Source organism: Garra rufa, chromosome 10, assembly GCF_049309525.1.
Source record: "Garra rufa chromosome 10, GarRuf1.0, whole genome shotgun sequence".
NCBI lineage: Eukaryota > Metazoa > Chordata > Actinopteri > Cypriniformes > Cyprinidae > Garra > Garra rufa.
Genome location: NC_133370.1, coordinates 50,695,661 through 50,817,573, shown reverse-complemented (window position 1 = coordinate 50,817,573; position 121,913 = coordinate 50,695,661). Strand labels below are relative to the sequence as shown.

The window sequence follows — 121,913 nt, the reverse complement described above, 5'->3', positions numbered from 1 at the left end:
CATCACAGCTGGAAACCTGTCTCATGTCATATTATATATATAATCTAGGCTAGTTGTCTGTTTCCACACTCACTTCCCGAACAGGCCGCTCCGGCCGCCGCTGCTGAACTCCTGCTCCTCCGAACTGGACTCGGTTCCGGACTCGGGCGGTTCGGTTCTCAGTAGCCGGTGTCCGCAGCTCTGCTTGCTCTTCTTGCGGCTGTTGTCGCTCAGGCCGATGAGGGCGTTCAGCTCCTTCCTCTTCTTCATCTTCTTCTGAGGGCTCATCGCTGTGGCGCGGATCCGGTTTCACTTCGGTGTTTACCGTCACATCCACCGCTTTAGCGTCCGTTCGCCATCGGAGCAGAACACAAACGGCGGAAGGCGGATGTTCCTGCTTGTTGACTAAAGCGGCGTAGTTTGACACACTTGAGGAGCAGCTAGCCGTGTTTAATCCAGCATTAGCTTTAGCTTTAGCTGGAGCTCAGTGTGAAAGCGGCGATATAAGAGACTTACAGCTCCGCGTTAACACGGTGTCCATCATATTAAACCCCGTTATTCACCGAACAGACACGCGTTTGCTAAAGTATAATGTTACAGTAAGACTATAAGCCGAATATCGTTAACGTTTATAATGCTGCGCGCGCCCCCGCTACGGAAGTCATTCACTATCTTAGTTCCACTAAACTCTTCCTGTCGCGTTTGAATCTGATGTCGTGATACAAATATAAAGCCGACACACATTAAATTACACATATATTATCGTTAAAGAATCAGATCTGTCTTGTTCAGCAGAAACATATGATCCTGCTTCCGATCCTGACAGGAAGAGCTCCTGATTGGAGGAACACAAGAGGGCGTGTCGGATGACGTCATCAGACAGTTGCGACACTCTTTCCGCCTTTTCCTGAAACATTCATCACAGCCTGCGTCCCAATGTGCATCCTAAACTCCATGTGATCAGTCATTTTCAGTACTATTTAGGGCAGATAGGGTGGATAGGATGCACATTGGGACGCAGGGACAGTAATGATTCTCAGATGTCCTCATCTAAACAGATGTGTATAATTTTGCAAAACAAACAGTTGTAACCCTGTCCCAGTATTTCAGGTGTGTCTGTGATGCTGAGAGTGATGTGTTCTGCCTGTGATCAACATCATGTTTTCCTGCACTGCTTCCTAGTGTTCTTTCATATGTTGTCACTGAGGTGGGCTGATCTAGTTAAATATAGCTCATTCAGATGAGACGTCTGATAGCCTGTAATGTTTTATTCATACTGGTAGCTGGACGGCACCTTTACACAATAAAGGAGAATTTGTAACACTTGTGTTGTCCTCTGTCTATATATTCCTTCCAATTGAACAGCTAGGAAACCTGCTTTACAGACTCACAGACACACCTGTTTTACACGTCACTCGAACACAGAACCAGGAAACAGGAAACACATGAGTTCAGGGAAAGAGAAACTGAAGTGTAGTTGAGCTGTTGTGTGTTTGTGTCTCTGTGTTCATGAGTAAAATGGCAGAAGCCAGATTTTCTCAGGAAGAGTTCTTGTGTCCGGTGTGTCTGGATCTCCTGAAGGATCCAGTGGCCATTCCCTGTGGACACAGTTACTGTAAGAGCTGTATTACAGACTGCTGGGATCAGGAGGATCAGATGAGAGTCTACAGCTGCCCTCAGTGCAGACAGACCTTCAGTCCAAGACCTGCTTTAGCTAGAAACACCATCTTGGCTGAAATGGTGGAGAAACTGAAGAAGACCAAACTTACTGCTGACTGTTACGCTGGAGCTGGAGATGTGGAGTGTGACGTCTGTACTGGAAGAAAATACAAAGCCGTCAAGTCCTGTCTGTTGTGTCTGAACTCTTACTGTCAGAATCATCTTGAACAACATGAGAGTTGGTTTAAAGGAAAGAGACACAATTTGACTGAAGCCACTGGACGACTGCAGGAGATGATCTGCCAGAAACATGAGAAGATCCTTGAGGTTTTCTGTCGCACTGATCAGAAATGTATATGTGTGCTGTGTACGATGGATGAACATAAAAACCACGACACTGTATCAGCTGCAGCACAGAGGACAGAGAAACAGGTATTTAACACTAGACACTGATAGATTTAGAGACAGAAAATAATGGAGTGAACTATTCACCTGTTCTTTGACCAAATATACACTTCTATAAGTCAAAATATAAGTTGAAAGCAATGGCAGACAACTTTCTGTTCTGTAAATCTGCTGTATCCTGATGATTTTAGTGGTTTATAGGTTTACTTCAGTCATTTATTTTCTGTCTAGAGCTGCAGCTCAGTTACGCACCAGAAACACTGTCTCTACATCTGAGTCAGTTTCACTGTCATAATACTTATGCTTGCAGTGTGAAACAGGCATTATTCTTCATGACAGTTCAAGAAAGCTTGTAGTAAATGATCAATTTTCCATTCTGCAGTTTGAGCCTACAGCTGTTCATTATCAGTTCAGATAAATAACCTTTAAACCGCCCCATCCTACATTTACTGCATTGATCTGTTCACATGATGATTTAGTGTCAGTAGTTTTCTGTGACATTCACTATCATCCGTTTGTCCTGCAGAAGCAGCTGAAGGAGACGCAGAAGACGTTCCAGCAGAGAATCCAGCAGAGAGAGAAAGATGTTCAGCAGCTGAGAGAGGCTGTGGAGTCTCATAAGGTGAGTCTGGAGAAGAAGAGAAGTTTGTCTCAGTCTCAGTTCAGACTCTCTTGTCTCTTTCAGTCCCACTGAAGCCTGAATCACTGTGTGTCCTAACAGCGCTCTGCACAGACAGCAGTGGAGGACAGTGAGAGGATCTTTACTGAGCTCATCCGCTCCATTGAGAGAAGCCGCTCTGAGCTGATACGGCTGATCAGAGATCAGGAAAAGCGAGCAGTGAGTCGAGCTGAAGAACAACTGGAGCGACTGGAGCAGGAGATCAATGATCTGAGGAGGAGAGACACTGAGCTGGAGCAGCTTTCACACACACAGGATCACATCCAGTTCCTGCAGGTAACAGACATCTAGAACAATATGAGAAGAATGAAGCTGATGCTGTGAAAGTGCTGGATTGAGTTACTAAAGATCAGTCAAATCTGATGTTGGTGCAGGTTATTGGGTGAAGTGTGGAGCTGATGAGTTTTGATTTCTGTTTTCTGTAGAGTTTCCAGTCTCTCTCAGCACCTCCTGAATCTACAGACGGAAATGACGATCTCTTCAGTTCTCTCTTCTCTTTTGATGGTCTGAGAGAATCTGTCCATCAGCTGAGAGACAAACTGGAGGATTTCTGCAAAGAGGAGCTCAAGAAGATCTCAGACAGAGGTAAAGTCCTGGAGATTGATCTGCTCTCAGAAACGAGTCCATCATCATCTCATATCATGGAGAACATCATATTAGAAATGTCTTAGGAATGATGCAGGATCATGAGAATCACACTGTTCATGTCTGTTGATTTCCACAGTCACATCCACCAACATTGTTCCCAGGACCAGGAAGGACTTCCTACAATGTAAGTCAGTAAGAAAACAAGCAGAAAAACTCACTGAGTGTGTTCATGTTTGTGATAGATGTGAGGCAGCAGACTACTGCAAATGCTTGAGGATTTATTTTCTCCATGTAAGATTACAAAAAAAATCAAACTAACATTACTCAAAAAGAAATGAACCAAAAATATAAAGAAAAATACAAATAAACAAAACTTTATAATAAACTCGACCACTGCATTTGCCTCTTAAAACACAGCGATCTAAGAACCACAGAACCTGCTCTCACAAAGATCAACACATCTCTGGTGAAAAAAACAGCTAAAACCAGCCTAGGTTGGTTGGCTGGTTTTAGCTGGTCATAGCTGGAAGGCAGGCTGGTTTTAGAGGGGTTTTGGCCACATTTCCAGCCTGGTCTTAGCTGGTTAGGCTGGGAGACCAGCTACTTCCAGCTAAGACCAGCCAACCAGCCTAGGCTGGTATTAGCTGTTTTTTTTTTTTTTTCAGCAGGAATACTGACTACAGAGACAGCTAACAAACTTATATATTGGTGACCAGCTCCAATTAACAAAATAAAGGGGAAAACACATACACATAATGGCCATTAAACTACTGAACAAATGTGAAAACATCAAATATACACAAACAAATAACACTTCAAATAACATATAACACTAATGATTTTACTTAATAATTTTACTTCATATAAGTACACATAAAATAAGAGAAACGGTCCTTGGAGTCCCCCTCAGCAGAAACTTAAATAGTTGTGTCCAAATCATTGGATGGAACTGTATATATATGTCCGAGTTTCCGGTCGAACCCCTTTTGACGGAACACCAACGTGCGAGACTCGGCCACAACAAACAAGCAAAGAAATGGCTAGATTAAATAAACTACTCGTTAAAGAGTGTGCGCACTTAACTCCAAACCAAAGTTTAAATCAAGTTTATGAAACCAAAATAACGTTTTGTATAATAATGTAATAATGTTCTTTACTATAAACAAATGTAATTAAATGCATAAACAAACCTCTGCAGACATCCGTCACAATGTTCTTCCTGTAGAAGGTGAAGAAGAGTTTTCTAAATGATGATTTGCACAGGATATCTGCTCATCTGTACTGAGACACTGATGATACACTGAACATGAAGAGTTCAGCTACATGAAAAGATCAAACAGATTCATAATTCCTGATTCTGATGTGTTTTATCTCCATCAGATTCCCATCAGCTCACTCTGGATCTGAACACAGTGAATAAACTCCTCCGTCTGTCTGAGAACAACAGAGTGATTACTGACACTAAATCAGTCCAGCCGTATCCTGATCATCCAGACAGATTTGATTGTTATCGTCAAGTGTTGTGTAGAGAGAGTGTGTGTGGACGCTGTTACTGGGAGCTGGAGTGGAGTGGAGATGTGGATATATCAGTGTCATATAAGAGCATCAGCAGGAAGGGACGGGGTAATGAGTGTGTGTTTGGATCTAATGATCAGTCCTGGAGTTTGTTCTGCTCTTCCTCCAGATGCTCATTCTGGCACAATAAGATAGAGACTCTTCTCCCTGTAAAGTCCGTCAGCAGTAGAATAGGAGTGTTTGTGGATCACAGTGCAGGAACTCTGTCCTTCTACAGCGTCTCTGACACAATGAGCCTCATCCACACAGAACACACCACATTCACTCAGACGCTCTATCCTGGGTTTGGGGTTTATCTATTAGGATCATCAGTGAAACTGTGTTGATGAATCAGAATAGACTGATGAGAGATTGTACCCATAATGCTTTGAGCTGATGATGAATCAGTAACAGTGAGATGTTATAGAGTCTCTTGTTTTCTCTTCATGACATTAATACTGCAGCTGAACTTCTGTCAGTGAAATAACATCAATCAGAATAAATGTGTAATAAATCCTCATATAGACAGTAAGATCAGTGAGTCCTGCTGAGTGAACATGTGTTTCTGGGCTTTTCTCAACCTTTGTTTGTGTTTATCACTTATTTAGTTAATATGCATTATTATAAAAAATAATTAATACTGTCATTTTTAATAAATTAATTTTAATATTATTTTTAATGTGTTCTGTTTTCAATTCAATTCAATTCAAAATTGCTTTATTAGCATGACTGTAAAATTACAATATTGCCAAAGCATTAAGTATATGTTGAGGAACATAATAACAATGAGAACATCTAAATAATTTCAATAAATAAAAATATTATAACAATTTAAATTTAAATAACAAAATTGAAAAACAGTGTAACAAAATAGAACGTGTAAACATTTGATACCACAGTATCGTTCTGTTCTCTGACTGATATAAATATATCTTCTGTCCACTTATTAAAAAACAAGGCTGGTGGGTTTTATTCCTCCTGTGTCCAGATCAAATCAAGCACCTCCTGATAGATTCTTCTGTCAATCAGTGTCGGCCCCTGGGTTCTGGGGCCCTAGAGGCAAGATCATGAAAATGGGCTCCATTGGTCTACAAACTGTCATAGAAATTTGACAACTGAAGAGAAAGCACATAAAATGAAAATGTAATATTTAAGTGTAATTCAACACAATTCACACACGTTCAGCATACATATATAAAAATATTTAAATAGATTTAAAAACTAATTAGGAGTGCAGTAATGTTTCTCTTTTCTTAGACTGTATGATTATTCAGGCTTCATACAGCCATATTAACAAAAACCTTTAAATCAAAATTATATTCATGCAAAGATATAAAATTACTCTATTGCATGTAATGTATTGCTTGTTTTAATATTAATGTAATTTTATGTATATGATAATTACATATTCAATCTGTTCCACTGAAAAGAAAACTATATGGGTTTGTAATGAGAATCAGAATACACTACAAATATAACAAAATCAACGCAACACATAAATTATTTATATTTTATTAATGATTGTCTGAAAGTTTGTGGCACATCATTAAAAAACAATGCAAACTGCTGAACAGAAGATCAGAGAGGTCTGTGTGGGTTTAGTGTCCAGTGTGAACGTCTCCAGTGTAAGTGAGATCTCAGACATCAGTTCAGAGTCACTCCAGTCCAGTTGGGTTCAGGTGTCAGAGGCGGTTCAGAGCGGGTCCAGATCCCGACGGAGGGATGCTGCGGTGCGGAGGCTGATGGTGATGCTGTGAGCGTCTGGAGCCGCGCTGATGCTGGGATCTGCTGTGTGTCCAGCGTTTAGGAGCCGGTAACGTCTCACACAGACGAGTGCAGCTGACCATTCCACAGAACAGAGTCTCGTCCGCCTGAGAGGAGCCCTCAGAGCTGCCATCCGACATCACGTCTCTGCCATCCGTCTCCAAACCCAGAGGACCCACGCTGACCTGAGGAATCCTGTCTGAGAGCGACGGAGCCGACAGCGTCTCTGGACCTTTGCTGAGCTTCACTTTGTGTTTCTTCTGCGAGAAAAAGAAACTCACCATAAACATGCTGCAGTTTTATGACACATGAAAGTCTACAAACAATACATCAACAATGAAACAGACGTCATACTTTTCTACTCACTGGACAATCTTCCCACTGTTTACAGCTTCTGGTTTCTCCTGAAATAAAGAGCAACAACAGCAAGAGTTTCTGTCTGATCTCTGCATCTCCTCCTCAACACACATGATCTGAGGAAGCCTTCACTGATGAGGTTTGATCACATCAGTGTCTGAATCCGTCATGAACTCACCGTCAGGAGCGTGGAGCGACGAGAGCGACGGCGGATCAGAGGCTCTGCGTCTCAGCAGCACCAGTTCCTCATCTGACGGCTCTCTGAAAACAACATCAGACACAGATCACACGGATCCCGCAGCAGAGACTCTTCATTCACACACAGCTGTACTGTAAACCCTGATAGAGCCGTCGTCTCCTCACCTGAACCAGCGGCAGGATCTCTGAGCATCGACCGCAGGACTCTCTGATGTCTGACGGTAGTTCACACAGATCAGCAGCCCCAGAACAACACACAGAAGCAGACACAGCAGAATATAGCTCTGCCTATCAGACACCTGCAGGACACAGCAGCATCATAATCATCATCATCAGCATCATCTTCTTCATCATCATCATCACAGGCTCTAGTCCTGCAGGCGTCTCCTTCATTCATCTCTGTTCAAGATGTTCAGCTTCAGTTCAGTCGGTGATTGCGATGGATGCCTGTTCTTATACACTTAAAGGATTAGTTCAGGGTTCCTGCAGATTTGAACAAGTGAAATTTAAGACTTTTTAAGACCTTTTTAATACCACCTTATATGAAATTTAAGACCTAAACCTGTAATGGAAATAGATATTATATTACATGCATACATGTAATATTTAACGTGTTTAATGTAAAAAGTAAACAATTTCATGGCTGTCATAAATTTATTACTATGATATACAGTGAACTTTTCATATCAGCAGATACTATTCCACACAAACTATCCCCATAAAAGTACCACTAGAAATATCTGATGTAAAAAACTTTTACTTTCGAAATGTATGCATTACCTTTGAAATTTATTTTATGAATTTATCAATAAATTCTAAATCGCTGTTAGCAGTGAGATCACATAATTTACACTGCAAAATTAAAAGTGAGGTTAATGTTTTAAATACATTTATTGATTTATAAATGTATAAATTAGAAATGTTGGGTGTGGAGGCATACTGTTAAACACACTAAACTACCAGCAGGTGGCGGTAAGTCACTTCATGAGCGAGTTATTTCAACTGATTCGACCAAACGCTTCGGAGAATGCTTCTGCTGCGATCCTTGTTTGGAACTATTTTCGTTGGTGAAACGGAACAAAACAGTGGAAATATTTTGTCTAATATGTAAGTAACTACTTGTTTATTGAGCTAAAATTAATGTAACATTTGTAATTGTGAGAATTTTCAGCAAAAAGCTCACTTGGTATATTACTGAACTATATCATGTTATAAATAAACTATACATTTTAAATTTTTACCTCAGTGTGTTTCTTTAGTGTGCTGTTACATTCATTTGTTTTAAAGTATGTCACAAATAGACCAGAAATACACACATATCCATTATCAATTTCTGTTTACGTTGAATGTATTAAAATATGAATCTTTCTTGCTTTTCGATGCTTCGCTGGTTGTTTTTGTCACTTCAGTTTTAATCAGGCGGTTTGTTCGGTCGGGCAAGTAAAAAAAAAAAAAAAACATTTTAAAAGTATCTCGAAGGCTGGCGGTCAGCTAGCTCAACCTATATTTATTATATACAGAAAAAGGTAACGTTAGTTTGACCTGTATTCTGCTACTGCGATTCTGTCTGAAGACCCAGTAACTTCCACAGAGGGAGAAAAAAAATCTACAGTTGTTAGCAACTGGCCTTAGCCAAGCCCTATATTCAGTTTTTTCAAGACAAGTATCGCTAAATTTGCACTTCCCCATAGCTAAAAAGTTAAATCCATTTTACTTCTGTGCTACAATCCGAGAGAGACTCGCGCCAATAACAGAAAGCTGATTGGCTATTGCATGCTGGTCTCATTTGTAGTTTAAATACAGCAAATTATATTTGGACTAGTGAAATAAAGAACTACAACACCACGGAAACAACAAAAAGAGAATTTAAATGAGCATTAGAGGTAGCGTTACATGGACATCGGGAAAATAAGACCTGTATAAAATTATTTAAGACCTAGAACAGCGAATTTAAGACTTTTTAAGGCCTAAAACTTTGATTTTTAAATTTAAGACTTTTTAAGACCCCGCGGGAACCCTGTAGTTCATTTTTAGAACAATAATTCACCGATAATTTACTCACCTCCTCGTCATCCAAGATGTTCATGTCTTTTTTTCTTCAGTCGTCAAGAAATTATGTTTTTTGAGATAAACATTTCTGGAAATTTCTCCATATAATGGTGCTCCAAAATGCAGTTTAAAGGTCTGTAAACGATCCCAGCCGACGAAGAAGGGTCTTGTCTACTGAAACGATTTTTCATTTTCTCAGAAGAATATTTGTAATATACCTTTTAAGCACTGAAACTCTTCTAGCACTAGGGCTGTAATGCGCGTTCACGACTCTACGTAATCTACGTAATCACGGCTGTGTATTCCGGCTCAAAAAGGTAGATAACAGCGGAAAAACTCCACCTCGTGTTCTCCTCCAGCTTCAAAATCATCCCACATGGTTGTACTTTACGTTGTACCTTGTTGGTAAAGAGCGTTTGTCTTTGCAAGTTCGCTTTGTAAACACTGGGTCTGTAGATCCGCATACGACGTTTCGATGTGATTGAGTAGTACGTAACACAGCTCTAGTGCTAGACGAGTTATATACCTTAAAAGGTATATAAAATATATTTTTCTAAGAAAATGACAGATCGTTTCGGTAGATAAGACCCTTCTTCATCGGCTGGGATCGTTTACAGCTCTTTGAAGCCGCATTTAAACTGCATTTTGGAGGATCACATTTCAGAGCACCATTTAAGTCCATTATATGGAGAAATTTCCAGAAATGTTTACCTCAAAAAAACAATTTCTTGACGATTGAAGAAAAAAGACATGAACATCTTGGATGACAAGGGGGTGAGTAAATGATCTGTGAATTGTTGAGAAAGTGAACTACTCCTTTAACACAGATCTAGAGGTAGTTTGTGGTGATAAAGTGAAGAGGAGGATCACCTGTTGCTGCAGTCGACTGACGCTGACAGACACACTGAGGACCAGCCGCGTCACGTTCTCCAGCTGAGCCTGCAGAGCCTGGATGGAGTCCGTCTGTCTCTGATCCTGAAACACGAGGATAGAGGACAGAAACACGTGAAGATACGACAGAGGACAGGAAAACACTGGTATATGGTCACACTGACACACACACTCACAGATATTCCTATCATTAGGAGTTCATTCCATAGGTGTAATGGTTTTTCTACTGTACAAACTGTATTTTCTATACCCTTACCTGAACACTACACCTAAACCTACCCCTCACGCTAAACTACGGGCATTTCAGACCTTTAATAAAACATTGTTTGTATGTTTTTAAAGCTATTTTAATGATCAGGACTCAGGAACTGTCCTCATAAAACATGTTTATGTTGTCATCCCTGTGTAATACCTGTGTCCTCATAAATCAAACACACACAGACTCTCCAACAGAAGGAATCTGGACCAAACTAACGCATCAGTCCAGATTTAGTTGAAATGAATTTAGACTCCAGACGTCTCTGACCTGCTCCTCTGCCATTCTGGAGGTGTTCTGAAGCTTGATGATGGTTGTGTTAAAGGCTCTCTGCATCTCCTCCACCTGCTTTCTGTATCTGGACCCATCAAACACAACCAGATCAGTCACATTCACTGAAGCCATATGAACAAAATCTCATATCACAACAACAATATACAGTATATAATAGTATAATATAGTTAAATGGGGAAGAAAAATTTAGTTTTAGATAGTAGTGAAATATCACACAGAGATAATACTGTCTTATATACTGCATGTGAAAAGTTTCAAAGTTTATTAAAGATAACTGAACAGTCATTCATAAAATAAGACAAGAAAACCAATTACACTAATTAATTATAAACAAGTCAAATAACTAGAACAGAACAAAGGTATGAATGAGAATATAGATGCAAACAGCCATTAAAGTGAAAGTTCACCCAAAAATTAAAAATATTCATCCTCATGTTGTTCCAAACCTGCATGAGTTTCTCTCTTAAGTTGAAATAAAAGAAGATAATTTGAAAAATGAAGAAACAAACTCATAAAGGTTTGTTGATAATTTAAAGCAAAATGAATGAAAATTGTAAATAGTCACTTGTGATGTGCTTATCCCAAATTAATGTGCTGTGGTTGATGGTCGGTCACTAGACACTTTGAGTCAGAGACTCCTAATTGGCTCTGGTTAATGTTGAGACTGTCCTCTATCTGTGTGCCAACTTTCATCTTTACCTCAAGCTCTAGATTTCCAGAGCAGAAGAAGAACACTTGTGTTTGGCCGATAATAAAGAGTGATTTACTGAGTGTGGAAACGTTCATGTTTGCAGATATACATCTGTTTGGAGCAGTGTTCTCCATCGGGCTCAGTGTGGATATACTGACATACAGCAGTGTGACGGATCCAGCGAGACTCACCTTTGGCTGAGCTGCTCCAGATATCGTCCGCTGAGCGACATGTTCATCTCCAGCACCTTGATGCGATTGTTGAGCCTCATGAAAACAGACTCTTTCTGATTGGAGCCGTGCGCAGGCGCGTCACTGGAGTTTAGCGTTTCGGTGTAGATCTGCTCAATATGAGCGCCGCTTTCTTCCTCGAAGAGTTCCTTGTTTTTGGACTCTGGTCCTGAGAGTCTGTCTGAGGGATGAACGGGTTTAGTCAGGGATCCACCGCTGGCCGCTTCATCCACAAGAGCGGATACGGAGAGCTGAGACTCGTCTGCTGTGTTCAGGGGAACACTAGGAGTGGAAATGTCCTTTTCAGGGCTGCTTTGCTCAGACACCAGATCACGACTGACCTGATCTTCTCTATTCTGTTCAGCAGAGGAGCTCATGATGTCTGAGAGCGTCACAGGAAGCGGTTTCTCGCTCAGATGATCGCTGCTCTGCTGAGGAACCGTCGCTGAGAGGCAGTCGCTGGAGGAGGGAATCATCTTCAGCTGGAGGGGCTGCGTCGCTCTGGAGGACAGAGAGTCAGAAGAAACAAGCCTGAGCAGATCTGAAGTCAGACTGGGTGCGAGATCTTCTGGATCAGGCAGGACTTGAGCGTGAATGACGGGCTTCTCCTTCTCCTCAGTGACTGCGGTTATAGATGGGGTCGTGACGGCTGGACCAGAGAGAGAACCTGAGTCTGGCTTCCTCTTCTGATGAGAGTCTGGAGCGGAGCAGCGCTGGAGAAGATACTCCTGAAGAGACACTCTGTGTGATTCAGAGCACATCATGTCCTTCAGCTGGTTTCCTCCAGAGAGCTGATCCGGTTCGTCCTCCACATCGGGCAGCAGAGTGACGATCTGCTCTATATCAGGAGTGGTTTGGTCTGGAAGTGTTTCAGTGGTGTCTGTGAGTGACGGTGTGTGTGTCGCTGCTGTGTCTTCAGTAGCGCTGGTGGTTTCTGTAATCCCAATGATATCCAGCTGATCCGGAGTCACAGTCACCGGCCTGAACAGAGAAACACAGGAGAAGATGAGCTGCAGTCACCTGTGAATCATGTTCAGCTCAATTCACACCACACTCACAGACAAACGACAGACACTCGTCAGGATCAGTGTGTGATGTCTATCAGTGCTGGATTTGGCTGATTGATGTTGAATCAGTGTCTGTCAGAGATGTGACGTACTGTAATCGTTGATCTGCATCTGTCTGCTCTGTGTGTGAATTAGCCTTAATCTGGTGCGTTCACATAATATGATGTCAAATGGTCTAGGTGTTTGATATCTACCTTCACCAAACTCCAAATGCAAAATTCAAAATACAAATAGGCTTTATGAAATTAATAGTTTTTCGGTGACTATCGATCCATAGTTTCTGCTTCCTCACAGGTTAAGAGTCTGGGTGTTGTTCTTGATAGCACCTTATCCATATTAATATCTCACTCTTCATATTGTGATTTATGTAACATTATAAAACGGTTAGTTCCATTCCTCAATTCTGATTGGTCAGCAGCTGTGTCGTATTCATGATACGGCACTGCTATGACCGCTTCACTCAACGGTACTGTGTATCATTGAACCTCCTTAGCAACCACCCTTAGCAACGTAAACAAAGCTGCAGCAGTTAGGCCGTGTTCACACTTGGCGTCTTTTTTGACAAGAAAAAGTTGACTAGGGCGTTTTTTTAGTAAAAAAAAAAAGCTTTCAGCGTTCTGTTACAAAAAGCAGCCGAGTGCGTCTTTAGTTGCTATAACAACAGCTGCAACAGTAGTGTAGTGCTGTGTGGTGAAGGAATGTATAGAAAGAGCCTCTTTGTGATGTATATTATGATAGAGTTGTTTACTCATATCATACAACTCCTTGTGCTCCGAAACTAGTACGATAAGTTTATTTACCGGCAACTTCTCCAGTTTTTTTTTCTTGTTGTTTTTGTTGTTATGGAAACGATAGGTCCCGCTACTCGCTTGTCATTGGTCAGCTGTCAAAAAAGCGCTTGACGTAGGGCGTTTTCTTCAAAAAAGTTCAACTTTTTTCAACTTAAAAAGATGCTCTGAGCTGCAGAAAAAGACGCCGGCGGTGGCGTTTAAAAAAGCGCTCAGGGCTTTTTTGAAAAGACGGTTTACTCCATAGGATTAGAATGTAAAACAGACGCTGGCAGTTTGAAAAAAGACGCCAAGTGTGAACGCGGCCTTAGGGACTACTTTTTACAGCGGAAGGCAGTTAATGATTTTAATTTATGAAAACGTACAACTTAATATATATAAATTAATATATATTTTTGATATTAATATTTTTATTGTGTGGTAACCGTTTTATAAAAGCAATAAGGTACTTGAGGCCGTGCTGTATCGTGAATAAATCACGGCTGAAGGGGTTGCAGGCACTCTGCTTTTTTTTTTTTTTTTTTTATTCACGATACAGCACGGCCTCAAGTACCTTATTGCTTAATCAATCATCTTTGTGCGTCTCTAACAGTGAACAGCTCTGTCATTCTCACACATGGACTGGCTGCATCATGTATTGATCACTGCAATGCTCTCTGGTCTTATTCTAAACTTCTTGATAAACTTCAGCTTGTCCAGAATTCAGCTGCATTAATTCTAGAATCCTCTATTGAACACATTTCTTGCACTGGCTTCTGGTTAAGTATAGAATTGATGTTGATCCAAACCTACAAGACTCTCAATAATCGTACTCTTTCATATCTCTCTGATCCTCTTCATATCTACAGTCCTGCTCCTACATTCAGATCTTCCTCATGAACTCTTCTTGTGTTATCACAGATTCATTTGAACACTATGGAGCCATTAGTTCTGCTGTTTGTCACTGATGGAATTGTCTGGATATTAGAAACAGTGACAGTCTTCATACTTCTATATCTCATCTCAAATGCACTCTGTTTGTACTCCATATCATCCTGTGTCTTCTTGTAAATAACGGTATTGTTTGTTTAATGTTGTTAATATAGATGTTAATATTGTGAACGGTGCCTATTAATAAAATTTATTATTATTATTACTATTATTATTAATAAAACTTTGTCAGCTTTACTAGAAGATGGAACATTACATACTGAATGATACCAACAAACATTATTCTGCACTCACTCAATGACTTAATGGCTTTTTAATGGTTTAAATGGCTTTTACCATCAGATGTTTATGTGGGACGCCTGCAGGAAGTTTCCCAGAACGAACCACTACATAATAATGCGAGGAACAAATGTGTGAAAGGTGCCACTTCAGAGACAAATATTGCAAAAACATGACTAAAAATAATGAAAATCTGATTTTATGTCTAGAAGTCAACACATGAAGAGCGCAGGGGATTTCTGAAGCCGTTCGAGTCACGTACCCAGAAGATGCAGCGGTGTGGACGGATCCAGCAGGAAAACCCATCTGTGTCATATTCAGTCCTTCAGCGGAAGAGTTTCCTGAAAAACAGACACACGCTCTCATCATGAACAAGTGTTTGATAAGGGTTTTCATGACATACACATGCGATAGATCAGACCTGCTCCGGCTGCGGTCTCTGGATGTCCACCCAGAACATTAGCAGCAATGTTGTTCACCATCGTCAGAAGAGCATCTGAAACACAAGACAACATCAGATGCTCAAGTCTCATCTCCTTCATTAGTCCTGAGGATCTCACTGACCTTTGGCAGATCCGATCAGGTTTCTGGAGGATTTGTCCTCTAATGGCATGAAATCAGGAGGCTGATCTAAACGTTCACAAAGAGAAAGGACACTGTTGATCAATCTCTGACACAAACAGACACCTGACTCGAGCGGTTCATTCATTACCGTAATCGTGCTCTTCCTGAACCTGCGGCTGTTTGTCTGACGGCTCTGAGTTCATCTCATACTCCTCCATCATACTAGTGCCAAACACCCTTCAGAAACACAGAGAGTGTCACTATCACTGACGATCAGACCAGCAGCTCATATCTGAGTGAGTTTATCAGACCTGATCAGACTGAGAGGACAGAAATGTTCTGAGCCGAAGTGTGACAGCAGCTCCACCTGAAACAACACAATACTACACTTATTCACACGAGCACAAACATGTCAGCGTTACATCAAAACATCAAACAGACATCATCTTAATGTATTTGGTGAACATCTGATGGAGCAGGAGAAGAGAAGAAAGACAAAGAGATGAGACAAGAGCACAATGTGAAGCCAGTGTCTGACACACAGTTACAATCACGCTCAGAATCACAAACCTTGATGTATTTGGCAAACAGATGTTCATCCAGAGGAAAACTCTGCACCGTCCGCTCATCACGCGCATGAAACATCCCCAGCTTCACCCACTTTTTGTTTGGATATCTGAATGTAAACAAAACATTCACTGTTAAAACACACACACACACACACACACACACACACACACACACACACACACACACACACGCACACGCACACAAACAGATGTAATGTAAACATAACCTGCATGTAAAAATTACAAAAGTTGGGTTATAAAATAATTTTTGTATTAGAATAATAAAAAAAAAAAACAGAATATAAAAATATAAATAAAAAGGTCAACACTAATGGAGCCCATAACTGCTGACCTGTCACTGATGGACACCAGGAAGTCTTTGGGGTTTGAGGAGAAGATCTCAAAGTTGGCGATGTCCAGCTGCTTGACCTGAATGGGCTGACAGAGCTCAATGATGAACCTGAGCAGACAATGATGATGAAGATGATGATGAAGAGACACACACTCACTGCTGACGGCTCTCTCTAGTGTTCTTCATTTCAATACACACATAATATATACATAACACACATCCTGTTGTGATCAGTCTGTCTGGGTGATAAACAGGCTCTTGAGAGTGGATTTCAACAGTAATCATCTCACCAGATCTTGTTATTGCAGGGGTTGAGCATGTACATGTCCATGTTCTCCATCAGAATAGCTGAAGTGCTCTGGAAAATAGAAACACTGACTCAAATACAGAAAGATTCATTTTGCTTTCATTGATTCTCTTAAAGGATAATTGTTGCCAAAATGCAACCTGGGCTGTTTTTTTTTTTTTACTGAACACGAGACAAACTTATATCTAAAAGCATAATTACGACAAACGAGTCGTTTTTGAGATTGACCGTGATTTAGTTTTGTGGTCAGTGGCCGGTGAATGGGAGAACTAGGGGCATAACTTTGAGCGCATCAAGATCCATATTTTTCCAACACTAAGAAGACTCGACACACCATGACACTTTGCTGGAAGTATGGCCTGGGTCTCTACACATGAACTCCAGCATTGAGAACATTGTTTGTGTACACAGAGTTTACTAAAGAAAGGTTTTGAACAACTCACTTTCACTGTTTGAGTTTCCGCTCGCGGCCGTCTTGCCGGTCAAGAAGTGTCCATCTCCGAATGTGAGGATGGATAACTCCTAAAGCATATTTCCAGATAAATGCACAGCTAATTCGTTGTTTTGTTGCAAGTGAAAAACAATATTAACCTTCTAGTTGTAAAAAGAGACTCATATAAGCCTAATATTTCGTCCTATGGAGTCCATTCATTCGCATTCGGAGATGGACTCTTCTTGACCGGCAAGACGACCGCGAGCGGAAACTCAAACAGTGAAAGTGAGTTGTTCAAAACCTTTCTTTTTAGTAAACTCTGTGTACACAAACAATGTTCTCAATGCTGGAGTTCATGTGTAGAGACCCAGGCCATACTTCCAGCAAAGTGTCATGGTGTGTCGAGTCTTCTTAGTGTTGGAAAAATATCGATCTTGATGCGCTCAAAGTTATGCCCCTAGTTCTCCCATTCACCGGCCACTGACCACAAAACTAAATCACGGTCAATCTCAAAACGGCTCGTTTGTCGTAATTATGCTTTTAGATATAAGTTTTAGATATAAGTATAACCCTAACACAGACAGGATCAGACCTTGGCCTCAGGGTTGGAGGACAGGATCTTGGCTCCACACTCCACAGAGGCGTAGTTGGTGACGGTCTGCTGAAGCTTCTTCCCCGCGGCGTGAAGGCCGTTAGACACGTGTGTGACCTGACCTGATGACAGAAACACCGTCAGCGAGAGCAGCACCGGCGCTGAAGCTCCTCACAACAGAACTCACTCACTCTTCTCATTCTCCACCTCCATCATGATCTTGCTCCACTCCTCAAAGGTGGGGATCTCCTCCTGGTCTCTGCAGGGGACGGACGGGTCGCTGTCTGTGGAGACGCTGGATCCCTGGAGAAAGCAATCAACAGATTCAGATCATGTCCAACACTGACCGTCCAGTGTCCTTTATGATTCTCAAGCACTCATTTCATACAGATGATATCTGGCTACAGGTGACTTCTGGTGTTAATTTCCATCAGTTTTAGGATTAATGTCCATGACTTTCGCAGCGGTCACATGCCCAAACCTCACCTGATCTTTCAGACTGTGGGAGGCGTTAGTCCTGTTCCTGGGTTTTCTGGAGTCACGGTCGCTGACGTTCTCTTGAACCGCTGGAAAACTTTCAAGAAAAGAGATGATGAGAGCATGAGATGAGACTGAGAAGGAATCCACTTAATCTGATTGTTCCAGATGAAGAGCTAAATATAAAGTACTCTTCAGAATCATTCACAGGCCGGTTTATCTGAAGTTTGTCTGCTTCATTACCTGCTGAGCTGAGGGTCGTACGGCAGGTTTTCAGGAGCGTCACACGCAGCTCTAGACGCATCTGTGACGACGCTTTCAGAAGAGCAGGAGTCTGAAGATGGACAATCCCTAAACACACATCAGTCTGGGTTAGTCCAGATCTCCAGTCTGAGCACAGATCATCACGTGTGTGTTTATACAACAGTTAGTTTCCGGAATTATGAATGTAATTAACCTAATCACAGCCACAGAACCAGTTTGTCACTGAGGACAAATGATGGAGAAGTTTCTCTGTCCTGCTGATCCTGTTAAAGAGATAGTTCACCCAAAAATGAAAATGTGATGTTTATCTGCTTCCCCAGGGCATCCAAGATTTCTTCAGTAGAACACAAACCAAGATTTTTAACTCAAACCGTTGCAGTCTGACAGTCATATAATGGCAGTGGATGGGCACCAATTATTTAAGAGTAAAAAAAACATACACAGACAAATCCAAATTACACCTTAAAACATTAAAAAACCTTTGTCTTAAAACACATAACATACACAAACACAAGCATACAGTACGTCACTCATTGTTCACACAGTGCATATCAGCCTCTCAAAATGGTCATTACTTGTGCTTATCCTGATTCTGGCAACCCATTAAAAACTAAAAGATTACATTTCCTTGTGCGAACTCATCTGGGAGTGTTGACACGCCACACGCCGGCTGTTGTGAACGCGCTCAGGAGGAGAACATTGAGGTAAATAATCATATAAATACAGTTCCGTTTCTTGAACAGACCAATTGTTTTGTGTTTTAAGACATCAGTGTATCGTCACGAGCCGCAGGGTTTAATTTGGTTTTGTCTGTGTATGTTTTTTTAGTCTTAAAGGGTTAACCATCCACTGCCATTGTATGACTGACAGACTGCAACGGTTTGAGTTAAAAATCTTCATTTGTGTTCTGCTGAAGAAACAAAGTCACCTACATCTTGGATGCTCTGGGGGTAAGCAGATAAACATCACATTTTCATCTTTGTGTGAACTATCTCTTTAACATCACCTGTGAAATACACTATCCTCAATCTCAGCAGCAGACTTTACTTTGCAAAATAAATTAGAAATAAATCAAAAGCTCTGATCACAAGCACGAGTCTCTATATACAATAACCAGCCAGAACTGCAGAACTCATCTGCTGGAGCCCAGTGACCGCAGTCACACACACATCTATCTATCGATCTATCTATCTAAGGTTTATAAAAAATTTAATTTTAAGATTTATATATGTTCAAAACTCAAAACTTTTTGAATTTCTGTCAATCCTAATTCACTTTAATTCCTCTTTCTGTCACATTTGCTTCATGAGTGTGCATTCAGGAGCTGATTGAGGATTGAGGAGTGAATAAGTGCTGATGATGGAGACTGACCGACAGGAGACACACTCATGAGGAGCGGCAGACACCGGGATGAAGTCTGTGATCCCTGACGAAACTGAGGAAGACTCCACTTCACTGATGAAGGTGTTCTGTTCATCGCTCCCATCAGTCACCGACTGTTAACAAAACCACAAACAGATGAGAGACGCAACTCACTGCAGAGGAAAACACCCATTTAAACACACCTCAGCTCCCATGAAGAACACACACATGAACACTCATAATAAGAGCCAGCAGGTGTGTGTCAGACCTGATGATCCGTGTGTTTGTCCGTGTGTTTATCCGTGTGTTTATCCGTGTGTTTGTGGTGCGGAGTGAGCGCTGCTGTGGTCGGTGTGTGTGTCTGCTCTGAACAGTGGCTCTGATGAACAGGAAACCTGCAGAGAATCAACAGATCAGTCTCATCCACACATTCACCACCACTAACACTACATCAGCAGATCAAGATGACTTATTTGAGTTACGCCATTATTTCAACAGTGTTACAGCCAGTATTATTCAGGGCCTAAACAAGCTTAATTTTCCATTAGCAAAGTACAGTAAATTTAAATGTTTTTTTTTTCTTTGGGGTGTACCAAAATCGAACAATAATTATGCAATATCTGCCATTAACAGGTATTTGTGATAGATTAAATATTCTGATGACTTTAATGTTGTAATGAGATGATACTGAGAGCCCTAAATCACATTCACAGACACAATAATAAACTAATGTAGCTCCCCCTGATACAGCAGTGAATAATATTCATATATAGTGCTTCCTATTACACGTTTCTGGAAATCCAAAGTTCAGATACATATAGATACACCAGTCACACACACACACACACACACACACACAGACACAGACACAGACACAGACACACACACACACACACACACACACACACACACACACACACACACACACACACAGACACACACACACACACACACACACACACAGACACACACACACACACACACACACACACACACACACACACACACAGACACACACACACAGACACACACACACACACACACACACACACACACACACACACACACACACACACAGACACAGACACACACACACACACACACACACACACACACACACACACAGTGAAAGCCATATTCATCCACACATCCTCTGGTCACTCTATTATTACTCTATTACTGTTGATTATGAGTGTATTACACAAACACAGCATCTAAACACACACACATGAAGAGTGTAAACAAACTGATCTGCGGTCTGTCTGTCACTCTACTGTCTGTTCATCCATCAGCGATCGACACACAATCAGCTCTAGTGATGTTAATATACATTTATAATCAGAATCAGAATCATATTCGACATTAAATCAGAGTCACGCACCAGAACCAGAGTCCTGACAATGAACATAGCAGCAATAACTGGATCTTCATCATCCACCGGCGGCCGAGAGACGCATTATTCCTCCTTGTGTTTATCTGCTCTTATACACCTAAACTAAACTACAGGAAAACGATAAACTATCGCGATTTGTTGAATGACGTCTGCGACAGGAACGAACTTTACTCTGCAGTTCTCCACATGACCGCTGGAGGCGCTCTGCTGCTTTATATGAGGCGCTAATAAGCTATAAATCATAATCATTTCATGTGTTTACTCAGAGGATTGGTGCCTGAAATACAAATGAAGATCTTCCTCAGCAGTCTCCATAAACTGTTTACAGTAACGCCGGATGATCCATTAGTCACAAACATGATTGGTCCAACCGAAGCAGCGCTGAGAAAAGTAACACGCATCACGTGATCACGCAATCAATGCGCTGCTTCATCAGCTTCGTGGAAAATAATCTAGAGCTAAACACTGACACTAACACACTTGGAAACACTAGACTAGACCCGAAGATAATTGTAGAAATGTAATTTTAAACCCATCCTACCATAAGTGTCCCGCCCATTTTAGATGCGCTTCCGTTCCTTGTTCCGCTTCTTCTTCTCCGGTTAACGGCGGACTGACATCATCACCGGCGACTACCGCCATCTGCTGTAAGAGTCTGATTGTGTTCTCCAGATCTAATATGTATTGTATTAGCCTAGCATAATGGTTTATTTCTGCTTGAACGAGTGTAAAATTAGTGCTTATTAACAATTATAGATCAATATTTAACGTGCTATATTTTATCATCATCAACGTTACCATAACATCGTTTTCATGAATTGCACTTCAACAACAAAATATCACGAAAAAAAAAGTTAGAAAACACTCAAATGAATGCCACACTACCATTTTAAATCCTAACACTAATTCACGGTAACTACATTTATTAAGTCTCAAGTCTTTATGGGCTCCAATGTAGTGAAATCGACATTTGGTCAGTCATTTGATTATTGAATCAGTTCTAAGGTTTACTTACCCAGGTGAAGAAAATATATACTTAAATCCAATGAAAATACACTTAAATTCTTGCAAATACATTTTTAGTACATTGTTATTTTTTGTGTTAAATAAAAGTGTGATGGTTATACACTATAAACCAGGCTTGTGCACAACTCAGAATTGACTTGAGAGTGACTCCTAAATTACAGTTCAATTCCTGAATTTGAATTGATGTCAAAAACAGGATCTAGAATTACAATTCGAATTTGAATTAAAGCAAGCAGAATTGCAATTACAAATTCAAAGAAATTCATAAACATAAGTGAAGTGTTTAACAATGAAGCGTTACAATAGATGTCAGATATGACTTCATATTCTATAAATGATATTAGTTTGAACTACTTGTACAGATTACATTGTGTTATTTGATTACTTTGAAATGAAAATAACATTTTGAACAAAACCAATCAAACATTGAGAGAGTAATTTATTTCAAGAATTTGATCATTATCTAGCTTGTTCTGCCCAGAGCAACGCTGCTGCAATTGCTATTAGCTCAACTGTATAAACTCCCAGGTGATCTGCCGTTCTCCTATTAATAGACACTTGTAAAGATGGAATGGTAAATGCATATGCAGTTCTTCCTGTAGGATCTTTGGATCCATCTGTATATATTGCTACATAATTCTGGCACACTGTTTGAATCCTATCCTCTACCAATACTGGCAAATTTCCCGTATCTTAAATAGATTGCTATTTTCCAGCAGGTATAAATCAACGTGTACTGGGAGAAATAACCATGGAGCAGTTACTGTAACTGGCACTGTAGGAATGTCTGCTTCCTGATTTAATCCCATTTTCTTTGCTATAACCACAGAGAGCCATGCAAAACACTGACTCTTCGCTCTCTCACTCTCCCCACAATGGGAGAAGTACCTTAGTGGTTGGATTTCTAACCTCTGTATGTCCTTTTAAATTTGCCCAGTAATTCATCATTAACGGTTCCCTTCTCAGACACATAGGCATTTCTCCCATCTCCACTTGCAGAGCATCAACAGGAGTTGACTTAACTGCACCACAGCACAATCTCAATGCTTGAGCTTGTACTACTTCTAACTTTTGTAGTGACGTTTTAGCTGCAGATCCATATACAAAACTACCATAATCCAATACTGATCTAATCAATGCTATATATATGTTTTTCATTGCACCTCTACTTGCTCCCCACTCAGATCCTCATAAACATCTCATAACATTTAATACCTTCTTACATTAAGTATCTTATTAATATGTTCAGTCCAGATTAGCTTGGAATCAAACCACATTCCCAGGAACTTAAAAACTTTTACTTGCTCAATTATTTGTCCATACAGTCTTACCTCCATTCCATTGATTTCCTTTTTCTTCCTAGTAAATATTAGTGATTTAGCTTTTTCTACTGAAAACTTAAAACCCCATGAATATGACCATTTTTCAACCACCCTGATCGACTCTTGTATCTTTATTTTAATGTGGTCAACATTCCTTCCCCTTTTCCATAACGCTCCATCATCTGCAAATAAAGATCGATTAATATCATGTGGTACTTGGGAAAAAACATCATTTATCATGATAGAGAAAAGCAGTGTACTAATAACACTACCCTGAGGAGTGCCATTATCTACCAAATACTTCCTGGACAACGATGAACCAATTCTAACTCGAATAGTTCTGCCAAATAAGAAGTCCTTAATCCAATTAAAAACTCTTCCTGAAATTCCTATTTTATGTAACTTAATCATCACTCCCTCTTTCCAAACCATATCGTAAGCTTTCTCGACATCAAAGAGAACTGCCATAACTGACTCTTTGTTAACCTGTGCCTTCTTGATTTCTGTTTCCAGACATATAATTGGGTCCATTGTTCCTCTCCCTCTCCTGAATCCACTTTGGTAAGGTGTAAAAAGCTCTTTTGATTCCAAATAAAATGTCAGCCTTTCAGCAATCATTCTTTCCATTATTTTGCCTAGGTGCGATGTTAGAGCTATTGGCCTATAGTTCCCTGGTTTTGAAGGACCACATAATCTAATTCTTTTCCTATACCGCGCTCTCTAAATGCAATATCTTTCTGAATAAATGTAGCACAACCCCCTCCAATTCCCTCTTCCCTATCACTTCTAACAGACAAGTAACCAACTATTGTAAAATCCAAATTTGGTTTTAGCCATGTTTCCTGTGCACAAATCACCTCCGGTTTGATGGGTAACTCATCTATAAACCGTTTAAATTCCTGCCCATTGGCCAATAAGCTTCTTGCATTCCATTGCAAACAGAGAACCATTACTACCCAGTTCCTAACTGTTCCTGACTTGTTTGGATACTGAGCTCATTTCTAACCTCCTCCCAAGTCAGTCCCCTAATATCTAGATGATGGACTGCTGCTTTTACAATGACTTGTATTCTCTCTGTTTTAGACTTGATCCCCATTGTAGCATTGAGTACTCCTGCTATGAATATAACTATAGTTTCTTCATGTCAACCATCACCCTTTCCTCATTTGTCTGCTCTGAATCCTTATTGAGTTGTTTCCCTGTACTACTCCTCCCTCCATTTTCCCCTCTCTGGTTTGCTATCCTCACAGCCTCAGCATACGTCATCTTACCCTGAATCCTCACCTGTTGTACTTCCTTTTCCCTTTTCAGTACCTCACAGCCACCGTACGCCACACTGTGATTTCCACCACAATTACAACATCTGGGTTGTTCCTTGCGGTTACACTGCTCATAGCTATGGTCTTCACCACATCTAGCACATCTTCTTTTACCTTTGCAAGTTTTGCTTGTATGACCAAATCTTTGACAGTTATAACATCTCATTGGCGTTGGTACATATTCTCAAACATTATAACTCATAAAGCCTAAGGTAACTTTTTTGGGAAGCACTTCATCTTCAAATTCAATCAGAATAGACTCACTATCTAGTCGTACTCCCTCAGCGTCCGAACATTCTTCACAGTTCCTCCCTTTAAGTTTGCCTTAGTTTCATCCACAGCTAAACTAACTGGAACTCCCCAGATCACTCCTTTATACCACTTGGTTCCTTTCTCAATATAATTTGTACTCACCACTTTGTTTCTCCCTATTTCTTTCATTCTACCCGCCCGCTGTCTTTGTTCCTCATTCCTACGATCAACAAATTAGCATCTCTCAACACCTTTGCCATATGAATATCACCAACCTGATTTTTTAAAACGGTTGTTAGTTTTACCGGACTCATTGGCAAAATTCCCTTCTCCTCAATATGATTTTGAAACCATTACCTGCCTGCTCCCTTTCCTCATTTCCTTCTCCAACACCTCCACCACCTCTTATTTTTTTCGATTTATTTCCTGCTACATCATCTCCTCTCTTCTCCTTTATTCTCATATGTCCTTGGGTTACATCCATACTGTCCTCACTATCATCATTATCAGTCTCTCCCCACTCTGGTCCATTCACAGTATAGTTGTGCCGACCCGCCACCACTTTCTTCCATTCATTATTCTTTTTCATTTTAGTAAAGCCTTTTATTCGACTGCCACCAGACAATCGTATCTTTATTTCAGTATCATCTGATAGATCACTTTGCTTGGATTGATGTCCCGGAAAAGTTTTAACCATATAAGAACGCTAAACCGACCGTCGAATTGGCGTCCTCCACAAGCGGTACCTGCTCCCTCCAGCCAGACCTCGCCCCGCCAAGTGCCTGTGTGGAATGTCTTTGAATTGCCATGAATTTAATTCCACTTCCTGTCATTCCAACTCCAATTCAAATTCAACTTCCTGTGGGGCGGAGTCAATTCAATTCAAATTCCAACTCATGAATTCAATGGCGGCCAATTCTGAAATTCTGAATTGTGCACAAGCCTGCTGCAAATATACTAATGAAAAGTATGTTTATACTTCAGTAGGACTTTAGTACACTTGAAAAAAGTATACTAAATACCAGTAATACTTACATACATTTTTAGTGTATTAAAATAAAGTATAGTACAGAAAGAACACACAAAAGAGTTTTATTAGTGTGTTTTTCAAAAGTGCGTTTTAAACGCTTTAAACATTAGTTGATTTTTGGTAGACTGTTTACAAACTAATCCTAAATTTAAAATAAGTTAATATATAAAAAATATATTAGTAATGTATTGTAGTAGGGTTCAAGTGTATTTGTAACTATATACAGTTTTTTTAAATACATAGTATGTTAAAAGCACATTTAGTTCAATTTCAGGGTGTCTCAAAATAGCAGAGTTGAGTCCACTTAGATGTTATTAAGTTTATCTTAACATACACTTAATACTATTTTTAGTACAATAAGTACAAAATTAGTGTGCGAAAATAGAGCATTTTTAGTACATTACTAGTATACTTAAATAAAGTGCATTTTTGTGCACTTTTTTTTTTACCTGAGTAAACACTATAAACCTAAATTAAAAATGAGGTAATCATGTTCTAATTTTTCTATAAAAATCATTATTTTAGATTACTATTTCAAATATATATTTCATTTCTATATTTTTGTAAAGTAACCCTAACCCAGTGCTCTGTCAGGCCTGAGTAAGAGTGAACTCGCATTAGATAACTTCTGAGTTAAGTTTGGAGTGAGATTATTATCATTATTATTATTATTTTCACTCAGTATCAACTCATTTGTATACGCTGCACTTATAGGGTGATAAACTGCATTTGTTAAATGCAGTTGAATGAATATCTTATTCAGCACTATTTTAAACATTTCAGTATTTTCTTGGATTCGTTAATCACTTGTGTGTACTTTTACCAGTTTTGTTAAAAATTGAAAAAATTATGTTATTCAAAAAAGTTACACATTTTTTACATTTCACATTTTAAAAGAAAAACCCCTCCAAGTGTCTATGTGCATTGAAATTTAAAACCATTTTACCCTTAAATACTACAATAATAGTAATGTAAGTAATAGAAGTATTAGAAAAATATTTTAATAATTATTTAATAATTGCACAAATAGTATTTAGTGCCAAAATATCTCCTCAAAGTATTGAATAAACATTATTAAATTAAACTCTAGAAGACAATAAGTAAGGAATAGCAGAGAGCTGAAGGTTATAGATCTGTGATATCAGTTCAGCTTGTGTTGGTGTTGAAGTGATGTGCAGCGTTCAGTAGTTTATAGTGTTTGCTCCATTCTTCATCTGTTCAGGCACTGATTCAGTCTTAATTCATTATTCTTCTCATCAGCATTATCAGATTTTTGTGAAAGCAATTGACATAAACTGACATTCTGGAACCTGTGGAGTCCATCCTTTCCAACCTCTGAAGACCAGAGCTGAGTCAGGGCTTCATTTCAGATCAGTCTGTTCTCAAATCATGATGTTATGAGCGACTGAAATGACTAGCACAGCTTCTTGGTGAAAATCCTCAACAGAAAACTGGTCTTTGAAATCGCATCCACAGAAAACAGGAATTAGACACGGCAGATTCTCATTTGATTTTCCATAATAGATTTTATTTCATACATATAGAGGTACGGTACATCAAGCCATAATGAAACACAGAAAGAGTTATCGACGACTGTGAAACGCTCAGATCTGCTGTTTCCACCGCCATTAAAACTATGTGTTTCTGAGAACAGCAAATAAACAGCTAAAGCACATTTTCCAGCATTCGTTTTCAGTGCCGTCTTATGAATGTATTATTATTCTGTTTAACTCCAGTTTCAAGCTCAGATCTGCTCTTAAACGCTGGTCTCATCAGCTCACTCACAGAGAAGTGTCTCAAATACTTCATTTGTGCATAGCTATATTCTGACTGACGTGACGAACACTAATATCCCAGTCTGACCAACCGTTCACCATTAGACTGAAGATAATGTCTCTCATGATGCTCGAGTCGCTGGTTTCTCAGCTGTTTTAGTCTGACTCTCAATATGTTCATCTTCACCTGCATTCATTCATTCTGATATCTCTCTCTTATGTGTGTTTATGGGACTAAACAGCAGAAGTTTAACCCGTTTGAATGTCATCCGACTAGTAAATGAAACACTATATAGCCATTTGGAACAAGCACAAAGTCTGTGATTCACAAACCTGCAGATAATATATCCATACGTTCATGTTTTTAATAATGATGACGTAAAAATAATCAGTCCCTGCACACTCGTCTTACGTTCCTTATTGAGTCTGATTTAAGAATGCTATCATATTATTATCAAATGAAGAGAATCTTAACATGAGTACAGTAGCGAATGAACACCATCACTGCTTCAACATCACAGAGACCACAGTAAACTAGCGCTGGATTATTGCAGAGTAGGAGGATCAGGGTCCGGAGCGGGTCTGAAACATGTACAGTACATATAGTGGAGATTCTACACAGCAGAACAGGTGTATACTGCAGTTCCAGGGGCTTTGGTCCAACATTTGGATGGCAAGCAGGCGGCGCTACTCAAGGAGATGAATATATTTGATATTTTGGTGCTCATTTAGGTGTTTGCAGACAACCACGTCTAAAGATGCCCGCTGCGAGTCACAGACGGAACCGATGTTCACTACTAAGAAATAAAGCTCTCCTCTGAGCCTTTCAGTGACGAACCACATTAAGAAATAAGAACATCATTTAAACGTCCAAACACAAATATCACATAACCTTAAACTATTTTACACGTTTATCTCTTAATTTAGCCACAAACACACACACACACACACACACACACACACACACACACACACTCTTGCCAGTGTCCACTAATATAAATATATGGCTCACACACTGTGGTTTAATGTGGACAGGCCTAAAATAAACAAACATGCATCGCTAGAAAGGTCAACGCTGCGCCGGAGGACCGAGACGAACGACTGACACGGAAGAGGAGGAGCTGGGGTTAGGATGAAGACTAGTAGAGGATAGCATGAAGGAGACTCGACGTCTGAACCACAGGCACCGACAGACGACACACAACTATCACAGACGCCAGCACACCGGAGGAAGAGGAGGACATCACTAGGACATGCGGGGACTCAGAGCTGTGGACACACGGAGGACTACTGCTCAAATGACAACAGCGTCCAACTAACGCCTCTTATGGGGGAACCTGTCTGGTTGGGGAAGGAGGAGGACGACGACTGTGTTAGAAGAAGAAGAAGAAGAAGAAGAAAGTGGTTCGTGACAGCAGAAGCGTCGAGGAAGGCAATGGATAGGAGACAAAAAAGACAGAATTAGTGTCTGTAAGCAGAGTAGTGTAAGACAGTCATGTTAATATATTACATGGACACATGCGTGTCGCTCTAGTGCTGGAATTACACTGGCAGCACTAGTGTAGAGCACGATTGTAGAGATCAAGATGGCTAGGGATGCACCGAAAGTTAAATTCTTGGCCGAAGCTGAAGATGAGCAAAATTAAACACTGGACTGAAGTTTGTTTTGCATTTTTCCCCCATGTATTTTGCCAATTTTTTTTTCACCATTGCATACATTAAATAGCCAAAATGTGCTTTTTACAGATTTGTCTTGCTTTTCAAAAAGGAAAAAAAAATCTATTACAAAACAACAATTTAAAAATATTTATTAAACACTGAACATTTTGAACATTCCAGTAGACATTATAGCCTACCGACAAACCACAATTTAACTTGAAATTAATAAGTTAAGTAAAATAGTTTTTTTTATCTTTGAACCCTGGCTAAGGAGCTGCTGTCAGAATAAATACAGCTGGTGTCTGGTGTGTATTAGACCACAGAACGTTCTGGAGCCAGAGTCACAAACATTCTTAAAAATAAATTTATTCTTAACTGACATTTTCTAAAATAAGAAAAAAGGTAAGAATATTTTGTATTCCCAAAAATTTGTCTTAAGAATATTCTTTTTTTTTTTACTTAAGATTGTTCTTAAGACAAAATGTAAGAAAATTCAAATTCTTCTAACTTCTTAAAGTTAGGATAGCCCGAGCCTTGTCTTAAATCCCAAACAGTAAGAATTATTTCATGAATTTATTGGGTTATTTCAAATGAACTGTTATATTTAAGCATTGCAACACTACTAGCTACATAGTCCAAAATGCAGCTGCTAGAGTCCTTACCAGGTCAAGAAAATATGATCATATTACCCCAATTTTACAGTCTCTACACTGGCTACCTATTAGGTTCCGTATCACTTACAAAATATTACTTCTTACCTATAAGGCCCTTAATGGTTTAGCTCCTGCATACCTAACTAGTCTCCTACTACGCTACAATCCCTCACGCTCCCTAAGGAGCAAAACTCTGGACTCTTAGTAGTACCTAGGATAGCAAAGTCCACTAAAGGAGGGAGAGCCTTTTCACATTTGGGTCCCAAACTCTGGAATAGCCTTCCTGATAACGTTCGGGGTTCAGACACACTTTCTATGTTTAAATCTAGATTAAAGACTCATCTCTTTAGCCAAGCATTCACATAATGTATCTCATAACGTTGTACTTCAGTTACATCTGATCAAATGCACATTAATATTCCTCAGCTTGGGCTAAACCATCATTTTTGTTTGGTCGGAAGTTGGAACAGCAGCTACGCTAATTATTTCTCTGTTTCTCTGTCTTTGCCACGGGATTTCCATCCCGTGGTAACTAGGATTTACACAAGATTCAGCCCGGATTCAGATGAAGAGATGATGCCAACCCCTCAGAGGACCGCAGATGATGCCAGCCTTGAAACAACATACAGCACTACATAATTTTCCTACAAGTCGATTACAGCACATAACCATTGCAATTAGTGTTCATCATCTGTTTAATTACACAGTTACTGATTTAATATTTATATCATATGTACATCGACTCAACATACAGTATTCACCACTAATAAGCTACTAAATATATTGTAGTAGCCTAAAACTTTTGTGCAGCTGCTCTGCAACAATCTGTATTGTAAAAAGCGCTATACAAATAAACTTGAATTGAATTGAATTGAATTGAATATAATACATATTAGGACTATTATTAGAGATGAGCAGGAGTTCAGCGATGACTGATAATGTGAACAATGATCGCTCATGATTCGCCTGTGTAGGACTTTACTGTTTGCAGATGTCAAAACTCAGTAGCAACTCTACAAAAATGAGTCAGATAGGGAGATTTAATTTAACATTTTTTATTTAATTTAACCTATAAATAAGACATAATCATTGGCTGTATTTAGCACATATGTGCAGGAGGCGTTTGCTGTAGCAGTGTCTCGTACCAGAGACGTTCATTCGGATGAGGGCACAAAAACAGCACACAAATGAATTAAACAGATCGCCGAAGCTCAAGACAGACCGTTTAAAGTAACTGTTCAAAAACACGGTGCATTAAAACGTGAAGCTGAGCGCCAGTCGAGGTCGTGATGAAAATAGTGTGTGATTATTATGATTATTAGGATCATCTGCAGAAACCTCAAACAAAGACAGTCCTTGAATAGCGAGTTTATAAAAGCATCTTCAGCCATGAATTCACTCAGATAGATGTATTATTTTCTTCTTAAGAAAAAGATTAAGACGAACATATTTGAGAACCTCTTAATACTTGTTCAAGAATTGCACTTAAGAACATTCTTACGAACTTTTTAGAATTTATGTTAAGAAATTTCTTAATTTATTTCTCAAGAAGATGTTCGTGAATCCGGCTCCTGGAGCTGACTGACTAATGGATGATTTCAGTCATCATACAGTAACCTTTCTCTCCTCATGAAGACATGCGATGCGCTTCTAAACAGTCTCTCGCTGTCGCTGCTAACCCTTTCTCAGACAGTTTTAAATGCTTCCACACTGACCACATGTTTGATCATTAGTGCACCTCTATTTGATCACGTCACCTCATTGTTCGCTATCATTTATTTGACCTTTTCACTTATTCGGCCGAACACTGAAAGAGCTTTTTTGCTATTTTCAGCTGAATAATTTCAGTTGCCAAACATTCGGTGCGTCCCTAAAGCTTGTGTCTAACAAAGGTATGAAAAAAGGGACTAGAGACAAGTACAGTGTGAGTGTAGCTCCACAAGCCTGGATTCATCCATCGTTATGTATCTAAATTTGTCAAAACACAGTTCATAAAGCGAGTATGTCCTGCCACTAGAGTTGCTGTAGTGTAAGATATCATCTTCTCCATCGGCTCACTGTCCTGATGGATGGTTGTTGGAGTTAGGGTCTGGTTTATATCTAGCTGTCTGAGAGTGTGTTTGTGAGGAATATTTGAATACGTTAGAAACAGTGAGTCAAGAGATGGAGGTGTGGGAGAAGAGGACACATGAAAGGGTTTGTCTCGCGGTCAGAAGGAGAGATCTCACCTGGGAATGCTGGGCGGCGCTCGGTTGGGTCGACTGGGAACCTGTGGGCTGTCTGCGCTGTTGTTCAGGGGACCTAAGGGTCCGGGGCGAGACGGAGGCGGAGGAGCTCCTCTACCCGCTGGTCTCTGTCCCGCAGACATCCTCCGTGGAGCCGTGGGGCTGGGTGGAGGAGACCTGCAGAAACAAACACACACGCTCACAGCAAACACTGAGGACAGACCGATCATTCATCTCCACATCTACATCAACACTATCACGGTAGAGAACCACTCACTCCTACTCCTGTCCTAAAATCATCTTTCACAGAACAATCTGGATCATTCTAGGGCTGCTCCATTTCATGATTATTTTGGTCAATATTGTAATTACGATTATTTAAACGATTATGACAGGCTCCAAAACTTTATACAGGGATTAATTTAAAGATAGCAATACAGCGAGAAAAAAAAAAAAAGAGGAAAAAAAAACCTGAATATTTGTATGCAAGTCTGAAGTAGTCTAACAATACTACAGAAACTGAATGCAATTATAAAACAGCATCTTCACTGGAATAGTTAAACATGCTTGGTTTCTTATTAAAACTACAAACGTCCTTCATTCAAGAGCAGCGAGTCATTTTTCTCTTTGCATTTTTACGTTTTATTCATATTAAGCACCAGGGGCGCCGCTAAGGACAATTCTAAGGGCCCACGCTCTTTAGGGCCCCCAGAGATCTGCTTTTGTGTGGTGGGGGGCCCAAACTCATATTTTGTCATAGGGCCCAAAATTGCGAGCGGTGCCCCTGTTAAACACAGAGACGACAGAAGGAATATTATCTGTTTCCGCTTTAAGAGCCACACGGATCCAATCTACTGTTACACACAGATTCTCATTCTCAACTGTTTATGATCCTTTAGGACAGAACTGACAAGAGTTTACAGGAATAATCACAAAACGCCTCATTGTGAAATATTTTTGTGTGTATTTGAGCGTTTAGGCGCACCTTTAGCTAAAAGATAACTTTAGTTACATGTCCATGTTCTGCTCCGTCTCTGAGCGCAAACACAGAACAGAAGTTCTCTTACACGCTGTTAAAAACACAACATCAAAGAAACATTAATAAATCAAGCACATCCCGTTTTATGAAAGTCACGTTACATGATTTAGCTGATTTGCGTGTGAAATTAGGCTTTTAAGGAGGAGCGAAAGCGCACCACTGGTAAGGGGGCAGAATGGGGCGCAATAATGGTTTCATCTCCGTTACTGCATTTTCATGATCGATTGAAGCAGAAATTGGAATCAAAACCGAATTTCAATTAATTTCACAGCCCTAGATCATTCCATTAAGTCCATCACTAAAATGATTCAAGCTCTAACACATCAGTGTTGTTTTCGTCAACAATGACAAAATCGTTTCGTTGACGCCACTTTTTTTCATGATGATAACGAGACGATGACGAGATAAAAATGTCTCGTTGATGACTAAAACATGACGAGACGTGCGTGAGTTTTCGTTGACGAGACGAGAATAGACGAAAATGTTAGTGGGTGGTCCGTCAGACGTTTAAATAAATGACATTTCTGCTTATTGTGCATGCCAATCAAAACTTAAAAAGTATCTGCCACTATGGCAAGCCGTTTCAGCATTCTATCCTTGTTTGGTTACGCTCAACACGTCACATTGTAGTCACTCAGACAGACAGACAGATGATTAACCATGATGGGTGGTCTCAAACAGTGAAAGGACCTATGGGTGTATTTCAAATATATGTCTTTTATGTCTAAAACCATTCCTTCATTATTGTAATTATTGGTGAAAATAGTCGATCCGGAAGCTCACATTGTGTTGAACTATAGATCTGCTATTTTCACAACTTATAAGTGACACTACCAAACAGCAAAATACTTACTGACCTACATTAATTTGTTAAAAGACTTTTTCCCCTTTTTTTGACTAAAACTAGACTAAAACCTTTTTGACTTTTCGTAGACTAAAATTGGACTAAAACTAATAAGCATTTTAGTCCAAAAGACTAAGACTAAGACTAAATCTAAGATGGTTGTCAAAAACAACACTGTAACTCATCTGTCTAGATCTCCTGGAGAAGCTGCCGTCAAGGCTTTCAAGGATAGGGCAATCAATAAATGAAGCCATGAATGATCCTAGAACCACTCTTGATCATTTCTAGTGTCCTACGGTTCAGTCTGAATTGGACATCCGTCGTGATGCAGTGGATGATCTATAGTCACATCATCCTCAGAGCTCTGGAGCAACATCTGCAGCTCTGGATCACCGTCATTCACAGTTGAGGCACAGACAAAGAAGGCCAACCCAAAGATTCCCCCTGGACTCAGCAATCTTTCTGATGATCAGAGCAGTGTGTTTCTCATCCGTGACAGAGGTGTGTGAGCGGGTTACCTGCGAGATCCTCCTCCGCCGGCGTGCAGCCAGGAGTTGTCCACAGGCGGAGGCAGCGGCGTAGAGACGGTGGTGGTGGAGATATCGCCGATGATGGCCAGCGCTTCTTTCAGAGCGTGATGTGTGCGCAGCACTTCCTCTCTCCGCTGCACCTGCTCCTGAGACTCGTCCATCAGCGCGTTCTGATCTCCGGCCGAGTACAGCTGAGCCAGAAGCTCTGCGTTGATGAAGTCTTTCACCTGAGGAAGAGGAGCATGATGTTAGTCAGCTCATATTATCATGGGTCGGAAGGTAATGCTCACAGAGACACACCAGTGTTTCAAGTAGGGATGTCCCCATTGCTCCAGAACTAAAACAAACTGTTACTAAGCTTTTGCCTTTTGCTATGAGTTTGATTATGCACAGGCGCAGAAAAACTAAGAAGCTACAACAATCTATCATGCCACATTAAAGAGCGCCAAAACAGTATTTAGTGCTTGAATTTCCAAATGAAATTTGAGACTTGAGACGTTTCATTGCGATTTATTGGATGAGAGGCGCACTGTGTACTTGTTAGTCATCGACTGAAAACAGCGTAGACCAAAAGATGGACTGAGATTTACTGATCAATACTGCGCATTAAAATGAGAATATATTAAAATCGATGTCACTGCGGGGCGCGTGGTGTTGAACATGACAAGTTAAGCAGTCTCATCTGTTCTCTTCAACATATTAAAAATTAAAACGTGAACAAAAATAAGTGCAATTAAATGTGTTGTAATTAAAATATGAAAATTAAAATGACGGGTGATAAGGAATTATGATGGAATTTTTACGACCCAAAATGTAACAATGTAACAGTCTAACGCCAGCTCTGGTATATATCCTCATTATTTTTGAACACATCTATAGTTCTGCGGTGGTAGAGTTAGTCCTCTTGACTCCACACAGAAACACAGAAACACTGTGGCACTTTTATTTTTTCATTTGTTTACATGTCTGCCACATATTTTAATTTGAGGTGCTGTTTGTTTTTATATTAGACTTTTTTTTATAATTTACTGTTGCACTAAAGTCCAGAAGAGAAGAATTTATGTCATTTATTACTTGATTGTTCAATCTACCTCACAGAAGTGCTCTGTTTGTTACCAGAGTTGTTGAATGTTAAAATAAGGTGAGTTAAATAAAAAATAAGGAACATTCTTTTTTAATGTATTATAGAAGTAGATACTCGAAATCAAATGACTTTAACTCCTGATCGGGACATCCCTAGTTTCGAGTACTGGCTCTGATTAACTCTACTAAAGTATCAAACGCTTTGTTTAAACTAAAGTGATTCACTCCTTTATGCTACTTGAGAATCAAAGACGAAACCGTCAAACCCTCATCTGTCCTCACAGTAGTGCATCCTTACGTTATTGATCATGAGATGCATGATGCTCTTGGGCATCAGGTCCCGGATGCATTTGTTGACGATGGCCATGTAGGAGTCCACCAGATTCCGGATGGTCTCCACCTTCCTCTCCAGCTGAGGATCCATGGAGAAGTTCTCCGACGGACCAGAACTCTCACTCTCCACCTGACAGAGAACGGGACCAAAGACACTCAGAAAGTTCACTGATAAGGAAGAACTTGAGATTTTGAGCAGAATCTCATGTCAGTGATCAGGAAACAGAGGGAAGAGCAGAAATGTGAACTGAAGTGTGTTATCCGGAGATAGTGAGGAGTTACTCACAGCGGCCTTCTCCGGATAAACCCCGGCGCGCAGCAGAGACGCTCTCCAGCTGTCCACCTCCTCCAGAGTGTCACACGCCAGCTCCAGGAAACGGTTGTCCTTGAAGACGTTCCTGAGAGGAAGCCAGACATCTCTCAAATGAACCTCCTCTAACTATGAGCAGAGATGAAGACTAACCCTAATTCATCAGATTGTTCCTCTGTGTTGTTATACAGCGAGGGAAAGAATTATTTGATCCCCTGCTGATTTTGTAAGTTTGCCCACTGACAAAGAAATGATCAGTCTATCATTTTAATGGTAGGTTTATTTGAACAGTGACAGACAGAATAACAACAAAACAATCCAGAAAAACGCATTTCAATAAAGTGATAAATTGATTTGCATTTTAATTTTGAAATAAGTATTTGATCCCCAATCAATCAGCAAGATCTCTGTCTCCCAGGTGTCTTTTACACAGGTAACTCTTCATAAGGGGCTGCTCGTAATCTCAGCTTGTTACCTGTATAAAACACACCTGTCCACAGAAACAATCAATCAGATTCCAAACTCTCCATCATGGCCAAGACCAAAGAGCTGTCCGAGGATGTCAGGGACAAGATTGTAGACCTACACAAGACTGGAATGAGCTACAAGACCATCGCCAACAGATGGAGCGATTATTGGCAAATGGATGAAACACACAATAACTGTCGATCTCCCTCGGTTTGGGGCTCCATGTGAGATCATGAGAACGATGAGGAATCAGCCCAGAACTACACCGGAGGATCTCGTCAATGATCTGAAGGCAGCTGGGACCATAGTCACCAAGAAAACAATTGGTAACACACTACGCCGTGAAGAACTGAAATCCTGCTCAAGAATCACATGTACAGCCGTCTGAAGTTTGCCAATGAACATCTGAATGATTCAGAGGAGAACTGGGTGAAAGTGTTGTGGTCAGATCAGACCAAAATCCAGCTCTTTGGCATCAACTCAACTCTGTGTTTGGAGGAGGAGGAACGCTGCCTATGAGCCCAAGAACACCATCCTCACCGTCAAACATGGAGCTGGAGACATTATGCTTTGGGGGTGTTTTTCTGCTAAGAGGACAGGACAACTGCACCGCATCAAAGAGACGGTGGACAGAGACATGTAGAGTCAGGATCGGGGCATTGAAATGGGTCCCAAAGAGAAGTGGGTCAGAATCCCTCCAGATATGTGTGCACACCTGCTGGACAACTACAAGAAACATCTGACGTCTGAAACACTAACTCATGTTTTCAAATACATATTTCACTCATTAAAATGCAAATCAACTTTTCTGAAATGCATCTTCTGGATTTTTTGTTGTTATTCTGTTTCTCACTGTTCAAATAAACCTACCATTACAATCATAGACTGATCATTTATTTGTCAGTGGGCAAACACACAAAATCAGCAGCGGATCAAATAATTGTCTCCTTCACTGTAGTTGTGGAGTGGATATTACTACTGTCAGAAATGCAAATGATTATTGAAACTTTAGTTATTGTCCTTAATTAAACATGTGTTAAGAGTTTAGTTGTATCTTCACTCTATGCTGCTGGTGTGCTCTTTGAAGACTAATTTCATCTAAACAGCTGTGAATGAAATGTGAAACCAGAAAGCAGGCGAGAGATCTGCTCATTTACCGCTGCTCCGTGTTGAAGATGGCAAACATGTGTTTGCTGGACATGAAGCTTTTCTCCACATCTCTGACCTTCAGATTGTCCAAGGGCAACATGTACTTCTTCTCTTTCTCCTGTAGGATCCAGATAAAGCTATGGGTCAGCAGTAGAGTTTAAACCAAACTAGTGCAATTAGTTCATTAAGATGTGGTCACAGTAGTTTTATAAACATTCTTGATTCACAATTATAGACTCCTAAAGCAGCAGCTTCTGGAAGTGATAGCTGTCAAAACAGACAATTTATTCTATTATATATAAACGTAGGCAACTAGAAAAGAGAGTTTAATGAAACATGTAAAGATAAAGAATGCTGGAGAATGAAGGGAAGGTGAAGAGAGACGAGATCATGTGGAAGTCATCAGAAAACACAGCTGATGTTAGGAGAGGATTGATGAGGAGAACACATCTAATCAACACGAGTGACGAGACCAACCAACATCAGTCCATCTCACAACAAATACTGCACCTCAAAATCAAAACAAGAGAATATGAGATACACTTTTATGAAGGAAATTAAGCCTCGCTCTTCTCTCACGCTCTTTTCATTTATATGTTCATATCTAACTTCCGGTTTCTGTGTGAAATATAAGCCGTCATGTTTAGGGTAGATTCACCCTGCGGTACAGTGCCTTGCAAAAGTATTCATACCCCTTCATTTTTTGTCACGTTTTGTTGCAGCATTATGTTAAACTGCTTTAAATGAGTTTTTCCCCACATCAATACACCATAATAATGACAAAGCACAAACCAGGTTTGCAAATTGTACAAATGTATTCAAAATCAAACACTGAAATAAGTAGATTGCATAAGTATTCATACCCTTAACTCAGTCCATAGTTGAAGCAGCTTTACAGCCTCGAGTGTTTTTGGGTCTGATGTGAGCATCTTTGCACATCTGCATTTGTCAATTATCTGCCATTCTTTGCCTCACCTTTTCACCTCTCCATCTCTGTCAGCTTGGACATTTTCTAGAGTCCTAGTTGTTCCAGTCGTCTTCCATTATGGAGAATGCTTCTGTCAACCTTCAATGCAGCAGATTTGTTTCTGAACTCTTCTCTAGATCATCGCCTTAACGCAAGTCTGTCACTGAGCTCTACAGGCAGTTATCTTGGTTTTTGCTGTGATCTGCATTTTCAGCTGTTAGACCTTTTCTGAGAGGTGTGTGTCTTTCTAAATCAGACTCATTCAGATGAATCTGCCACAGTTTAACTCCACTCCAAGTGTAGGAACATCTAGAAGCAATATGAATGCTCCTGAGATACATTTACAGTGTTCCAGAAAAGGGTATGAATACTTATGCAACGGGATCTTTTCAGTTTTTTATTTTTAATAAATTTGCACAAATGTTAAAAACCTATTTTTTGCTTTGCCATTATGGAGTAGGGAGTGTATAAGTGTATATGATGTGGGAAAAAGTAATTGCTGCAACATAACAAAATGTGAAAAAAACCGAAGGGGTATGAATACTTTTGCAAGGCACTGTATGTTTCTGTCAAACACTCTGATCTGTGAAGTAAAGCGAGCTGCAGTTTCTCCTCTGGGTTTCTGCCTTTCATAAATATTCCCCCAGAGTGCCGAGGGGCCGTTTCCTGTCTGAGTTCAGCGCTGGGAGAGAGAGAGAGCTTCAGCAGCAGACTGGCATTCAGTCTCAACATCTGGAAGCACTTTAGACCTCAGAGAGAGAGAGAGAGAGAGAGAGAGAGAGAGAGAGAGAGAGAGAGAGAGAGAGAGAGAGAGAGAGAGAGAGAGAGAGAGAGAGAGAGAGAGAGAGAGAGAGAGAGAGAGAGAGAGAGAGAGAGAGAGAGAGAGAGAGAGAGAGAGAGAGAGAGAGAGAGAGAGGCGCAGGAGAGCAGCTTCAGTGCAAACCTCTGGAGAACAGCAGAGAGCAGACAAACGTACGCCGGCGATCATCAGAGTCCAGCAGCAATCGGGACGAGTCTGAGCTTCTGGAGGACTATGTGAAACCCGCTCCAGACGTCCAGCAGCCCAGAGGAGCGTGGGTTTGTCCGTCTCAGATCTGTGAGCATTAGTCCCTCCCCGTCGCTGCTGTGAATCGCTCTCTCTGACCCAATGTGCCACGTCAGGATCCGGCGCTCGGCCTGAGCAGACACACGGACGCCGCACCACGGACACGGAGCGATAGGAGCGAGACTCTCACAGGATCAGCTGCGATGAAGACCGGCGTCTCTTCCTCCGTCTGCCCAGTGTTCAGACTACCTGTTCATGCTCTGGCTGCTGTACAGTAGTCTGCACATTGGTTAGACTGAGTGAGGAAAGCCACCGCAGCGTCCTGGAGAACTGAGGACATGACAGCTTTTCCAATAACCTGCTTGTTTTCCCTCTCTCTACTCTTTAAGATGCATTTGCTTCCAGTGCTAATGAACAGGAGGATCTGAAGAGGCACACAAACACCAGGATATTTCATCTGAAATGCTCAAAACACAGCCGACACAAGCGTTTAGTTTCGCCGCTGGTGAATGTTCGTATGAGTCTGGAATGCTGCGGTTGTGAGGTCAGAGCTTCCTTAAAGTTTCATACGGTTTTCATTCAAATAATGATGTTTGTAATGCTAAAAGTCATGAAAAAACAAAACTATTGTTTACATTCTTCAATGACCAAAGCCATTAAGCCTTAAAAACATATGGGGTCTAATTTAAACAACAAGTTCATGAATTATACAAACTTTAGCATTTAAGGACAATAAAAGCAGATCAAGTCTAAACAAAGACTAATCGGTACATTTGTGCTCTGAATCATCGTCTCGAACCGTTGAATCATTTGTGACTTTATTGCTTAAGCAGCAATAGCCAAAAATACATTGTATGGGTCAAAACTGTCAATTTTTCTTTTTTTCCAAAAATCATTTGGATATTTAGTAAAGATCGTGTTCTATGAAGATACTATGTCAATTTTCTACCATAAATATATCATAACTTTATTTTTTAATAGTAATATGCACCGCTAAGAACTTCATTTGGACAACTTTAAAGGATATTTTCTCAATATTTAGATTTTTTTTCACCCTCAGATTCTAGTTTTCAAATAGTTGAATGTCAGCCAAATATTCTTTCTTGAAAAATGGGCTTCATGCCTGTTTTTGTGGTCCATGTTCACATTTATTGGTGTGTGGCTGATGCCGATGGTGTTTGATGTGTTTGATTATAAAGCACACAGGTCTGTTGTGTTCTCAGTATTACAGCGACAGGAGAGTTTGTGTGAATGTACTGATGGTTTATTTCTGAAAGCTAATATACTGCAGTCAAACAGCACACAAAGGAACAGGAACAGTGTTTTGTCTTCGGCTCCTGTGATGAGTCTGAACCTTTCAGTGCAGTGAAAATGTGAAATGATTCAGTGCACATTTAATCATTCTTCATATAGAGACCTGTTTCAGCATCAAATCATCCTGACAGCATCTTATAACGCTCACCTCGTCATCCTTGAACCAGGACAGACTCTCAGCGGTCAACACGAACCAGTACTCCTTCGCTCCTCCCTTCATGATGCTGATGTTATTGATGGTCAACCAGCCCTTACGGATCACCTGACGATAAAACCAGACGCGTCACATCAAAAACACACGTAACAGGCTAAACACATTCAACACAGCGGTGAAGAGGACAGGAGACAGACGAATGCGGAGTGTGGATGAATGATGTGACTGAGTGCAGCTCTAGTGATATTCACACTGCGCTCCACAGACACTCACACTGCTGAAATAATATCTGAACTAGCATCGATTTAAACTAGGATGTCTTGATAGTTTAGCAAACAGTAACATCAGTTGTCTATCTGTGCAGCGGCGGATGTGAGACACAGTGATGGTTTCATTCCCACTGAATGAATGATCAATGACTCCATCTACTGGTGCATCTGTGTAACTGCAGTCAGTCTGACCCCTCTATAACACACACTGAACAAACACAGACAAACAACCCGTGAAACATCTCTTCTACCAGCACTAATATATGAGCTTAGGCTGTTTAATCATCATCATTACTAAATATAATTGATTTATCATGTATTAGAGTAGTTCACTCCCAAAGCAAACATGTACAGATGATGTCCTCACCTCATTGTCATTCAAGATGTTCATGTCTTTCTTTCTTCAGTCCATAAGAAATTATGTTTTTGGAGGAGAACATTTCAGGATTGTTCTCCATATAGTGGACTTCTATGAGTTTGAACTTCCAAAACTCAGTTTAAACACAGCTTCAAAGGACTCTAAATGATCCCAGCGGAGGAAGAAGAGTCTTATCTAGCCGCCAAACAATCACTTCATTTTTTTTTAAATACAAATGTATATACTTTTTAACCTCAAATGCTGGTCTTGTCTAGCTTTGTGTCCTCCATCGCTGTTTTACCTTTTTTGTAAAGAGTGTTTGATCTTCTTTGCACGTTCACTTTGTAAACACTGGGTCTGTGCTTCTGCAGCGATGGAGGTTTTCGACATATCCCAACCGTCTCGAACCGGAATACACACAGTTCACGTAGAACTAGGCAAGACCAGCATTTGAGCTTAAAAAGTATAAATATTTTATTTTTTTGTAATTGCCGTTTCACTAAGATACACTAAGACTCTTCTTCCTCGGCTGGGATCGTTTAGAGCTCTTTGAAGCTGCATTTAAACTACATTTTGGAAGTTCAACCTCACAGAAGTCCACTATATGCAGAGAAATCCTGGAATGTTTTCCTCAAAAAACAATTTCTTTACGACTGAAGAAAGACACCATGAACATCTTGAATGACGAGGGGGTGAGAACATTATCTGTAAAGTGTTGCTGTGGAAGTCATCTTCTCGTTTAATAGCAGGTGTAAACAGGATCTGAGTCTGGTCTCCATCATCAAGCGTGATCAAGTGTCTGTCTGATGTCTCTGGTGTGAGACGTTACACACAGGCCAAGACTGAGGATGAATCAGTGCTCTGTGTTTGCTATCAAACAGCTCATTCAGAAAGTATTCACACCCCATCATCCATCTACACTAAAATCTGACAAACTGAAACATCACATTGCATTAGTGTTAAAGCAGTGGTTGCTGACTGCTCTGTCAGACTGTATGGAGACTGATGGACATTATTTATCTTTGTTTCTCCCTCAAATTGTTCAGTTTGGAAGAGTCCTAACTCCTTCCATTATGAATTACAGACACCAGTAGGCTCTTGGGATCCTTCAGTCCAGCAGAAATGTGTTTCTGAAGTCTTCTCCAGATCTGTGCTTTAACACAATCCCATCTCTGAGCTCCAAAGGCTCTTCCTGTGACTTCATAGATTGGGTTTTTTCAGTGGTTAGTCCTTATATTCATTTGTGTGTCTTCTCAACTCATGTCTAATCTACTACATTTGCATAGATTAACTTCAATCAAAGAGTAGAATCATCTCAAAGATCAACCAGAGAAATGGATTCAGCTCAAATATTATAGCACAGGGTCTGAATACTTATGCCAATGTGATATTTCAGTTGTATATTTTGTCATCGTCATGTAGATGTGTAAAATGAGAGTATTAGAGAATAAGGCTGTAAGATAACAATGAAAGGGGTTTGAATCCTTCCTGAATCCAGTGTGAGAAAGACTTAAAGTGACCCAGATCTGAAGAAACCGTCCTCTTCCTCATGCAGTGAACTGAACTAGTGCTCCGTCACATCAGTGCATTCAGTGACACACATCAACCTGACCCTTACAATGATGCCCGAAGCTGGAGGAGACGAGGCCTGAAGAGACACACACATGATTTATGCTCAAGATGTCCTTCATTAAAGCCTCATCAATCACAGGATCTTCTAAACACTCTGCTCTCATCAGATCAGCTTCAGCTTCACCACACCATCCTCAACCCATCAGACGAGCTTCTGCAGCCCATAAAACAACCCTGACTGATCACTCCGGTCAAATATCCTTCATTTCTGACAATACACAATTAATACCAATTTAAACATGTTTGACATGCTCCAAATGAGTCTACAAGAGACACCCAACTCTAAAACAAACACTGAATAAACTTCAAAACACACACTGTGCATTAAACTAGGGATACACCGAATGTTTGGCGACCAAATGATTCAGCTGAAAATAGCAAAAAAAAAGCTCAGAGACTGTTTAGAAGCGCATCGCATGTCTTCATGAGGAGAGAAAGGTTACTGTATGATGACTGAAATCATCCATTAGTCAATCAACTCCAGAACGTTCTGTTGTCTAATACACCAGACACCAATTGTGTTTATTCTGACAGCAGCTCCTTAGCCAGGGTTCAAAGACCAAAGATGACAATCATTCACAAATCTGCTGCTGCCAGCAAACACAAGGACTGAGCTCTTCTTGCGGGTTTACCACTAAATAAAAGTCCACATTCAGAAATGATAGTATTGGTATTTTACTGTTGTTCTGTCAAATAAAATTAAAAAGTAAGACAAAAATAATGCTAACAATCATTCCAACAGCTCTATTCATACATTTATTCTAGTATTCTCCTTTGCTCAGCAAGGCTGCATTTATTTGTACATTAGAAACACATGCCTGATTCAAGAAGGGGCTCTTAAAATGACCAAAGAATATTATTTTACTAATTTATTATTAATTATTAAGTTATTAAAGTTATTTTAAGTTAAATTGTGGTTTGTTGGTAGGCTATAATGTCTAGAATGTTAAAAATGTTCAGTGTTAAGAAAATATTTTTAAATTGTTGTTTTGTAATACATTTTTTGAAAAGCAAGACAAAACTGTAAAAAGCAAATATTGGCTATTTAATTTATGCAATGGTGAAAAAAATTGGCAAAATACATGGGGAAAAAACAAGAAAAACCGTGTTCGGTAATCAGCCTTTGGTCCAGTGTTAAATTTTAGTTGGCTTCAGCCAAGAATTTTCATTTCGGTGCATCACTAAATTTAATATTCTGTAAAAAGCCTTTTTTTTAAATCAAATGTGATCATTCAGATTTAGCTTCTTTTCCATGTGTGGAGAAATGCAAATATATTTTGTATCATTGAGCTGCAGGACACATGAAACTATTCTAGAGTGGATGAGTGAAAAACAGGAAAATGCTATTCTTTATTCACTGTAATATGAGGAATTATATGAGTCAGAATTATTGAGAAATAATGCAAAACCAAGATGTAACTGCAGCATTTCCTCATTGGGTGTGCAGGGTTTCAGTCATCTGCAGTGTCTCCACATGAAGCGCTGTCTCAGTTACACCTGGGTTTTGTCTTATTTTTCAACAGTTCAGCAGCCTGTTGTCAATAATTATGATTATATCATGGTTTCCTCAAGACTCATTTCATTTCAAGACATCTGTCAGGTTTCCTCCACATGAACAGCCCAAGAACTAAAGAACTTCTCCTAAATACCAACTGGTTGAAAGTGAGCTCAGTTTGAGCACAGATGAAACTCTGGTTAATATTCTGGATCTAATGCAATGAAATGCAGACATTTGTGTGTCCAAATGCTGTGTGTGATATTAATACTGTGAGACTACAGCGCTGCTATTCTCAGGAATCAAGAGGTTCACATTACACATGCTGTGACGTCTATGAATACAAACTATGCTTGTCCATAGTATAAAACATCTCCATTAAACTCTTCTGTCACATGTGACCTCTTACATGAAGTTATGAGGACACACGAATGATTTCAGTGTTGAATGTAAGGACGCGTGATCAGAGGAGTTAGTGTCTGTCATCAGTGTGTTAGAGACAGGAATGATGGAGACACAGAGACGAGGATACGAGAGACTCTTACCTGGAGCTCCTGAACCAAACACAACAGCGGATCACACAGGAGCCGCTCGCTCACACGGGAGGATCATGAAGAGAACAAGACACAAATCAACATGTCCATCAACATACAGACAAACACTACCACTACTGAGAGAGAAATGAGGGCCATAAAAGCAGAGCAGAAACTAAGTCATGCATGTAACACCACAACAAAAACTAAAGAGCACCATAAACACACAGAGCCTTCACAAACACCAACACACCGACCTGATTCCCTGCAGAACTCTTCTTATTCGTCTGACTGCTCCGCTGCTGAGCACTGACACACACACACAGACACAGACACTGAATACGACTGTGAACACTGACTGATGGGTTAATATGCAGTTATAGAAGACTAGAATTCAAGATAACAGGGAACCTCTATTATTCTAAATCACATTAGTGCTGCTTTTCCTTAATATCTGCAACACTGAAACTTTCATATAACAGCTCAATAAACAATGGTTACATATTAGACACAAATGAAGACAGTACCAATCAAAGCCACAGAAGAACTGTGGATCATCTCTGATCAAAACACAGCAGTGAGTCATTACTGAATGAATCAAGTGAGTCAGTGATTCAGTGAATCATTCATAAAGACAGTCACTGGCTTTGTTTTTGAACGAATCAGTCATTGAGTCATTGAATCAGTCACTAAACCAATCAGTTATTTGCTACATTTAGTTTCATGTTTAGAGCATCAGTATTCATTGATCATTTATGCACTGTTGAAAATCTAAATATTGATTTCTACATTACAAAAAAAAAATTTTTTTCCAGCCAAAATACCTAAAATTCTTGAATCAAGAAGGATTTTATAGAACAGTAAAAATGATTTTTTTTGTTAAAAAAAAAACTAGTCAAAATTAGAACAAGCAAAAAAAAAATCTTAATGCAAACTGAAAACAACTGAAAACAATATCCCACTGGCAGATTATTTTGCTTGTTTTAAGCAAAAACACTTTATTCTGACTTGTTTTTCTAAATAATTTTTACTCGTCTAGAAAATCCTCCTTGATTTAAGAATGTTTGATATTTTGGCTGGAAACAAGACAAAAAAATCTAGGTAAGAAAAGCATTTTTTGCAGTGTAGATCTATTCTTTGTAATGTCTAATCAATGCTTTTCTCATTTAGCTCATTACTGAGGGCCAAATAGATGTGGCATTATTAATTAGAATTAATCAGAGCATTATGTAATAATCAGATTAAGGATGTTAACTTGTTCAGGCAAAGATCTGCACGTACTTAGCAAAGCCGATGAAGTCCTCGTGGTTGGTGTTGATGTAGGCCAGCTGGACGTCGATGAGCAGCAGGACCTGCGGAGACCAACACAGACAGTAGTCTGGTTCCAGAGCCCTGATCTCACTATCCCCCTCATACGCTCATATCCAGGTGTGCCTTACCTGCTCTTTGGCTCGGCTCTCTCTGTCACGGATATGAGACGTGACGATCCTCTCCGTCTCCTCCCGCAGACGAGGAAATGAATCCAGCTGAGCGAGAGACAATCACAACACAACATTAGAGACCTGAGACCTGAACTACACTGCAGAGACCACCGCAAACACTCCTCTAGTCAACCATTACTCAAAGATATTGTATAAATATAGCACTCTAACAGTGTTTCTGATGCACACAGTACATTAGTTGATTGACTAATGCTTTAACTCTGTGACGCTCCACTCAGAGCAGGATCTTGTTCTCAGTCGTCTAATGAATTTGGGTCTGAGAGTCGCCTGAGCAATAATAATGAAGAATGATATATGAAAGCATCTGAGACACAACACACCTAATGAGTGGCATTTATCAGTCCCAACAGGATTTAACTGAGATATTATTTGCAATCAAAATGACTGATTTTGTGGTGGTAATGTCCAGCATTTTGTGTTGTTTTTATAAACAGGATACCATATTTACCATATTATGCATAACACTATACAGATGAAATCAAAAGTTTACATACATCTGTCAGAATCTGCAAAATGTTAATTTTAGCAAAATAAGAGGGATCATACAAAATGCATGCTATTTTTTATTTAGTACTGCATAAGATATTTTACATGAAAAACATATTTTTCAAATAGTCCACAAGAGAAAATAAGAGTTAAATTTATAAAGTTGTTCAAAAGTTTACATCCCCTTGATTCTCAATACTGTGTTGTTCTCTGAATGATCCACAGCTGTGTTTTTTATTTAGTGATAGTTGTTCATGAGTCCCTTGTTTGTCCTGAACAGTTAAACTGCCTGCTGTTCTTCAGAAAAATTCTTTGATTTTCCAGCTATTTTATGTATTTGAACCCTTTCCAACAATGACTGTATGATTTTGAGATCCATCTTTTCACACTGAGGACAACTGAGAGACACATATCGACTATTACAGAAGGTTCAAACACTCACTGATGCTCCAGAAGGAAAAAACATGCATTAAGAGCCGGGGGTGAAAACTTTTGAACAAAATTAAGATGTCTAGATTTATCTTATTTTACCTAAAAATCATATTTTCTTCATTTAGCACTGCCCTTTAGAGGCTACAACAGATAGTTATGTGTTTCCCAGAAGACAAAATAAGTTAAATTGACCCTGATCTTCAAATTCCAAAAGTTTTCACCCCCGGCTCTTAATGCATGTTTTTTCCTTCCGGAGCATCAGTGAGTGTTTGAACCTTCTGTAATAGTTGCATATGTGTCTCTCAGTTGTCCTCAGTGTAAAAAGATGGATCTCCAAATCATACAGTCATTGTTGGAAAGGGTTCAAATACATAAAACTGCTGGAAAACCAAAAAAGGATTTTTCTAAAGAACAGCAGGCAGTTTAACTGTTCAGGACAAACAAGCGACTCATGAATGTTAAAATAATTAAACATTTTGCAGATTCTGCAAGGTGTATGCAAACCTTTGACTGTACATCAGTCCTACGTAATAACTGGAAGCTGACACTCTAAACAAGCTTTATTTGTTATTAAAATAATGTTTTACTACATGCTGTCATGTTGGTGGTGTGTCTATAGAGCGCCGCACCTTATCACTGCACTGCCGGACCGTATTGATCAGCTCCTGAACCACCAGATCAATACACTTGATACACGGCTCCTTGATCTTCACCACCTGCTTCTTCACTATCGCCTCGAAGGCCATGTCTGGAGTGAACAAACCCGTCCTGCAGAGGAAACACAGTTATCTTCAGCTGATTTATCACACATCTGACCATCAAACCTACAGATCTGATCCTACTGAGGTCAGTCTGTGAATATCATGATCATGAAGGACAAACACTAACCTGATGCCATGGATGTTCTTGATGGCGTAGCTGATCTCACGACGCATTTCTTTCTCGTCACACTCCATCTGTCACACAAACGCAGGTACGGTTGAGATGCAGTAATAAAACACTGAGGACAGATGTGTATGTGATGTATCTGGACACTCGCCTTGACCAGCTCGAAGGGGAAGCGCTCGTGGAAGATGCGGTTGATCTTGGCTCCTCCAGACAGCTCCACGGTGTCCACCTGATCGCCAGAACCTTCGATACGCTTCTCAAAGTCCACTGAGAACTGCTGAACCATCCTGACACACACAACACTCATCTGAACCTCTATCCGGACTCACGCTTCAGTCTGTATTTACACTCAGTCTGGTGTGACAGACGTCTGTCATGTTTGTAATGTTTAATGACACGCTGTGAGACATTCGTTATATTATTAGGGATGCACCAAAATTAAAGTTCTTGGCTGTGATGAACAGAATTAAACATTGGGCTGAAGGCTGATTATTGAACATGGTTTTTTGTGTTTTTCCCGCATGTATTTTTCAGGTTTTTTCACCATTGCATAAATGTGACCCTGGACCACAAAACCAGTCATAAGGTTAAATTTTACAAAACTGAGATATATACATCATATGAAAGCTTTCTATTGGTGTATGGTTTGTTAGGATAGGACAATATTTGGCCGAGATACATCTATTTGAAAATCTGAAATCTAAGGGTGCAAAAAATCTAAATACTGAGAAAATCACCTTTAAAGTTGTCCAAATTAGGTTCTTAACAATGCATATTACTAATCAAAAATTACATTTGGATAGGTTTACGGTAGGAATTTTACAAAAAATCTTCATGGAACATGATCTTTACTTAATTTCCTAATGATTTTTGACATGAAAGAAAAATCAATCATTTTGACCCATACTATGTATTTTTGCTATTGCTACAAATATACCCCAGCGACTTAAGACTGGTTTTGTGATCCAGGGTCACAAATTAAATAGCCAAAATTTGCTTTTTACAGTTTTGTCTTGCTTTTCAGAGAAAACAATCAATTACAAAACAACAATTTAAAATATTTACTTAACACTGAACATTTTTAACATTCTAGTAGACTTTATAGCCTACCAACAAACCACAATTTAACTTGAAATTAATAACTTAATAATTATTAATAAATTAGTCAAATAATATTCTTTTGCCATTTGTAAGAGCCCCTTCTTGAATCAGGCTTGTGTTTCTAATGCACAAATAAATGCAGCCTTGCTGAGCAAAGGAGAATAAATGTATTGTTATTATTTTTGTCTTACTTTTTAATTTTATTTGACAGAACAGCAGTAAAATGCCAATACTAACATTTCTAAATGTTGTCTTTTATTTAGTGGTAAACCCACAAGAAGAGCTCAGTCCTAGTGTTTGCTGGCAGCAGCAGATTTGTGAATGATTGTCATCTTTGGTCTTTGAACCCTGGCTAAGGAGCTGCTGTCAGAATAAACACAATTGGTGTCTGGTGTATTAGACAACAGAACGTTCTGAGCTTTTTGTAATGAAAGAGCTTTTTTGCCGAATAATTTCAGTTGCTGAACATTCGGTGCATCCCTATTTATTATTTTGACATTTGTTTCTCTTTCAGATTTTCTTTCTTCAGACGCAACATTAATTAAAAACAGCAGCATGAACACAGTACTTCTACACATCATTATGATCTAATAGTGGCACATGTTGAAGAAAGATGATAAAGGCCATGTGCTGAAGACGCCACACACTGATGAAGGGTTCTGGTTCTGGTTCTGGTTCTGTGAGCCTGACTAACGCTGGTGTTTGTGTGTGTTTAGCGTGAGACTGACTGCAGCAGGGCTTTGGTCTTGCGTGAGGGGTCGTCGGGCCGGTAATGCCGGTACTCCTCCGCTTCTCTGTCCAGAGACAGCAGCTGCGACTGAAGTTTACTGCGGAAGGCGGGCAGCGTGTCCCGGATGTGGTTGGTCAGTTGCTGTGAAACACAAACACAGCGGCTCCATTATAACCGTGAACATCATCAGGTTAGCAGTAATGATCTGATTGATCCTGGTCACAGTACCTGATTGAGGACCTTCTGCAGGTGTGGGGTGCCCATGCTGTCCGCTATGTGTCTGTAGGACGGATGACTCAGAAAGAACTTCCTCTCTGCTGCCAGAGCGGCTTTGATGTCCTTCTTCCCGTCAATGTCTTTCTGACTGCGGTTCACCACCCCGATATACCCTGAGACACCCAGACACACTCAGATTCACTCAGATTCACATTAGACACACGTCCCACAGATCTGCGCTGGAAAGATGGTTTCCCCATCCGGCACACTAACATTATCTGGTGTACTTTACTGGGACTGTAGAGATCAACATTAATAACGTTACATTTTAGACACAATATTGTCAAATATCTTCTGTTTTTGCTCAATATTTGAAATGAAAATCCCTCAAATCAAAGTCACAGCAAAAGTATTGACAGTCTCTGATCAACACACAGCAGTCATTCACTCCTGAATCAACCCACAGATTTGAACAAACTGAATGAATTAATGATTCAGTGACTCAATCATGAAGACGGTTGCTTTAGATTCGTTCGAGATACAGTATGATCAGTGTATGCCATCAATGTACTGCGAAATGCTTTTTTGACTTTGATTTTTGTCTTGTTTCCAGACAAAATATCTAAAAATTCTTAAATCAAGAATATTTTTCTAGACGAGTAAAAATGGTCTTGTTTTCAGAAAAAAAAAACAAGTCAAAATGAAGTGAGTTTTTGCTTAGAACAAGCTAAAAAATCTGCCAATGGGGTAAGCAAAAAAAAAAAATCTTATTTCAAACAAAAAACAAGATTATTTTTCTTACCCCATTGACAGATTATTTAGCTTGTTCTAAGCAAAAACTCACTTCATTTTGACTTTCTGAAAAAAATAGACAATAATTTTATTCATCTAGAAAATCCTTCTTGATTTAAGAATTCTTAGATATTTTGGTAAGAAAAGTAAGAAAAGACAACTCTTTATGGTTTAGAATTGCTCTTGCGGGACTTCGATGTCATACGCTGATCATTCTGAGCAGTGCCGAAAATATTTACTTTGTGAACACGGAAAACAAGAACAGCGATATTTAACCGTTGTGTTCTTTTCTTGATGGTATGTAACGCTGCAAGTTGTCATAGGAGATTTAGTCAGATTTTCATGCTCTTTCAATCACTTAAGTTGTAAATTGTGCATTTACATTCCATCTCTATTATCATACATCCTACGATATACCATGCTGGCTAGTTTCTAGAACTTTCTCATTTATCACAATAATGACATTACACTATCTTTTTTGGGGGGTCATTTCTCAGGCAAAATTCAAGTGCAATGAATCTGTAATTAATTAATCAGCACATCATGTAATTAATCAGATAAAAAATAATAATTACCTGACATCCCTAATCTAACAATCACAGACATGAGAACTAAACACCTGTAACTGGACAAAGACAGGAGTGACGGTTTCTTACCGCGGCGCAGAGGCAGGAGCTTGTTCTCCAAAACATCTCGAGCGTCTGTGCCTTCATCCATCAGGTCTAGTTTGGTGATCACACCGATGGTCCTCTGGCCTGTGATGCACACATTCAGGAGAACACAGAAATGTTCTTCAGCAGACAGTGAGATTACACACTAAACACAACGGTAAGAACCGACGGCTCATGTACATAATCAGGCAGAAACTGGGAGGAATGAGACCAAATGTTGTACTTCTAAGAGTACATTTAAAGATGGGTTCTTTAACTTGACTGCATTTCTAATCTGTACTTTTACTTCGCTTCACTGGGCGGCGTTCCTCTCGTTACTTAATTTTGATGTGATTTTTATTGGACAACAAATTTAGAAAAGCTTGTCATTACAAGGGAAGATGTTTGGTGTGTGTTGCACATTTTAAGTGAGGAGGCGTTTCTCATCTCAGCGTCGTGTAGACTCACAGACACAAACAGATCCAGTTTGGAGAGCAATAAAATGCACAGAAATTATTTCAATGCAAAACCAAAAGAACCGCTCTGATTGGTCGATCTCTTGTTTTTCTGTTGCTTGATTTGTGTGCTGCGTGTGGACAGAGGCCTAACCAGATCTTTGTATCCCGTGTATTTTAAGGTCAAATGCGTACTGGTTGGCAGGTCTGGAAATGATTAGTTAATCAGTTCATTTCTGATGCTGATATATATACACACACACACACACACACACACACACACACTACCGTTCAAATGTTTGGGGTCAGTAAGACTTGTAATAGTCTTTAAAGAAGTCTCTTCTGCTCATCAAGGCTGCATTTATTTGATTAAAAATACAGAAAAAGACAGTAATATTGCAAAATGTTTTTACAATATAAAATAATGTTTTTTATTTTAACACACTTTAAAATAGAATTTATTCCTGCGATGAAAAGCTGAATTTTCATCAGCTGTTACTCCAGTCTTCAGTGTCACATGATCCTTCAGAAATCATTCTAATATGCTGATTTATTATTAGAATGATCAATGTTGGAGAATATCAACAGTTGAGCTGACACATATTTTTTGGAACCTGGGATTTTTTTTTTTCAGGATTCTTTCATGAATAACAAGTTTAAAATGTAGTGTTTATTCAAAATAGAAATATTTTATAACAATGTAAATTATTTATTATTAACTTTTAATAAGCTTTTAATTATTAACATCCTTGGTGAATAAAAGTATTAATTTCTTTAAAAAAAAAGAAACAATACAAATGTACTGACCCCAAACCTTTGAATGGTAGTGTATCTCCAAAGTAACTAAGAACTTGCTACTTGAGTAGATTTTTCATTGGACACTTTTTTACTCTTACTCAAGTAACTATTAGGATTGTTTCTTTTATTCTTAATTCAGTAATTATTTATATAAGTATATGTACTTTTACGTGAGTACAGTTTCTGGCTACTCTAGCCACCTCTGGATGAGACGCAGGCCGTACTCGAACCTGCCTCGTGTCTCACCACTAAACCACGGCTCCAAAAGCCACACGATGAACCTTCATCTTATTCAAACTGATTTAGAGCAGGACTAGAGTAAGATCCAGCTGCAGCTCAGAAGGTCGAAAGGTCAGCAGGTCAGCAGGTCAGAAGGTCAGCAGGTGACTCACCCTGAGGGTCGACATCTTTGGCCAGTTTGAGAGCGTCAGAGTTGGCCAGGTCAGTGTTGGCCGGAGTGACGGCCAGGATCAGACAGCTCTCGCGACAGATGAACTGCATGATCATGTCTCGGATCTGCTGCTCGATGTCCGGCGGCTGGTCTCCCACCGGTACTTTAGTGATGCCCGGCAGATCGATGAGAGTCAGATTGAGCACTGCACACAGATGGAGAGATGGAGACACGTGTGAAAGCATTCATGAGGGCAATAATGATTAAACTAATGATGCTCAAACCTCTGATTTGAGCCAGAACCTCTTAACCCTGTAGACTTTACAATGAATATAACTTATGCTGCGTTATACATCTTGAAATGTGTGACCCTATGGGCTGTTAAATCCAAATATGTGTTTTAGGTCTAGGTGTACATTCACCATCTGTTATCGTCCGTCTAACATGAAACACAAGCAGAGAGACTGTTTAAAGGGGTCCTATTATGCTTTTTCACTTTTTGAACTTTAGCCAGTGTGTGGTGTGGATGTTTGGGTATAAAATACATCTACAAAGTTACAAATCTCAAAGTCCACTCTAAAGGGAGATATTCAGTTTTTAAAAAATCCCTTTTCAAGAACTACAAAGAAAGGCTCCTTTGGACTCCAGCGTTTGTTTTCTGGATGCTATGATGTCACAACATAAATCCCGCCCACAGAATTCAAATCATCGGCGGATGGGGAGGACGAGGGGGATTCGCCTAACTTTAGTGTTGAAGCATGGACAGCCGCTTCTGGGATTCTTCAGTGATCCGCAGGTCGGCTGGTATAAATGTGAGCATTGACTAAAGTGTCTGTGAACTGCTCTGATAGTCGTGTCGGAGTCGTGCCGTAGACGTGTGCAGTGTGTGGTGAGAGATGTATTGATCATACAGTGCAGACAGCTTCACTAGCCTTATGCTGGAGCTGGTTTTGGGCATGTAAATAATTAAATAAATGAGCACAATAATGATAATATCATGTATCGGCGATAGGACCAACACTACTGTAGCGGATTATTTACTCACCCTTGCATCCTAGGTGTATATGACTTCCTTCTTTCAGGCGAATACAATCAGAGTTATATTAAAAATAATCCTGGCACTCCTGAGCTTTACAACGGCATAGACTGGTGTTTCTCTTCATCAGTCCAAAACAAGTCGATCCATAATGAAAAGTGGCTCCGGAGGGATCAGTTAAAGCCTCCTTTAGTGATTTGATGTATTTTTGTAAGAAAAATATCCATATTGAAAACGTAAGAATCACTTTAATTAGGGCTGCACGATTAATCGTTTTTAAACCGAAATCGCGATTTGAAAGGGTGCGATTTTCAAATCGCAAGAGCTGCGATTATTTCGATTAATTATCAACTGTGGTAACAAGCATATAAATCGTTTTTGACAGGTCACTTCATGTGCATATTACATCTTCATGCTTATATTACGTTTGATGCAGAGTTTAACCAATAGGGGGCATTTTAACACTGCATGTAGAGACGTGCACAGGACGTATTTTTCAGTCCTGCATCCGCAGAAATATGTTTATCTCGTTCCGTTCCCGCCTCGACATTCATGTTTTGTCCCGCTTCTGTCCGCAAAAGCCCGCATAAAAGTAACCTTTATAGTTGTTGTTTTTTCAGTACATCAATTGAATTTACATGAAACAGATCTCGTAAGTTTCACAAAACCCCAGCATAAACGTCCCCGATAAAAATATTTGTTATACCCTATAGGCTAAGCATCAACATTCACAAACCACTGTTATTCTTAAAAGAAAATGCAAGCAGACACAGCTCCTTTAAAGCTGATATCTCAGTTTATACGCGAACTTATCAAGCTCTACAATGAATAGTATGCACAATGAATCTTTCACAATGTCTACACTTCGTGTGTTTTAATTCGTGAGCACGCAATATTCAGCACTGTGCAAGAACATTTGAGCAGTGAGTGGATTCTAACTTAAACACCTCTGATGACTGCCTATCCCTGTGCTTACTAATCATAGCTGTAAGTTGTATACTAGTTGTTCTTGCTGCTTTTGTGCAATAGATGAATAACAATGTTTTGTTTTTTAAATATTTTGTTTAGATATTTCTATTTTGCGGGAGTCCCGCGAATCATTTTATTTTCCCGCGTCCCGCACAGCCGCACTCTCCCATCAAGTTATGTTCCGCGCCGCATTCGTTTGCGTCGGGTCCCGCTATACTCCCGTAGGAGTGCAGGTCTCTACTGCATGTACTGAGCAAATAACGGTAACGCCATTTGGAAAAGATGAGCGGGAGCAGCGGCTAAACTTCCCAACAAAGTGTCTCTTAATGTAGGTTATCATCAGTGTTTTACTAATGTAAAATAGTTTACAGTGTGTTTGGATTCCTAAAAGATTTTAATTATATTTAGTTATAAAATAATGTTATTTATGTATGTATGTATGTATGTAATCTTTTAGGATTTTATATAATAAAATATATAATATTTTTATTAATTAATTTTGTATAATAGTATATATTTTATTTTAAAAGATTTAAATAATATTTTATTATATCATTTTAATTGTTAATTCAATTTTATTTAAGATACTGTAGTTATTTTCTTAATTTGTCATGACAACTTTATTTAAAAAATGACAACAATGTTTAAGAGGTTTTAAATAAACAGTAGAACAGTGTAGCATACTTTGTGATTATGCTTGGTCTTTCTTTGGTGCTGTTAAAACCACCATATCAAACTTGTAGCTCTTTTATGAAATAGTAGTAAATCGCATTTTAAATCGCAAATCGCAATTTTGATCAGAAAAATCGCAATTAGATTTTTTCTCTAAATCGTGCAGCCCTAACTTTAATCTAACTTGCTGCTGTGGGAAGGGGCGTGGCAGGACTGAAACGCCGTCTATGCTGTTGACCAATCACAACACATTTGGTTTTTTGGAAGGCAGACCTTCATCAAACAGGAACTAATCGAGTCACTTGTGCCAACCTGGGGAGAAAGCTATTGTAATAATTAGAGGTGTGACGAGACACTTATCTCACGGGACGAGACGAGATGAGACGAGATTTTTAAACGATTTTAAAGAAATCCTCAATGATGAAATATATAGGGGAAAATAGTATTTTATTAAACAAAAAAAAAAAACACAAAATGCAGAAAATGTAGGTCCATTTTGATATGAACTTGTACTTCATGAATTTAAACTTCTATTTTAATGAATTCTATGCTGTAATAAACATGTAAACTAATGCTGCATGATTCTGGATAAATAGAAAAACAATTTTCTTTTATAAATTGGAGATCACGATTCTGAAGAAAAAAAGGATTAGAAATCTAAACAAAATTACGTAGTTTACTAGTGGTTCTGACAATTATGTTGTTCATTGCTTAAATTTGAACTAAATTTAAAAAAACGAAGAAGCCAGTGTCTCAATTAATAAAGTCTCACTATTGGAATCTCCTGAATGTATAATTCAATGATAAATACTTTAAGCGTGCAGTTGTCGCCACCTTCTGGCTGAAGAGGACAAGCGTTACACTACAGACGTGTTAGAAGATACTTTGGTTTTGATCGCTACTGTAGACAATAAGTGTTTATACCCAAACTATAAGCTTTTATCCCAGTACTTCTGTTATTTAAATGTCTGTAACAAAGAAATAATGATGATTATGTGGTTAAAAAGACTGTTTGTGTTGCTTTCTGAAACTGCAGCAGTAAGAATGCAGATGTGAATGTCTTCAATAACTTTCACATGGTAAGCGTCAGTGGAGCTCGTGAAACAGTTGTAATAGACATCGCTGAATCGTTGTCATTCATGAATAAGATCGCATGAGTGTTTGAATAGAGATTGTGATATTTTAGCTATTAGTCATGCAGCTCTAATGTAAACACTGAAAAATGTTTGCCCTGATATCGTCACGTTCTCACGAGACCAGTAAGATCTCGTCACATCCTTAGTAATAATGTAAATGTGAAAAATAAAGCGTTTTTCGAACCACTAAACATGAGAGCATGTTCTAGTGAACCCCCAAAACAACATAAAGACTTTGTAAAAGAGCATAATAGTACTGCTTTAAAACATGCTAAGATTTCTCCGTCTGCAGAGCAGCTCAGTGCAGGTGTAACATCAGCGGCGTTTTCTGGTACCATGTGGAGAATAAACTCTCAGGTTGATGGGAACGGGTGAAATGCCCTTATTGGCCCCGGTGACGCGGTCCGTCTCAGCCTCGATCTCTTGACGGACCTCATCGAAATCGGTGAATTTCTTCCCTTTGCAGTGCAGGAACTCGGCCCACTCTGCAGACACGCGAACATCAGACAAACAGAGACACCGTAAACCAATATAAACTATTAAACTCCAAGATTAAATTAACAGAACTTCAGATATACAGGTTTTTCTTGTGCGGCTGCATGTCAATGGCACTTAAAGGGTTAGTTCACACAAAAATGACAAATCTGTTGTTATTGCTCACCCTCATGTTGGTCCAAACCTTTGTTCATCTTCGGAACACAAATTAAGATCTTTTGAATGAAATCCAAGAGCTCTCTGATCCTCCGTAGACAGCAAGGGTCCTACCATGTTCAAGCCCAGAAAGATACCAAAACGATCCATGAGAGATCAGTGGTTCAGTAACAGCTATATTCCACAGTTCTTCTTCTGTGTGTCAGCCTAGCGCCATTTGGGAAAGTATCACACTCTCCAAAATACTGTCCAAAATGTAGCTAGGCTGACGCAGAGGGGAAGAATTGTAGAATAAAGTCATTATTTTTGTTTTCTTTGTGCACAAGAAGTATTCTCGTAGCTTCATAAAATTAGGATTGAACCACTGATGTCAAAGACTATTTGGTCAATGTTCTTGGAAGGACCCTTGCTGTCTACAGAGGGTCAGAGAGCTCTTGGATTTGATGAAAAATATCTTAATTTGTGTTCTGGAGATGAAGGTCTCACAGGTTTGGAATAACATGAGGGTGAGCAGCTAATGACAGAATGTTCATTTTTGGGTGAACGAACCCTTTAACCTGAAATCCTGAGTGACTGAGTGAAGGTCCAATCTGAGAGAGGAGTTCACCTGCGTTTGCACTGATCAGCTGGAGGACCAGAGGTCTGCGTGTGACGATTCCGGATCCACGGGGAAGAAAATCCCTGGAAAACACACAGAACTATTACTGTCCATCCTCTTACTGACTCAAAACAACAGAAACAGTGCACTATGTAGTGTGATACGTGTGCTATCCTGCCGTCCTAGACACGTTTATATCACACTGTTACAGTGAGACGCCAGAGAACCAGCTGCTGTTCCTGTCCAAGAATCATGAACATTTACTGTTTTCCAAATACACACATAATCAATGGCTGCATGTGAATGGCCAGTTAACAGAAGTGAATACAAAATCAACTGAAATAAATTCTAATATTTCTAGTGTTTTTGAGTGAGTTTTGTGATAACGGTCTGATTTCAGTGATCAGTAAACTCTATAATGTCATGATGCCACCCTCTAAGTGCCGTCTGAAATTTTCTTCTAAAATGAGAATTTTTTCTCAGGCTCCTATGTTTATGTTCAGTTATTTCACTTTAATGGCAATGGAAAGAATATATTAATTGCCATTAAAGTGAAATGACTGAACGTGCACATCTTAGATGCTTAGATGGCACTTAGAGGCTTTTGCATCTGAACTCTTGATTTGTTGATGCTAATATGAGCATTATGAATTACATTACTTCAGTAGGAGGCTGTGGAATAGACTTCCTGGAAATGTTCAAGAGTCTCCAGTGATTTGAGTCGAGACTGAAGATCTGTTGACCAAACTTACATCTAACATCTGTCTCAACCACAGCGTCAGACTGCTCTGATACTAATAACATCACAAGAACTCATGATTATATTTAATCTACAAAAATACCAACACTACTTTTCCAAGTAGGGGTGTGCGATATTGACAAAAATCTCAGTATTTTTTGTGATTTTATCAATAAGGATAATTGGGTGTTTTTTTCTGAGTGTGTTATTGTATCTTAGAGGCTACAGCTGACTCCTGAATTTATTGATCTTCTTCATATTCTGTGGTCAGTTCACCGCAGTGACAGAAATTAATCTTTTCCAACAAGTTTTTTGGGCATTTTTACCTTTATAAAGTCATTTTTTCTAAAAGTGTGCATCATCTTTTGAGTCAAATTCTTACATTTGGGCTTTTACCAAGCAAATGAATTCAAATCAACAAAATGTATCTTTGCAATGCAGAGGAAACACAGAAGCTGCACCTGAATCTGTGGCATTAACACACGGTTTAAGGAAGCAGCTCAGAAGGACATGGCATACTTTAACCTGCAGTTACAAATGCATAAATAAAACACTGAAAAACATTGAAAACTGATGTTTGAAATGATTTAAAAACGAAAAGATACTTTAAATGTGCAGTTAAAACCACCAGTAGGTGTCAGCACGTCACTGTTAAGCGAGTCATTGTGATTGGACAGAATCTTAAATGGTTGATTCATTCAGGAACGAAACACTGTCATGCTGCTCAGAGATGCATACTGATTTTTTTGTTGGTGAAATACAGCAAAAACAGGAAATATGCATCTAAAATGTCTCTAAATAATAACTTCTTGTTTATTGAACTGTTAAATAAAATCAATATCACATTTGTAATCATGCTGACTTTTGGAGAAGAAACGACACGTTTAGTGTGATATTAGCTTTATGAAATGATATAAATATGTACATATTCTGCTCCATTATCTTGAATGATGTGATCATTTGAAATGCATTTTAATAGATTGAATCATGCACTAGTTTAACCTCACTTACTAGACTTCATCATGTGATGTATGTGTGCACTCTGTAGGTGTGTTTTAGAAAGAGGCACAAGATCGATCACTGGGGTGGTATACTTTCAAAATGTACTTACCACTAGAGTGGCATATAAATACTTTAAAGACGCATATTAGTAAATAAATTGGTACATACATGTCTCTTGATCTGCCCCAGTGACATCTGTGTACCTTTCTTTCTATGAGTGCACTGCTTTCTCAACCGAATTAATTCATCTGTATTCAATGTGCATTGCACACCAACCCAACCCAAGTGTAGAGCTCCAGACGTGGGAGGAAGATTCTTCATCTGCGTGAAATTTCATCCATTCATTCTCTCCAGATCGTGCACATATTAACACTCTGTTATGCAAAGCTTTGTCGCCTCATTTCTGTTTTATGTTTTGCATCCTTAGGGTACCATATTTTTTTATCTAATATAATTACTATTACTTAGCCATCACAGAATTTCTAATGGTTTACAGCATAAATACCATCACAAACCATCAAATATTAAAGGAACACTCCACTTTTTTTGGAAACAGGCTCATTCTCCAACTCGAGTTAATAAGTTGAGTTTTACTGTTTTGAAATCCATTCAGCCGTTCTCCTGTTCTGGCGATATCACTTTTAGCATAGCTTAGCATAGATCATTGAATCCTATTAGACCAATAGCATCTCGCTCAAAAATAACCAACGATTTTCGGTATTTGTTCTATTTAAAACTTGACTCTTCTGTCGTTATATCGTGTACTAAGACCGGCGGAAAATGTAAAGCCGTGATTTTCTAGGCCGATAAGATTAGGAACTACACTCCCATTCCGGCGTAATAGTCAAGGAAGTTTGCTGCCGTAATATAACCGAAGCAGGAGCAGTAATATCACACAGCACCTGAAATTAGTTCCCAGCTATGTAACTTCCAACGAGGAACTCTCCCTGATCATACAGTTGGTCACGTTGAGCTGCGTGATATTACTGCTCCTGCTGTGTCCATATTACGGCAGCAAACATCCATGACTATTACGCCGGAATGGAAGTGTAGTTCCTAATCTTATCGGCCTAGAAAACCGCAGCTTTACATTTTCTGCCGGTCTGATGCTGCCTTCATGTGCTATTGTAATTATGGTAAATACCAAAATCCGACATCGAAATTGCACATGAACACCCACTCACGTTGTAATATCCACTGGAAAGCTCGAAATTTTTTATGATACCCGAGTTTCCGACATGGGATAAACTTTGACCTTTCAACATGGCGGACAGCAACAAAACTATACTGAATGGTAAACATTGCATGATGTTAAAAGTTAAAAAAACTTATATAGGCTATATAAAATATATATACTTATATAGGCTAATATAAAAACTTATATAGGCTAGCTAAAACAGAACCATTAGTTAGTATTGTCTTTAAAAAAAACTATACTATTCATGATCAATAAGATATACAGCCTATCATTTATCGTTTGTGTTTTGATGCATCCTCTTCTTCATGTAGCAGATGCATTAGGGTGCATTAGGGGACATTTTCCAGCGATATCGTATACTATTTGAACTGAACTGACGATGATATCACTAAATTCATTGATGAACTGCCTTTAACTGAAAATTGATTGTTACAATAATGCGTTACTTACACACTATTGTGCTGTTTAAATACTGTGCAGTTGCTTTGACACAATCTGTATTGTAAAAGGCGCTATATAAATAAAGGTGACTTGACTTGACTTGACTAGGAAGTTTATAACTGTTTTAAAACTTTTACCCAAATAGCATGTGAGGACAAATTCCGAGTCCGCCATGTTTCTCTTCACTACGACAACAAAAGCACCTGAACACGACACACTGGTAATTTCCACTGTGGAAAGCATCATCTTTCCCATATCACATGAAGGCAGCATTAGTACACGATATAATTAGAGAAGAGTCAAGTTTTAAACAGGACAAATATGGAAACTCGGTGGTCATTTTTGAACGCGATGCTATCGGTCTCATAGGATTCAATGATCTATGCTAAGCTATGCTAAAAGTGATATCACCAGAACAGGAGAACGGCTGAATGGATTTCAAAACGGTAAAACTCAACTTATTAACTCGGGGGGAGTTGGAGAATGAGCCTATTTCCAAAAAAAGTGGAGTGTTCCTTTAATGGTTTTAACATGCCACCAAAAAAAGGCAACAAATTACCAGTTGAGATCGACAGGGACCAGTACAGTTTCCATTGAAACCAACACAATTGCCATCATAACCATTAAAAAATGTCAAATTCTATGAGAGTTCCTGTTTTCCAGCGTTTTCCTGTTGCATCCTTTACTGCTCTCTGCCCTGATTAATAGTTAAAGCTCAATTTATTAGACTGTATGTTTTCATATCGTCATTTGACAGAATGTCAGTGTGTGTGTGTGTGTGTGTGTGTGTGTGTGTGTGTGTGTTTAGATGTCCTTCACTCACCTCCCCACGAAGTTCTCGAGTACGGAGCTCTTCCCGGCGCTCTGTCCTCCCACCACTGCGATCTGCGGCAGGTCCAGGTTACAGCTCTGGCCGATGGAGCTGAAGGCGTCCTGGAGCCGGTTGACCAGCGGGATGAGGTCCTCCATGCCCCTGTTCCCCATGATGGAGGCGGTGCTGATGCGGCAGTGTCTGGACTAGAGAGCTAGAGAGGAAGAGGAGGAGGAAGAGGAGGAGGAGGGCGCATCTAGACGCGCATCAGCTACAGACACACAAACATTGCGCAATTATTGTTATATCCGCCAACACTGACTGACAACAGCATCATCAGCTGCTCAACATCACCATCTCATCATCATCATGTAACTACACATGTATGTTCATTTAGACATGCATCATCGAGATGAAGGCCTACATATTCACACGGATGACAGAAGAGAGAGACACAAAGGCTACTGCAGATGGATGAACAAGGGCTGTAGCTGTATTCGTGTGGATGATATAATCATGTAGATGTATTAATAGAGGATGTAAATGATCTGATACGCCATCATCATCTCCGCGGCCCATCGCCTCCATATAAACTGACATTATTCTCAGACTCACCGTTATCTGCTCCACCTGAGCCTCGGATCGCAAATCTAATCCAGTTACTGATGCTCAACAAATCCCAGGCGAGAGAGTCGTGTTATTGTCGTTGTATCGGAGTGGACACATCTGTATGTCACGCTATTTCATCCTATAGTCCTCCTCTCCAATGACAAATTAATCGCCCTGCAACGCAGCCGCACTAATTACGATGCGACGCTGTCGAGCAATTGGCGCAGGACGTGACCAATCACACTGTGGAGAATGCGGTTCGCTCATGAATATTAATGAGCCAGGCTGCGTTTGCGTGGAAAATGCACTGGAGCTTTCGGTCACGATATCTAATTAATATTCATAAGCCGAACCTTCGCTCTAGGAGAAACTGCTGATAGGTCAGCTGACCTTCCATCACTAACAAATGTCCTGCCTGTCAACCAATCGGGTTAGGACTACAGGATGAACGTTGCGTTACGCGCGTAATATTCATGAGCGACTCCTCCGCCAATCATCATCGCGGGAATCACACAGAGCTGGAGCTGATCGTGACCGAATCAAACCCGCTTCCATCAGTGAAGATGATAACATTCACTCCTGGTCAAAGCTGAAAACAAAGTGGCCATTCGAAGAACATTTTGTCATATATAGCCTATATATACTAAAGGGATGTTCACTGCTTTATAAGTGTACAGTCCTTGAGTCTATAAATCAGATTTCCACCAACAGCCTATAGATAGATATTAGACTAAGTAAACAGATTTTTTGCCTCCCGTAAAAACGAATAAACTGTGAATGAAACGCTACTAATAAATGAAGGTTTGTATATCTGCTGAAATGATGTTGAAATAATCTCCAGTCGATTTGATGGATTCTGAGGGACATTTCTCCTCATTACCGACAGATGCCGCCGTTGATCCACAACAGAATCTGCTCTCAAAAGGTTAATGGATTCTAATTTAGTTTTTCTCAATCGATTTGACACATTTCTCCAGATTCAGGCCACTGTTCTCAAAACAGTTAAACAGTGATCTGAACACTCTGTGATTGTCCTGAACAGATGGCATGCTTTCATTCGTTTCATACAGACAACATTTCATTTAATCACCAAAACACAACAGTAAGATCTTCTTTCTATTTAGTACTTTTAACAATCAGTTCATTCAAGAACAAACAATGCAAGATTCATGTTTCAAATCACCTCTGTTGCTGAAATAATTACAGTAATACAGGCAACAACTGTTGGGAAAAAACGTTAGATAAAAGTTAAAGGATCACTAGAATGGAAATAGGCTCATTCTCCAACTTGAGTTAATAAGTTGAGTTTTACTGTTGTGAAATCCATTCAGCCGTTCTCCTGTTCTGGCGATATCACTTTTAGCATAGCTTAGCATAGATCATTGAATCCTATGAGACCATTAGCATCGCGTTCAAAAATGACCAACGAGTTTCCATATTTGTTCTGTTTAACACTTGACTCTTCTGTGGTTATATCGTGGACCAGTACCGGCGGAAAATGTAAAGATGTGATTTTCTAGATTAGGAACTACACTTCCATTCCGGCGTAATAGTCCAGAAGTTTGCTGCCGTAATATGGCCGAAGCAGGCGCAGTAATATCACGCAGCGCCTGGAATTAGTTCCCAGCTAGATTAGCATTTGATTGATTTCATTTTGCAGAAAATATGTATAGGAAATATAAGGGCCATACAAATGTGTACAGTAGAAGATGTTGAACATTTTATTTCATTATACTGCGAAGTAAGCCACGCCACAATATTAGCTATATTTGATATATAAATATTCTTGATAGTCCATCTGAATGATGATTTAAAACATTTACAGTAAATAACAGAAGTTGTCCTAAGAGGACTAAAATCTCAACAATCATAGAACAACAATAAGCGTATCGACATTGTATTTATTTATTTTTTGGTTTTGTTTCCCAACTTCTCTAAATAAGAGGCCATGATTTCCTACATTATCAGGTTTAGGGTAACTCTGATTTCATTTGAAAGTCATCGGCACCGTCGTCCACCTGTCCTTCCATCCTTCTGTCTACTTCTATATCCATGTCTTCTCACAGTTTCCTTCTCCTCTCCTCTTTTCTGCTCATCTCATTCGTCTGGTTCAGCTCTTTCTCTACGCTCTCCACTTCATTATAGACTTACACCCCCTTCCCCTTCATTATTATTAATATTCCTATTTGCATATTCATTCTTGCTCTTTGTATACTTTCCCTTTTATTATTACTGTAAACATTTGTAGTTGTATAAATATAGCATGTTCATCTGTTCATTTTGAATGACAAATGACAGAGTTTTGTTTGTGTTTGAATCTGATTTATTTCGTTTTCTTCATTATGGAATCAACAGATGGGACAAAATGTAAATGCAGAATTTCTTGTATCTCTCGCATTGTGTTGTTCTGTCTCTCCAGTATCGTTAGGATTTCATAAAAGCATCCATTCATAATACACAACTGAAGATTACTTTCATCCAATAGGTTATGCATTTCTTTAAATCTTGACTCTACTAATTCCCGAAGCTCCATTAGAAGCTGATTTGTGGTCTGGTCAGTCCGCTGGCGTTTGGGCTGTGGTTGTTGAAGAGCGGATGACGGTAAGCTCTGATCTCCATCTCTGGTCCTCCGTGATCTGGGCTGAGTTTCGGTTCGGTTCTCTTCGGGCCGCCGCTCTGAATGGAGGAATGAGAAATTAAGCACTGCGGAATGGCTTTAAAGACTTTAGAATGAGAACAAAAATGCATTTCTTTTCTTGGATAATAAAAACTAACATCCAAAATAAACCATGAGATGCTTACCTTGATCTCCTTCAGTCTCAGGCACAGCTCTGACTGATCTGCTGGGCTCTGACGCTCCGTCTGTGTACAATAGAATACACACACATTAAATACAGTTTGCCAACACTGATTATAAACTGTTTTCTTCATTTTGAATAGCGGTTGTATTATACTGTAGGTTTTGAGCAAAACACATTTGGCAGGATGGATTTATGCAAGGTTACGCTGATCTTTTGAAATATTCACAACTGCAAATGATTTCTTTGTAATCATGGCCACACAGTTGATGAATATGAAAAACGGTAAATATTCAGTTTTTACAATGGCTAGGACACATTTCCAATACTAAAGTTATAAAGCTCTTTACACAGTTCTCCTAACCATCTTTCAGCTTGTCATTTCACATTTATAATGCTCTAAAACACATCATTAATGGCTCAAATCGAGGTTTTCACTAAACAAACACACTGTATCACTCAGAACACAACAACCTGAGCAACAGAGGTATCATAATCGAGTGTTTGCTTTGGTCTAATATCTCTACAGAAGAAGATGACGCTCTCTAGTGTTTATAACTGACTGCAGTCTGTGTGACCTGCTCCATCTTCACATCACACAACTACATTAGTCCTAGTGTCTGCTTTTATACAGATGATAATGAAAGACAAAGACTAACTCTTGAAGATGTTCAGCTGCTTTAGTAGTGTCTGATTTCTGACATTCATTAAGGCCAGACACTGACACTGATAGTTATCACCTTACTAACCCAGTTCATTGATTACTTTGATAATTGCAAACAAGTTTTCTAAAATGTAAGGTTTAAATAATATGCAAATGAGCCATTATTTAATCTAATATGCACTAATTTGCAGACATTTCTAGAACAAAACTCTAAACACTGGATGAAGTCAGTTTCAAAATTCGTGTTTAATTTATTTGACATATTAGAGTCAAATGTTTTACAGAGAGGATTTTGGGTATCTCATTTTGTCACTCCATAATTCAGAAAAACTTAGGACTGACAGGAAACACTAAATTTATTTTTACCATTTTAGGGGTTGGGGTGTTGTATAAATCCTTCAGGATATAGACAGGAACACAAATGTAAAGTGTGGTGTGTGTAAGAGCTGCTGATTTCTAGATTTAGATTTCTATCTCAGAGTAGGAGAAAACACTCATTGCCTTTAGAAATCTGTATTATAATTGAAAACTACTGACACAAATAACTAAAGTGCTAGAAAAGAAGACTCAACAGTGTCTTTGGGATGTGTTTTCTTTCCACTAGTCTGAAAAAATACTTTCTGAAGTGGATCAAAGTTGATCAAAGCTGTCCCAAGACAAGAACGGGATTCATTTTGGTTTTAGGATGAATCTGATGAAAGGTTTTGCTCCTCTTCAAAAGTTGACTAATGTGTGCTCCAGATGAAGAGCAGTCTCCTATCCGGACCACGGTAAAACCTCTATATACAGAATCACACAGCAATGCTGTATTTGATGACATCTGACTCTATTCTTCTGATCAAATCTTCTCATATGGTCACATTTCACAGGAGCGATGGCTTTCTATATTCTATCCTCCTACAATAACCCTGCTCATAAACCTAAGCCTCATAAAACCCTTACAACATATACACATAGAAAACCCCTCCAGGTATTGCCATCTTCATGGGGACCTTTTGTCCATATAATATTGGGTTCACCTGAACCACACACAGTCTTACAAAACAGCAGCTATCATCTAAAATAAGATGAATAACTTACACTGCAAAACATAATTCATAACATCAGTGTTTCCCTAAATTGCAAACAAGTTAAGATGAGTTAGACTAGATCAGATATATTCAACAGAAGCAGAAGACATGCAAATGAAAAGTTTGCTAGTAAGAGCTTTATGAAAGCAGTTACTGTAAAAAAAAAAAAAAAACATTTCTATAGATGAAACTATTACTCTGTTTAACCAGAGTTTGTCACGGAATTGAGCTGCTTACCGTTAGAAGCCATTGCGTTGGCAAACCTCTTCTTTAACCTCGAGAGAATCCAGAGATGAGCTCCTGTCCTCTGTTTGTGTGAGCATTTAAGATCTCATCTGTGGGCGTGGCCTAGTGTTTCTCGGCGGAGGCGGTCTCCAAAAGGGGCGTGGTCTCTGAAGTGGGCGGGGTTTCTTCGCGCAAAGATTTCACCACTGGCTCTGGCTTCAGCCAATTATTATTGACTTACATAATAAAAATTCTAAATAAATCTTTATTAATTAAACATTGTTTCTTTACATTTCTTTGTTTTAATTAAACATGGTTAAATATGCTATATAAATAATTAAATAAAATAAATAGTGAGTGCAGAGCAGCTTGTGGACAGTGGTGTTCGGACTGGACTTTTTGAATTTCTCAGTTTATGTGTTCACGTGGGGTTCAAAATATACTTGTTATCCACATTAAATTCACAACTGTCTAGTACAAATATGTTGCTTCGTTTCATAATTACAGTGTATACGTTTTTCGTTATTAACCTCAAAAGAAAGGAAGTGAAATGTGACAACATGCCCCGTAGGTGGATACACTGCAACATCTGAGGGGCACGTTGTAACACGACCATATGACAGCTCAAAATGTAAAAAAAAAAAAAAAAAAAAAAAAAAATATATATATATATATATATATATATATATATATATATATATATATATATACGACAAACTAAAATATTTTGTCAATCAAATAAAATCAACTTTTCAAATAAAATAATGGCTTTTTAAAGAATTTAAAATAATCGAATTTTGACAATGAACACATCGCAACAATGCTTTGAACGGCCCTGATCTCAACACACAGCTGTACAGTAGATCAAAACAATGTGGACAAACAGATGAAACACATTCAGACATTCAGAAAAACACTACACACAGCTCTCACAGAACACCAGCCAAAATACTTCACACGATTCCTGAAATAATAACTTCTGAACATTAAACATCGACCGTCAGTCTTTATTCACCTGTTTCTTGTGGTTTCTCATTAAAATCCATAAAAGTAAATAGTGTAAATGAGATCGCTAATATAGAATAGCATAGTTTAATAACAGCGGGGCATATTGTCACACGGTGTTAAAATCTTTTCTGGGATATAATACAGGTGAGTGTCTTCTGCTGGTTTGCAAAGCAATAAAAAACTATCTAAACTGATAAATAACTAATTGGAGATTGAAATACTAGCAGAAGTGTGTCATTGTAAATGAATACTAAAAACTGAAATGAAAAATGTACTATGGTAAAATAAATATTTAGCGATATCTTCAAAAGGCTTTTGAAGTTTGGCGCTTTTTTCTCTGTATAGTGTTGCTATGGCAACTATTTGGTTAAAAGTAGTTGTGTAATAATAATAGTAAAGTGTGGAGATATTTAAAGCACATGTGGTACAAGCAGGGCCATCGCTATCTGGCCCCTGTGCTCTGACTCTGACTAGGGGCCCCGTTAAAATCCACCTCTGGGGACAACTGACCCCGCGCTCCTCTGAACGGGACTCAGCCTCGGGGTCTCAGCGGTTTTACTGTATCGCTGTATTGTGATCAACGGGGGGTGTCCTGAGGCTCGACATCGGCAGGGCTGGATGGGTGTGACTGAACAAGGTCCTATTGTCCCAGGTTCGGCGTCAAAGTGGGTCCTGAAGCCCCCTGCGATGATCTGAAGCACAGACCCCTTCAGGAATATGACTTTAAACGCGAAAAACTAACCGAATGCGATCTGGTTTGTGCCACGTTTGATTTAATTTGACTCAGTCAAACTTTCAGTCTTTTCAACCAAATAAAAATAATGTTTCAGTCTTTTAAATTAATAACTAACTAAAATGTTTGTGAGTTTGTTAAATGCACTGGTGTGTAAAGACAGCAGCAGTACTCCTTTCAATTAAAATCTGATGAGCTATTTTATTTTATTTTCTTTATAATATGACCCTGGTCTTGAGTATCAGGGGTATATGAAAATACACTGTCTGGGTCAAAACTACTGCTTCTTCGTTAATGCCAAAAATCATTAGGATGTTAAATAATCATGATTTAAATTAATATTTTGTCAGTTTCCTACCTGAAATCTATCAAAACTTAATTTTTGATTAGTAATATGCATTGCTAAGAACTTCATTTGGACAACTTTAAAGGCGATTTTCTCAATATTTGGATTTTTCTGCACCCTCAGATTGTAGATTTACAAATAGTTGCTTCTCAGACAAATATTGTCCTTTCCTAACAAACCAGACATCAATGGAAAGCTATTTATTCAGGTTTTGAATATAAGAGTTCCAGAAATAGAAGAACAAACTAAAAGCTCTTCTGTAAGAACATCCCTATGGAAATGTTCTAAACAGGAATTTTTATTTAGTCTTTTAAATTTTGGGGATATATCAGAATTTCAACAACACTGAAACCGTAGCAAAGACAATCACCAACATGATGTTATTACACTTATTCTTAAGAAAATTAGTGTAAAAAGGTACTTTGCTGTTTTTAATCAATTCAATACATGCTTGAATTGAAGGAATTTCTTAAAAATCTTAACGACCCCATATATTTGAACTGTAAATATAATATAGACACACAATGATAATGATAATAATCAACCCTAATATTGAGGTAGGATAATTAGACGATGTTGTATTTGATGGATAACGGATGGGAGGCGCTGGCCCAAAACAGGTTGTACGCTTTCATTCATTTCATACAAAAATTACAAATCATGCCAATAATCTTCTCAAAACAATGTGCACAACACTCCCAAATGTTTTCACAATAGTTAACAACATCTGAAAAAGGTTTATGTACCATTTGTGGTTTTTCATGATTGAAGTTTGAAATTCTCTTCCAGATAATGAAAAGCAAGCTCAGTATTTCAGAATAATTCATGTATACTGAACATCCACCTAACCCTGCTGTAAAAGACTGATTCCTATCAGGAAACTTTGTTTGCAGTTGTTTCTGCTAAATGTGCCACAAATAGATTTTAGGTTTAAAGGGGCAATGCGTTTTCTCTCATGGTAGATAGCAGGTGCTGGACAACAATTTTATTTTGTTTAGATATAAACAATATATATATATATATAAGACAAAACTCCCTGTTGAAGAACTGCAATAAACATATTTGTGTTTATATGCTCTGAACTCTTTTGAATGTTGAAACTGGCGAAGCTGAGAAACACAGTGATCATCTTTGGTGACGGAGAGCAGCAGTGGCCCGTCAACTGTCCTGAGGGTCTTTAGACCCCTATAATTATCACCTCCTTTCACCCCGCTAACAGTGGCCCTGTATCTGTATCTAGAACAATAGCAGTCTATGTAAGTGAGGCGGTGGGTTTAGGCTACGGAAGTGACCCTGATCACAAACAAGCCAGTCCTTTGCATTTATATGAGGGATGTGGGATGGATGTCACTCCTGAGACTTTGCTGTATGTACAGGGCATTTGGTCATTAGTTCTGTTAGTAACAAGTAAAACTAGACTTTTATTCAAATTCTGAATTGATTATATAGACAGCAAGTAGATATGTGAGCATATAATCACTAAACAGCAAACTCACTTCAGCTGAAATCACACAATGTCCAGTTATAATCAATCAAGCTCCACAAACTGTAATATAATATCTTATTGACATCGTGTCTATGACTGCTGTTTAGCATTGAGTGAATTACCACTGTCTTGGCACTGTGTCTGTTCATGTATTTCTTTATTACAGTGTTTTCAATCTCTAGGACACATTTCTCAACACTTGGGTCAGTGAGGAGTAAACTGAGGATCATTGCTTTGGCACAAATGCATTCATTGAGGACATCTGTCAGATTACACATCAGTTATTTCCTTTATGTTCTTTATGTTCAATACAAGCCAGTTTGCACATGTTTACTGCTGTCAAAACTGTTCAACTTAGGTTCAAGACCCAGCACAGTACAAAAATTAGAAAATTAAATTTGCAACATATCTACAGTAATATCATTTAGAAAAATATTAAGGGGAGACACTGCCGGCACCTGTCAAGTTTGAGACTTTGGGCCTTTTGGTTTTTCAGACTAGTGGAAAGAAAATACCCCAAAGACGCTGTTAAGTGTTTTGTTTATAGCACTTTATCTATTTGTGACAATAGATTTCAATTACAATACAGATTTTTATAGGCTGTTTTCTCAAAATGAGTTTTTTCTCCTACACTGGAGACTACACTAACCCCAAAAATGGTGTTTCTTGTCAGTCCTACGTTTTTCTGAATTATGGAATGACAAATGAGCTACCTCAAATCCCCTCTGCAAACGTTTGACTCTAATATGCCAAATAAATTAAACAAGAATTTTGAAACTGACTTCATCCAGGGTTTAGATTATTGAACTAGAAATGTCTGCAAATTAGTGCATATTTGATTAAATAATGGCTCTTTGCATATTTAAACCTAACATTTTAGAAAATTTCAGTAAGAGTAAGTAAGATGATAACTATTAGTTCATTTTTTACCCTGTTCACCTGCAGTGTCTCGCCTCAAATTAATGTAAAAATCAAACACTACTAAAGCAGCTGCAGCTGAACATTTTCACAAGAGTTAGTCTTTGACTTTCATTATCATATATATAAGAGGAGAAACTAGGACTAATGTAGTTGTTTGATGTGAAGATGGAGCAGGTCACACAGACTGCAGTCAGTTATAAACAATAGAGAGCGTCATCTTCTTCTGTAGAGATATTTGACCAAAGCAAATACTCAGGTTTGCAAGCCACTTTTCCTGTATTTTTCTTGCCTGTTTGCATAAACTGCTAGTTTTAAAGAAATTAGTCATCTATTTCTTTTCTGAGTGTTTATAACCTTTAAAGTCAGTTACAAAAAGGTAAACTTGTCTAATCTGAATCTGAAATGTAAGGCTGATCACCCTTTGGTCATTTACCAGAGGAACCCCAACAAAAAAAACATGTTTTTACATTTCTGAACGGCACAGATGAGGAGAGGATCTGATCACGAGCCATTTTACATAAACAAACACATAAAGAAACTCCAAACAGGGAAGAGAGAAACAGTAGATCTACACACAGGTAAAGACAACCAGCACTGAATGACGAGCCGAATAAACACAGCCTAACCAGACAGAACAAGGAAACACACAGCAACAGCAGCAGAGAGAACAGAACAAAACCAAACCACACAAAACAGGAAACATTTGATGGATGCTGACATTTGACCCCACCAATGCTCAACTTTGACCTCTGACATCCGCTCACATCTGGCAGTGCTGGTTCATCCTCGAGTGAGTTTCACGGTCACACACTCTCAGTGCATTTATCCAAGATGTAGGTGACTTTGTTTCTTCAGTAGAACACAAACCAAGATGTTTAACTCAAACCGGTGCAGTCTGTCGTCATATAATGGCAGTGGATGGGCACCAAACCTTTGGAAGTAGACAAAAACACACACAGACAAATCCAAATGACACCCTGCGGCTCGTGACGATACACTGATGTCCTAAGATGCGAAACAATCGGTTTGTGAGAAACTAAACAGTATTTATATCATTTTTAACCTTTGATACACAGCCACGTCCATCTATCCTGAGCAGGAGTTCATCATCCGGTGTGTTACACGTGTAGCGCTCTGGTGTAATATACACAAACACCGGAAGGGGAAATCAGTGAAAAGTCCCGGATGAGTTTGCTCAAGCAATCGTTTAGCTTTAAATGGGTTTGAACAATCAGGATAAGCGCAAGTAATTACCATTTTGAATAGCCGCTATACCTACAATCTCTGTGCTCTGTGGAAACAATGAGTGTCGTACTCATGAGTATACTGTATATTACACCAGAGCGCTACACGTGTCACACACCGGATGATAAACTCCTGCTCAGGACAGATGGATGTGGCTGTGTATCAAAGGTAAAAAATGATAGAAATACTGTTTAGTTTCTCACAAACCGATGATTTGGTGTCTTATGACATCAGTGTATCGTCACGAGCCGCAGGGTGTAGTTTGGATTTGTCTGTGTGTGTTTTTGTTTTACTTTCAAAGGTTTGGTGCCCATCCACTGCCATTATATGACTGACAGACTGCAACGGTTTGAGTTAAAAATCTTGGTTTGTGTTCTACTGAGGAAACAAAGTCACCTACATCTTGGATGCCCTGTGGATAAGCAGATAAACATCACATTTTCATATTTGGGTGCCTTTAACATGCAGTCTGGGAGAGGGCTCCGGTAGTGATTTCTGAGCCCGGGGCACTTCCTGTGACCGGAGAGGGGTTCGACCTCGACATTTGGCCTGAACCCAAACTGCTCCGGATAGGGAGTGTGATTGCTGACGATGAATTGGCTGTGTTAATTATCTGTGCGTGCTCCTCCCAGAATGTATTGCAATTGCATTGATTCCACGTGTGAAGACAGCAGTGTGACCCACAGATGACCAGAGATGTGATGATGACCGAACTGAAAACAGCAGACAGATCCTCACAGAGCTCCACTGTTCATCAAACACCACTGAAGCTTGTTTCCAGACATTAAGCTAATGTTTCTTCATAGCTGTACGTATAAAACATATACCAGGGGAAGCAGGTTGCAGAGATGACACGAAGACGCTGGATAGTAAATCTATTAATAATGTCAGTGATTAAACCCACTGCCAATCACTCAATAAAACAATCACATTGATGTGTGTTTTTGAAAGTTTTGGTATGGTTTGGTGTCATAATTAACATCACATTTGCAGGCAGCAGGACTGAAGCATGAAATAATGAACTGAATTATAATTTAATCAATAAAAAGACCACTTAATATGAATGTGATTCACAGATGAAGGCGGTAATACTAATGTTGTCCACACGAGAGAGCCACAGGATAGATCTCAGTTTAAAGACTGTGAAAGGACAAGATTTACACCGCATTTAGCGAGCAAACTCTATCCAAGCTCCATTATCCATATTTATTTTTTCTTAATTTGAACGGCTTGTGAAAAGTTTTTACTTGTTACTTCATTTGACAGTCGAGAACGGACCAATCACATGAAGCCAAAATATGTAAAAACAATATTGATTGGCAAAAATCTGAAAGAAGCCAATTAGAGCTCAGCCTCAAAAATGTACAGACCTAATAGACCCCCATTTGTCCCCAGATTGACCAGCAGCTACTGATAATAAAGCATCTGTGCAGAACAAACAGATGAGCAGGAATGGACTCAACAATTACAATTCAAAGAAGGAAATGGAATTGGAATTGAACAACAATTACAGGAAACAGAGTTGGAATGGAATTGGTATTACAGGAAGTGGAATTCAATTGAGGGAAATGCCACTGAATTCCGTTTATTGCTTTTTCTGAGCATTTATTTGTGATTGCATTTAGAGACATGCATTTGAACTTTATTTATGATGCTTTACAAATACCAAGTAATGTCTGAAATAGAGTTGATCAAACGCAAGTCAATAAAAATGAGAACTGTACATTATGAATTAATAATTGAATGACAGTTTCTGGATGTACTCTACATTCAATAATATATGATTAGCACATAATATATGTCTCAATAACTCACAAACACGTGAGTCGTGTTCATTCATGTGTTTCATTCACTTTCTATTGCATCGAATTATCATCATTTCCTGAAATTTGGCTTCATGCTTAACACACTAAACACACAGCACTTTGTATTTCTTTTATATGTTTGTTGTTGATGTGATTTACAATATTTAATGTGCTATAAACTATTAAGCAAATCAAGTCAAATTATTTTATTTAGCAACTCAAGTGGAATTTATTTGATTTCAATTCTGTTTCCTGACATTCCAATTCAATTCCAATTTCATTTCCTGTCAGCTGCATGCAATTCCAAATCCATTCCATTCCAGAAAGTGAATTTGAATTTACTATTCATTCTCAATTCAGTTCATGAACGAACCCTGCTGTCTAGAATTCGGATATTCTAGAATCACATGGAGGATGAAACAGCTGAGCCTCCAGCAGGGGACACTGTTTTCACGGTAAAGTTAATCAGATCAACACTATAAACTAAACTAAAACATGAGTTAAAAAAAATCAAACTACAATGCAAAGCAATAAAATAACTTCTCTTTCCTGCAAACGATACAATGAAGAACATTAATATTTAACTAAACAAAAACAAAACGAAAGCTCAGAAACATGACTGTCTCTCTTGTAGCAGAGCAGGACTCCCATTAGATCCAGATCTCCAGTAAACCACTCCCACTGCATTCACTAAACACTCACTCAGTCATCCGGGTCATTGAGCTGAAGAACACTCTCTGATCAAACAATCGAGTCCAGGAGTAACGACTGAATCTACTGTAACGATGGAGTTTATTAAAGACGAGAAAGAAGACGCGACTGATGCAGAAACACACGATACTGAGCAGAGAGGTTGGTGATATTAACAGTCATCTATATTCACTCTTATTACTGTGTCGAACAGTCATCTTCATCTTCATCTTCATCATCTGTGTGTTTGCTGTAGTAGCGCATAAAGTAACGCTGATCGTTCTCTAATCAAGTTAAACGAGTCTGACTCCACTCGATCTCCTCTGTTTGCTCTCAGTGTTTTGGAGACAATGGACACAAAAGATGATATTACATTAGGATTATTGAAGACCACTCTACAGATATTCCAGGATAGTTTACTTTAGTGCAACTCACTCATAACATCACATATTTGTTTAATGAGAACAACCTTTTTTAAAGGATTACTCCACTATAAGAATTAAAGTATTAAAAACATTCCAGGATTTTTTCCCAATGGTGCTCAATGGATTGAAGTAGGGATGCACCGGTTGACCGGCCATAAATCGAAACCGGCCGGTTTTTGCATCTAACGCGTGATCGGCAACCGGCCGGTTTTCGTTTTTATCCCGGCCGGTTTTTTTCCGGAAGTGTGTACGCGGGCCGCGGCATTCTATTCATTCAGAAACATGTCACTTGTGTGGCGGTTTTTCGAAATCTGTGAGCAGGACGTGAAGATTGCAATCTGCAATGTCTGCAAAGGACAGCCGCTTTTCTGTGCTCGCTGAAGTTGCGCAAGCGTACCTGTCCTCGCCCTGCACAAGCGCAGACAGCGTACGTTTGTTCAGCTCAGCTTCTCACGTGACAGATGAAAAAAGAAACTCACTTGTGACAAAGCTGAGATGCTTATTTTTGTAAAAAGCATTACTTTACTTTTGAAAAGCCAAAAATAAAAGTCTGTTCTGTTAAGAATGATTATTATTATTTTACATTAAAATACCTGTTGGCTTGCTGTTTTACTTTACTAAAAGCATGTTTTACTTATTAAACTGTATTTACTTTCATATTTTTTATTTTTTATTTAATTTCAGATGTCAGATGCTATTGATTCAATAGCCAAAGCCAGATTGGCCTGTTAAATACTAAATAAACATGTTGTTTATGTTGTTTACTTGCATAACTTCTTGTTTTTGAAAAAATCGGAAATCGGTATCGGAATCGGCCATGAAAAATCATGATCGGTGCATCCCTAGATTGAAGGTTAAAAATGCAGCTTCAAAGGGCTCTGAACGATCCCATCCGAGGAATAAGGGTCTTATAGCGAAACAATCAGTCATTTTCTTAAAAAAAAAATAAAAATAGAGATTGTATGATTTTAATAATAATAATAAGTCATGCGTATCACAAAATCATCTCAACACTGTTTACGAATGGCTGCACATTTTTGCAGATTAAGGCAGTTGAAACAAGTTCCAGTTTTTTATGCCTATTTGTGGACAGGGATTTGGCTCAGAAATGAACTTTTCCATTAAGGAATTGATTTCCAGGAGCAGTTTTTTCACCTTATTATAATAACCATACTGCTGTCTTTAAAGTCAAATACTTATATTTACCCAAACTAGCCTACTTTAACCAATATTTTAAACTGCTGTCAATAACAAATACACTTTTTAAAACTGGACCTATGTTATACATGTAAAAAACAGGGCCGTATTCATAAAACATTTTAAGGGCAAGGTTGAGCTCATTGCTATGGATGATGTCATCAAGCTTATTAACTATGCACACACTGATTGGCTGATAGGGGTCTCTGTCACAGATTTATTCGTAGAAATATTGTAAAACACAATATTATGTTGCCATATTCAAATAAAGGTGTAAAAATAAAAATGCCACTCCAAATAAAGATTTCAAAATGCAGACTTAAGGCCTTTCTACACCGAGTGTGAAAATGTGAAATGAATGCTGGAATAAAACAGCAGGTTCCTATGAGTGCTTCCACATAGACTCCAAACATTCGCACACCGAAAAAGCTAATGTTTTTTTTAATGCTGAATCTTTTCAGTTTTGCAAAGCAGAAACACGGCCATCCGATATAATTTGAGCATTACGTCACGTACCCAGAGCAGCTGCTGTTGCTCAAAAGGAGGAGAGTGGTGGCGCAGTTTCGAAACCAGTGTAAACAAACACAGAAGAAGAGTATTCCGACAGAGAAGAGAATGCACTCTTGTTATCATCACATCTAAAGAAAACAGATGGTTAATCTCACATGTTCTTAATATAATTTCTATTAATTCTCCACTGAATTATGTGATGTGGAGGAGAACACTTGTCTGTTTTCTTGCGCATGCGTGAGTGTTATACGAGTCAGAGCACGTTCACTCTCTAGATCTTCTGTATAAAAACAAAAAAGGATTGAAACATTGTTCTACACATGAAATATGAAAGCAAACTGACATATGATTATGTTAAATTTTTATATATACATACAGTCAAGCCCGAAATTATTCATACCCCCGGCAAAGTCGACACCATGAACCCCGAATGTGTTCTGTCCAATATTTGCCCAGCGCTGGTTTGCCAAATAACCCAAGTTGGGTTGTTTTTAAGAGTTTATTAACCCATTTTTGTATGATGATTAATTTATCCAGCATTTTGTACTATTTTTATGTTGTGGAGACAAAACCCAGGAAATACTGGTTAGTGTTTGACTCGATTTTAGGATCTAATAGGATTAGAGATGTGATAAAATGAACCTTTAGCATAGACATGATGATATAATGATGATCTTGTTCCTTTCAGACCTGACGGAAGTGGAAGAGGAAGATGAAGAACTGAGTGAAGTGGAAGAAGAAAGTGAAGAATCTTCTAAAAAGAATGGGTCACAAAAAAGAAGTGTATCTAGAAAGTGGTGCACCTGTCGTCAGTGTGGGAAGAGTTTCACGTGTAAAGGAAGCCTGAAGGACCACATGAGAATCCACACCGGAGAGAGACCTTTCACATGCAGTTACTGTGGAAATGGGTTTAAACAAAGAGCAAGCCTCACAGAACACATCCGAATCCACACCGGAGAGAAGCCGTTCAAGTGCACTCAGTGTGAGAGGAGTTTCCGACAGAAAGGATCTCTTACGGGACACATGAGAATTCACTCTCAAGACAAGCCTTTCACATGCCAGCAGTGCGGGAAAACTTTTGGACACAGTGGAAACTTAAAGCTTCACTTAAAATCCCACTCTGATGTGAAGCCGTTCATCTGTCCTCAGTGCGGGAAAGGTTTTAAACGCGCAACACGTCTGAGAGAACATGAGCTTTTTCACAGTGTGGTGAATCCGTTTCACTGCGCTCCATGCGGGAGGAGCTTCAGCCAAATGTATGAACTTAAGAGACATTTGAAGTCCTTCATACATAATAAATACAGGTGTCTAGAGAGATTCATGCCCCAGAGTGACTCTTCAGCTCATGGTTTGCTCTCAGGAGTGAATCTGCCATTAAAAAACACACAATAGCCGTGTTTCCGCTGTCGGACCAGAAGCTTTCCCTTCTTGGGCTCAATCGATTGACATCTTCAAATATATCACAGTTTTATTTGGGAGCTCGCTCTGCTACTCCGGTCATGTTTTGATAGGAATGTATACTGACTACAAATAAACTGAAACAGACGTGACTGAATGCGTGTCCTCTTTCTTTAGTGAAATACCATATTCATAAGAATCAATGCATCACTTATTATTGTAAAACTGTTAAGTCAAGTCAAGTCAAGTCAAGTTTATTTATACAGCGCTTTTTACAATACAAGTTGTGTCAAAGCAACCTTACAGTATTAAAATAATAAGATAAAATGTCAATAAAAGTGCAAAAGTTCCATATTGCAGCAAAGTCAAATTGGAGAGGACTCATCTGGTTCCCATGGCCTTGTGCCGGAGGCCGTTTAGGGTAGGAGTTCTTTCTGATGATCTGTCCCTGGGGCTCATCTAGTTGACACGGCATCCGCTGTGTTTATCCACCTCTTGGTACGGACTGGATCCGGGGGACTGCAGTGACCATCTGATCTGGATACGGACTGGATCTGGTGGCTATGGTGACCTGGGAATAAGAAACAAACAGACTAATATTAATGTAGATGCAAGAGTTCCAAGTTGCCACAAAATCAGATTGGAGAGGACTCATCTGGTTTTCGCAGTCTTGCGTCGATGGCCGTCTAGGTGATGGGGTCTTCACTGATGATCTGTCTCTGGGGCTCATCTAGTTGATATGGTCTCTGCTGACATTCAGGGCTGTAAAGGATATCTCTAGGTGCTGATGGGTACAGACTGGATCCGGGGGACTGCAGTGAACGTCTGATCTGGATACATGATCGGTGGCTACGGTGACCTCGGAATAAGAAGGAAAGATACTAGTATTAGCGTAGATGGCATTCTTCTTCTGATGCAATGAGTACATCAGGTGTTTTGGGAAGTGTCCCTGGTTCCGGTTGACCTAAATAATGCAGCCTAACAATCCTTTAACGGATTTGGATTGAAAAATGTATTAAGTGTAGGCCAGGTTAAAGAGATGTGTCTTTAATCTAGATTTAAACTGACAGATTGTGTCTGCCTCCCGAACAGTGTTAGGTAAATTGTTCCAGAGTTTGGGCGCTAAATGTGAAAATGATCTGCCGCCCGCAGTTGATTTTGATATTCTAGGTATTATCAAATTGCCGGAGTTTTGAGAACGCAGCGGACGTGAAGGACTATAATATGATAAGAGCTCGCTCAAGTACTTAGGAGCTAAACCATTCAGGGCTTTATAAGTAATTAGCAAGATTTTAAAGTCTATACGATGTTTAATAGGGAGCCAGTGCAGTGTTGACAGAACCGGGCTAATATGGTCATACTTTCTGGTTCTAGTAAGAACTCTAGCTGCTGCATTTTGGACCAGCTGGAGTTTGTTTATTAAGCATGCAGAACAACCACCCAATAAAGCATTACAATAATCTAATCTTGAGGTCATGAACGCATGGATTAACGTTTCTGCATTTGACATCGAGAGCATAGGTCGTAATTTAGATATATTTTTTAGATGAAAAAATGCGGTTTTGCAAATGCTAGAAATGTGGCTTTCGAAGGAGAGATTGCTATCGAATAGCACACCTATGTTCCTGACTGATGATGAAGAATTTACAGAGCAGTCATCTAGTATTAGACTGTGTTTTAGGTTATTACTTGTAGAGGTTTTAGGTCCAATAATTAACACCTCTGTTTTTTCAGAATTTAGCAGTAAGAAATTTCTCGCCATCCAATTTTTTATTTCAACTATGCATTCTGTTAGTTTTCCAAATTGGTATGTTTCGCCGGGCCGCGAAGAAATATAGAGCTGCGTATCATCAGCGTAACAATGAAAGCTAACACCATGTTTCCTGATGATATCTCCCAAGGGTAACATATAAAGCGTAAAAAGTAATGGCCCTAATACTGAGCCTTGAGGTACTCCATACTGCACTTGTGACTGATATGATACCTCGTCATTTACTGCTACGAATTGATGCCGGCCAGATAAGTACGATTTGAACCAAGCCAGTGCACTACCACTAACGCCAACATAATTTTCAAGTCTATTTAAAAGAATATTGTGGTCAATAGTATCAAATGCAGCACTTAGATCTAGTAGCACTAATAGAGAGATGCATCCACAATCAGAAGACAGGAGAAGGTCATTAGTAACTCTAATAAGAGCAGTCTCAGTGCTATGATACGGTCTAAAACCTGACTGGAAATCCTCACAGATACCATTTTTCTCTAAGAAAGAACACAATTGTGAGGACACTACCTTTTCTAGTATCTTTGACAGAAAAGGGAGATTGGAAATTGGTCTGTAATTGTTTAATTCATTGGGATCAAGTTGAGGTTTTTTAATTAAAGGCTTAATAACAGCCAGTTTGAAGGTTTTGGGGACATATCCTAATGATAGTGACGAATTAATAATATTCAGAAGAGGATCCATGACTTCTGAAAGCACCTCTTTTAGTAACTTAGATGGAATAGGGTCTAACATTCATGTTGTCGGTTTAGATGATTTAATAAGTTTACACAGCTCTTCCTCTCCTATAGTTGAAAATGCATGGAATTTTTCCTCAGGAGATCTATAGCATATCTGATTTGATACTGTAGCGGATGGCTGCATAGTTACAATTTTATCTCTAATACTATCTATCTTGGTAGTAAAGTAGTTCATAAAGTCGTTACTGCTGTGCTGTTGGGAAAATTCAACGTCTGTTGGTGCTTTATTCTTCGTTAATTTAGCCACTGTATTGAATAAATACCTAGGGTTATGTTTGTTTTCTTCTAAGAAAGATGAAAAATAGTCTGATCTAGCAGATTTTAGTGCTTTTCTATAGGATATGTTACATTCACGCCAGGCTGTACGGAAAACCTCTAGTTTTGTTTTCTTCCAGCTGCGTTCCATTTTTCGTCGTGCTCTCTTCAGTGTGCGAGTGTGTTCAGTATACCACGGCGTCGGACTGTTTTCCTTAATCTTTCTTAAACGCAGAGGAGCAACTATATCTAAAGTGCTAGAAAAAAGAGAGTCAATAGTTTCTGTTGCATCATCAAGTTTTTCTGAGCTATTGGATATGCTGAGGAATTCAGATAAATCAGGAAGATTACTTACAAAGCAGTCTCTTGTGGTAGAAGTAATGGTTCTACCGTATTTATACCGAGGAGTTAATTTTACAGATTTAGTTATCTGGAGTATACATGAGACTAGATAATGATCTGAGATATCATCACTTTGATGCAGAATTGCAACGCCATTTACATCAATTCCGTGTGACAGTATTAAATCTAAAGTATGATTTCGGCAATGAGTAGGTCCTGACACGTGTTGTCTAATCCCAATTGAGTTCAGAATGTCTATAAATGCTGATCCCAATGCATCTTTTTCATTATCAACATGGATGTTAAAATCACCCACTATTAAGACTTTATCTGCGGCCAACACTAATTCGGATAGAAAATCAGCAAATTCTTTAATAAAGTCTGTATGGTGCCCTGGTGGCCTATATACAGTAGCTAGTACAAGCTTCACAGGAGATTTAGCATTAATACTTGTTTCTTTGGATAATGTTATATGGAGCACCATTACTTCAAACGAGTTATACTTAAAGCCCGTTCTCTGGGAAACACTGAACATATTGTTATAAATTGTGCAAACACCTCCCCCCTTACCTTTTACACGTGGCACATGTTTATAACAGTAATCTTGGGGGGTGGACTCGTTTAAAATAATGTAATCATCTGGTTTTAGCCAGGTTTCTGTCAAACAGAGCACATCTAGCTTATGATCAGTGATCATATCATTTACAAAAAGTGCTTTCGTAGAAAGTGACCTGATATTTAATAAGCCAAGCTTTATCATTTGTTTCTCAGTATTATGTACATTTTTTATTTGTGGAACATCAATTAAATTGTGACTCTTAAATTGCTTTGGAAGTTTATTGTATTTTCGAGCTCGGGGAACAGACACAGTCTCTATAGTGTGATATCTAGGTGAAAGGGTCTCTATGTGCTGAGAATTAACTGATTTCTGTGACGTGAGGCGGCTAGCAGACGGTCGGTTTAGCCAGTCTGTCTGCTTCCTGACCTGGGCCCCAGTGAGTCAAGTGCAAACACTAAGACTATGTGCCATATTTCTAGACAGAAGAGATGCTCCACATCCGGAGAGATGAAGACCATCTCTTTTCAACAGGTCAGGTCTGCCCCAAAAGCTTGTCCAATTGTCTATGAAACCTATGTTATTTCGCGGGCACCACTTTGACATCCAGCCATGGAGTGACCACAGTCTACTGTGAATCTCGTCACCACGGTAAGCCGGGAGGGGACCAGAGCATATTACAGTGTCTGACATCGTACTTGCAAGTTCACACACCTCTTTAACATTATTTTTAGTGATCTCCGACTGGCGAAGTCGAACATCATTAGCGCCGACGTGAATAACAATCTTACTGAATTTACGTTTAGCATTAGCCAGCACTTTTAAATTTGCCAAGATGTCAGGCGCTCTGGCTCCCGGTAAACAATGGACTATGTTGGCTGGTGTCTCTATTTTCACGTTCCGTACAATAGAATCGCCAATTACTAGAGCACTTTCATCAGGTTTCTCAGTGGGTGCTTCACTGAGTGGGGAGAACCTGTTTGATGTTCTGATCGGAACGGAAGAGCGGTGTTTTGACCCGCGACTATGCCGCCTCACAGTCACCCAGTTGCCCTGCTGCATGGGCGTTGTTACCGGAACCGAACAATTTGCATGACTCCCTGAGCTAGTCACATCCAAAGCCGTATCTAAGTCCCTCACATTCTTACTATCCTCCATTAAAGTTTGGATGTGTGTCTCTAGTTCTGTGATCTTCTCTGTCAGCCTAGCTATTTCCTTGCATTTATCACATGTATAAGACTCACTGCCGACAGAGATAGATAAACTATACATGTGGCATGTGGTGCACACAACAACAGCAAGAGAAGAAGCCATTACTCACCGTTTATGTAGAAAGGACCCAACTTACCACTATTACTTGATGAACACTTGAAGAGCGGGATGGGAGGAGGAACAACGGAGTAAATAGGATGTAAAAGGAATCGCGATTTGCAAGCTAATCGATTAGCGGAATGCTAACGCGTTTCAGATCGTGGTTTTGAAATAAAAGCGAACAATCAGCGAGAGAGAAAGGAGAGCGGTAGTATGTGCGAATGGAGTAACGTTACGTGTATAAAATGTAAGCCGCAAGTGGCAAGCTAGCTAGCTCACTGCACTCACGGTTAACCGGTAAAGTAAGCGGTCAGATTAGTGTGACGGATAATTTCACAAGTCTGTTGGGAGTAAAACTGTTTTTAAATACTTTAAACAGCAGAGAGTAATAATTAGATAGAGATTTCTAAAGAAAAACAAGCTCCTGAAAGCTACAAATACAGAGAGCTAAAAACACAAACCAGACCGCAGCGCAGCAAAACATTGATCCTTTTAGATTTAGATCTTTTAGTAAACAACAACAAAACTGACACATTTCTCCTGTTCGCTTTGTGATCTCTTTGTAACCAATTATGATCAGTTATTGTTAATATTAATTATGTTATTAAGTTGCAACTAGTGCTGGTTTATATAATGACTGGATCGCTCTTTGTGTTCTAAACTGTTGTCAGGCGCTGAAGCTAGAAATATCCCTACCTGCAATACTTACTACTTTAGAATTCATAAAAATGCCGTGTTTAAGAGTTTACATCTCCTTGATTCCTAACACTGTGCCGTTACCTGAATGATCCACAGCTGTGTTTTTAACACGGTATTAAGAATCAAAGGGATGTAAACTTTTGAACAGGGTCAGACTTTTATTTTCTCTTGTGGACGATATGTGAACATCTTTCATGTGAAGTCTCTTATTCAGGTCAGCACTAAATAAACAAAAACATGCATTTTGTATGATTCCTCTTATTTTGGTCAAATGATTAACATTTTGCAGATTCTGAAAGGGGGATGTAAACTTTTGACCTCAACTGTGTGTGTAATGTTATTTTTCCACGTCTGTTTTGGGTAAAATATCCGGTGTACATAAGTCACATATCTTTCTTTACAGATGATGTGATGTTTGGACAGAAAGCAAGTTCTTTATTGAACTCATAAAATGTAACCAATAATATGAGACCGAAGGACCACAAAACCAGGCATAAGCTTTCCATTGATGTATGGGTAGGACAATATTTGGCTGAGATACAACTATTTGAAAATCTGCAATCTAAAGAGTGCAAACAATCAAAATATTGAGAAAATCACCTTTAAAGTTGTCCAAAATGAAGTTCTTAGCAATGCATTTTACTAATCAGAAATTAAATTTTGAAATATTTTCAGTAGAGAAGTTACTAAATATCTTGATGGAACATGATCTTTACTTAATAACCTAATGATTTTTGGCATAAAAAAAACAATTGATCATTTTGACCTATACAATGTATTTGAGCTATTTCTACAAATATACCCGTGATACTCAAGACTGGGTCACATATGTGACCCTGAGGCACAAAACCAGTCATAAGTGCAAATTTGACGAAAGTGAGATTCTTAGGTCTTCTGAAAGCTGAGTAAATAAGATTTCCATTGATATATTGTTTGTTAAAATAGGACAATGTTTGTCTGAGATACAACTATTTGAAAACCTGCAATCTGAGGGTGCAAAAATGAGAAATATTGAGAAAATCACCTTAAAAGTTGTCCAAATGAAGTTCTTAGCAATGCATATTACTAATCAAAACTCAAGTTTTTATATTTATGGTAGAAAATTTACAAAATGGAACATGATCTTTACTTAATATGCTAATGAATTTTGGCATAAAAGAAAAATCAATAATTTTGACCCATACAATGTAGTTTTGGCTATTGCTGCAAATATCCCCGTGATACTCAAGACTGGGTCACATATGAGGGAGAAGGGCTTCCAGAAGCAATGGCAAATATTACTTTCCGAATGGAAAGAAAGAATTCTTCAAAAGCAGTGCTGGTGGCAAAGGAAAATAAGACTCAAGTATTTCAACCTAATGGATGAAATACTTGTCCAGAGAACCCTTGAGCCTAAAGAATCATCAAGAGTCATTGTGAAGATCCAGAAATGTGTCTGAAGGAGCAGACGGAGGATGGACCGGATAGCTGCTGTTTCAGTAGATGTTTCGACTGTTGGTCTTGAGTTTCTAACATTGATCTCTAGATCAGACAGTGCTGATGTTACTGAGGTGTCCTCATTCACACACAGCTGCTCTAGAAAGAACAGAACAGTCCAAACACAACACCTTCATTCTTATTCAGACACCTTTAGTTCATTAACATTTGACCAATAGATCACACAGAACTGAGACATTTACAGCTGTGACATGGACACCTCCCTCATCCTCAAACACATTTACATTTCATCTTATCTGGCAGCAGAGGGAGACGACTAGAGGAAGGAGAAACACTGTCTCGACTGGAGAGAGGTCATAAATACAGCCATAAATCTGATATAACAGCTGCTGTCACGTCAGTCAGGAGTGACATAAATCATAAATCAGATCGACATGTGACTGCTGAAACTCTCTGTCAGAAACGTGACTGTGTCTCTTACATGGAGATCTGGATCGGCTCTGGAGTAATGTTATAATATGATGATTGTTTTAAATGAGCAGCTGCATGTTAGATGCTAAAATAGAGCCTTAGTGTTAATGATGCATTATAATTTTTTTTAATTCAAAAGTAAAAAATAAAAATACAAGTTTTAAAATTGTCACTCTTTAATAAATAAATAAATAAAAATTACTATAAAAAACTACAGTGAATATGGAGTCACCTGGTGTTTTATGGTTGTTCCTTTTTGATCACTTCAGTCTGGAAGAGTTTGGGTACCCCTGATTGTGAAAAATGGCTGAGTTATTGTGTGTGTGTGTGTGTGTGTGTGTGTGTGTGTGTGTGTGTGTGTGTGTGTGTGTTGACACCTCAACAGAACAAGTTTTGTTTGATCAGTACGGTATATGTTAATGCAAAGAGTGTGCCTATCCGCCCGTCTACATCCAGCCTGGATAAGGAGTTTGTCCATAGCTTCTCTCCTACCTGTTTTCTACCACAATATAGTTGGTGTCTGATATGTTTTTAACTTGTTTGTTAATGGGGATGTGCTTTGTTTGATGGTTAGAAGACATCCAAACACCATGTGTCCATGTCAAACCCCTAAACGGTTCAGTTCTGTCTGATCTATAGGCTTAATGTTGAAAATTAAGACTTCACTCCTTTGATTGCATATGCCAATGCTGAAATGCTTTTGCAATACTAATACACAAATATTTTCCATGCCAATTCCCAAAAACTGAAAAAGAATGAAAAAAAAAAAAAAATTCACCAACATTCTTTAAAGTGTAAGTTTCCACACTCTTGTAAAGAGTAAAGATTAGTTCATCCAACCCTTTTGTGCATTCAAGAGACCAAAACAACAAGAAGGAGAATATAGAAAGAAAATAAATGTTTATAATGGATAAAGAATTGGGAAAAAAATCAGTTTTGGGCAACTGTGAAAGTTTTTAAATGTAGGTTTTGTAAATTATATTTTTATTACACCATTAGATTTATTTTGTCATTATTCTTTTTTTAAAGAGATAAAAATGGTTCTGATCAACCTTGACATGGCAATAATATTCTCATTATTTTGGCAGTTAAAATTTGGGCTGGTTTTTGTTGAAGTGGGCGGGTTTTGGTGAGCTTTTGGGCTGGAAATCGTTAACCTGATCTGGCAAAACTGGTTATAAATCAGAAATGACAAGGAGTCCTCTTCCCACAATACAAACTCAATGGAGAGAGTTGGATTATTTCCCCGCTGTGGGCGTGGCCTAAATGCGCTCCGCCTCTATGGAGCTTTCGGACAGTTTCCATTCACATGCAGATCTTCAGTAAACCCCTCCCACAACCATCCAATAAACACACAGCAGACATCGGCATCATTCAGATGAAGAAAGGAGCGAGTCCAGGAGTAACAACTGAATCTACTGTAACGATGGAGTTTATTAAAGACGAGAAAGAAACACTCGGAGAGAAAGATGAAGACACTGACGAACAGAGAGGTTAGTATTCATCATAGTGACTTATTATACTGTGTGTCGAACAGTGGAGTGATTTCCACCCTCATCATCATCATCATCATCATCATCAGTAGAGCATAAAGAAGCGCAGATCGTTATCTGAAGCACGTAAAAACGAGAAAGTTCACGTGTAATTTCACTCTGTGACCTCTTCAGTTTGCTCTCTTTGTGTTTTTGGAGACAGCTAGTGGACTGACAAAGATAATGTTAACATTGTGATTGTTGTAAGACCACTGTGCAGATATTCGAGGATAGTTTACATTAGTGCAACTAAGGGCTGCACGATTATGACAAAAATCATAATTGTCGATTATTCCTTCGAAATTGAAATTGCGATTATTAATTACGATTACCATAATTTACATTGATTGATGTTTTAAATAGCTTTAAACTATTGTTTGAAGCAACTGCATGACATAATTTTATATAAAAATAAAAAAAACAAGCTGAAAACACTCTTCCTGAAATACTTTTATTGCTTTTCTCGTTGCTAAAAACGATACATTGGTTTGGTTTCTTTAAATAAAAAAAGTAAAATTTAATTGATAATGCTTTTATCACAGTATACTGTGATAGTATAATATATTATCACGATTTTGCAATTTATTTGCAAAAAAAGTGGTGTCATAATACAGTATAACACGTTTAATAACTATTTTCTTATAACAAAAATATGAACATTTAAATACAATAAAACAATACAGAAAGATCTCCTTAATGCATTCATATTCACAATGAGCAATAGCTACAGAAGTTATTAATCTTTGTTTAAAAAATGCAACTCTTAGTTCATGTTAGCTTAATAAATAACACAATTACAACTTTTGATTTTAACAATTTGTTATTAAATATTGGAATGACCTAGATTAATGAATGTTTCGAAGAATGTTTCATTGGCAGTTTATGTTATGTGTATAGCCTATTAAGTCTAAACATATTTGGCGCTGTGATAAACATCAAAGCAAATACACAACACTTTTCAGAAACTGAAAGCTGTTTTGTTTTCAGGGTTTCCAGGGCAACAGCTGCATTATGTTTAGCGCCATCTGCTGTCAGAGAATGAAACTGCTCTTTCATCCAGAGCGTCTCCCATTACAAATTAATTGTGCATCCCTAGTGCAACTTACCATTTTATATGTGCAATTAATTTAAGAAGAGGGATGGTATGATTTTAATAATAATGTGAATAAGTCTGACCATAAACAGTCTTTATTTAGATAGCACTTTATATAGCAGAGTTTGTGTCAAAGCAGCTTTACAGTGTCAAACAGGAAAATAGTGTGTACAGAAATGCAAGAGAACAATAACAAAGAGTCATTTTTCCAGCTAAAGTCAGTTTATTGATGATTCCGTGGCATCAGTTCAGCTCTATTCCAATAGTCAAGGTGAACTCCTTCAAAAATTAACTGTGGTTTTATTATAGTAAAATTGTAGTAACCATGTTTTTGGCGTATTGTCCTCCATTTTTTATAGCCACGGTTTTACTAAAAGTACCATGGTTAAACTACACTGTAAAAAATTTACTGTAAAATTTACAGCAAGTTACTGGCAACTTTGGTTGCCAGCAATACTGTAAATTTTTACAAGTGCACTGTAAATGATTAACTACAGTTTTACTGTAAAATTTACAGCAAGTTACTGGCAACTTTGGTTGCCAGCAATACTGTAAATTTTTACAAGTGCACTGTAAATGATTAACTACAGTTTTACTGTTAAAATACAGCAATTTTCTGTATATATACTAGCAACGATATATACATTATTTAAAGCTGCTACTGTGAAATTGCAGCAATAGTTTGCAATTTTACAAGTGTACTGGAAATCATTAAATAACGTTTCACTGTAAAAATATTGTACTACTTTAATTTGTATATTCTTTATTTGCAGTATTTATTTTCCAGATTGCTGAATAATAATGACTAGCAATTTAAACAATTTATTAACTGCATAAGCTTTAAACAATATTTAACTGCATAAAGTGTTGTATAGTATGAAACTCAGTGCACCTATTATTTAATAAAAACAAAAATAATAATAATTTGACACATCTTAATCTTGATAAACAGGTCCAATTTTATTTAAAAAATCTCTTATTTATTAACTCTCAAATTTGCATGAAAGAAATGTCATAGAACAGTGTATTCAGTATTATTCTGAATTCCAAAATAAATTGGGCATGAAAATATTTACTTGAAACATATTACGCTGCTAAATATTAAGGTTAACCAATATTTAGCCAAAGTTGAAACCAACATCAAGTTAACCAACATGGTTATAATTAAATGGTTCGAAATACCATAAAGACAGTGATGAATTTTCACAACTTCATGGACAGTCCAACATGGCCAAACAACAAGCCCTCAAGTAAGTCCAAAAAAACTTCTGATCGAAAAAGGAGAACAGTTCAGATCCAGATGCTGTTCCAGCCCAGGATGCAAAGAGTGGCTAAAAAATATATAAAAGAACAAAAAGGGCAATACATTAGATATTTTACAAAACAATGATACAGTCAGACAAAGACAGAGGGATGACAGATACAGTCAAAGGCAGAGAGAGTGATGATTGTTACAGTTAGATCAGTATGATATTAAACAGTAAAACACTAAAATTGTGAAAAATATTACAATTTTTACAAGTTATTACAAGTTTTATATTTTACTATACTTTCAAATATAATTTATTTCTGAGATGCAAAGCTGAATGTTCAGCATCATTACACCAGTGTTGCATGATCTTTCAGAGATCATTCTCATTTATTATCAATATCCTGATTTATTGTCAATGTTATTGTCAATGTTGTCAGTGTATGTTTTGGAGCCTGTGATACTTTTTCAGGATTCTTTGATGAATAAGTTTCAAAGAACAGCAGTTATTTAAAATATACATTTTATCTAAAAATATAAATCTTTACAATCAATTTCAATGTAACATACTATATATAAGTATAATATATAAGATATAAGTAAAAAAAAATCCATAAAAGAATCCTGAAAAAAGTATCACAGGTTAATAAAAATATTAAACAGCACAATTGCTTCTAACATTGATAATAAATCAGCATATACAATAATTTCTAAAGGATCACTAAAGGACACTGGAGTAATTAGAAGACTAGTGTATTGATGCTGAAAATTCAGAAATAAATTACATTTTTAAGTATATTAAAATGGATAAAACATTTTAATAATATTTCACAACATTATAGTTTTTTCTGTATTTTTTATCAATTAAATGCAGCCTTTATGAGCAGAAGATACTTATTTCAAAACATAAAACCTACTGATCACAAACTTTTGAACGCTAGTGTAGATAAAGGATAAAATAACATAATAAAAGGAAAAAGATCTTGGTGTATGTGTACTTACATGTCAGTAATTCTGCTGAAAATCCTTCGCATTGCAAAGAAAACTGGTAACTTGGGTTCACTTCTGCTGGTTTCTTCTGTGTTCTGTCGTTTTAGATGGGTCTTTTCCTTTCAACTTCTTTGTTTTTCTCTCAGGATAAATATCTACAAAACAGTCAGGAAGCAGACAATATGTAATTCACATTAGTTTTAGCTTTTGTACATCTGAATTATTCTCCCTAAAAAAACTCTCTCTACTTGAGTTGAGAAACATATTCTATCATATCTACATGTAAAATGCAGGTACTCAGATTGTTAGAATGCAACTATTACCTTTGTATGAACTCCAAAACTCCGTCTGTCTCCTCTTGATAACGTTAGTCCAGAATATGTAATATGCTGCGAACAGGCCAGACAGGACAATGGGCTGGATTAAGGCATTCTTCAAATCAAAGTTAGCAAAAAGCATTAACGTTACATTCAAACAATAAGCGAATAAGCAAGTTATCAAAGGTGCTAGTACATCTCACTGCTTACGTTAACCACTTTAACAGCACCGTTCAGAGTTTACGTGACACACATCCTCCGTGAGCGGCTGACCGCGAATCGCGAGCCCTAAATACGCGTTTTATTTCGGTGCCCGTGTTAACAGATGGCTGCCTGTGCAAATTTGTTGTACATCATAAAATAATCACGAGAAAGTGTGCTGATCAGCACGACGTCGCCGTGAATCACATCTTTTGACAATGAAGCTTGTAATTCTTAACGTAGGAACCCAGAGATGTTACGCCTATAGCCGATATAAGGCAGGGGAATGTGTGTGTAATCCTTCCGCGACTGCAGTGCCGAATCCCCGCACAAGTCTCTCTCGTGCTCCGCGGACGGAGGATTCGTTAATCTGCGGTTACCGCGAATGTTTATGACACCTTATATTCTTTAATATTCTAATACAGTTACAAATTATGAAAAATAAAACAGAAATAAGACACTTACCACAGTTATGAATCGTTCTTCTTGCTGCTCCCAAATGTCGACCGTTAAAGATAATCCCGCCTCTTTAGATTTGAAATTTACCAGAATGCATTGCGGTTTACAGCAATATGCTGTATTGGCTGTATTATAAGAAATACAACCCGCTGCTGTAAAATATTGCTGTAATTTTTACAGCAATTCGTTACAGTGTATGGTTAGTGTAGCAAAAACATGGTTTAACTATACTGCCTTTCAAAGGCATAGTGCAGTAACTACACCAACACTGAAACTGAGAAACATGCCTTTAAAGTTTTTTACACCAGCTAGTCAAACATGTTGACACTCTCATTTCTCTGAAACGGGACAAAATTGAAGCAGGAGACTTTGCCACAAGACAAAACCGTTCTCACAAAGTCAATGTTAAGCCTTAACTCAATTTTGACCAAATGTGTAGTTACTGCGCTCTGCCTTTGGAGGGCAGTATAGTAACCATGTTGTTTTGGTTTTATTTGTTGTAAAACCATAGTTAACTTTCATGAGGGCAAGGATCCACAGCTCCATCAGAAATGGAGAAAATGTTTTATTTTTTGGAGAAACAGGTTCTCCTCTGGACAAATGAAACCAGCAGTTTAATTCCAGGCTCAGATTGAGCAGAGGACTCGTCTAGTTCTCATCTCACGACCAATTCGTACGTATTTTACGAGATGGCTAATTTGTACAAATTCGTACGACCTCACTCGTACAATCTTGTGTGATTAAAGCATTACAATAATCTAACCTTTATGTCATGAACGCATGAAATAACGTTTCTGCATTTGACAGTGAGAGCATCGATTGTAATTTAGATATATTTTTGAGATCTCCCAAGGGCAACATGTAAAGCATGAAAAGCAACACTCCTGGTAGTATATAATCTCTGTTATCTACTTTGCACATACTCTTTATGTCGTTCCAAACCTGCATACATTTTTTTTCTTCTGTTAAGCATAAAAGAAGACGTTTTGAAGAATGTTGGTAATCAAACGAGTTCTGGTCCCCATTGACCTCCATAGTATTTCTTTTCCCCAAACGATGGAAGTCAACACCTATCAGCATCTGATTACCAACATTCTTCAAAACAACTTCTTTCTGTGTTCAACAGAAGCAACATGAGGGTTAGTAAACGATGGCATAAGTTTTGTTTTTGAGTGAACTGTCCATTTTTAACCTGGAACATTAACATTTCCACCCAAACAAGCACAAGTTAGTTAGAATAGCATTACTGTTTCTCAAACATTTCTGACTTACCCTTATTAGCCATTATTATTATTATAGTGGTTAATTTATCCAGTATTTTGCACTATTTAATGTTGTGGAGATAAAACCAAGAAATGCTGGTTAATGTTTGTTTACTCAAGCTTTTTTGATCTAATTTAGCATATACATGATGATAGAAAATAGAGGATTGAGCTTGGTTTTGTTGTTACATAGGGATCACTTTTATTTATAATTTCACATTAGTGACAATTGAATGGATTGTTTTTTTGTTGAAAAAGTAAATGTAATAATTTAATATTATGTTCCTTTCAGATCTGCTGGAAGTGGGAAGCAAAGAACTGAGTGAAGTTGAAGAAGAAAGTGAAGAAGCAAATGAAAAATCTTCTAAAAAGAACGCGTCACAAAAAAGAAGTGGATCTAGAAAGTGGTGCACCTGTCGTCAGTGTGGGAAGAGTTTCACGTGTAAAGGAAGCCTGAAGGACCACATGAGAATCCACACCGGAGAGAGACCTTTCACATGCAGTTACTGTGGAAATGGGTTTAAACAAAGAGCAAGCCTCACAGAACACATCCGAATCCACACCGGAGAGAAGCCGTTCAAGTGCACTCAGTGTGAGAGGAGTTTCCGACAGAAAGGATCTCTTACGGGACACATGAGAATTCACTCTCAAGACAAGCCTTTCACATGCCAGCAGTGCGGGAAAACTTTTGCACAGATCGGACACTTTAAGATTCACTTAAACAATCACTCCGGTGTGAAGCCGTTCATCTGTCCTCAGTGCGGGAAAGGTTTTAGTACAACTGCGCATCTGAAATCACACGAGATCGTTCACAGTGAAGTGAAGCCGTATCACTGCGCTCCATGCGGGAGGAGCTTCGGCAACATGACTGTTCTTCAGAGACATTTAAAGTCCTTCATACATAATAAATACAGGTGTCTAGAGAGATTCATGCCCCAGAGTGACTCCTCAGGAGTGAATGCGTCATTCACTAAAACACACTTCCTGCAGTGAAGTTCTTACCATGTCAATCGTAGATCAGTGTATTAAATAATAAATACATGTCTATTGCTGTAAACGGATGGTTTAAAATTCAGGATTAACAACGCTTTTAAATGAATAAAATTAATTGTGTACAGTACCATTCAAAAACAAGCTCTGTCTCTTGAATTTTCTTTGATTCAAACCCCTCTGCTTTCCCAACATTCCCAACCTGGGGTCTGGATATAAGAGTTATGATAAATGTTTGATATAATGTTAATGCTCCACAATAGGAATGAAACAGCAGGACTTATTTGAAGTGCACCACACGAACCGTTTATCTGCTTGGCTTAAAATTCAGTGTAAAAAATCCTCGTGACCCCTGCTAATGATGACCGGATGTGTATAAATAGACATAATTAAAATTCCGGAGATGACCCCGTGACCCGGCTAATGATGTCTTTGGGGGTTTTTATGAAGATTAATGATGGTTGAACTCTGACCGGTGAAATTGCGGCAATGAGGGGTCATTTTTGAAGTCTTCAGTAACCACACGGCAATCACATGATAGGATCACATTTCTTCAGTGTGTGAGAAAAGAAATATATATTAAAATATAAACAAGAATAAATACCAATTTATATATATATATATTTAATGGTTTGTCTGGTTATACTTGTTTATATGATTCATCAGAACACAGTTTTGAATGCTTACATGGTTTTATGTGTTGCACTATAATTTTAAATGTGGTTTATGAGGATAGCTTTTGAGCCATTATAATTAAAACACTCACAAACATACTTATTTTTGAGCATTATAATTAAAATACTTACATCCATGCATTTATTTAAAATATGTTAATGTAAATATGAACTGTAATCATTAATATATATATGGATCACCCTTATAAAAAAGCATGACAGTGTGTAAAGAAAACCTATATCTATGAGTATATAAATACTAAACACAGTCATTATAAAACAAACAAATTCAATCAATTAAACTTTAAAGTTAATGGATCACTTTTGAGCCATTTAAATTAAATCACTAACAAACATACAATTATTTAAATTAGGTTAATGTAAATATGAGCTGTAATCATTACATCTATGGACCACCCCTTATACAAATCATTAGTGTGTAAAGAAAACCAATATCTATGTACATAAACCTAACAATGAATAAAATCAGACAATAAAACAAAAGCTTTGAGGTTGATGAAAAAAAGTCTCTTACATTTTCCAGAGGATAAAACACATCTTAATGTTACAAGTATCCTGTATCAAATGGACTGCTCTCAAAATGCACACGAGTTTAGTTAAATTAGATCTAACTTTTGAACAGTGGCGGATGTTCTCTCTCTCTGTCTCACTAGCTCTGTGACTCACTCTCTCTCTCTCTCTCTCTCTCTCTCTCTCTCTCTCCTTCTCTTTCAATCATCCAAGTCTTATTCTCTGTTATATGTAATGAATATAAATAAATAATGTGATCACGCACAATATAAAACAAAAGCATTTACACTAGTTTTAGGTTGTTAAAAATAAAAGTATTGTACATTTTTCCAGGAGCAGGAAAAAGAGATTAAGTAAGATTATAAACACCAAATGTAAAAAAAATTAAAATTAATAAATAAAAAGTTTATATATTTTAACAGGTCAAATGATAAGGGATATTGTGACCCCCGACATGTCTGGACATGTCAAATGTTTTATGGAGGCTTTCCATAGACAAATTCAATACAGTTTACCATTTTTGTTTTGTTTTACGCTATTCGCAGAAAATTTACGTTTCTACATTATAATGAGAAATTATTATATTTATATTTACATTATTGTAATACATTTTATACTGTATTACCCTCTAAACATACCCATCACAGTGATTGCATTTTTATTTTTCATAAACATCAATTACTTTAACGTATAATTTAATAAGTTGCTATGTGCATCAGATATGGGTAATAGTTTGGCACCGGATGCAGCTCCTAATGTTTTGCTCTGTTTAAATGCACAATAGGTATTCTGTGTGGGAGCCTTACATGTGAGTCTTCCAGCAAGAATCCCCATTGACGATGCCTTTGGGGCGTGCATGCTGTGATATTTCCTCACAGAGGATGACTAGCACAGAGGTCATTGTTCAAAATACTGATTCATCAATTAATCTAAAGTGAGAAATTTAGATGAAATGTAAAATCTCAAAGTGTTTGTCATGTAAGTTTATAAACACTAATGTCAAAATAAGTAAAGCAGACTTTTTATTTTAACAGACCAAACCATAAGGATTATTGTGGACCTGGACATGCTTGGACATGTCAATCTGATATCAGCCCCTAAACCTGCCCAATCACAGTAAACTTTCTCTACTTCTCTATTTTTTAATAAACATCATTTTGTATGTTTTTATAAAGTTTTTACTGCGCAAACTGAGCACCTATCCATCACGAAAAAAAAAATCAACATACTACCATGTTTAATAAAATATTGTAAGTAATCTAAATTATCATAGTAGGACTCAAGACATTTCATCCTAAATCACATTACGTTGTTATATCAGCCTAATATCCAAATTATTATACAAATTTGTGATCTAATAAATCCTATAAACATTTCAAGTTAAAAAGCGACTCGATTAAAAGACAAAATCTTTTTGTGTTAAGTAACAAACATGTCACTACAGCAAAACAAATCATTGTTTAACATTTGTATTATTAAGTTTATTGAAGTTATAAAACATCATAGTAACAAATATGTTACTACAGCTAAACAAATCATTCATCATACATTTTAAACAATTATTCAACATTTAATTTTTGAGCTTTTAAAACACAACATTCACTTATTTTAAAGATGATACTAAACAAAATGAGATTATATGTAATGTAGAAATAAACATTTACAATACTTTTAGGTGATCATAAATATAAAACACAGTAACAAACATATTAAACATATACGTCACTTCCTGTTTGTCGTAGCGCATACCTTGAGTTGAAGCTCCGTCGAGTTAAACTATTATTTTCTATTTTTAAATCTAAAAACAATTCTATACACCATAATTTTTGTTTTTCATAACATGTGAATATACACCCTGTTGTGTTTTACAACAAAAACAATCGGAACGCCTTGTTATCATTAGTTTTTATTTGCTTTCCCGAGCCTGCTACTTAGTTAGCTTATAGTGCGTTTAGCACTTGCCAGCGTGGTCGCGGCTAATTTTGCTTACATTGTTTATTCTCTATTCACACACATTTCAACTGTTTACTCACTGTTACTTGCTTTAATGGCGAATTTGTGTCTACCTTTGAGTGCAGGTGAAGACACGTTCGAGCTGCACGCGGTGCGGGTCGAGCTGGAAGCCGTGGAGAAGCAGATCCAGGGGTTGCTCAAACGGCAGTTTGAGTTGCAGGAGAGGAAGACTGCACTCGAATCTGTCCGGGTAAGTATTCAGCACGATACTAACACCCTCATCACCTCTACTCCGTGTGCTTCTCTGCACAGGTCAGGCGCACCCAGGACGCGATCCTCCCGGCTGTCGTTCACTCCGGCGCCGGGACACCACGGACCCTGGGTGCAGCAGCAGCCGAAGACGCGAGCCAGGCCCCGGGCGAGGACCTCTCCCCCTCCGGTCTTCGAGATCTCCACCCGGAACCGCTTCGCTCCCCTCCGCGAGACGGAACACGACGCTGTGATCGTCGGAGACTCCATCGTCCGGTACGTTCGTGCTAACTTAGCTAACGGTAAAGTGCACACTCGCTGTTTCTCTGGTGCTCGCGTTCTCGATGTTTCTTCACAGATACCTGCCATCCTGAAGGACGATGTGAGCGTCGGCGCGATCGTCCTGCACGCGGGGGTGAACGACGTCAGGCTGCGGCAGACGTAGGTCCTGAAGAGGGATTTCAGGAGCCTGATCGAGACGGTACGCAGCACAGCGCCCGCGACGAAGATCATCGTGTCAGGACCGCTTCCCACGTATCGACGTGGACACGAAAGGTTCAGTAGACTTTTTGCTCTAAATGAATGGTTGTTGTCATGGTGTAAAGAACAGAAACTGCTCTTTGTTAATAATTGGAATCTTTTCTGGGAGCGCCCTAGGCTTTACCGCGCTGATGGCCTGCACCCCAGCAGAGTCGGAGCAGAACTGCTGTCGGACAACATCTCCAGGACGCTGCGCTCCATTTGACTAGTAAGCAATTCTTCAAATAGTTGTGATGATGGCTTTTGTCATGCACATTTAAACGATAGTACTGGTGCTGTCCAATCTATAAAGACTGTGTCTGTTCCTCGAATAGTGAGGTCAAAACAAAAATTTAATGCAGGATCTAGAAAAAATCTAATCGTGATTAAACCAGAAAAATGCACAATAAATGAACAAAAACAATTTTTAAAGCTTGGGCTCCTAAATATTAGATCACTCGCACCCAAAGCACTTATTGTAAATGAAATAATCACAGATAATAGTTTTGATGTACTCTGCTTGACTGAAACTTGGCTAAAACCAAATGATTATATTGGTCTGAATGAGTCTACTCCACCAAACTACTGTTATAAGCATGAGCCTCGTCAGATCGGTCGTGGCGGTGGTGTTGCAACAATTTATAGTGATATTTTCAATGTTACTCAGAAAACAGGGTACAGGTTTAATTCATTTGAAGTACTCCTACTTAATGTTACTCTGTCAGATATGCAAAATAAATCTCTCCTATCACTTGCTCTGGCTACTGTGTATAGACCTCCAGGGCCGTATACAGATTTCCTAAAAGAATTTGCAGATTTCCTTTCTGACCTATTGGTTAATTTTGATAAAGCATTAATTGTTGGAGATTTTAACATTCATGTTGATAATACAAATGATGCGTTAGGACTTGCGTTTAATGACCTGTTAAACTCTTTTGGAGTCAAACAAAACGTCACTGGGCCCACTCATCGTTTTAATCATACACTAGATCTAATTATATCGCACGGACTTGATCTTACTGATATAGATATCGTACCTCAAAGTGATGATGTTACCGATCATTTCCTCGTATCGTGCATGCTGCGTATCACTGATGTTAACTATATAGCTCCGCGGAACTGGGCTATATAGCTCTGGGCAGAACTATTGTTCCTGCTACCAAAGATAGATTCGCAAATAACCTGCCTGATTTATCTCAACTGCTCTGTGCACCCATAAATAAACATGAACTAGACAAAATGACTAGTAACATAGGCACTATCTTCTCTAATACATTAGAAGCTGTTGCCCCAATCAAGCTAAAAAAGGTTAGAGAAAAACGTACTGCGCCGTGGTACAACAGTAATACCCATTCTCTCAAAAAAGAAACTCGTAATCTTGAGCGTAAATGGAGAAAAACTAACTTAGAAGTTTTTAAAATTGCATGGAAAAACAGTATGTCCAGCTATAGACGGGCTTTAAAAGCTGCTAGAGCCGAGTACATCCACCAACTCATAGAAAAAAACCAAAACAATCCAAGGTTTTTATTTAGCACAGTGGCTAGATTAACAAATAACCAAACACCTCCTGACCTGAATATTCCTGCACAGTTTAATAGTAATGTCTTTATGAATTTCTTTACTGATAAAATAGACAACATTAGAAATACAATAACAAATATAGTTACTACTGCAACTGATACTTCAACATTAGTCATTACACCGGAAGAAAAACTGCAGTGCTTTACAACTATAGAACAGAAAGAATTAAATAAACTTATCACCACATCTAAACCAACAACATGCCTATTAGATCCTGTACCCACTAAATTACTAAAAGAGTTGTTACCTGTAGCAGAAATACTGCTTCTTAATATTGTTAACTCATCGTTATCTTTAGGTCATGTCCCAAAACCATTCAAACTAGCGGTTATTAAACCTCTTATTAAGAAACCACAGCTAGATCCTAGTGAACTGGCAAATTACAGACCCATTTCTAATCTTCCATTTATGTCTAAAATTCTAGAAAAAGTTGTGTCTGCTCAATTGTGCTCCTTCTTGCAAAATAATAATATCTTTGAAGAATTTCAGTCAGGTTTCAGGCCCCATCATAGCACAGAAACTGCACTTGTAAAAATCACAAACGACTTGCTACTTGCGGCAGATCAAGGCTGCGTCTCATTGCTAGTTTTACTAGATCTTAGTGCTGCGTTCGACACTATAGATCATGACATACTCATAGATCGATTACAAAACTATACAGGTATTCAAGGGCAGGCTTTAAGATGGTTCAGATCATACCTGTCCGATCGCTATCACTTTGTGTATTTAAATGGGGAGTCATCGCAGCTAACACCAGTAAAGTATGGAGTGCCACAAGGATCTGTCCTAGGTCCTCTACTATTTTCAATTTACATGTTACCCCTTGGTAATATTATTAGGAAATATGGGATTAGTTTCCATTGTTATGCTGATGACACTCAACTATATATCTCAACAAGACCAGATGAAACTTCTAACTTAGCAAAGTTAACAGAGTGTGTTAAAAATGTGAAAGACTGGATGACCAATAATTTTCTACTGTTAAATTCAGATAAGACTGAGATATTACTTATTGGACCAAAAAAGAGTACACAGAATCTCTTAAACTACAATTTGCAATTAGACGGATGTACTGTTGTTTCCTCTACAGTCAAAAATCTGGGTGTTATATTAGACAGCAACCTGTCTTTTGAAAATCATATTTCCTATGTTACTAAAACAGCATTCTTCCATCTTAGAAACATTGCTAAGCTACGGAACATGTTACCTGTTTCTGATGCAGAAAAGTTAGTTCATGCATTCATGACGTCTAGACTGGACTATTGTAATGCACTACTAGGTGGTTGTCCTGCTTCTTCAATAAATAAGCTACAGGTAGTCCAACATGCAGCTGCTAGAGTCCTTACCAGATCAAGAAAATGTGATCATATTACCCCAATTTTACAGTCTCTGCACTGGCTACCTATTAGGTTCCGTATCACTTACAAAATATTACTTCTTACCTATAAGGCCCTTAATGGTTTAGCTCCTGCATACCTAACTAGTCTCCTACTACGCTACAATCCCTCACGCTCCCTAAGGTCGCAAAACTCTGGACTTTTAGTAGTACCTAGGATAGCAAAGTCCACTAAAGGAGGGAGAGCCTTTTCTCATTTGGGTCCCAAACTCTGGAATAGCCTTCCTGATAACGTTCGGGGTTCAGACACACTCTCTATGTTTAATTCTAGATTAAAGACTCATCTCTTTAGCCAAGCATTCACATAATGTATCTCATAACGTTGTACTTCAGTTACATCTGATCAAATGCACATTAATATTCTTCAGCTTGGGCTAAACACATCATTTTTGTTTGGTTGGAAGTTGGAACAGCAGCTACGCTAATTATTTCTCTATTTGTTTCTCTGTTTCTGCCACGGGATTTCCATCCCGTGGTAACTAGGATTTACACAAGATTCAGTCTGGATTCAGAAGAAGAGATGATGCCGACCCCTCAGAGGACCGCACATGATGCCAGCCTTGAAACAACATACAGCACTACATAATTTTCTTACAAGTTTGATCACAGCACATAATCATTGCAATTAGTGTTCATCATCTGTTCGATTACACAGTTACTGATTTTAACATTTATATCATATGTACATCGACTTGACATACAGTATTCACCACTAAATACTAAAATTACTAAATATATTGTAGTAGCCTAAACTTTTGTACAGCGCTTTGCAACGATTCGTATTGTGAAAAGCGCTATACAAATAAACTTGAATTGAAAACTTGAATTGAATTAATACAGCAAAACAAATCATTCATCGTACATCTTAAAAATGTATTCTACATTTATTTAGGCTTTTGTTCTTTTAAATCACATTAGTTGCTTCTTTTAAAGATGATACTAAACATCTCCATGTTTATAAAAATAAACATTTACAATACTTTAAGGTGATCATAAATATAAAACATAGTATCAAACATGTTACTCCAGCTAAACAAATCATTATTCAACTTTTATATTTTTTAAGTTTATTGATGATATACAACTTCAAAGTAACAAACATGTTACTAAAGCAAAACAAATCATTCATCGTACATCTTAAACATGTATTCAACATTTATTTAGGTTTTTGAACACACATCAGTCGCTTCTTTGTAAAGATGATACTAAACATCTGCATGTTTATAACAAGAAACATTTACATTAGTTTTAAGTTATCTTAAAAAAAAAAAAAAAAATATTTATTATTTAATTTATTATTTTCTTTGAACAATGATGTCCATACATGGATGAGTGATTTACAAAATCAATAAACAAACACATTTAGTTTAAGGTGAATTAATAATAAAAATTAAATAAAAAGATTTAAACTTTAAAAGTTTACAGTAGGTTCTTTAAGTTTGTTCTTTCTATAAGGGTACTAACAAATAAGAGTGTTTTAAAATAGACCTGAGCTAGACATTTTTAACTACATGTTAAAAATGATACATATCCTCAAACAAGACCAATCATTAAAAACAGCTGCAGCTATTTTTGTCTAATGTCATTATCTGATTCTCTTTAATTTATAAGATGTACTTTTTTTCTTAATCCTACAAATGTTGATGCTGCTTTTATCAGTCTAATCAATATTGTGTATGTCCAGATACTGTTTCTAAACCAAACAAAGAAAACATATTATATTGTATTTAATTATTTTGCACAAGTACCATGGTTTCGTTGTCATGATCTGGGCTGTGGGGTTTCCCTCAGCCACCTGAGGTCGCTGTTCCCCTTGCACTGCACTTCCCTGATTGTTCACTCCTGTCTTGTCATTAGCACTGATTACACTCACACCTGCTCACTATTATCTGGACTGTAAGGACTCTCATGTCTCACTGTTCATTCTGGCTGCATTGTCTTCGTGTGTCTTCTAGTCTGTCATGTTTGCAGGACTGAGAGATGAGGTCAGGGTCCAAATGCAGGTAAGGTGTTTTAATTAAACAATAAACAAACAAACAAACAAAACCAAAAGGCCAACACGGCACAACACGACATACATACACGTGAGGGACAGACATCAGAAGAAACACGAAGACAATGCAGCCAGAATGAGCAGTGAGACATGAGAGTTCTTACAGACCAGATAATAGTGAGCAGGTGTGAGTGTAATCAGTGCTAAGTAATAAAGTATTGTAAATGTTTATTTTTATAAACATGGAGATGTTTAGTATCATCTTTAAAAGAAGCAATTAATGTGTTTTATAAGAACAAAAACCTAAATAAATGTAGAATACATTTTTAAGATGTACGATGAATGATTTGTTTTGCTGTATTAATATGTTTGTTACTGTGTTTTATATTTATGATCACCTAAAAGTATTGTAAATGTTTATTTCTACATTACATATAATCTCATTTTGTTTAGTATCATCTTTAAAATAAGTGAATGTTGTGTTTTAAAAGCTCAAAAATTAAATGTTGAATAATTGTTTTAAATGTATGATGAATGATTTGTTTAGCTGTAGTAACATATTTGTTACTATGATGTTTTATAACTTCAATAAACTTAATAATATAAATGTTAAACAATGATTTGTTTTGCTGTAGTGACATGTTTGTTACTTAACACAAAAAGATTTTGTCTTTTAATCGAGTCGCTTTTTAACTTGAAATGTTTATAGGACTTATTAGATCACAAATTTGTATAATGGACATCTGTGAAAGAACGGATGACAGCTCGGAAAGACGGCACGCAATAGTGTTAGGGCTAGCACCCCGAAACACTGCAAAAAAAAGCTACGAGTTCTGAAGAAAGAGAATACCCCCAGGCAGACCGAGGAGGGGGGAGGATAATCTGCCATCGGACGGATCAATGGTTAAAGACCCGGACAATGAAAAAAGGACTACGAGATTGGACGCGGAAAGACAGAAGGCTGAAGAAAAAAGAAGATGCAACATCTGTGGAGGGTTTTTCAAGAACGAGCGTGGTGTAAAAATCCACCAAGGCAAGTCCAAGTGCAAAGAGCAGAGTCAGCAACGCAGAGCACCCAAGCTTACGCAGAGTGACATCTCTAAGTTTGTTAAGGATGTTCATCAGTCGGTGGAGGAGGACCAGGGCCAGGAGGCAAACCACAGTGCCCCAGACCTCCCTGCTCAACCTACTCAGAGCACAGGAAGAGCCGGTGAACCCAAAAGTCCAAAAGACTTCGAGAGGAAACCACGGTTGAACTTACCACCAGCAGCAGACTGCCGCTGGACCCAACTGGATGATGATCTAAATACCATCCTGGAAAACACTCTGAAAGGAGATGCAGCCAAGAAGATTAAGATCATGGTTGATATTGTGTACCAGACGTGCCATGACACATTTGGCAGAAAAGAAGGAAAAACTCCTAGGCCACCAGCAGGGCCCAGTAGGAGACAGCGGCAGATCAAAGAACTGCGAGAAGAGTTAAAGACATTAAAAAGAAGGTGGCGGGAAGCAAGCGACGAGGAAAGAGCGGCCCTGAATGAGATCAGCAGAGAGATGCGAAAAAGGCTAATCCAGCTTCGGAGTGCTGAGACCACACGAGACAAGCAAAGGGAGAAGCGCCGAAAGAGGAAAGTCTTTTTTAACAACCCTTTCCAATTCACAGCGGACCTACTAGGGAAACCGAAAGGTGGGACCCTGTTATGTGCAAAGGAGGAAATAGAAGACAGTGTGGCAGCTGCCCATGGAGACTCCTCTAGAAGTATTCCTTTGGATGAATGCCCGTTCCAACTGCCGATTCTTACACCACACACCTCTTTTAACACGGCAGACTTCACCGTGGATGAAGTGAAAGCAGTGGTTAAAAAAGCACGGGCAGGATCAGCCCCAGGACCATCAGGAACCACCTACAAAATCTATAAATGCTGCCCACTGCTGCTGAAAAGGCTCTCAAAGCTCTTACGGACATTGTGGAAGAAGAAGCTGGAACCTGGGCTTTGGACTCTCGCTGAGGGCTGCTTTGTGCCAAAAGAGCTAAATTCCACCAGACTCGATCAGTTCCGGGAGATTTCCCTGCTGGACGTAGAGGGAAAAATATTGTGGTCCATCATCGCAAAAAGGCTAACAACATACCTGCTCGCCAACGAATTCATTGACCCCAGTGCCCAAAAAGGAGGAGTACCGGGTTATTCAGGCTGCCTGGAGCACACAGCAGTGATTAGCCAGCTGATCAATGAAGCCAGGAGTAGCAACAACACCCTCTCTGTTGTGTGGCTGAACCTCGCCAAAGCCTACCCAAGCGTCCCACATCAGCTGATCCGAAAGGCATTGGAGCACTATCGAGTTCCTTCAGAGGTGATTGAGCTTGTAATGGCACATATGGATGCGCTGCAGATGAGGTTCACCGTAGGAAGCATCACCACCAAATGGCAAAGGCTCGAGAAGGGAATCATGGCAGGATGCACGATTTCCGTGGCCCTGTTCATAGCGGCTATGAATTTGTTGTTAAAGGCAGGAGAGATGCAGTGCAGAGGCCCACGAGCAGTAGACGGCACGAGACACCCCGCTTGTCGAGCTTTCATGGACGATGTGACTGTGATGACTCCATCTATTCAGGGGACACAGTGGATCCTGAGCGCACTGGGAAAAATGGCAACATGGGCACGCCTGCAGTTCAAACCAGAAAAGTCAAGGAGCCTCAGTATCTTGAAGGGGAAGCTAACAGGAAAAACTTTCAACATCCAAGGCTCTGAGATCCCAATAATCCAAGATCAAAGGATCCGATGCCTTGGTAAGCAGTACGACAGCTCTTTAAAGGACACCGGCAATCTCGCTAATACCAAGGCCCAGCTGAACATCTGGCTTAAGGCAGTCGAGGACAGCCAGCTGCTCGGGAGGTTTAAAGTCTGGTGCTTTCAGTACGGCATCATACCCCGGCTGAAATGGCCCTTCCTACTCTACGACTTTCCTGTGTCCCAGGTGGAAGGAATGGAAAGACTGTGCAGCAAATACTTGCGGAAATGGTTGGGAGTCCCCCCATCATTTAGTGCAGTCAACTTGTACAGCAAGACCTCCAAGCTTCCCTTGCCAATCTCATCGGTGGTTGAGGAGTTTAAAGCCACCAAAGCAAGGGCAGTCAGTACACTGCTCTCTTCTAAAGATGGGAAAGTAAGACATGCAAGCAAGACCATCAAATGCGGCAGAAAGTGGAGCCCCCAGCAAGCCGTAATGGAAGCAGAATCCTACTGGAAACACCAAGAAATCGTAGGTGTGGTATGCCAGGGACGCCTGGGCCTTGGGCACTATAGTGATAAGAGGTGGAGCAGGGCTGATACCAGAGCTAGAAGAGGCCTTGTGGTGCAAAGAGTCCGCGAGGCAGTAGAGGAGGATCGTCAGGTGAAAGCGATTGGACTTGCTTCTCAGGGTCGATGGACGCAGTGGGATCAGGCACAGGAGCGACCATTGTCTTGGAAGGAACTGTGGCAGACTGACCAGGGGAAGCTAAGCTTTCTCCTGTGTTCAGTGACTGACCTGCTGCCAACAACAAGGAATATAAAGATCTGGGGCGGAGAGGAAGATCCATCTTGCAACCAATGTGGAGCACCATTCTGTACACTAAACCACATTCTGGCCGGTTGTCCAAGAGCATTGGCAGAAGGCCGCTACAGATGGAGGCACGACAAAGTCCTCACAGAAATTGCCAAATGGGTGGAACAGCAGCGAGTCAAAGCCAACAACAAGCAGGCCTACCCGCCCCAGTCCACAATCTTTGTGAGGGAAGGAGATAAGGCTCATAAGACTGGCACCGGGGCCAAGAACCCACCCTCTACCTTGCACCAAGCCTCTGATTGGGAGTTGAGAGTGGACCTGAAAAGGAAACTTGTCTTCCCTCAGGATGTGGCAGTGACATCCCTTCGACCAGACATAGTCTTGCTATCCAGGAGCATGAAATCCATCATAATTGCTGAACTCACGGTGCCCTGGGAAGAGAGGCTAGCCACTTCACACCAATTGAAAAAAAGCCAAGTACCAAGACCTGGTTGACGAAGCCACTTTAAAGGGGTGGCATGCAACCAGCTACCCCATTGAATTTGGGTGCCGCGGGTTCCCAGCAAAATCGGTGCACTACTTCCTCCAGAAGTTGGGCCTGGAGCCGAAACATCTGAAGAAAGCCACCAGAGGCATAGCTGCAGCAGCCGAGTCCAGCTCAAGATGGCTGTGGCTGAAGAGTGCCCACAGTTGGAATCCTTCTGCAGGTGAAGGCTAGGTAGTCTTCACGGCCCCACTCAGGCGAGGTGTTCAGGTTAAGGGGCGAAACACCAGAGACCCTGAGATCCCTGCTGATGATGTGGAAGGGTTCCAACAATGTGGATGCTCCAAGGAATACCATCTTGGAAGAAGATCTGCATCACCATAGAAAGTAGTTCCTGTAGTGGCAGAAGCAGCTTGTGGCAAAGCATCTTTGATGTTTATTTCACCTAATAATTTGGATATTACACTGATATAACAATGTAAATGTGATTTAGGATGAAATGTCTTGAGTCCGACTATAATAATTTAGATTACTTATAATATTTCATTAAACATGGTAGTATGTTGATTTTTTTTTTCCGTGATGGATAGGTGCTCAGTTTGTACAGTAAAAAACTTTATAAAAACATACCAAATGATGTTTATTAAAAAATAGAGAAGTAGAGAAAGTTTACTGTGATTGGGCAGGTTTAGGGGCTGATATCAGATTGACATGTCCAAGCATTTCTCACTTTAGATTAATTGATGAATCAGTATTTTGAACAATGACCTCTGTGCTAGCCATCCTCTGTGAGGAAATATCCCAGCATGCACGACCCAAAGGCATCATGGATGGGGGCTTCTTCTTGAAAGACACAAATGTAAGGCACCCACACAGAATACCTATTGTGCATTTAAACAGAGCAAAACATTAGGAGCTGCATCCGGTGCCAAACTATTACCCATATCTGATGCACATAGCAACTTTTTAAATTATACGTTAAAGTAATTGATGTTTATGAAAAATAAAAATGCATTTTTTATTTACAATCACTGTGATGGGTATGTTTAGAGGGTAATACAGTATAAAACGTGTTACAATAATGTAAATATAAATATAATATTTTATCATTATAATGTAGAAACGTAAATTTTCTGCGAATAGCGTAAAACAAAACAAAAATGGTAAACTGTATTGAATTTGTCTATGGAAAGCCTCCATAAAACATTTGACATGTCCAGACATGTCGGGGGTCACAATATCCCTTATCATTTGACCTGTTAAAATATATAAACTTTTTATTTATTTATTTTAATTTTTTTACATTTGGTGTTTATAATCTTACTTAATCTCTTGTTCCTGCTCCTGGAAAAATGTACAATACTTTTATTTTTAACAACCTAAAACTAGTGTAAATGCTTTTGTTTTATATTGTGCGTGATCACATTATTTATTTATATTCATTACATATAACAGAGAATAAGACTTGGATGATTAAAAGAGAGAGAGAGAGAGAGAGAGAGAGAGAGAGAGAGAGAGAGAGAGAGAGAGAGAGAGAGAGAGAGAGTGAGTCACAGAGCTAGTGAGACAGAGAGAGAGAACATCCGCCACTGTTCAAAAGTTAGATCTAATTTAACTAAACTCGTGTGCATTTTGAGAGCAGTCCATTTGATACAGGATACTTGTAACATTAAGATGTGTTTTATCCTCTGGAAAATGTAAGAGACTTTTTTTCATCAACCTCAAAGCTTTTGTTTTATTGTCTGATTTTATTCATTGTTAGGTTTATGTACATAGATATTGGTTTTCTTTACACACTAATGATTTGTATAAGGGGTGGTCCATAGATGTAATGATTACAGCTCATATTTACATTAACATAATTTAAATAATTGTATGTTTGTTAGTGATTTAATTTAAATGGCTCAAAAGCTATCAATTAACTTTAAAGTTTAATTGATTGAATTTGTTTGTTTTATAATGACTGTGTTGATTTATGTATATACTCATAGATATAAGTTTTCTTTACACACTGTCATGCTTTTTTATAAGGGTGATCCATATATATTAATGATTACAGTTCATATTTACATTAACATATTTTAAATAAATGCATGGATGTAAGTATTTTAATTATAATGCTCAAAAATAAGTATGTTTGTGAGTGTTTTAATTATAATGACTCAAAAGCTATCCTCATAAACCACATTTAAAATTATAGTGCAACACATAAAACCATGTAAGCATTCAAAACTGTGTTCTGATAAATCATATAAACAAGTATAACCAGACAAACCATTAAATATATATATATAAATACCAATTTATATATATATATTTAATGGTTTGTCTGGTTATACTTGTTTACGGGTCACGAGGGGGCGAGGTCAAATGTCATATTTTGACAGGTCAAAAAGCTCAAAGTCATTAATAATTTTGGTCATAAAGGACATCCTAACACTACTTGTAATGTACAACAATAATACTGTTTTTATGTTATAGTAAGGGCTAGGTTTAGGGTTGGTGTAAACGTTAATAAAACACATTCTAATAGGCGGCAAATGTAATTTCATTGTTAGTTTCCGGTCGGAGCTGTATCCCTTTTAGCCACAACCTATAAGAAAGGAAGTGAAATGTGACAACATGCCCCTTGGTGGGGTACATTGTAACATGATCATATGACAGCTTAAAATGTTTTCTGATCTAATAAAAAATATATATATATATACAAGACGAACTAAAATATTTTGTCAATAAAATTATTAACATGTCTAAATAAAATAATGGGAGTTTTTGGACATCCCCTAACTGTCTTGAACTGGAATACACAGAGTACGCATGTGCATCACAGAGCTAGACAAGACCAGCATTTGAGTTTAAAAGTGTTAGAGCCACTGCCCCTCTGCCCTCATCGACTGAAGCTGCCCCTCTCACCACTTTGTTATACCCCAACTAGTGGCACAACAAATAAATGAATATTATTTGTAATTTAATTCTTGGCCTGGGCAGCGGGGGTAAAATCCTCTTGTATGAATGATCTAACCCTGGCACACATCAACTAAAATATATGAGACTGCTTGTGTTCTTGCCCTTTCTCTTTCTCTTCCATGTTTTCATCCTCCTCCTCCTTCTCCTCCTCTTCCTCTTTGTCCTTCATCTCTTCCTTTTCCTCTTCTTCCTCTCCATACTCCTCTCCCTCCTACTCCTCTTCAAAATTACACATTACTGTATGTGAGATATTGATTAAAAAATAATAGATGGGATTCATAGTTTAATTTTTACTAGTGGTATAACACAGTCATTCCCAAAGGCGGGGTCCCGACCAACAAGTGGGTTGCGGGAGATTTTGTATGGGTCGCCAAGTCGAGCACTATTTTTCAGTGTGTTATATACTCTTGATTAAAATGTATATGTGTAGTTCACCCATTGGCCGCATGAGGGAGCTCGTCGTTTTCATCTGCTTTTTTTTTGCCTCAAAGTATCTTACTTGAGTAAATGTGGTCACAGTGCGTGCATAAAAAAGTTCTCAAAAATATTTCAGTAAGAAACTTGTTTTTGACTTGACTTAATGTTCATATTATTCTGGTAGATGTGCAAAGCATTGAATGTTATATGAAAGGCATGCACTGATTCTGTCTGGTTTTATTGATGATAGGAAGAAAACCAAACAATTAACTGCCCTATTTAGCACTTTGTCTCTTAAGTATAAATTGTGTACACTGTAATGATGAGAATATGAAAAAAATGAGATGCCTTGTCAACTCTTCCTTTCTCTTTCACCTCTGCATTTTACTTATTGTCAACAACAGGTAAATAAAAAAAAATTGTGCTTTGTCAAATATCTGTATCTCTTTTAAATAGTTAAGTGGAAGCTTAACTGACCTTAACAATGGTCATACATATTTTGTTAATGCATAAATTCTCTTCGTGATATATGAACTATATGGGCCTCATGTTTATTGGGTCACAAGGATTTATCGACTTTAAAATGTGGGTCCCCAGAAAAAAAGTTTGGGAAACACTGGTATAACAAATAAATAAATAAATAAATAAACACACAAATTACAATATCATTGTGAAAAAAAGAAAAAAAAAATGGACACAAAGGTGAAAAAAAAGTCCACTGTCAGAATTTGTAACTCTTGTTGTCCTCTGTCTATATATTCTTTCCAATTGAAGGTTTATGAGATGTAGCTTTGAGCTATTTCAGAGAACTGCTTCATCATTGGTTGATCTATATTCTCTTCATTAGTGAAAGTCAAGATTCACTTGAACAATTCTTGGCAAATTTACAAAAAGTCTAGTAGAAATGTGTAGAAAATATGACAACTAGTTCAAAAATATTGCATTTAGTGTAATGACGTACACGATGAGCTAATGACTTGATGTTTTGAGCGGTGACACTATTGCACAGAGAACTATAATACATTCTGAGCAACGTGACAATAGCAGCTGATAATGTAGGAAACCACACACAAATGCACATCAGTCACATGAACGTACTTCAGCAATCACAACTTGATCAAGAGAATGAGAAACTTCTTATGATGTACACAAGTGACTAGATTCTCATAGTTTTGAGAATTTTATTTCTGATCTGAGAAATAAACCAAAGCCACAGAGAAAAACTGTGAGCTGACTTTTTTTTTTATCTCCATCGAAGGTTCTGATTGGTGTGTAATGAATTTAGACTCCTAGTGTTTCCAGTTGAGTAATTGTGTGCTAATTGAGCTCAAACTTTGCAGACTTTAGTGAACAATATTGAATACCAGTGCTTTATAAATGACCACAAGGTGTAAGCCCTGAGAAATGATGGGATCTTTGTCTGTTAAGCAGTATGAGTTAACCAAATTGAAATTGTAGTTGACTGGTCATATTGTTTTAGTAATTGAGAAAAACTGTAACAGCAGCCAAAACCTGCTTTACAGACTCACAGACACACCTGTTTTACACGTCACTCAAACACAGAACCAGGAAACAGGAATCACATGAGTTCAGGGAAAGAGAAACTGAAGTGTAGTTGAGCTGTTGTGTGTTTGTGTCTCTGTGTTCATGAGTAAAATGGCAGAAGCCAGAATTTCAGTGGATCATAAGGAGTTCATGTGTCCGGTGTGTCTGGATCTCCTGAAGGATCCAGTGGCCATTCCCTGTGGACACAGTTACTGTAAGAGCTGTATTACAGACTGCTGGGATCAGGAGGATCAGATGAGAGTCTACAGCTGCCCTCAGTGCAGACAGACCTTCAGTCCAAGACCTGCTTTAGCTAGAAACACCATCTTGGCTGAAATGGTGGAGAAACTGAAGAAGACCAAACTTACTGCTGACTGTTACGCTGGAGCTGGAGATGTGGAGTGTGACGTCTGTACTGGAAGAAAATACAAAGCCGTCAAGTCCTGTCTGGTGTGTCTGAACTCTTACTGTCAGAATCATCTTGAACAACATGAGAGTTTGTTTAAAGGAAAGAGACACAATTTGACTGAAGCCACTGGACGACTGCAGGAGATGATCTGCCAGAAACATGAGAAGATCCTTGAGGTTTTCTGTCGCACTGATCAGAAATGTATATGTGTGCTGTGTATGGATGAACATAAAAACCACGACACTGTATCAGCTGCAGCACAGAGGACAGAGAAACAGGTATTTAACACTAGACACTGATCAAATATTGCTGACACTGGTTTCATATGTGTTTATATCGGCACCATATTAACAGCTTACAGCATTCACACTGAACACCACAGCAGAAATCAACAGCAGCTGCAAGAAGACTTTCACTGTTTGATGAAAATACACCTAAACCTTCATCAACACAATCTTTCAGAAAATAGACCTTGATTAAGAGACATACAATAATGGAGTGAAATATTCAGCTCAGGGCTGTGCAGAGACCTTTAAAGGGGCAGGTGCTCAAAGTATAAAAAGGGCATCTGAAACAAGGCATTAAAGAGCCCCTAGGGTCCATCACCTCATTGTAGGCATCCAGTTACTTACGTAACAAGTAACAATGTCATTAATAAGACAAATTATGCATTATTTGAAGTTTAAATTGCGTTTCAGGACTCAAACAACAGAATCAGTAATATTTTTTTTCACTTTGTATTGTATTGTATTGTAAGATTGTAGACAACAGGCTTCACTGCAGAGTATAGAAATAAAACAAACATATTAAGGAAGGAATTTTATTTCACTATTTAAAATATTTTAAATATCAATTTAAGGCAAATTGTGACCCTTTTTAAGAGCCGCAGAAGTAAAATGAACAGTATGAGTAGGATTTGACAATGTACGGTAGAATATTAAGGCATAAAATGGCATGATTTATAATTCAGATACAGCTTCACACAAAACAAAACAAAATTTCTTATACAATGGAATTTCAGCCTTTATACCATTAAAAGGGATAAATCGAGTTTATCATTTATTATATTTATTTAAAACATAAATATTACTGTCTTATTTGTTTAGAGTTTTAGAAGGCACATTAACTTCTTTCACATTTACAACTCTGTGTTTGCTGCATAACAACGTAGGTCGATAATTGCAATAATTTGACCATAAAGAGCTAGCCTGGCTAACGCCAGACCACGTTATGACTTCGTCATGATTCATGGTCTGGGAACCACATGTTCATTTTCTCGTATTTGAGGCGTGGTTTACGAATGCCCAGAGCCGTTTATTGGGCGATACGAATGTCTATCTAATGCGCCTGTGCGTAGCTCATAGCCCATCGTTTCAATTATACCGGATGACGTATGTAGAGCGAACGCCAAAAGTTGCTCTTTTTTCAAAATAAACTTGCGTTCTAAACAACTTAGAACACTATACACCGTGTCTACACCGGACCCGACAGTTGCCGCGCCGCAACAGCTAAAGTATAATAGCTCAAAATCGTTCTAAGGCCCAGCATATTAGCGTTAGCCGCTTATGCTAACGATTAACTACATTACAATCCAACATTCAAATTAAAATATGCAATGTTCTTAACAGAAGCTCTAAATATGAAATTGAATTGAAACATACCTTACTTGAACTCTTTCATTTGACTTTTAAAACTACAGCATGCACATTTATTCAATGACATCATTGACTTTTGAAGTTTAATCCAGCCCTATCGCGATTCTCGTCTTTCCGTCCCCAAATGTACGACCTATTTTCTTATACTATTTAACATATTTCAAACTTTTTATGGCCTTAAATTTGATACAACTAAATTGAGGAGTTTTTAGGACCTGCAGGTGCCCTCTGACAGAAGGGCACTTTTGGCATCTGAGCAAAAGGGGCACGCTCCGCCTTCCCCATGATAATTCTTGTACAATGGTGGTAAAGGATCCATTAGCCTATCCCTTCCTGGAGTCATTAGTAATCAGTTTAGATTAACCTTTAAACCACCTCACCCTACATTTACTGCATTCATCTGTTCACATGATGATTTAGTGTCAGTAGTTTTCTGTGACATTCACTATCATCGGTTTGTCCTGCAGAAGCAGCTGAAGGAGACGCAGAAGACGTTCCAGCAGAGAATCCAGCAGAGAGAGAAAGATGTTCAGCAGCTGAGAGAGGCTGTGGAGTCTCATAAGGTGAGTCTGGAGAAGAAGAGAAGTTTGTCTCAGTCTCAGTTCAGACTCTCTTGTCTCTTTCAGTCCCACTGAAGCCTGAATCACTGTGTGTCCTAACAGCGCTCTGCACAGACAGCAGTGGAGGACAGTGAGAGGATCTTTACTGAGCTCATCCGCTCCATTGAGAGAAGCCGCTCTGAGCTGATACGGCTGATCAGAGATCAGGAAAAGCGAGCAGTGAGTCGAGCTGAAGAACAACTGGAGCGACTGGAGCAGGAGATCAATGATCTGAGGAGGAGAGACGCTGAGCTGGAGCAGCTTTCACACACACAGGATCACATCCAGTTCCTGCAGGTAACACACATCTAGAACAATATGAGAAGAATGAAGCTGATGCTGTGAAAGTGCTGGATCTAGTTACTAAAGATCAGTCAAATCTGATGTTGCTGCAGGTTATTGGGTGAAGTGTGGAGCTGATGAGTTTTGATTTCTGTTTTCTGTAGAGTTTCCAGTCTCTCTCAGCACCTCCTGAATCTACAGACGGAAATGACGATCTCTTCAGTTCTCTCTTCTCTTCTGATGGTCTGAGAGAATCTGTCCATCAGCTGAGAGACAAACTGGAGGATTTCTGCAAAGAGGAGCTCAAGAAGATCTCAGACAGAGGTAAAGTCCTGGAGATTGATCTGCTCTCAGAAACGAGTCCATCATCATCTCATATCATGGAGAACATCATATTAGAAATGTCTTAGGAATGGATGCAGGATCATGAGAATCACACTGTTCATGTCTGTTGATTTCCACAGTCACATTCACCAACATTGTTCCCAGGACCAGGAAGGACTTCCTACAATGTAAGTCAGTAAGAAAACAAGCAGAGAAACTCACTGAGTGTGTTCATGTTTGTGATAGATGTGACCAGCAAAAGGAAATAAAATAAATCACAGAGGCAGTAGACTACTGCAAATGCGAACGAACCAAAAATATAAAGAAAAAATTACAAATAAACAAAACTTTACAATAAACTGGGCCACTGCATTTGCCTCTTAAAACACAGCGGTCTAAGAACCACAGAACCTGCTCTCACAAAGATCAACACAAACTGACTACAGAGACAGCTAACAAACTTATATATTGGTGACCAGCTCCAATTAACAAAATAAAGGGGAAAACACATACACATAATGGCCATTAAACTACTGAACAAATGTGAAAACATCAAATATACACAAACAAATAACACTTCAAATAACATATAACACTAATGATTTAATTAATAATTTTACTTCTTATAAGTACACATAAAATAAGAGAAACGGTCCTTGGAGTCCCCCTCAGCAGAAACTTAAATAGTTGTGTCCAAATCATTGGATGGAACTGTATATATATGTCCGAAGTTTCCGGTCGAACCCCTTTTGACGGAACACCAACGTGCGAGACTCAGCCACAACAAACAAGCAAAGAAATGGTAAGATTAAATAAACTACTCGTTAAAGAGTGTGCGCACTTAACTCCAAACGAAAGTTTAAATAAAGTTTATGTAACCAAAATAACGTTTTGTATAATAATGTAATAATGTTCTTTACTGTAAACAAATGTAATTAAATGCATAAACAAACCTCTGCAGACATCCGTCACAATGTTCTTCCTGTAGAAGGTGAAGAAGAGTTTTCTAAATGATGATTTGCACAGGATATCTGCTCATCTGTACTGAGACACTGATGATACACTGAACATGAAGAGTTCAGCTACATGAAAAGATCAAACAGATTCATAATTCCTGATTCTGATGTGTTTTATCTCCATCAGATTCCCATCAGCTCACTCTGGATCTGAACACAGTGAATAAACACCTCCATCTGTCTGAGAGAAACAGAGTGATTACTGCCACTAAAACAGTTCAGTCGTATCCTGATCATCCAGACAGATTTGATGTGTGGCAGGTGTTGTGTAGAGAGAGTGTGAGTGGACGCTGTTACTGGGAGCTGGAGTGGAGAGCTTGTAAATTCAGTAGTATGTCTATATCAGTGTCATATAAGAGCATCAGCAGGAAGGGAGGAGGTTATGAGTGTTTGTTTGGATCTAATGATCAGTCCTGGAGTTTGATCTGCTCTTCCTCCAGATACTCATTCAAACACAATAACATAGAGACTGTTCTCCCTGTAAAGTCCATCAGCAGTAGAATAGGAGTGTTTGTGGATCACAGTGCAGGAACTCTGTCCTTCTACAGCGTCTCTGACACAATGAGCCTCATCCACACAGTCCACACCACATTCACTCAGACGCTCTATCCTGGGTTTGGGTTTGGGTTTATTAGTTATGGATCATCAGTGAAACTGTGTTGATGAATCAGAATGGACTGATGAGAGATTCTACCCATAATGCTTTGAGCTGATGATGAATCAGTAACAGTGAGATGTAATAGAGTCTCTTGTTTTCTCTTCATGACATTAATACTGCAGCTGAACTTCTGTCAGTGAAATAACATCAATCAGAATAAATGTGTAATAAATCCTCATATAGACATTTGTCAGGTTGCGTGCAGGAACGGACAAGACGATGAGGTAGAATACAAATAGTCTTTAGTAAATCCACTGGGAGAGCAAACAAAACAGGAAACTCTGGAGAACAGAAGGTTAGAACACCAGACAAGGAACTGAGCAAACAAACCAACTATTAAAGGGACACTGATAAGCCTTTTTCACAAAAATCGGAAATTACGTCAGCGCAGGGTAAAGTCAGTTCCGCTACAGGTCTGCGCCTGTTATATCAATATGATCTTGTCTCAAATAATGCTTCTTACCTTTTCTGTTTTGTCTGCTTTCCAAGTTGTTGTTATAATTTCAACAAAGAAACAACAGTTTACTTGTTTGTAATTTATATGGGCACTACCGCTACTTGTCAATATAATAAGCTCAACATAGCGCCAGCTATAGTTTCTGTTTTCCATCTCCGGTATATTTAAGCGTATTTTCTCAATTTACTCAGTCATTTCCCTCGAATCACTACATGATGGTAAATTATGACAGCATTTGACAGCATTTATATCCAAATGCACATTTTCCCAAGATTAAATTAAATGATTCTGAGTCCGGATGATGCATAAACTCAATACAACAACGTAATCCAGATCCAAAAGGAATAAAGCCATTAATCGGAGTCATCTCTTGTTTAGTATTATATTATTTTATTATGTATATCCCTGGGCACATTATGCAATGTACATTAACACCGTAAAATGAATAATGCAAAGGACAGCAAGTAGAAAATACAATATTACTTTAATAATAATAACAATATTAATAATCACAAAAAAAATGACGTGAAGAGTCATAATGCACAGCCAAGCACCAAATAGACAGAACGGCAAAACTCAAAACTGTGCTGTATTATAAGTGCTAACAGTCATAATTAAATAAACAAAGTATTTGTGATGACCTGAAGCTGACACAAAGTTTTTGAAAAAATGTTTGCTATTTTTTAGAGCAAAACACCGGTATATATCGTAGTATCATAGTATCTATTTTGTAAAAATAGACTTTGATTCCCAAACTTACGCTTGTTAAGCACGGCCGCTGCTGTCACCGGAAAAACTCTTACCCTGCGAGCGCCAATCCGGAAGCCAGAAACACGGAAGTGTGAAAAAGGCTAATTAACCAGGACAGGTGAAGGGAATCATGCTAACGAGGGGGAAGTCCAAATATGGGCAAGGGTGAAACCAAGACACACAGAACAGCAGGGGGAGACACTGGGAGAAACCAACATAGACAGTTCAAGGCGTGACAACAGTAAGATCAGTGTGAGTCCTGCTGAGTGAACATGCTTTTCTCAACCTCTGTGTTTATCACTCATTTAGTTAATAATGTCAATATTATGTATTAATTTTATGAATGATTATTTCATATTGTAATTTTTAATAAATTCAATTGAATAATATTTTCAACATTATTTCTGTTCTCTGACTGATATAAATATATCTTCTGTCCACTTAACAAACAAAGCTGGTGGGTTTTATTCCTCCTGTGTCCAGATCAAATCAAGCACCTCATGATAGATTCTTCAGTCACTCAGTGTCGGCCCCTGGGTTCTGGGGCCCTAGAGGCAAGATCATGAAAATGGGCCCCATTGGTCTACAAACTGTCATAGAAATTTGACAACTGAAGAGAAAGCACATGTAATATGAAAATGTAATATTTAAGTGTAATTCAACGCAATTCACAATTGATCTGTAATTATTTAATGCAACATTCTAAGTTTGGATTATATTTCAACCACAACTCCACTTTAATCTCTCTATCATTCTTTCATTTCAAATTAATTAAAAACAATGATGTGTAATGAGATTTCCTGACGTTATGAAAGACTATTCTGAGAGACAATATCCAGTGAATTCCAAAAATCTGAACCGTAACTAGAAAACTAAAATAATTTTTCTTTTTTCACCAAAAATGATAAAGAACATGAGAATGTTGTGCCTGTTTGTAGGGCTGCACAATTTGGTCAAAAATGTTGTTTTCATATATCAGTATGACTACTAATAATTCAGATTAGTCTTATTACTGAATAAAAACATTAAACAAACAATGATTATTATCAATATGTTTTACAGAAAACTGCAGCAAGACCTGTTAACATGCAGGAGGTCTATGACTGTAAATGTTCAGAAAGGTCTAAGGATTTTATTATAAAATTAATTAATAATTAATAATTCAAAAACTTAATTAACACTATTTTCGTAATTTTTTTCAGGAAATCTTATGCATTCACTGAGAGAAATAAATCCTCTACACTGGACTAAAACTTAGAGATTAGTAATAAATTTCCCTTTTCTTCCCCAAATAAGGTTGTGAGCATTAGTGAGCATCGGCAGCTGTAGCCGGTCAGTAATTAATGAGTTAATGACTTACACAGAGGAACTGTGCGATGACATATCGAGAAATGAAGATCACAGCTTATGAAAGACAGCCTTTCATTTTCATAGCTAAGATATCTTTAATTCATTGGTTTTATTATCATTATGTCAATGACATGAACATCAGAGTGAATGGTCTTCAATTGAGACAAATGAACATCATCCACAGACTCACTGCTGCTCTTCCACTGCAATCACAAGATAATTCATCTCTGACTGCAGGTGATGTGCTTATACATATTATTTTTAACACACACACACACTCCAGAGAAAGAGA

At 38.5% G+C, this 121,913-nt stretch overlaps 7 protein-coding genes and 1 long non-coding RNA gene across 12 annotated transcripts; 5 read left to right on the top strand and 3 right to left on the bottom strand.

Annotated features, from left to right (window-relative positions):
* Window positions 1–923: 923 nt before the first annotated feature.
* On the top strand, window positions 924–5,536 carry LOC141344901 (tripartite motif-containing protein 16-like). The gene is made up of 6 exons (XM_073849795.1): window positions 924–2,070; window positions 2,570–2,665; window positions 2,765–2,998; window positions 3,148–3,307; window positions 3,447–3,494; window positions 4,691–5,536. The coding sequence occupies exons 1-6, from the start codon at window positions 1,489–1,491 to the stop codon at window positions 5,209–5,211; spliced, it is 1,641 nt and encodes a 546-aa protein (XP_073705896.1). The 5' UTR covers window positions 924–1,488; the 3' UTR covers window positions 5,212–5,536.
* Window positions 5,537–6,360: 824 nt separating this feature from the next.
* LOC141344338 (SUN domain-containing ossification factor-like) lies at window positions 6,361–21,433 on the bottom strand. Of its 3 annotated transcripts, none has more exons than XM_073849207.1 (22): window positions 20,960–21,431; window positions 19,847–19,973; window positions 19,588–19,712; window positions 18,196–18,303; window positions 17,962–18,049; window positions 17,667–17,778; window positions 17,476–17,597; window positions 16,434–16,501; window positions 16,144–16,251; window positions 15,793–15,898; window positions 15,534–15,589; window positions 15,371–15,459; window positions 15,223–15,288; window positions 15,080–15,154; window positions 14,921–14,999; window positions 11,556–12,575; window positions 10,650–10,737; window positions 10,103–10,207; window positions 7,349–7,482; window positions 7,164–7,246; window positions 6,995–7,032; window positions 6,361–6,888 (listed from the first exon to the last, which is right to left on the bottom strand). In XM_073849207.1, the coding sequence occupies exons 1-22, from the start codon at window positions 21,010–21,012 to the stop codon at window positions 6,547–6,549; spliced, it is 3,192 nt and encodes a 1,063-aa protein (XP_073705308.1). In that variant the 5' UTR covers window positions 21,013–21,431; the 3' UTR covers window positions 6,361–6,546. The 3 variants fall into 3 exon arrangements, with proteins under 3 accessions (XP_073705308.1, XP_073705307.1, XP_073705309.1); XM_073849206.1 differs by having other exon boundaries at window positions 6,983–7,032; window positions 20,960–21,430; XM_073849208.1 differs by lacking the exons at window positions 6,361–6,888; window positions 6,995–7,032; window positions 7,164–7,246; window positions 7,349–7,482 and adding an exon at window positions 7,490–7,666 and having other exon boundaries at window positions 20,960–21,433.
* A 5,993-nt stretch (window positions 21,434–27,426) lies between these two features.
* On the bottom strand, window positions 27,427–64,249 carry LOC141344805 (dynamin-1-like). Of its 3 annotated transcripts, none has more exons than XM_073849701.1 (22): window positions 64,065–64,249; window positions 63,462–63,720; window positions 59,268–59,341; window positions 58,345–58,494; window positions 54,198–54,401; window positions 52,559–52,657; window positions 51,123–51,283; window positions 50,893–51,035; window positions 49,215–49,350; window positions 49,064–49,131; window positions 48,805–48,943; window positions 47,195–47,281; window positions 47,037–47,107; window positions 46,013–46,064; window positions 45,768–45,776; window positions 41,463–41,576; window positions 37,997–38,106; window positions 36,348–36,459; window positions 36,027–36,191; window positions 34,634–34,872; window positions 32,236–32,409; window positions 27,427–29,063 (listed from the first exon to the last, which is right to left on the bottom strand). In XM_073849701.1, the coding sequence occupies exons 2-22, from the start codon at window positions 63,620–63,622 to the stop codon at window positions 29,021–29,023; spliced, it is 2,511 nt and encodes an 836-aa protein (XP_073705802.1). In that variant the 5' UTR covers window positions 63,623–63,720; window positions 64,065–64,249; the 3' UTR covers window positions 27,427–29,020. The 3 variants fall into 3 exon arrangements, with proteins under 3 accessions (XP_073705802.1, XP_073705803.1, XP_073705804.1); XM_073849702.1 differs by having other exon boundaries at window positions 63,462–63,663; XM_073849703.1 differs by lacking the exon at window positions 45,768–45,776.
* A 12,823-nt stretch (window positions 64,250–77,072) lies between these two features.
* LOC141345007 (uncharacterized) lies at window positions 77,073–80,736 on the top strand. Its single transcript, XM_073849904.1, has 2 exons — window positions 77,073–77,211; window positions 79,870–80,736. The coding sequence occupies exons 1-2, from the start codon at window positions 77,145–77,147 to the stop codon at window positions 80,571–80,573; spliced, it is 771 nt and encodes a 256-aa protein (XP_073706005.1). The 5' UTR covers window positions 77,073–77,144; the 3' UTR covers window positions 80,574–80,736.
* Window positions 80,737–89,581: 8,845 nt separating this feature from the next.
* On the top strand, window positions 89,582–96,375 carry LOC141343504 (uncharacterized). The gene is made up of 2 exons (XM_073848065.1): window positions 89,582–89,666; window positions 95,569–96,375. Exons 1-2 carry the CDS (start codon window positions 89,600–89,602, stop codon window positions 96,267–96,269), a joined length of 768 nt encoding a protein of 255 aa, XP_073704166.1. The 5' UTR covers window positions 89,582–89,599; the 3' UTR covers window positions 96,270–96,375.
* Window positions 91,734–93,750, bottom strand: LOC141343492 (uncharacterized). Its single transcript, XR_012356766.1, has 3 exons — window positions 93,361–93,750; window positions 93,050–93,192; window positions 91,734–92,129 (listed from the first exon to the last, which is right to left on the bottom strand). It is a non-coding gene; the product is annotated as an uncharacterized lncRNA (long non-coding RNA).
* Window positions 96,376–114,186: 17,811 nt separating the features above from the next.
* Window positions 114,187–114,953, top strand: LOC141344635 (E3 ubiquitin/ISG15 ligase TRIM25-like). The gene is made up of 2 exons (XM_073849508.1): window positions 114,187–114,808; window positions 114,885–114,953. Exons 1-2 carry the CDS (start codon window positions 114,224–114,226, stop codon window positions 114,951–114,953), a joined length of 654 nt encoding a protein of 217 aa, XP_073705609.1. The 5' UTR covers window positions 114,187–114,223.
* Window positions 114,954–116,485: 1,532 nt separating this feature from the next.
* Window positions 116,486–120,660, top strand: LOC141344634 (tripartite motif-containing protein 16-like protein). Its single transcript, XM_073849507.1, has 4 exons — window positions 116,486–116,491; window positions 117,231–117,390; window positions 117,531–117,578; window positions 118,534–120,660. The coding sequence occupies exons 1-4, from the start codon at window positions 116,486–116,488 to the stop codon at window positions 119,067–119,069; spliced, it is 750 nt and encodes a 249-aa protein (XP_073705608.1). The 3' UTR covers window positions 119,070–120,660.
* The last annotated feature ends 1,253 nt before the right edge of the window (window positions 120,661–121,913 follow it).

Bases quoted from the DNA above. Each gene is read 5' to 3' on its own strand.
- LOC141344901 (XM_073849795.1), top strand. From the start codon at position 1,489: ATGAGTAAAATGGCAGAAGCCAGATTTTCTCAGGAAGAGTTCTTGTGT. The intron at 2,071-2,569 runs GTATTTAACACT...TTTGTCCTGCAG, and splicing joins CACAGAGGACAGAGAAACAG to AAGCAGCTGAAGGAGACGCA. The intron at 3,495-4,690 runs GTAAGTCAGTAA...TATCTCCATCAG, and splicing joins CAGGAAGGACTTCCTACAAT to ATTCCCATCAGCTCACTCTG.
- LOC141344338 (XM_073849206.1), bottom strand. From the start codon at position 21,012: ATGATGAAGATCCAGTTATTGCTGCTATGTTCATTGTCAGGACTCTGG. The intron at 19,713-19,846 runs GTCTGACACACA...TTTTGTTAACAG, and splicing joins ACAAACACACGGATCATCAG to TCGGTGACTGATGGGAGCGA. The intron at 16,252-16,433 runs GTGAGATGATTA...TTGTCTGCTCAG, and splicing joins CCCTGCAATAACAAGATCTG to GTTCATCATTGAGCTCTGTC.
- LOC141344805 (XM_073849701.1), bottom strand. From the start codon at position 63,622: ATGGGGAACAGGGGCATGGAGGACCTCATCCCGCTGGTCAACCGGCTC. The intron at 51,036-51,122 runs GTACTGTGACCA...TGTGTTTCACAG, and splicing joins TGCAGAAGGTCCTCAATCAG to CAACTGACCAACCACATCCG. The intron at 49,132-49,214 runs GCGAGTGTCCAG...TTTGTGTGACAG, and splicing joins TCCCCTTCGAGCTGGTCAAG to ATGGAGTGTGACGAGAAAGA.
- LOC141345007 (XM_073849904.1), top strand. From the start codon at position 77,145: ATGGAGTTTATTAAAGACGAGAAAGAAGACGCGACTGATGCAGAAACA. The intron at 77,212-79,869 runs GTTGGTGATATT...TGTTCCTTTCAG, and splicing joins ACACGATACTGAGCAGAGAG to ACCTGACGGAAGTGGAAGAG.
- LOC141343504 (XM_073848065.1), top strand. From the start codon at position 89,600: ATGGAGTTTATTAAAGACGAGAAAGAAACACTCGGAGAGAAAGATGAA. The intron at 89,667-95,568 runs GTTAGTATTCAT...TGTTCCTTTCAG, and splicing joins AGACACTGACGAACAGAGAG to ATCTGCTGGAAGTGGGAAGC.
- LOC141344635 (XM_073849508.1), top strand. From the start codon at position 114,224: ATGAGTAAAATGGCAGAAGCCAGAATTTCAGTGGATCATAAGGAGTTC. The intron at 114,809-114,884 runs GTATTTAACACT...CCATATTAACAG, and splicing joins CACAGAGGACAGAGAAACAG to CTTACAGCATTCACACTGAA.
- LOC141344634 (XM_073849507.1), top strand. The intron at 117,391-117,530 runs GTAAAGTCCTGG...TGATTTCCACAG, and splicing joins CAAGAAGATCTCAGACAGAG to TCACATTCACCAACATTGTT. The intron at 117,579-118,533 runs GTAAGTCAGTAA...TATCTCCATCAG, and splicing joins CAGGAAGGACTTCCTACAAT to ATTCCCATCAGCTCACTCTG.